Genomic DNA, 144,179 nt, shown 5'->3' on the forward strand with positions numbered 1-144,179 from the left:
GAAAAGCAATAAAAGCTTGTCCGGGCAGGGGTCAGCACTCTGTCACTCAGAGTGGCCATGCCGTGCCTTCTTCTCCACAGGACATCTGCAGTCTGTGTGATTTGTTCGTCACATCCACAACACATGCACCCCACTGGTCAGAGTCCACATCAGTTTAATGACCCCAACAGAGCACCAAAAAGTCTTTTTGTTTACAATGGCTTACATATTGCCAAATCTAAAGGACACTGTGCTCATCTTATTCTATTTTGTAGCAGCAATCAACAGAATGATTGTATCTTCATACGCTTTGCTGTCTTAGCTACTAAGGTATCACACCTGCCTTGTTAGGAGACTGGCAGCATTTTTCTAGATGACTTATGCTGGAGTGCCAAGGCTCAAACCTAGACTTTCTTGTCCTGTCTATATCCCTTCCCTAAGTGATCATATCCTATCACCTGTCTCTAATGCTTAAAGGCTTATGATTCCAAAGTTACCAAATTGTCCCCTCTGGTTTCTACTAAGTGTCAAAAATACGCTTTTCAAATCTAAAACACTGCAAACTAAATTCTATTTGCTTCTAAAGTGCTTCTCCATATCCCAGAACATCTTAGCCAGTTGTCAAAGTTCCAAAAGTTGGCACAGTACTTAATGCCTTCCTTTATCATACACACCATATAAATCTCAGGACTATTAACTTCCATCTATCTCCAATGTACCATCTCTGTTCCAACCTTTATCACCTTGCTTCAGTGATTATTTGGCCTCTAAAATGGTCATCCTGACTCTACTTTTGCTCCTATTTCAATCCACTCTACACAAAGCCTCAATGTTCTTATCAAAATGTTTGTCACATCACTGCCATTCTCATAACCCACTAAACTTATAAAACCCAAGACTAAGACCCTACAGGCCTGTGCTCCAGACCTGTATCAGCCCCTTTGCCCTTTACCTACTAATGTATTATACAAGGTCTGTCCGGAAAAAGTCCAGCCATTGTTAATATAAGAATGGTTCATGCAAAATGACATTACCAATAGCTGAAGAAAAGTTGACTGGAATGCGCATGTGTGAACAGTGATGACTTCACTGTTCTAGTCAGTTGGGGCAGTAGACACCATTGAGTGAGCACGTGTACTGTGTGGCTGTGGCATTTAAAATGACTGAGCAAGTAGAGCAACACATCTGCATCAAATTTTGCATGAAACTTGAACATTCCTCTGCAGGAGGTATTCGGATTTAGAAGGCCACACTTACTGGCAATTTGTCATTGACAGCTTCATTAGGACCACACGCCCATTCATACATTGAGTCTCATGCAGTTTTTTGGCAAAACATCAAATCACCCAGGTGACTCCGCCTCCCTACAGCCCAGATTTGGATGCCTGCAACCTCTAGCTTTTCCCAAAATTAAAATCACCTTTGAAAGGGAAGACATTTCAGACAATGAGATTCAGGAAAATACGATAGGACAACTGATGGTGATTAGGAGAGCTGTGTGAGGTGCCAAGGTGCCTCTTTGAAGGGGACTGGGGACTGAGGTGTCATGTCCTATGTACAATGTTTCTTGTAACTTATTCAATAAATGCCTTTATTTTCATAATACATGGCTGGATACTTTCTGGGCAGACTTTGTATTTTTTTGTTTTTGAGGGATTTTTAAAAATTCAGTATTTTCATTACTATTTAGCCCCCTTAAAATTCCCTGCCCCCAGGAATCACCATTGTTGTCCATGTTTATACATCCTTTTTCCTCAGTCTCTGCACCCCCTAATTTGGCCCCCTCCACACTAGCTGTCATGCCAGGTTATCATTACTTTGTGTGACAAAAAAAAAAAATCAATCACACTTGTTATTCAGCAGTAATTAGTAAAATTACAAAGCCATGTTTTTCAAAAAATACTTGTTAGCTCTTAATATTTTAAACACAAAACACCTTAAATGTGAAATACATATGCAGTCATGCAAGGAAAGCAAAGATAGTACTGTTCACATAACATACAACTATCAAGATTATCACTTGCATTAGTATATAGGTAAGAATAAACAAGGCTCTTTTTGGTTCCCTCACATGGACTGGATACTAGTACTACACGTCCAATATGGAATTAACCAAGATTTGGTTTTGACAACTTAAGTGTGTAACATTCAAGTCACTTATACCTACATTCTGTCAATCGAGGTGGAGTACAATAAATGTTTTGAGATCTGCCTCCTAACTCAGAGTGAAATGATTCTGAATTGTATTTAAGATTTTTTTAGAGACAGAGAAACATTAGGGTGCGGTTACCTCTTGCACACCCCCTACTGGGTTCCTGGCCTGCAGCCCAGGCATGTGCCCTGACTGGGAATTGAACCAGCGACCCTTTGATTCACAGGCTAGCACTCAACCATTGAGCCACACCAGCCAAGGCTGATTCTGAATTTGATTCAACTTTCCTCTATGAGCCAACAAAATCAGTCTTGGTGGACAAGTGGGGAGCTCTAAGCAATGGCCTATAAATAAGTATTAAAAATATTCCCTGGTTTTGTCATCACTAACACGGTTTTATTCTGTTGACTCCAAATTGCACAAACAAAAGTAGAGTCGAGTTAAGTGAAGCAAAAGAGATTATGTAGGAGTTTAGGAAAACATATCTTTTGACTAAAATCCTTTGTTTTACTTACTGTGGGTGATAAATGCAGACAATTTTTAAATGGTGTACACATATCTGACATAACTTCTTAGTAGACTTAGTATATAACATCCGTTTTTAAAAGTGGGTGAAGGACTCCGTATTAAAAAGGACTAAGTTTCCTTTAGATAACTAAGTATATAATTCATTTTCATTCCTCAAAAAACGCTAATAAAAGACACACAGTAATGCTGTGGCAATTAACAAGTTTAAAAGGTTCTGAAAAAATTGTTTTATTTACTTAGAGAGTGGGGAAGGAAAAGAAAAAGAGAGGGAGGGAAAACATCAATGTGTGAGAGAAACATCAACTGGTCGCCTTTTGTACATACCTCAACCAGGAACCAAGCCTGCAGCCCAGGCATACTGTGACTGGTAATCCAACCAGTAACCTTTTGCTTCAGGGAACAAGGCCCGAACAAATGAGCCACACGAGTCATGGCTGAAAAGCTCTTTAAAAAGCGGGTTTGAAGTCAACCTCAAATGCTGTATTGCTGATGTTTACTGTTATTCAGGAAAACCTTTAATGACATATCAAGTTACACTGCAAATATGGGCAAAGAAACATCTTCAGGAAGGATTGGTTTACACAACATAATTCTTAGGGTCTGGACCACTTTTCTCATACCCATTTCATCCTCGATGTTGGGGTCCGCCCTGCCTGGTTTTAGGAAGCTGCAACCCCCCATAGCTAAGGCTGAGTTTTCCGAACCAAAAGACATTAAGGAGACAAGCCTGTCTCCCTGGCTTGAGCGCTGCCTGCTCCATGTCTGGCCCCCATTGTTTGGTGGGTTAGCCAAAGATGGGTAACATACCTCAGAGGAGGATGGACCTTTGACAGGCACAATCACGTGGGAAGGTCCTCAGGAAAGAGACTTGGGGGGGGGGGGGGGGCTGTGGAAATGGGGGGGTGATCGACCCCTACCCCTTCAGCTTTGACAAAGCCCAAGTCCTTATTCTGCACGTGAGAAATCCAAATCTCCCCGCTGCCTTTGTCTCTTCTGCCCGACTCAGGCCTGCAGAAATAACAAGGGGCGGTGCAGTCCAGACCAGAGTCAGCAGACCCCCTGCGGTAATTAGACCTGAGGCAGAGAATATGCAAGATCCTGTGAAACCTGCTTGCTGAGGATGCTCTTAAATTAGAATATGAAGGCACGGGCAGGAAATGAAAATAGCCTTTCAGGTCCTGTAGTTTTTAAATTATAAAACCCCAAACTCGGCGTGAGCCCTTTTAGCTCTTTGAAAGTTATCTAACTGTTTTGATTTTCCCTGCCAGACTGTAATCAATGAACTGTATCTCTATTCCTAATAAAAGCATACTCAGGCAGTGGCTCGGGGCGCTCCCCCCTTGAAGGAGTGGCCGTTCCGTTCCTATTCCTCCAAAGGACTTGGTAGTCCATGTGTATTTCTCTCATATCTGGAGCATCTGCAGCAGCCACAGATACTGTTGGCCAGTATCAACCACACCTCTACACTTCTGTAAAAGAAACAACTTGATTGGGCGGGGGGAGGGGGCGGAGGGAGGAATTCCTTTCACAATGTGTATGTATATCAAATCACCACATTGTACAATTTTAATATCTTACCATTTTATTTGTCAACTACACCTCAATAAAGCAGGGAGGAAAACCCAAAGGGGTATATGTATCAAACCACTGGGAGAGATAAAAGAGTCTTGTAAATGAGATCCAAGTGTTAGCATTTAACTCATATTGTGGACATTGGAGGGAACTTTCTTTTTTAAAATAAAACTATTAAAAACATTAATACATATCTGTTCCCATGGAAAGACAGGAAATTTGACATTTGAGAAAGTTTATCTAAAATGACAAGTTATATGAAGTCTGTGTATCCTTAATTTAACTAAAGCTTCTAAAAATTTCCTAAGCTTAAATATGTTGCAAAGGATTACAAATGTCAAAAGTTACAAATGTATGGACCAACCATATAGTGTATACCATAACATGTTAAAAAAAACAGACTTGAGTTATGCTATTATTTGTAATTTTAATAAAATAGATAATTTTATACTACATAGAGAACAAGTCCACCCACTCATCATTGATAGAATTTTAGAAATATTTTCTATAAAAAGTTTAGTATTTGGGAATAAATCCATTCAAACATGATTTCTATAGGTTATGTTCCCATCCTCAACCCATTCTTATTGAGAAAATTTAAAAATACAGAAAAGTACAAAAAATAAAACAAGATAGCCATATACCACAATTCAGAACTACCCAGTATTTTGATATATATATTTACTTGCAGTCTCTTGTTTTTAAGAGAAATGGATGTTTACATATAAAAAGCAAGTACCCATTACCAATACCCGATCCAACCCCCCACCCCCAACACTTATCCCCTTCCCTTTTCAACTCTTCACAGGAAACCACTATCAAGAGTTTGGTCTGTATCCTTCCAATCCATTTCAAAAACATTTTAAACACACACACACACACACACACACACATATATGTATCTGTTACTAATATATAGTACTGAACTTTGTGAGTCAAATTTTACTTCAAATATACAAAAATGTCATGGTATTAAGATGTGTCATTCTGCAACTTCATTTCCCCCAACATTTTTGATATCTTTCTCTGTAATACACGTAGGTAGATCTCATTTGTTACATTTTACAGATATGTATCCCATCATTCAGTACTTTGCGCTTTACTCCTCATGGGCATTTAAGTTGTTTCCAATTTATGGCTACTACAAATCAAGCCACAGTAAATTATAGCCTGGTACATATTTCCTGAGCATACAAACTCAGGAGTAGAAATGCTATGTATTCTTCAATTCATTGTAAGGAATGTTTCCCTACTCCCAAGGTCATAATCATTTTAGTATATACTTTTTCATATTCCTGTTTTGAATCCCCATGGATTTTTAACTTTGTGCATAGTTTATGGTCTACTTTTTTCCTCGGAGAACAAATTATCTCCAAATCATTTTTTCAAGTCTCATTATCTTCTCATGTCCTGATGCCATTTCTCTCCCATTCTAAATTCTAATAAATGCATAGGTATTTCCAGAATCTCTTCTGTGTGGCTAGAGCAATATCATAAAATTTCCTTTCCAATGCTTGTAACTTAATATTCTTACATTGGTGAAGATCTCCAGATCTATGCAGACAGTAATAATAAGCATGTTTCAACTTAGTGAAAATCCATCTGAAGTTTCAGCATTACCTTTGCTGCAGATTATTTTGTTGGGCACAGGATTTTTATAATACAAATGTCTTTCTCTTGAGTACAAATTCTCTGGTGTCCCATAACTTTTTAGTTTTTGTTTCCCTCATTTATGATGTTTTCCTTCAGAATGATAATTTCTTATGTGCTATGAGATATAAATTCCTGATAAATGCTTTCCAATTTTCCAAATATTCACAGGGTTTTTAATGAGCATGAATTTTCTGGTGTCTAATGTGATGTGACTTCTGGCTAAAAGCTTTCCCACATTCACTACATTGATAAGGCTTCTTACCTGTGTGAATTCTCAAATGCAGAGCAAGAGTTGAGAATTGAGAAAAGGCTTTCCCACATTCATTACATCCATAGGGCTTCTCACCTGTATGGCTTCTTGCATGCACAGTGAGAGATGAACTTTGAGAGAAGGCTTTCCCACATACATTGCATTCATAAGGCTTATCGCCTGAATGAATTCTCACATGTACAATAAGTGATGTTCGTTGAGAGAAGGCTTTTCCACATTCATTACATTCATAGGGTTTCTCTCCAGTGTGAATGTTCTGATGTTTTATGAGGTACTTCTTCTGGCCAAAAGCTGTTCCACATTCACTGCATTTAAAGGGTTTCTCTCCAATATGAATTTTCTCATGCTCAGTAAGGTTTGACTTGCCACTGAAGGTTTTCCCACACTCCTTACATACAAAGGGCTTCTCTCCTGTGTGAGTTCTCTGGTGTCTAATGAGGTTTGACTTCTGAATGAAAGCTTTCCCACAATCTTTACACTCAAAAGGCTTCTCTCCAGTGTGAATTTTCTGATGGGTAAGAAGGTTTTCCTTCTGGCTGAAGGATTTTCCACATTCATTACATTCAAAAAGCTTTTCTCCAGTATGCGTGTTCTGATGTTTAATGACATACTGCTTTTGGCTGAAGGCTTTTCCGCATTCATTACATTCAAAAGGTTTCTCTCTATTATGAAAATGCTCATGCTCAGTGAGATTTGATTTGTGGCTGAAGACTTTCCCACATACTTTACAGGCAAAGGGGTTTTCCCCACTACAAATTCTCTGCTGACTGAGGCGTGACATCTGAATGGAAGCTTTCCCACATTCACAAGGTTTCTCTCCAGTATGAATTTTTTGGTGAATGAGACTTTACTTCTGACTGAAGGTATTTCCACATTTCCTACATTTGTAGAGATTATCTGTTTATGATCTTTTAAATGTAAAGGAAGAGATAGGTTTGAGATACAACTTTATCATACCGGGTTCAAAGCTTTTTCTTCAAGTATAAATTTTCTAGAACTCAATGAAGTTTTGTTACATTCACTGGTTTTTCTCCAGTATCAATTTTCTTCTACTCAATGATGTACGTCAAGTCGCTAAAGGCTTTTTAATATTCTGTAGAAGCAAAGGGTTTCTCTCTAGCCCGATTTCTACATTTCATAAGGTGTGACACGTAAGTACAAGTTTTCCCACATCAGTAACTTCACAGGGTATGAATATTCTGGTATCAGATGGGGTTCAAACTTTTTAAACCGAAGGCATTTCCACAGATTTACACTTATTACCATAAGCAATAACCTGTGTCAGGATTTCCAAATTAACACAACTGATGATTTGTTCCTATACAACATCCCTCAAGATTAAGTCTAAATTGTGCTTCAAACTCTTCCAAAGTAAGTTGAAAAGGGTGTTGCTTTAACAGATATACAGTCTGAGATCAAGGAAGTATTTTTCCAATTTCCTTATTATATTCAATGCTTTTTTCCTTTGGTCTGTACCTCATTGAAGACAGATGTAACTTGCCTCCCAAGTCTTGCTGCCTCTCTATCTGCTCATCATCTTCTCAGGTGTCTTCTAAAATGGAGTACAAAGAATCATCATTTAAAGGAGTTAATGTATAAAGTCCTGAGAACTGTGGCTGGCACATGATAAGTGCTCAATAAATGTTAGTTGTATATTATCATCATTATTTACAAATTTCCCATTACTAGCGATAAAATTTGTTTGTGCTTTTAGAGATCAACTCTGCTAGTTGATTTCACAATATGAATAAAGGCTCATGACCAATATTTCCAACTAAATTTTGAGAAGAAAACCCTTGTTGAAAATTAACATTCATTGGTACACAAGGCCTAGATTACTTTTGAAAAGTAAACTTTACCATTTCATAATTAAGCAATGAATGTAACAATGAGTAATTAATAAATAATATAAAAAGATGACCACATAAAAGTGAGAAAATCTACCTAAGATACCTAAGGGAAAGGAATAACCAACAATTGCTTCCTCCCTAAACTCCATTAAATGACAAAAGGGAAAATGGCCCAAACTTACATGAAAAAGAAATATAATAGTATGATAGGAGACATCAATATACACAGATATTAACAAACTTTTTTTTAAAGTTGACTTTTATTTATTTTTTATGCACGTATGTATTTTTTTTAGAGAGGGAAGGGAGGGAGATAGATAGAGAGAAACATCAATGTGCAGTTGCTGGGGGTCATGGCCTGCAACCCAGGCATGTACCCTGACTGGGAATCGAATCTGCAACACTTTGGTTCGCAGCCCGCACTCAATCCACTGAGCTACGCCAGCCAGGGCTGATATTAACAAACTTTTTGATAACATAAATCAAATGGAAGATTTTCAATACAGAAGAGCTCAGGAAGTTCAAATAACATAAAGGTACCGAGGCAGAGGATGCCAAAGTCAAACAAGCTAATTTGCGCTGTAAATTATCAAAAAGACTCAGAAAATGGAGGGAAATCAAATACCTCAAAACAAAGAATAAAGGACGGTGGTTGAAAAAGTAAAACAACATACTGCATAAGGTGCAGTTGGAAAATTATACTTTGCATAAATTTAATCAGAGAAGCTCCAGACACAAGGGACACCCAGCAAATGAGAGGTCAGGAGAGAGGTGTTATACTGTAATCAATGTGATTAAATCTGTATATTAATTACATGGTGAGACCTTTAGCACAATTCTGCAGCTGAGGCAAAAAGAAAAGAAAAAAAAAAAAAAGGTTGGCAACCAAGTATATATACCTGTGACCAGAATATGTAAGGATCTTTCTCTGCACAAACTGAAAGGCCATGAAAAACCTCAGTAGGAGCCCTGGCTGGCATAGCTCAGTGGATTGAGCGTGGGCTGGGAACCACAGTGTCCCAGGTTCGATTCCCAGCCAGGGTCCATTCCTGGGTTGCAGGCCATAACCCCCAGCAACCGCACACTGATGTCTGTCTGTCTGTCTGTCTGCCTGCCTGTCTCTCTCTCCCCCTCCCTCCCTCCCCTCTCTAAAAATAAATAAATAAAATCTTAAAACAACAACAACAACCTCAGTAGGATGTCCTTCCAAGATAATCCTTTTTGCTTCTATTATTTCTTTCACCAAAATGAAGGACCTGGCCACACCTAAGTATATGAGAGTAAAGCAGTATAATCCTTCTACAAGGAGGATACTCTGGGTCTATAAGGCATTTTACTTTTGATCCACTGAAGCCTAACAGATAACTAGAAGAACCCCTGCACAAGAGTTTATCTTTTAGTGAATCGTTCTTGAATATGACCATGCAGCCAATATTCTACACATTTGAGGAGTCCTACTAACAGTAAAGATCAGCATGAAGAGAAAACAAGAAGTTCTAAGGAAGTAAAAGTAAGGCAAAGCAAATAACAGAACACTATAACCAATCATAGAAGTTATGAAAAAATATGTGTAAGTGAAACAAATATAGAATTTTATAAGCAAGAAACAGAAAAACAAGTTCCCTTAGAAATTAAGACCAAAGGGACGGGAGGAAGGTGAGGTAAGCTATATTACCATTCACCAATAACAGGGCCTTCCTACTGCAGAAAGACTATTGTTTCACTTAAGGAAACTTAGGCATGCCCAGGAACCTTGTTTGACCAATGAAAGATAAGCACAAGTAAGAAGTATTATTTCGCCATAGAAGCTTTAAAAAGACAAATTCAGATGATAAACCAAGGTAATATGTATAACACCTAACTAGATTACTGCAATAATGGTAATGAAAGGCCTAAGATAAGAGCTATCAGGAGGGAATACAAGCAGCCCAGATTGGAGGACAAAAATTCTAGGAATAGTATCTCCAAGGAAAAAATGGAGAGAGATTTCCCAATGCATTTGATAATGTGGTAACTATTTACTGAGAGGGCTTTTAACTATTCTGAGGCAAGACCCAGAGAGTCTGTGATAAATATATAGAAAACCAAGCCAACAAAGTATGGCAAAAATGAATTCCATTAAAATATAAATAAATATATATATATATATATATATATATATAAAGTATGCCCCCCACACACAAATAACTATATACACATATACTTTTGTTATACACCAAAGAATGATAGTTGTTTCACCTCTGTAAATAATTTAAGTTGTAAGCTAAGCTAGTCTCTTTTTTGACAGGCACCATTAATTTGCTTTAAGTAAACTCATAAATGACTGCCTTAAAAACTATGATTATTCACACTTGGATATGGTTTGGCAGGTACTTTCTCCAGACAGATCAAAGACAATCCTTCTTTCAAAGGGAGAAAATGACAGTACACATTGCCAAAGATAAAATTTGAGTTTTCAAAAAATTAGAATTTCTGTAAATTGGTATCCTCCACAAGGTTGGTAGCTTTCAAATTCCTGAAAGACTTTTCTAATGAGAGTGGTGGTGATGTTAACAAAATATGATGTTTGATGTTATATGATGAGATACGTGAACGTTTGAAAGATCTGCATAACTTAATTAACTGATGCATAATATTATAAGATCATGCATGGGTTAAGAGATCCATTACAAGTTTAAGACACTTCAAAGGTTTAAGACATGGATTTCACAATAAAACCTTTGATATACCTTCAAATTCCACATTGAGGCTAATCTTGAAAAAATTACCACTTGTCAAGTGTTAGTGGTGTCCCAAAAAATATCCATAAATATGAACAGGCTATTTGAACTATATCTGTATAAAGCCACAATTTAAAAAAATACTTCAACTGAAACAGGTTATAAAAGCAAAAATGAGATCCCAGCTATATATATTTTATTAAGCCAGACAATGAAGATATTTACAAATATGCAAATATACGATATCACTTTCCTCACCATTATTTTTATTTTGGAAAATTATACTTTTATAAGACATGTAATGTAAGTTGGGAACTTCTGGCCAAGATGGAGGTGTGGGTAGACACACTGTTCCTCCTTGCACAACCAAAAGGACAACAACAAATTTAAAAACAAAACACAATCAGAACTGACAGAAAATCCAACTATATGGAAGTCTGACAACCAAGGAGTTAAAGAAGAAACATTCTTCCAGACTGGTACGAAGGGCAGGGAGGCATAGAGATGGGCAGCTGGGTAGAGGCGACTCACAGCAAGGCAGTGGCTGGAGGACTGGGTGGTCCCACATTTGCATACAGACAAATTGGGAGGAACAACTGTGGGGAGAGACAGACCGCGCAACCCACAGTTCCAGCATGGGGAAATAAAGCCTGAAACCTCTGACTGAAAACATCTGTGGGGGTTGAGGCGGCAGCTGGAAAAACTTCCAGCTTCACAAGAGAACTGACTAGAGAGACGAACAGGGTCCTAAAACATACACAAACCCACCCACCTGGAAATCAGCACCCGAAGGGCCTAATTTGATTGTGGGTAGCAGGGGAAGAGACTGAAAACTAGCAGAGAGTGGAACAAGCAGCACTGTTCCCTTTCAGACCCCTCTCCCACATACAGCATCACAACGCAGGAAGGTTGGTTGCCCCACTGTGGTGAACACCTAAGGCTCCATCCGTTACTTCATTACAGGAGTGCCCAGAGAGAAAAAAACAATGGCTCAAATGAAAGAACAGATCAAAACTACAGAAAAAATACAACTAAGCGACAAAGAGATAGCCAACTTATCAGATACACAGTTCAAAACACTGGTTATCAGGATGCTCACAGAATTGGTTCAATATGGTCACATATTAGAGAAAAAAATGAAGGTTGTGCTAAGTAAAATAAAGGAAAAATGTACAGGGAACCAAGAGTGACTGGAAGGAAACCAGGACTCAAATCAGTGATCTGAGGCAGAACGAAGAAATAAACATTCAACCAAAACAAAATGAACAAACAAGAACTCAAAAAAATGAAGAGAGGCTTAGGAACTTCCAGCACATCTTTAAATGTTCCAACATCTGAATGATAGGGGTGCCAGAAGGAGAAGACGACGACCAAGAAATTGAAAACTTATTTGAAAACATAATGAAGGAGAACTTCCCCAATCTGGCAAAAGAAATAGGCTTCCAGGAAGTCCAGGAAGCTCAGAGTCCCGAAGAAGTTGGACCCAAGGAGGAACACACCAAGGCACATCATAATTACATTACCGAAGATTAAAGATAAGGAGAAAATCTTAAAAGCATCAAGAGAAAAGGAGACAGTAACCTACAAAGGAGTGCCCATAAGACTGCCAGCTGATTTCTCAAAAGAAACTTTGCAGGCAAGAAGGAGCTGGCAAGAAGTATTTGAAGTCATAAAAGGCAAGGACCTTAATCCAAGGTTACTCTATCCGCAAAGCTATCATTTAGAATGGAAGGGCAGATAAAGTGCCTCCCAGATAAGGTCAAGTTAAAGGAGTACATTGTTACCAAGCTTTTATTGGATGAAATGTTAAAGGGACTTATCTAAGAAAAAGATGATGAGCAAAAATATGAACAGTAAAATGACAACAAACTCACAAATATTAACACCTGAACCTGAAAAAACAAAAACAAAAACAAACAAAAACTACAGGAATAGAATCACAGAGATGGAGATAACAGGGAGGGTTATCAGTGGAGAAGTTGGTTGGGAAAGGTGGGGGAAAAGGTACAGAGAATAAGCAGCATAAATGGTAGACAGAAAATAGACAAGGGGAGGTTAGGAATAGTATAAGAAATGTAGAAGGCCAAGAACTTCTATGTATGACCCCTAGACATGAACTAAAGGCAAATGCGGGCAGGAAGAAGTGTGCAGGGCACAGGGGAATAAAGGGGGAAAATGGGACAACTACAATAGAATAATCAATAAAATATATATAAAAAGAAATGTAATGTAAGTTTACATGTAGTGGGCTATTTGTGGTATTTTTAAATAAATTAGTATTTTAAAAATTTTTTCAATTTTACTTTTAAATAAGGGAAATTATCACTAAATCCATATAAACCAAAGTTCTTTGGAGGGGGTCTTAAAATTTTAAGAATGTAAAGATTACTGCTAATAGTTATTGGGTTTCCTTTAGTGGTAATAACAATCTTCTAAAATTTGATAACGGCAATGGCTACACAACTCTGTAAAGTGAACATACTAAAAACAACCAGAAGACCTCCGGCCAAGATGGAGGCATAGGTAGACACTGTGCCTCCTCACCCAAACAAAATAAGGACAACAAAAATTTACAAAACACACACACACACACACACACAACCCAGTACTGACAGAAAATTGAACTGTATGACAGAGTCTGAAAATCAAGGAGTTAAAGAAGAAACACTCATCCAGACAGGTAGGAGGGCTGGAATTGGGCGGTCAGGTAGAGAGGACTCGGGGCAAAGAGGCGGTTGACAGATCCAGTGAGGCAGCAGATTGTGGAGGGGCGCAGTGCACAAGGTGGCTGGTCACTGGGCATTCCTACATTCACCCACAGATAAACCAGGCAAAACTGGGAATCGAGACAAACCTCACAACCCAGGGTTTCAGCGCAGGGAAATAAAGCCTCAAAACACCAACTGAAAACACCTGTGAAGGTTGAGGTTCTGGGAGAGACTCCCAGCCTCACAGGAGCGTTCACTGGAGAGACGCATAGGGTTCCAGAAGATACACAAACCCACCCACCTGGGAATGAGCACCAGAAGGGCCCAGTCTGCTTGGGGGCAGTGGTGGAAGTGACTGAAATCCGGCGGAAAGCAGAGCAAGCACCATTGTTCCCTCTCAGGCTCCTCCCACACATATTGTGTCACTACCCAGCCATGTGGGTTACCTTGCCTTGGTGAACACCTAAGGCTCCACCCATCACTATGTAACAGGCACATCAAGACAAAAAAAAAAAAAAAAAAAAAAAAAGGCCCAAATGAAAGAACAGATCAAAACTCCAGAACAAATACAACTAACCAATAAAGAGACAGCCAACCTATTAGATGTACAGTTCAAAACACTGGTAATTAGGATGCTCACAGAATTGGTTGAATATGGTTGCAAATTAGATGAAAAAATGAAGGCTACGCTAAGTGAAATAAAGGAAAATGTACAGGGAACCAATAGTGATGGGAAGGAAACGGGGACTCAAACCAATAGAGTGGACCAGAAGGAAGAAAGAAACAGCCAAACAGAAAAGGAAGAAACAAGAATTCAAAAAAAAAAAAAATGAGAGGCTTAGGACTTCCAGGACATTTTTAAACGTTCCAACATCCGAATTATAGGGGTACCAGAAGGAGAAGAGGAAGAGTAACAAGTGGAAAACTTATTTGAACAAATAATAAAAGAGAACTTCCCCAATCTGGCAAAGGAAATAGACTTCCAGAAGTCCAGGAAACTCAGAGAATCCCAAAGAAGTTGCACCCAAGGAGGAACACACCAAGACACATCATAATTACATTAGCCAAGACAAAAAAGGAAGGAGAGAATCCTAGAAACAGCAAGAGAAAAGGAGACAATTACCTACAAAGGAGTTCCCATCAGACTGTCAGCTGGTTTCTCAAAAGAGGCCTTACAGGAAAGAAGGGACTAGAAAGTATTCCAAGTCATGAAAGGCAAGGACCTACACCCAAGATTGCTGTATCCAGCAAGGCTTTCATTAAGAATGGAAGGGCAGATAAAGTGCTTCTCAGATAAGATCAAGTTCAAGGAGTTCATCATCACTAAGCCCTTATTATATGAAATGTTAAAGAGACTTATCTAAGAAAAAGATTAAAAACATGTATAGAAAAAAAGAAAAAAAAAAAAAAGCCCTGGCTGGCGTAGCTCAGTGGATTGAGCGCGGGCTGTGAACCAAGTGTCGCAGGTTTGATTCCCAGTCAGGGCACATACGTGGGTTGCAGGCCATCACCCGCAGCAACCGCACATTGATGTTTCTCTCTCTCTTTCTCTACCTCCCTCCCCTCTCTAAAAATAAATAAATAAAATCTTAAAAAAAAAAAAACATGTATAGTAAAATGACAGCAAACTCACAATTATTAACAACCACACCTAAAACAAAAACAAACTAAGTAAACAACTAGAACAGGAACAGAACCAGAGAAATGAAGATCACATGGAGGGTTAGCAACAGGGGAATGAGAGGGGGAAAAGGTACAGAGAATAAGTAGCATAGATGGTAGGTAGAAAATAGACAGGGGAAGGGTAAGAATAGTATGGAAAATGTAGAAGCTAAAGAACTTGTAAGTATGACACATGGACATGAACTAAAGGGGGGGAATGTGGGTGGGAGAGGGTGTACAGGGTAAAAGAGAATGAATGGGGGAAATGGGACAACTGTAATAGCATAATCAATAAACTATATTTAAAAAAATAAAAATAAAAACAACTGAATTATATACTCTAAAAGATAGATCTTATGTTATATGTATTCATAAAGCTGTTATTTAAAAAAAATTAAGAATGTAAAGAGACCAAAAAGTATGAAAACTACTGCTCCAAATATTTCTCATTATTCATTCAACAAATACCTTCTTCTCTCCTTAATAGGTGCTGGAACAGTTCTAAGCTCTAGGAATAAACAGTATTGAACAAAACTGACAAAATTCTCTGCCCTTATTAAGTTTACATTCTATTTTGACCCAGTGATTCTACTGCTGGGATTATATCCTAATAATTCTGAAACACCTATTCAAAGGAACCCATGCATATCAATATTCATAGCAGCTTTATTTACAATAGCCAAGTGCTACAAACAGTCTAAGTGCCCATCAGTAAATGAGTGGATCAAAAAACTTGTGTATTTATACTGGAATACTATGCTGCAAAAAGAAGCTCCTACCTTTCACAACAGTATGGATGGAACTATAGAGTATTATTATGCTAAGTGAAATAAGCCAGGCAGTGAAAGACAAATACGGTATGATCTCATCTATAAGTGCAACCTAGAACAAAACAAACAAACAAGCAAAATAGAATCTGAGGCATGGAAACAAGGAACACACTGACAGTGACCAAAGTGACAGCGGAAAGGATAATGGGGAAAAAGGGGTCTAGCCAAGCAAAATGAATAGAGGACCCATGGGCATGGACAATGGGGTAAGGATTTACTGTGGAAGTGGACATGGGAGGGGCAGTGGAGAGCAACAGGGAAAAATTGGGACAACTGTAACAGAACAATCATAAAAAAGAAACAATATTGAGTAAAAGTTTACAGTGCATACAAAAGTAGTTCACAAACTAAGAGCTTTTAAATGTAAAAGACTGATGAAGCTCTCGACCATGACACTTCAGGATGGCAAATAAAGATGAGTAAGTTGTTTAACAAAAAATTAGTTGACGTAATGTGAACAAATTTAAAGGAGATGGTTTGTTAAAAAATTGTAACTGCTATAAAAACTTTTTCAGAAGGGGTAAAGAATTTCAATTTTAGATAAAGTAGCCTCTAAGAAGGCAAGGTTCAAGATATGAAGGAAAAGAAGGATCTTTACAACTAAGCAGAAATGCATTTCTGCATTCTATGCAGAAAGTAAACAAGCTCACAGGACCTGAGGAAGAGCCCACCAAGCATATTAAATATGTAATAAATGAGAGTCACATTTATGCACATCATGCTCCTCATGTACTTCTACCTCCTATTCCATTTTTGAATCTATAAAACCTCCTGGAAGCATCTTTCCCTGAACTTAAATCACAGTCAGATTCACTTTTTCTGAAGTAAGTGTTTCATATGAAGTATTTTTAAACCCAAATTTCTATGTAGTTATGTCTTAATATCTTAACTATATAGCTTGAGATGCTGGATTGCATTAATGGTTCTACTCTTTTTTTTTTTTGAATGGCTGACAGTAAATATTTGTTAAATACTGGGAGCAATATTAAGGGGGAATGGAGAAAAGAAGGAGAACAGTTTATATTTTAAAAATGAAAAAGGCAGCCCTGGATGGTGTGGCTCAGTGGATTGAGCACAGGCCTGCAAAGCAAAGGGTCGGTGGTTTGATTCCCAATCAGGGCACATGCCTGGGTTACAGGACAGATCCCCAGTAGGGGGAACATTAGAGGCAACCACACATTAATGTTTCTCTTCCTCTCTCCTTCCCTTCCCCTCTCTCTAAAAATAAACAAATAAAACATTTAAATAAAAAGACAACCAAATTCAAAATTTAAACCTTGAGTGGATTCTGGCACTTAAAAAATGCTATATGAGGTATTTGGGAAGTGACTAAAGAAATGTGGACCCCTCTGATACATGGTAACTCATTCTCTTTTGGTTAAAATTTTAGAGTCATTGATCTATCAGCCAACCCTGTCAGCTATTACTTTAATGTATCTTAAGAATCTAACTACTTGCCACTAGCTCAAGTACAACTATTTTCTTACCTAGATTACTGTAATAGTCTCCAATTACTCTCCTAGCTTTGCCCCCAGCAACCTCACAAAATTTTCTATACAGCAGCCAAAACATAATTCTGACCTTATCACTCTTCTGCTCAAAACCCTTTGATGGTCTCCCAAATCATTTAGAACTAAGGCCAAAGTCTATGATATAGAATCTCTCCACTACCCCCGCCCTCCCTGCCAAAACAAAACTATATACACAATACATACCACCATTTATATAAAAAGGAAAACTAAAGGCTCATATAAATTCCTATTTGCAGCACAGATACATAATATATGCTGGGTTATTTTTTTAAAGATTTTATTTATTTTAGAGAGATGGGGAAGGGAGGGAGAAAGAAAGGGAGTGAAACATCAATATGCAGTTGCCTCTAGCACACCCCATACTGGGGATATGGCCTGCAACCCAGGCATATGCCCTGACTGGGAATCAAACCAGCAATGGTTTGGTTCACAGGCCTGCACTCAATCCACTGAACTACACCAGCCAGGATATGCTGGGTTATTCATAGACTACCTCAAAAACATGTGAAACTCTTCAAAGTATCTGCATCTTTGAAAAAGTATAGTACCAAGACTCAGAGATTAGAAGGGACTTTTTCATTTTATACCTTAATGTCCAAAAATTTCTTACAAGTTCATGTATTATATTAAAAAATACAGACTCATACATTCATATTCTCACACACACAACAAAAAGGCAGAAATGATTTCTAAGGCAACAACTTTTGAAAGAAGTACATGGGGGCAGCAGGGAGGGGGTCAATTTGTTGATGTATAATGGAGGAGGTGGATGAGACCATAGGAAGTAAGATCACAGAGATAAAATTTAAATCTGAAGCATTTAACCACTGAGAGAATGAGAAAGAGTAGCAATAAATAAATAAATAAAGACTCTAAATGTCAGACAGTATGTAAAGACTCAAAACCTATAAAAGACAATTCATGAGGGAAGAAATCAATACACACTGAGAGATATGAGACTATGAGACTGAAGGTATCAATGAAAGAGAGAACAATCACACAGAGGCAGTATAAATGAAGTACAAAGTGTGGACATTCCAATTAACGATAATGGGGGAACTTGGTCCTTTAGACTCTAATTAGAGAGGTAGAATACTGGAACAGAAAAAATAGGGACTGAAAATGTCATTCAAGTATCTAAAGAACTCATATCAAGTGATACTCCAAGCCTAGGGCCTGTAAGAAAACATACTTAAAAGCATTTCAGGTGTCAATGCTGGCTGGCTGTCATTCACTTACCTGGAAAAATTTCCTTTTCACTCCTTTCTCCACCATCCAGTTTGTCTTTTTGCTCCAACAGAGGTTCACGTTCAGCTTGGTCAGCTTATAACCTGCTAATGGGGAAATGACATACCACTAGAATATTAATGCTGGACCAAAATACCATTCTAGAACTCAGTCTGAGCCCTAAGGCCTCAGGGCTTTCTGAAGGATGAGGAAGGTGCAATTTCCAGGGATGCACAAGAATGGGGACCTGTGAAAAAGAACAAAGTAATGATCTTTTATCTTACAATTAAAGTACAATTACAGGAACAAAGGAACTAAGATGATTTGAATCTTAAATTTCAAAGCCATATCCATTTAATCCATTTAAGCCTCCACACATTCTGAAATGGGGGGGGGGACCTACTTTCAGATTTTTACTTACATAGGAAAGATGTTCATACCTTACCTAACTAGGTACTACCCCTTCTCTAGTACCCCACCCCTGTGTGGATTTTAACTTTGGCCCTTATTCCTGGATGAATTCAACACTCTTATCTATGCCTATCAGAACTAAGCCACAAATATACAATGCACAGTAAGTTGTTTTGACAGTATTCAGGAATTAAAAAACTCAAAACATTTTCCTGGAATCTTAATATTTACTTTGTTTGCATTATTGAGTAAAACTACATATTAGAAATGTCCTATAAATATGTTCATTCAAAAAACATTTTTAAGATTATAGAAACTGACAAAATCTGAATGTGGAATGGATAGTAACGTATCCATGTTAAATTTTCTGAGTTTGAAAAAGAAATGTCTTTGTTCTTAAAAAAGTTCATGTTAAAGTATTTATAAAGGGAGCATGTATGCACCTTAGTCTCAAATGCTTCAGAAAAAAAGTACACACATATTTAGAGACAGAAAAAATAAAGTGAAAAGACAAAATGTAAACGATCAGTGAATTTGGGTAAAGGATTTATAGGACTTCTCTGCACTACTCTAATTTTTCTATAATGTTAAAATCATACTTAAAAAGCAAAATTCTAAAAAACCTAACTTAATGCTTACAAACACACTATCTACACCACAGGTAGCAAACACAAGGCCCGAATCCAGCCATCTACCTTGTTTTATCCGGCCCAGCACCTTGTTTCTTCCCGGCAGCAGTGCTGAGCTCTCGCTTAACTGTTAAGGAGTAGTTACATTTATACAGTCCTAAAATTACATTTGGCCCTTTGAAGACAACCACGAGGCTGATGTGGCCCCTAGTGAAAATGAGTCTGACACCCCTGATTTACACTGTTTGTTGAAAAGGCTTGGTCACTATTTTGTACTGGGATATGGCAGAGATCGATGGCTAGGAGTCTTATTTAAAAAGTAATGTACACAGACAGGAACATGAGGTGAGTTGGCTGAAGACCAATTGTAAGAGGATCAAGTTTGATATTCTGGAAATTCAGTGTCAGGTTTCTAAGAAACATACAAGCAGATATATCATTTGTCAATTATATGTGCAGAGGAGGAGCTCAGAATAGGCATAGAATCATAATGGGAATTTGTTGGGTGTCAGAATATCACTGCCGCTGAAGACACAGATGAAATGTTACTATGACTACTTACAGAGAATATATACATTATGTGAAAAAGATGGTCAAGGACAGAGACTCCTAAGAACACCAACAATCAAGGGAGCAAGAAAAAGTTTGACAGAAACACTGTGGCTCCTTGGTTTTGAGTCTTTCAAATACTTCTTGAAAACCATTCAAACTTCAAGAATAAACAGGAAGGAATAATACCAACCAGCCAATCCATAAACTACCTCTTTAGTGAAACTAGTAGAATATATGTTAACTATAAATTATATGTAAGTGTACCACAAAACACCCAAAATAACAGGTGCTACAGGAACCACAATAGTGTGGTAGGTGCAGCAAGAATGGCTAGAAAGCCCTGGCTGGTGCAGCTCAGTGGACTGAGTACCTGCCTGCAAAACAAAGGGTCACCAGTTCAATTCCCAGTCAGGGTACATGCCTAGGTTTCATGTCAGGTCCCCAGTAGGGAGCAAACAAGGGGCAAACACATGTTTTTGTTTCTCTCCCTCTCCTTTCCCCTCTCTAAAAATAAATAAAGTCTTTAAAAAAATGGCCAGAAAATGATGAAAAGTCCTGAACAGTTAACAGTTCTCAGAAATAACTGACAAATACTCATTCTCAGAATGAGGCATTCACCCTGGGTGACTACTTGCAGCCAACTTCCAGTAACAAAACTAGGGACAAAATTACCACCCAAATTCCACGTACTGGGCTGGCCAAAAAGTCCACATGGTTCTTCCTGTAAAATAAAAGACACATTTTTCATTTTTACCAATAACTTTATTTGGATATTTTGAGTATGTCAGCTATTTCCTGCATGTTTTAACATTAATTGTTCTCAATGTCTTGATTTGATCACTATCAACTTCAACTGGTCTACCCGATCGTGGAGCATTGTCCTGCAAGAAATCTCTACCACGACACTGCAAATCACTTCTGACATGTTCAATCTGTCACAGCACCTTCTCTATACACCGCACCAACCTTTTTGTGTTTCAGCTGGGTTTTTACCTTCTCGAATAAAGCATAACATGTCAAAAATGTTGTGTATTTTCTTCCATCTTCAATATTAAAATGGCTACACAAAAATTCACCAATTTTGATGTTTTTTTTTTAATGCACACTGATAGTACAGCTGTCACAACACAATCTAACAAAATTGTTTAAAATGAAATGAAAGACAACTAAGCACTACTAGAATCATCTTACAGAAAAAAACAAATGAACTTTTTGGCCAATCTCTGCCAAAGACAGGCTCAAATAGGAGACCTGAACAAGAAGTTACAAAGAAGCCTAGAAAGTACTGGAAATGCTGAGAGAGACTCTAAGGACTTCCAAGTTCAAAAATCTGCAGATGATATTCCCTTATATTTGAGTAGGCCTCACCCTAAGAGGTAATTGATAAAAGCAAAAACTAGATTAAACAGAAAAGAATTGAAGAGGGAAGCAAAAAGTAGACTTAAAAAATATAGTAAGTCCTTACTCAACATCATCAATAGGTTCTGCAACTTAAAGCAAAATAATGTGTAATGAAACCAATTTTACCAGTGGCTAGTCAATATAAACAAGAGTTCAGTTCCTATGGAATCTTATCAACATGTTAACAAAAAAAATAAATAAAAATAAAGGAAACGACATTACTCCAGGACCTACTGTACTTAGGAGCAGGGCAACCCCAGATTTAGCAGCTTCTAAATACATCACTCTAAAAGCCAAGTTGTACACAGAATTATAGGAAACAGAGATAGAGAAGTGGGCCTCAACCAGGTCAGGGTCACTGAGCAAGAGAAGATGCACAAGCTCCTTGCTTTAAAAACTAGAAGGCCCTAGCTGGGTGGTTCAGTTGGTTGGAGCATCCTCATGTGCACCAAAAGGTTGCAGGTTCAATTCCTGGTGAGGGCACACACCTGGGTTACCGGTTTGATCCCTGGACATGGCTTGTGGGAAGCAGCCAATCAATGCTTCTCACATTGATACCTGTCTGTCAGTCTCTCCAAAACCAACAAACATATCCTCGGTTGAGTATTAAAAATAAATAAAACTTCCGGCAAGATGGAGGCATAGGTGGAGGCACCGTACCTCCATGCACAACCAAGATTAGAACAACAACAATTTAGAGGCAGAATAACACTCAGAACTGACAAAGAATTTATCTGAATGGAAGTCAGACAGCCAAGAAGTTGAAGTAGACCCGTTCATCCAGACCAGTAAGAGGGGTGGAGACGAGCATGCAGGTCACAGCACGCAGAGCTCAGGGAGAGCTGGGCGCCTAAGCCAACCAGGAGTGAGTAAGCCATCTGGTGCGCGCAGCGGGTGGACCCTGAGCACGCAAGTGGCAACTGGCAGACCCAGTGAGGCTGCGATTGTGGAGCAGGGCAGAGCGCGCAGCCAAGGATTCCAGGAAAGGGACTGAGATCCCAGGAGAGTCGGGCTGCCGCCATTGTTCCCTCTTGCCCCCGCCCCCACATACAACGTCACAACCTAGCGACTGGGGTGCCCAGCCCTGGTGAACACCTAAGGCTCCGCCCCTCACCGTAACAAGAGCGACCGGATCGGAAAAAAAAAGAGAGAGCGACGGCTCAAATAGAAAAACAAATCAGTGCCCCAGAACTCATCCTTCTGAGCGACCAAGAAATAGCTAACCTATCGGATGCACAGTTCAAAACACTGGTGATCAGGAAGCTCACAGAATTGATTGATTTTGGGCGCAAATTAGATGAAAAAATGCAGGTTACCATAAAAGAGATGAAGGAAGATGCACGGAGAACCAACAGTGATGAGAAGGAAACTGGGACTCAAAACAACAGAGTGGACCAGAAGGAATAAAAAAGAACCCAAACAGGAAATAATGAAGAAATAAGAATTCAAAAAAAAAAAAAAACAAAAAACAAAAACGAGGAGAAGTTTAGGAACCTCCAGGACATCTTTAAACGTTCCAACATCTGAATTATAGGGGTACCAGATGGGGAAGAGGTAGAGCAACAGATTGAAAACGTATTTGAACAAAGGAGAACTTCCCCATTCTGGCAAAGGAAATAGACTTCCAGCCAATACAGGAAGCTCAGAGAGCCCCAAAGAAGTTGGACCCAAGAAGAAACACACCAAGGCACGTCATAATTACATTAGCCAAGGTAAAAACGAAGGAGAGAATCCTAGAAGCAGCAAGAGATAAGGGGACAGTCACCTACAAAGGAGTTCCCATCAGACTGTCAGCTGATTTCTCAAAAGGGACCTTACAGGCAAGAAGGGGCTGGAAAGAAATATTCCAAGTCATGAAAGACAAGGACCTATATCCCAGATTACTCTATCCAGCAAAGCTCTCACATTTAGAATGGAAGGGCAGATAAAGTGCTTCTCAGATAAGGTCAAGTGAAAAGAGTTCACCATCACCAAGCCCTTATTTTATGAAATGTTAAAGGGACTCATCTAAGAAAAGAAGATAAAGAAAAAACATGTATAGTAAAAGGACAACAAACTCACAACTATTAACAACCACACCTAAAGCAAAACCAAAAGAAACTAAGCAATCAACTAGAACAGGAACAGAACCACAGAAATGGAGATCACATGGAGGGTTAGCAACAGGGCAGTGGGAGGAGGAGAGAGGGGGAAAAGGTACAGAGAATAAGTAGCATAGATTGTAGGTTGAAAATAGATAGGGAGAGGGTAAGGATAGTATGGGAAATGTAGAAGCTAAAGAACTTAAAGTATGACACATGGACATGAACTAAAGGGGGGAATGTGGGTGGGAGAGGGTGTACAGGGTGGAGGGGAGTGAAGGGGGGAAAATGGGACAACTGTAATAGCATAATCAATAAAATATATTTAATAAATAAATAAATAGCCCTGGCTAGTGTAGCTCAGTGGATTGAGCACGGGCCTGTGAACCAAAGGGTTGTGATTCAATTCCTAGTCAGGGCACATGCCTAGGTCACGGGCCTGGTCCCCAGCAGGGGGAGCGTGAGAGGCAACCACACACTGATGTTTCTCTCTCCTTCCCTTCCCCTCTAATAATAAATAAAATCTTTAAAAATAAGTAAATAAATAAATAAATAAAAACTAGAAGAGGCACAAGAGCTTTAAACCATAGAAAGATACTATGCCTCCATTTTCCTGGTACTCATCTAGGAAAATCTATCTGATACAAACATGAGTATCACAAAATAATTTGCGTCCATAAAAGGATACTATAGTACTAAACAGTGAAAATAAACAGCATAATTTCCCAACAATTAAATAAACTCATCTGAAAAATATTGACCAAAAGGTAAAAATATAAAATACAACATAACAAAATGAGCTTTTAAAAAAAGACAAAAACTTTTAAGAAACAAGCAAAGCTATAAAAAGCACACAAAAGACAAACAGAGGAACTGCATTTAAAAAAAGGAAGATGGAAAGGAAAGAAAACAGAATAGAAATGGACATCTTACTAGGCATTTGATTTTTGTTCTGATTTTTTTTTTAAGATTGCAGTATCACAGTATGGAGGGATTTTTGTTTCCTTAACATGATCTTTCCTGGTTGTTGTATCTTAGACACAGCAGTAGCCTCAGCCTTATTAAACTTTTTGTTTCTACTCACATCCCTAGAGACCCAGGCAGCATGAGTAATCTTTATAGATAATTATAATCTATCAGAACCACAAAAGCCATATTCTTATTTAATGCAAAAACATTGGAGGCATCTGTATAAAATTCTGAATGATAGGATGCCTATATATCAATTATTTAATATAAACAGTTCAGTAAATTAAGCAGAGAATAAAACTAATTTATAGATAACAAGCTTCTCATATATGACTCCATCGATAATATCAACATAAAAGATAAAGTACCTAGAAACAAATTTAGTAAATGGTATCTAAAACCTATATAAATAAAATAGGAGTATTTAACATCAAAAAGATCTAATGTTCCCTTCCACTAAATAATTTTATAAGTTTAATGAAATACCAATAAAAATAACTCCCCCCCCCAGAACAACAAGCTGATTCTAAAGTTTACATTAAAAAAAAAAAAAAAAAAAAACAAGTAGAATAGCTAGGAAACTCTGCAAAGGACAAGCAGTAAGAGGCTAGTTACCACAGATAATAAAACAAAAGTATAAAACCTCAAAAATAAAGACATAAATATTGGGCCCTGACCAGGTTCCTCAGTTGACTAGAGCATTGACCTGTGCACGAAAGGTTGAGGGTTTAATTTCCAGTCAAGGCACATACCTAGGTTGCAGCTTCGATCCCCTGTTGGGGCAGGTACAAGAGGCAACTTTTCAATGTCTCTCTCCCCCCCTTCTCTCTCTAAAATCAATAAACTTATCCTTAGGTGAGGATTTCTTAAAAATAAAGACATAAATATTGGTACACAAATATAGCCTGGAAGATGGAGGATATGAAGTCTAGAAATAAACTAAATACACATAGAATTTAATATATGATCAAAATGTAGTCTTAAAATAATTAACATCTTAAATAAACGGTGTTGGAAGAAGTGGGTAGCCAATTAGAAAAAGATAAATCTGGATACACACCTAATACTATATACGAGGATAAACTCTAAATGAATTAAAAATATGAATATGAAAACGAAACCCTATAAAAATTACAGCCTTGTAAGGATTTGAAAGTACAGCTGAATTTGGAATAGGAAAGGCATTCCATGACCATAAATGAAAAAACTAACAAATCTAACCATATAAAAATAAAACTTACAGATTCTGTACTGTTAAGAGATGACCACCAAACAGTATCAAAACACAAATTTACAACTTGAAAAACAATTGCAACTCATTTCACAAAGACCTAAACTTTTTAATGTAATTTAACAGGTCTTAGAAGGAAAAGGAACCCCCAAGGAAAAATGAGAAATGAGATATGAACAAACAGTTCTCAGATAAAAACATGTGACCCTCAAACACATAGAAGATGTTCAACCTCACTCATAATGAGGAATATAAATTAAACCTAGAATGGCCCTGGCTGGCGTAGCTCAGTGGATTGAGCACGGGCTGGGAACCAAAGTGTCCCAGGTTCGATTCCCAGCCAGGGTACATGTCTGGGTTGCAGGCTATAACCCCCAGCAACCGCACATTGATGTTTCTCTCTCTCTATCTCTCTATCTCCCTCCCTTCCCTCTCTAAAAATAAAAAAAAAAGAAATATATTTAAAAAAAAAAAAACCTAGAATGAGATACCAATTTTTATTTATGCCTTTGCCTCTCCCCCCAAAATCAACTATTCAATACTATATTCTGATGGTAAAGTTGTGAGAAAACAGGTGCCCTTGTACTCTAAGTGCTAATGGGAGTATTAAATACTTAGTAACAAGGGCAACTCCACTTGTACCAATCTACTTTAGAGATACCTCTGCATTAAGGACAAAATGACACAGATAAAAAAGAAATTACTCAGTATTGCAGCTACTAACAGCAAAAGATTGGAAATAACCCAAGTATCCAACAATAGAATGAAATTACGGTACATGCACACAGTAACATTTATTCAGCAGTTACAAAAAAAAAAAAAAAAAAAAGATGACGACTAAGAAAGGAGATCTCCAGGACAAACTGTTCAGTGAAGAAAGTCAGCAAGGGATGTATATAGTATGCTACCTTAATGTAAGGAGGGTGGGGTAAATGAGAGAAAAAGAAATATACACCAGTGGCCCAACAAACAAAAAACCCACTTGATAAACAAGTAAAAATACTTGAAGAATGTGATAGGGAAGGGGAGCAGAATGAGACAAGAAATCTCTGAATATATTTTGGTAAGTCAGAAATGCATTACTTTTCTAAATAATCAAATTAATTTTCTAAAAAGCAGTCCTTGAACTTGAAAACAAATAGAAACAAATGAACCCAACTGTTAACTTGGTATGTTAACAATTATGTTAACTTGGTAACATAATTCCTCAAAGAAAGGATTTATCTCAAATGACTTAAGAACAGAGAACTTGACTACACATCTTTAGTACTATGCTGTCTAACCACAAAAATAGGTACAGTGAAGTTTCTCATATAATACAGTGTTTATATTTACTATTAATATCAGTGGTATTTTAAAAACTTTTTTATGTTGCAGGACAAAGCTAAGAAAATTAAGTACTTAACTTGTTTCAGAATTTTTACTATAAAACACAGCTATAGCTAGGTGCTTTTTAGGTAAAAATACTGTACTATTTATACTGAATTAGAAATACTAGTATGAACTCGTGATTTTTAAAAATCAACTTCCTAGCTGTCACTGAAATGGCCTTGAAATAATGTTACCCCTGCAGCAATGAAAACATCCAGTACCCAGTCTTGCTCTTAATACAATTCTGCAGTAAAAGAAACCAGAGCTCCTTGGAGACAGGGCCATTTCCTTGTCTGGGAGGGAAAGTACAACGTGGGCCTAGAGTGTAAGAAAGCTCTCAAAGTTAAATGATGGCACGTCAAAATGAAACAAGTCCACTTGAAAGACAGTCCCTGAGCTAAAAATGTAATGAATAAGTGTTGCAAAGAACACTAGCTGCAGTTACCAGAACTCAACTTTAAAATGAAGCTTAAAGAAGAAAAAGGCAGGAAAACTTGGAAACAATTTGAGGTGGCAAATAAATATCAAAGGAATGAAAAAATAGAAAGTTATCACTTTGTAACCCTTTGGCTATCAACTAGCCAAGAATTATTTATTGGTATTAAAACGATCCATTCAATGATTAGTGGGGAATGGACATTTGTATGGTACCAAAGTAAAACCATACACATTACACTTTTGTCACAAAAGGAAAAATACAATTAACAGTGGCCAAGTCACGCAGTATGTTTCTACTGATATTATGCAATTTGAAGATCATCTTACAAAGGTCACAATTGAGATTTTTTAAAAATATCATCAGAGGTTCTGAATTAGAACCATAATAAAGTAACCATCATAGAAATCAAAGAACTTGATGAAGGCAGTGGTGATGAGTTTCTAAGATGAATGTAACAAATACAGAAAGCTAACTTCCTCATTCCAGTTGTAAAAAGAAATGTCCCCCACCCAAAAGTATTTAAAAATGGAAAGAGCCTCTTTCAGAAACCTCTAACAGAAACAGTAAGAATGGCTGTACTATTTCTGAGAAAGTATTATTTTGTAGATAGTAATAACAGTACTAACATTTATCCGTACTTGCTACATACCAGGCACTATTCTACAGAATTTAGAACTCCATGATCTGTACAACCACCCTGTAAATCAAGCATTTTCTCTATATTACTAGATAAAAAACTGAGGCACAAGGTTTAAGTGACTGCCTAAGGTCACCGAAGTACAAGGTGACAAAGGAGTTAACAGAAGCAGTCTTCCTCCAGGGCCTATCTCCTCCTTTAAAAAAAAAAAACAAAAAAAAACACTACTGAATATATACTAAGTTCAGAATAGTTAAAAAAACAAACATAAAAAGGTATTTGCTTTTGCCCTACCTATCCCTGTACCACTACCCTTAACAAAGATAGCCACTTTTCTTATTTCTCCCTTTTCTTACTCCAAATGAAGTATATCATACATTCTGCATTCTTGCTTTTTTATTTTTTTATGGAGTTACTTCAAGTGTCAGTACATAAAAAGCTTCCTTTTCATTCTTTTGCATAGTTGCATATTATTGTTATATAGATGTACTATAATTTTATCCAAGCAGTCTCTGAATGATGGCCAAGAATTGTTTCTATTTTTTTCTTATTCCTAACACTAATCCAACCAGCAACTTTGTACCTGTGTTATTCCATGCAAATGCAGGTACACTTGTAGGATTAATTTCCAGGTATGAAATAGCTCCAAAAACAAACAAACAACAAAAAAAAACCCCACTAACTTGTAGTTATACAGATATTGCCAAACTGCCATTCCTAGGCCAGCTTCATGCTAATACTATGTTAATTTCCAAGGATTTATATTTTCAAATGTCACCAGTGGCTCCCACTTCCATGCACACAACTGCTTTCTTTTCTCAGTTTTACTTGCCATTCTAGCTTGTCTATTTTTCCATCTGAAGTGCTGAATCAGTTTATCTAATTCCAAAGGGAGAAAAACTGTATTTTTATCAAAACACATTAAGTTAATAAATTTACTCAAGTTTGCACACACTTCTTTACATCTTCCTACTGAAAAACATGGTGTATCTATTTGTTCACATCTTATGTTAACACTGTCCCTTAGTACTTTAAAGTTATTTTCTATTAGTTTTGCCAATTTGTTTATTCCTCAATATTTATTGCTCTTGTAAATACTAGTTTTCTTCTATTATGTTTTCTTACTTCTGTTGTTTGTCTATTCAAATTTGGAGTCTATGGCCACACCACCCTGAGAGCGTCGGATCTCGTCTAAATTTGAAACACAAGAACTTTACATAACTTTAACAACATAATTATTAAATTATGTGAAGGATAACTGTGGTTGGATTCCTTGCAAAAAGCACCTTTGCAGACATGAATTTTTTTCATTACTTCACAAAATCCACACAAACTGAGAATACCTCTATTCATCCAGAATCTAGTCCAGACTCTTAAATAAAGATGGCAACAGAAAGAACAAAAGTTAACGCTGGACTCCCTAAATTCTGGGCTTGCTGCGCTGTATGACACTGCTTCTCAAAGTGTAAGGCTGATAATTAGTCTAGGACTTAGCAGCCCTATTTAAGTAACCCAAAAGATCAGGGGATCTGAAATCGTCTGAGGCAGGCTCTCTCAAACAAAAATTGAGCCCTGGCTTAGGTGGCTCAGTGGATTGAGCGCCAGCCTATGAACCAAAGGGTCCTGGGTTCATTTCCAGTCAGGGCACGTGCCACAGTTGCGAGCAGCGTCCCCAGTAAGCGGCCTGCGAGACGCAACCACACATTAATGTCTCTCGTTTCTCCCTCCCTTCCTACCCCCCCAAAAAATTTTTTTAAAACTCCTTTTAAACATTCATGGTTTTTAAAAAGAGAAAGAAATCATGGTGATTTACATTCTATCGCAATTAAAAAGGTGCTTTTATATAAAAATCCATTTAAAAATTATTTACAATTTACCTACCCCCCTTCAAATCTTCATGTGAACTTGATACTCCAGGAAGATGGCACCGTCATCGGCACTTTCGACAAGGGAAGTGCGTCTCAAATGTAATTTACCTCAATGCTGGTCTCCTATAGCTCCCTCTCAACTACAGCCATACACAATACTGCACTCAGTTTCTCACTCAATAACTTCAAACATGGGTAAAAGTGAAAATCACACATGCTCGAACCCTCTTTAAAGGCCGCCAATTCGACCCCACATGTAGGCCAGAAGCTCTTAAACCCACTCCCCCCGCCCCCGAGCCGCATCCCAAAAGATCTGGAATTCTCCCTTCTACCTCCCGAACCCAACCGGACCAAGACATCCACATCCCACCTCCAACTTTCGCGCCACGTGGACCCACGGACCGACTGACCAGCAGACAAAGACCAAAATGTCCACTCGGTGCGCTGCGCCTGCGCATTCGGAGGGCTACTGAGCAATCCCACAAGTCTCCGCGACTCAGCACGCAAAGTCCACACGGCCTAGTCCACGGTGGTGTCTGATTACCTACTATCAGCAGCACTGCAGTTTTTCTGGCCTTGGACTACATTTCCCTTATGGCTTTGCTAGTCGACACTGTCTCTCCTACGCGAACTTGACTGCCTCTTCCTGAGATTGTGGCGCTTTCGGGATGAGTAGTCCTGCCTTGGAGGAAGTTCCGATCAGGCCTGGAGAGGTTTGGAGTGGGGACTCCCTCTTTGAAGAATCCCGAAAACGGCGTCAAACGAACCAAGCTCAAATTCTGAAATACGAGGACGCCATCTTGTCCTCGCCTCTCGTCTGGCTGGTCGGAATCTGAACTACGTTTCCCAGAGTCAACAGGGGCACGACGTTACATTTCTCCTAGTGGTGGCGAGATTGCTGTCTCCGCGAGGACCCGGACGGGACTAAGGGGAGGAACAAGGTGAGGGGTCTGGAAATCTCAAGCGGGAATGGGTCGTCCAGAGTTTCGGGTCTGCTTGCTGTAGAGGGCTGTAGAGGGCAGAGGATGCCGACTTTGAGTGGATCTTTATGGCTGTCGTTGGGTGCCTGTGAGTGTGCGATTGTGATCTCCTGTTTCCAGGGTGTGTGTCTGGTTGGGTTTTTTTGTAACCACGTGTGATACTGTGTTGGATTGGGGGGAGGGGGAGAGTCTTGTGTCTGGGGGTAATACTGCCTGTGTCCCTGTTGTGTACGTATGACCACACCCCTTGTCCTTGGAGTTGTGAGTATAGTGGTAACTGCGATGGGCGTGAGTATCTGGGTTATGATAACATGTTTCCGAGGTGAATGTATGGTTGCGTGGTGTTATGACCTTGTGTGGTACCATGGGCAATTGTGTCTCTGTGACGGTGTAATGACACTGCGGTATACATCCCAGTTGTATCCGTTGTGTTGTGCGGGAGTGGTACGTCTTTGCCTGTGTGAGTGTAGCTATGTGTCTCCAGAGTGAATGTTGAATTGTGACTGGTTAACATTGAGTTGGCCAGAGTAGTGTCAGTATATGTGTGTGTCCTCTAAGTAGGCATGTGATGTGTCTGTGTGGAGCATTTGTGAATGTTGGTGTAGGGAGTCTGTGAATATATGACAGATTTCGTCTGTCTTGGTGGTGAGGTTTTGTGACTGTGTGTCTTTTTAGTAGATGTGAGATTATGACTGTGTATAAGTGTGTGGAGGAATCTATTATTAGTGTGATTGTGTCCTGTGTGTCTCAGGAGTGGATGTGTGGTTGTGTTTTTGTGACACTGACCATTTGTGCAGCACCAAGTGTATGATTGTGAGGTATCTGTGACTCCGGTGCTCTAATCACTGCCAAACCTTTGAAATTAGGACAGATTGTGGCCCTAGGCAGTGAGAACCTCAGCCTTAAACTGTAACACTGGGATTGGGCAGAGTGGCAAGTCTTCCCTGACCTCTCTCCTGTGTGGGAAGTAGGGAGTTGACTCTTCAAAAACATCTTGGTTCATCCTTATTCCTTTTTTCATAAAAATATATTTTATTGATTATGTTATTACAGTTGTCCCATTTCCCCCCTTTATTCCCCTCTGCTGTGCACACCCCCTCCCACCCACATCCCCCCCCCTTTAGTTCATGTCCATGGATCATACATATATAAGTTCTTTGGCTTCTACATTTCCTATACTATTCCTTACCTCCCCCTGTCTATTTTTTACCTACCATTTATGCTACTTATTCTCTGTACCTTTTCCCCCCTCTCTCCCCCACCAACTCCCCCACTGGTAATCCTCCATGTGATCTCCATTTCTGTGATTCTATTCCTGTTCTAGTTGTTTGCTTAGTTTGTTTTTGTCTTTTTTTTAGGTTCAGTTAATAGCTGTGAGTTTGTTGTCATTTTACTGTTCATATTTTTAATCTTTTCCAAGATAAGTCCCTTTAATATTTCATATAATAATGGCTTGGTGATGATGAACTTCTTTAACTTGACCTTATTTGGGAAGCACTTTATCTGCTCTTCCATTCTAAATGAGAGCTTTGCTGGAGAGAGTAATCTTGGATATAGATCCTTGCGTTTCATGACTTCAAATACTTCTTGCCAGCCCCTTCTTGCCCACAAAGTTTTTTTGTTTTTTTGAGAAATCAGCTGATAGTCTAATGGGAACTCCTTTGTAAGTAACTGTCTCCTTTTTTCTTGCTGCTTTTAAGGTTCTTTCCTTATCCTTAATCCCAATGTAATTATGATGTGCCTTGGTGTGTGCTTCTTTGGGACTCTTTGAGCTTCCTGGACTTCCTAGAAGTCTATCTCCTTTGTCAGATTGGGGAAGTTCTCCTTCATTATGTTTTCAAATAAGTTTTCAATTTCTTGGTCTTCTCCTTCTGGCACCCCTATGACTCAGATGTTGGAACATTTAAAGATGTCCTGGAGGTTCCTAAGCCTCTCCTCATTTTTCTGAGTTCTTGTTTCTTCATTCTGTTCTGGTTGAATGTTTATTTCTTCCTTCTGCTCCAAATCGTTGATTTGAGTCCTGATTTCCTTCCTGTCACTGTTGGTTCCCTGTAGATTTTTCTTTATTTCGCATAATGCAACCTTCATTGCTGTCTGGGTCTTTTTTATGCTGTTGAAGTACCCAGTGAGTTACTGGAGCATCCTAATAACCAGTGTTTTGAACTGTGCATCTGATAGGTTGGCTGTCTCTTTGTCAATTAGCTGTATTTTTTCTGGAGCTTGGAACTGTTCTTTCACTTGGGACATTTTTCCCCATCTGGGCATGCCTGTTACGTAGTAAGGGGTCGGAGCCTTAGGTGTTCACTGTGGCAGGGCAACCCACATCGCTGCATTGTGAGCTGTATGTGGGGGAGGGGTCCAAGAGGGAATAGTGCTGCTTGCTCAACTCTCTGCTGGTTTTCAGTCACTCCTCTGTTACCCACAAGCAAATTGGGCCATTCTGGTGCTGATTCCCAGGTGGGTGGGTTTGTGTACATTCTGATTCCCCGGTGGGTCTCTCCAACAAACTCTCCTGTGAGGCTGGGAGTTTCTCCCACTGCCGCTGCAACCTCCATGGGGTGTTTTCAGTCAGAGATTTTGACTTTATTTCCCCGTGCTGGAACTCTGTCTGGGTTGCATGGTCTGTCTTGCTCCCCAGTTGTTCCTCCTGGTTTTCTCCATGTGAATGTGGGACTACCCAATCTGCAAGCCACCACCTTGCCCAGCCCCACCCGCCAGCCACCGCCTTGCCTGCCCAGTCCTCCAGCAGCTACCTTGCTGCAGTCCTCTCTGCCCTGCTGCACATTTCCAGCTCTCCTACCAGTCTGGATGAATGTTTCTTCTTTAACTCCTCATTGTCAGACTTTCATACAGTTCAATTTTCTGTCAGTTCTGGTTGTTTTTTGTTTTTAAATTGCTGTTGTCCTTCTTTTGGTTGTGGGAGGAGGCGCAGTGTATCTACCTATGCCTCCATCTTGACTGGAAGTCCATTATTGCTTTTTCTTGACTCTCCTCCAAGAGAGATGTTCAGAGAAGGAAAGAATTGCTGTTGAACATCTGAAAGCCAAGTTCAAGGTGTATCAGGTTTTCTTCTAATGTCCCTAAAATTCTTTTTTTTTTAAAGATGTGCTTTTCTTTCCTTCTTTTTTGAGGGGAAGGGGGGAGAAAGAGAGGGAGAGAAACATCAATGTACGGTTGCCTCTGGGCAGCCAACGTGAGGATTGCCTTGCCCCCTACTGGGGATTTGGCTCACAACCCAGACATGTGCCCTAACTGGGAATCAAACAGGTGACCCTTTGGTTTGCAGGCCAGCACTCAATCCACCTAACACCATCATCCTCCCTTCTGCCAACATGATCTGGTTTCCAGTAGGTGCCATTGAAGTAAATTACTGGGTTCCCTGGAGGTGAACTGAAAGGCCCTCCCTGCTCTCTGCACACCTAATTGTTCATTTAAAAAATTTTTTTAACTTTTCATTTTAAATTAGTTTTAGACTTAAAACTGTTGCAAAAAAAAAAATGGAATTCCCACATGCTCTTCACCTAGCTTCTCCGTATGTTAACATCTTACATAATCACAGTACATGATCAAAACCAGGAGATCAATGTCTCTTAATGTTCTTTTTCTGGACAAGGATCCAATCCACAATCATATGTTGCCTTAGTAAGTCTCCTTAGTCTTTTTTTTTTAATTGTATGGAATTTTATTCCTTTAGTCTTTTTGATCTGGCACAGTTCCTCAGTCTTTCTTTGTCTTTACTGACCTTGACACTTGAAGAGAGCATGCCATTTATTTTGTAAATTTTGCCATGGAGAATGTTCCTCAAATTGAGATTGTCTGATGCTTCCTCGTGATTTAATTCTGATTATGCATTTGAGGCAAGAATACCCCCAAAATGATGTTTTCAGTGCTCCATATCAGGAAATCCATGAAGCCATTTGTTTCATTATTAGAGTGTTAACTTAGGCAGTTGATTACTGTGGCGTCTCCACTATTTTTTCTGTTATGATTAATGTGTATTATGGAGAAATACTTTAAATCTATATAAATTTCTTGTTTCTCATTCTAATTTTACCTAACCTTTTCTAAAAATAAATAATTCTTCTTTCTTTAAAAAATTATTTACTTATTTATTTTTAGGGAGGGGGGAGGGAGAGAGAAAGAGAGGGAGGGAAACATCAATGTGTGGTTGTCCCTCACACACCCCCTACCTGGCCTGCAACCCAGGCATATGTCCTGACTGGCAATTGAACTGGTGACCATTTGCTTTGCAGGCTGGTGCTCAGTCCACTGAGTCATACCAGCCAAGGCTCAGCTACTATTCTTAATCCATTGATGATTCTTGCCTGAAAATGTTATTACCAGCTATTTGCCTAATGGTATCTTTTTTGTTTGTTTCCATCATTTCTTCTTTATTTATTAATTAGAATCTCCTGAAAGAGATTTTCCTTCTCCCCCATTTACTTATTTACTAAATTATATAAGTATAGACTGCATTTATTGTTGTTATTCTATAGGTTATAATCCATTACTCTCACTATTTTGTTGGTCAGATTGTTCCAAATTTGGCCCACTGGGAGCCCCTTCCAGTGGGCTCCTTCCTCCTTTCAATGTGTTCTCTTTATTACTTTATTTTTTATTACTTCCTTATTTTCATGCACCACAAAACGTTCCAAGCTGATACTGTACTTTACCAGTCTCAGTCCTGAATCAGCACATTTCCCAGGGAACACTGGCTCTTTTTACTAGAAAATGATACTTAATTTTTTCAAGATTTTATGTATTTTTTAGAGAGAGGAGAAGGGAGGGAGAATTAGAGGGAGAGAAACATCAATGTGTGGTTGCCCCTCACATGCCCCACGCTGGGTACCTGACCCAAAACACAGGCATGTACCCTGACTGGGAATGGAACTGGTGACCCTTTGGTTTGCAGACTGGCGCTCAATCCATTGTGATCACACCAGTCAGGGCAGAAAATGATATTTAAAAATCAAGGTTAGATGTGCTTTATGCTACTGGGATGTCATTGCTTCTTGTGCCTCTCAACTATGAAATATGTATGTGTCTACACACATGCATATCTGTATCTATCTGCATGTATACCTGTACAGATAATCCATGATTTCATATGATATCTTCAGTTCTGCTTCAATACCACAGGGCTTATTTTTGCTGCCTCCATTTGCTTTTTTGTAATTCCTTTCCCCAACATTGAAAAACTTAACTCTAATGAACCACAATACATTTATTTGCTTAGTCCTAAGTAGAAAATTTAAGAATTGCTAACAATACCCCCATACCTCATACAGTTCTTTTTGTCTTTACTCTTTTGTGTATGTGAAACATTAACATGTTTCTAAAAGTCAAAATTAGACAAAAGATCTACTCAGTCACTCTTCATCATTGCTTCTTTCCCAGTCCCATTCCTCCATTTTTTCCACTGTACCCAGTCATCCAATTGTAGGTAACCAATCTCATCAGTTTGTGAGGGGTTTTTGTAGATAAATATTCATAACAGAAAATTTACCATTTTAACTATTTTTAAGTAGTTGAGTGTCATTAAGAACATTTGCATTGTTGCACAGCCATCACCACCATCCATCTCCAGAATTTCTTCAGTTTCCCAGAATGGAAATTCTATACCCATTAAACAATAACTCCCCATTGCCTCCTCCATCCAGCCCCTGGAAACCACCATTCTTCTCTTTATGTCTATTAATTATTGGATAATAATTATTAATTTGTAATCAAATTATTAGTTATAATTTGTAGCTTTGATACCTTTGTTTTTGTTCTTTTTCTCAGGATTGCTTTGGCTATTTGGGGTCTTTTGTGGTTCCATACAAATTTGATTTTTTTGTTGTTGTACTCTAAAAAATGCCATTGGGATTTTCATGTGATTTAATTAAATCTATGTATTGCTTTGGATAATATGGACATTTTAATTATGTTGATTCTTGTAATCCATGAACATATAATACATTTTCATTTTTTGGTGTCATCTTTAATTTCTTTTAATACCTTATAGTTTTTTTCTAAAATTTCATTGGATATTTGTACATTTGCAACTCTGCTGTATTTCTTTATTGTTTCTAGCAGTTTTTTGGTGGAGTCTTTAGGATTTTCTACATAAAGAATGAGGTCATCTGCAAAAAGTAACATTTTCTTCATTTCCAATTTTTGTATGACTTTTATTTTTTTTCTCTTGCCTGATTGCTCTGGTTGAGACTTCCAATACTATCCTGAATAACAGTGGTAAGAGTGGGCATCCTTGTCTTGTTTCTGATCTTAGATGAAACACTTTCAGTTTTTCACCATTGAGTATGATATTAGCTGAGGTTTCGTCATATAGTCTTTATTATGTTGAGGTACTTCCCTTCCATACCTATTTTATTGAGCATTTTAATCATAAATGGATATTGTATCTTGTCAAATGCTTTCTCTGCATCTATTTATATGATCATATGATTTTTATCCTTCACTTTGTTAATGTGGTATCACATTGATCGATTTGCATATGTTGAACCTCCTTGCCCCCCTGGAATGAACCTCACTTGATCATAATGTATTATCTGGTGTTAAATATTCTTTGACTGTTTGGTAGAATTCACAGGTGAAGCCATCTGGTCTTAGACTTTTATTTTGGGAAGGTTTTTTATGGTAATTTCAATATCCTTCCTGTTGATTGGTCTATTTAGATTTTCCAGTTCTTCAGGATTCAGTCTAAGTAGGTTATATATTTCTGAGCATTTATCCATTTCTTCTAGGTTGTTGAATTTGGCGTTATATACCTTATGTTGTTATGTATAATGTGCTCCTGTGTGTACTGCATGCCTACGTTTTTGGGCCAAACTTTCAGGAAAAAATATTTCATTTTAATTTTTAATTCAATTATTTATTTACTTATATTTAGAAACAAAACCAATGATCATATTCCAGGGTATTGCTTTGCATACGGACATTGTTATTGCTTTCTAGAGTTACACTCTTAATGCATAAGCATAAATAAAAGAATTTAAAACATTTATATGGATATGGAATTAGTACTACCCATGTGTTATGTGCATTCTTATTTTTCCCTTAAAAGTTTGGGCAGAAAAGTGTGAGTTATACATGGCAAAATTAGGTAAGTCTTTCATAGCATTATTGTATAGGTCTCATGTCTGTTGTAAGTTCACTTTCTTTCTTGATTTTGTTTATTTGAATCTTTTTTCTTCTTAGTGAGTCTAGCCAGAGGTTTATCAATCTTTTTAAAGAACAAGCTCTTTGGCCCTGGTGGAGTGCCTTGGAGCATCATCCCATACACCAAAAGGTTGTGGGTTCAATTCCTGTCAGGGCACATACCTAGGTTGCAGATTTGATCCCTGTTGGGGCACTTATAGGAGGCAACCAATCGATGTTTCTCTCTCACATCAATGTTTTTCTGTCTCTTCTAATTTTTCTTATTTCCTTCTTTTTACTGACCTTATGCTTCATTTGTTCTTTTTTTAGTTCTTAAAAGTGCAGTGTGGGGTTATTTGAGATTTTTTTTTTTTTTTGCTTCTTCAGGTAATACTATAAACTATTGGCACTTTTGCTGTATCCTAAAAATTTTGATATGTCATATTGTCATTCCAATGACAATACTTGTCTTTATGTATCTTTTGTTATTTTTTATTTAAGTTTTTAAATAGTTTTTATTGATTATGCAATTACAGTTGTCCCATTTCCCCCCTTCACTCTCCTCCACCCTGCACACCCTCTCTCACCCACATTCCCCCCCTTTAGTTCATGTCCATGGGTCATACTTATAAGTTCTTTAGCTTCTACATTTCCCATACTATTCTTGCCCTCCCCCTGTCTGTTTTCTACCTACCATCTATGCTACTTACCCTCTGTACCTTTTCCCCCTCTCCCCTCCTCCCACTCCCCTGTTGCTAACCCTCCATGTGATCTCCATTTCTGTGGTTCTGTTCCTGTTCTAGTTGTTTGCTTAGTTTGTTTTTATTTTAGGTGTGGTTGTAATAAGTGTGCGTTTGCTGTCATTTTACTATACATCTTCTTTTTCTTAGATAAGTCCCTTTACTATTTCATATAATAAGGGCTTGGTGATGATGAACCCCTTTGACCTGACCTTATCTGAGAAGCACTTTGTCTGCCCTTCCATTATAAATGAAAGCTTTGCTGGATAGAGCAATCTTGGATGTAGGTCCTTGCCTTTCATGACTTGGAATACTTCTTTCCAGCCCTTCTTGCCTGTAAGGTCTCTTTTGAGAAATCAGCTGACAGTCTGATGGGAACTCCTTTGTAGGTTACTGTCTCCTTATCTCTTGCTGATTCTAAGATTCTCTCCTTCATTTTTATCTTGGCTAATGTAATTATGATGTGCCTTGGTGTGTTCCTCCTTGGGACCAACTTCTTTGGGACTCTGAGCTTCCTGGACTTCCTGGAAATCTATTTCCTTTGACAGATTGGGGAAGTTCGCCTTTATTATTTGTTCAAATAACTTTTCCACTTGTTGCTCTTCCTCTTCCCCTTCTGGTACCTCTATAATTTGGATGTTGGAACGTTTAAAGATGTCCTGGGGGTTCTTTTTTTTTTTTTTAAGATTTTATTTATTTATTTTATTTTTAGGGAGGGAAGGGAGAGAGAGGGAGAGGGAGAGAGAGAAACAAACATCAATGTGCGGTTGCTTGAGGTTATGGCCTGCAACCCAGGAATGTACCCTGGCTGGGAATCGAACCTGGGACACTTTGGTTCCCAGCCCGTGCTCAGTCCAGTCCTGGAGGTTCTTAAGCTTCTCCTCATTTTGTTTGAATTCTTGTTTCTTCATTCTTTTCTATTTGGTGGTTTCTTTCTTCTTTCTGGTCCACTCCACTGATTTGAGTCCCAGTTTCCTTCCCATCACTCTTGGTTCCTTGTGCATTTTCTTTTATTTCGCTTAGTGTAGCCTTCATTTTTTCGTCTAATTTGTGACCAAATTTAGCCAATTCTGTAAGCATCCTGATCACCAGTTCTTTGAACTGTACATCTGATAGGTTGCCTATGTCTTCATCACTTAGTTGTATGTGTTCTGAAGCTTTGATCTGTTCTTTGGTTTGAGCCCCTTTTTTTGTTTTGTTTTGTTTTGACGCGCCTGTTAAGTAGTGAGGGTCAGAGCCTTAGGTATTTACCAGGGCTGGGCAACCCATGTTCTGGGTTTTGATGCTTTTTGTGGGGGAGGGGTTTGAGAGGGAACCAGGGCCCTTGCTCCACTCTCTGCTGGATTTCAGTCCCTTCTGCCAATTCCCCCAAACAAACTGGGCCCTTCTGGAGCTGATTTCCGTGTGGGTGGGTTTGTGTACGCCCTGGGACCCTGTGAGCCTCTCCAGTGAATTTTCCTGTGAGGCTGGGAGTCTCTCCGGGAACCTCAACCCCCACAGGTGTTTTCAGTCAGTGTTTTGAGGCTTTATTTCCCTGCTCTGAGACCCTGGGCTGCTCAGTTTGTCCCACTCCCCAGTTTCCCCTGGTTTATCTGCACGAGAATGTGGGACCGCCTGGTCCACCAGCCACCTTGCCCACCACACCTCTCCACAATCCTCTACCTCACTGGGTGTGCAGGCTCCCACCTGGTGTCCAGGGTCCGCCAGCCACCACTTTTTTTCCATCGAGCCCTCTCTGCCCAGCCAACCAACTCAGCCCCTTCTACTGGGTCTGCATGAATGTTTCTTCTTTAACTGCTTTGTGTTGGACTTCCATACAGTTCAGTGTTCTGTCAGTACTGCTTGTGTTTTTGTTTCTAAATTTTTGTTGCGCTTATTTTGGTTGTGCAAGGAGGCACAGTGTGTCTACATATACCTCCATCTTGACTGGAAGTTAAGTGGTTTTTTTTATTATTATTGTTCAAATACAGTTTTCTGCCTTTTCCTCCCACCCCTCCCCACCATCCCAGCCCTCCCCGCCTCCCTCCCACATTTCCACTTTCCCTTGTTTTTGGCCATATGTCCTTTATAATTGTTCCTGTAAACTCTTCACCCTTTACCCCCTCCCCTCTCCCTTCTGATCACTGTCAGCCTGTTCTCAATTTCAATGTCTTTGACTATACTTTGCTTGCTTGTTCGTTTTGTTGATTCCTGTTAATGGTGAGACCTTTTGATCTTTTAAAAAATTTCTTCTTTGACCGTTGTTGCTTAGTAACATGTTGTATGACCTCCACATATTTGTGATTTTTCCTGCTTTCTTTTTGCAGTTGATTTTCAATTTCAAAGCATTGTGGCCGAAGAATATATTTGGTATGATTTCAGTCTTCTTAAATTCGTTAAAGCTGATTTTGTTTCCCCAACATATAGTCTATCCTTGAGAATATTCCAGGTGCATTAGAGAAGAATGTATAATCTGGTGTTCTGGTATGAAAAACTCTGTAAATATTCATTATGTCTATTTGGTTTAATGTGTCATTAAGGAAGATATTTCCTTATTGATTTTCTGTTTGGATGATCTATCTATAGCTATCAATGGGGCATTTAGGTCCCCTATATGATTGTGTTTGTCAGTTTCTCCCTTTAGTTCTGTTTGCATAATTGCTTTATATCTTTTGGTGCTGTGAGATTTGGTGCATGTATATTAATAAGTTATGTCTTCTTGATGTATTAACTCCTTTATCAGTATAAAATACCCATCTTTGTCTCTTGTTATTTTTTATCTTGAAATCTATTTTGTTTGATATAATTGTGGCTACACCTGCTTTTCTGTGAATGCCATTGGCTTGGAGTATCCTTTTCCACCACTTTACTTTGTTTATGTGTTTATCTTTGCAGCTAAGATGTATCTCCTGAAAGGAGCATATTGTTTTTGTTGTTGTTGTTATTATTGGTGGTGGTGGTGGTAGTGGTGGTTTTTTATCAATCCCACTATTCTGTGCCTTTTTATTGGTGAGGTCAGTCCATTTACATTTAGGGTGATTATAGATATGTAAGGATTTTTAAGCTCATTTATGTTTTGTTATGTGGTAGTTTTGTGTTTCCATTGTTTCTTTTCCCTCATGTTTCTGTCTGTGATGTTAGTTTGGTGGTATCCTATGATTTTTTTCTTTGTTTCCTCTTTTTGTTTGTATGGTTTTTTGTTGTTGTTGTTATTTGTCTCAGTTCTAGACTTGTATGTGAGTGTGTATGTGTGGTTGCCATTAGGTTTGTGTAAAAGCAAGTTTAGTTTCAGATACATAGTTCTTTTTCTTCTAATTGTACCTTATCCATTCCCTTGTGCAAATTCAGACCTTTCCCCCTCCTCTTTTATGTTTTTGTTTTCACAAATTATCCCTATTTATGCTGTGAGTTTATTTCCGACTTGCAGTAGATATTGTATTCTTTTTTAAATGTTTTTGCCTCCTTTAACATTTATGTTATATTTATTGTTTGATATCCTTTTCTGAACAAGGATTACAATTTTCTGCTTCTGTCTGTCAGTCATCTTATTCATAGTTTTGTATTCTTTTTTCTTCTTGTCTCAGGTAGAAGAACACCCTTCTGTGTTTCCTATAATTCAGGTCTTGTGAATTTCCTCAGCTTCTGTATGTCTGGAAAAATCTTTATTTCTCTTTCATATCCAAAGGATAACTTTGCTAGATAAATTATTCTTGGCTGGTGATTTCTCTCTTTCAATAATTTGAATATTTGGATCTAGATACAGAAACTCTTTTCTTGTTTTTTGTAGAGTTTCTGTTGAAAACCCCTATAATAATCTAATGGGATTCTTTTTAGGTTACCATCTTCTTTTTCCTAGATGCTTTGAGAATTCTGTCATAAATTTTTGACAGTTTTAATACAATGTGCCTTGGAGAAAGCCTTTTTTTGGATTGAGATAACTAGGTATTGTGTTAGCCTCTTGAATTCAAGGATCAGTTCTTTCTGTAGGTTTGGGAAGTTCTCATTGGTTATGTATTTCAATAGGCTCTCAGTTCCCTCCTCCCTCTCATCTCCTTCTGGTTTACCCATTATTCTTATACTGCTTTTTGTGATGGAGTCAGATATTTCTCCTAGGTTTTTTCTCTTTTTTTACTATTAGATCTCTCACTTCATCTGGATCATTTCTAGATTTCTATCTTCGATATCACTAATTCTGTTTTTTAAGGTTTATTCTCATTCAACAATGTGTTCACAGATTTTTAGAAAGAGAGAGAGAGAGAGAAAGAAACATTGATCAGCTGCCCTCCGTTGACAACCTGACCAGGGATGGATCCTGCAATCTAGGTATGTGCCCTGACCAAGCATAGAACCAGCGACCCTTTGGTGTACAGGGACAGCACTCCAACCAACTGATCCACACCAGCCAGGACAGTATCACTAAGTCTTTTCTCCATCTGGTCTGCTCTGTTTCTTAAGCTCATTCTTCTTCTCTTTTATTATTGAGTTCTTCAGCTCCAGAATTTGATTTATTTTTATAGTTTTAATTTCTTTGGTAAAGTACTTGTTTCATTCATCGATTTTATTTCTGAGTTCATTAAACTATATTTCTGAGTTATCTTGTATCTTGTTGAGTTTTTTCAGAATGGCAATCTCAAATTCTCTGTCCTTTCTATCATGTTTCCATGTCTTTAACTGTACTTTCTGGAGGTTCTTTATTTTGTTTCTCAGCTACCTAGTTACCTTGATTACTCATGGTATTTGATGGACTATGTTTCTGCTTTCATAGGAATGAAATCTGCTTTTTTAACAGGTATTCAGTGCTTCACTGTTTAGGTTGGTAAGTAAAAGTCTTTCATTTGTTTTCCAGTAGGTGGCACAAGTTTTATTTTTCTCTTAACTTGCACTGCTGGGGCTTCTGGGATCTCTGTAGGATGGCACTACCTTGCCTATGGAAAATGCCCTGTCCTCCCTGGGAAAGTGGGCATCCCCTCTGTCAGCAGGTTGCCTTGGTCTCAGGGCTCTATGCTGGTGGGGAAATGTAGTGGACAGTGGGGCTCTTGAGATGGTGCTGCCTCCTGCAACTGGATGCTTCCAGCAGTGCTGTACTGCCTGAGGTGTCCCAGGTGCCTCCACTGCAATGGATAGGGACAAGTTGGGCCTGTTCCACGTTTTTTACCTTGTTCTCCTTCCAGTAATGGTGGCTGCCAAACCTCAGTTGACACACCTTTGTGTCTCTGTTTCTATCAGTGGATTTAACCACAGTATGTGCCTGCCGCTTGGAGAGAAACATTTCTGCTTTTCTAGTCCTCAGGACTGCCTAGAGAGTGTATGTTGCAACCTAACACTTAGCAGCTACAGAATCTGCTAGGGCTACTTGTCTGAGAGGTGAGGGGAAGCAGTTATGTGTCTGGGGCTTTGTTTTCTACCCAGTAATGGCAGCTGCTAGACCACAGCTGGCACACCTTTTTTTTCCTTTCTGCCCCTACCACTGAGTTCAGCTGTAGTATGTACTGACTACTTAGGCAAGAGTGTTGATTTTAGCCCCTGCTCCTTAGGGCTGCAGAGTGTGTCCACTGTAACCCAACTACTCCCCTGCTCCTGAGTTTTCTGGAGTCACAATAAGCTCCACATTTTGGGTCTGTGGCGCCCATCTCTGTCCTCCCTTGTTCTCTCAAATGTGCCCACCTTCACATTTTAATGCACAGCTCTCTCAGACATGTTTGTGTATTGAACAGGGACTTCTTTGTTGAATTATAGTTGTCCAACTTGTAACTTCAAGAGCAAGAAGCTGGAGGACCCCTCATGCATCCATGCTGCTGATACCACTCTGGTATCACTTTGTAAATTCTGTAACCTGCCTGCCTCACTTAATAATGCATTGGGTATGGTACTATTACTTTTTAAATACTTTTTAAAATATTTTATTTATTGATTTTTCAAGAAGGAGAGGAAAGAAGAGTGAGAGAAGCATTGATTTGTTGTTCCACCTATTTATGCATTCATTGGTTGCTTCTTGTATGTGCCTTAACTGGAGATTGAACCCACAACCTTGGCATATCAGGACGACACTCTAGCCAACTGAGCTACCTGGTCAGAGCAGTACTATTACATTATAAAATCACTGTATAGTATGTCATTATTGAGATACACCTTAATGTATTTTACTGCCTACTAAAGAGTACTTATGTTTCTATATTTTAATTTTGAAATAGTCCCAAAAGTATTCTTGTACATACAACATACAATTTCTTATGTTTTTATAATGAATTTATTGAGGTTGAGCATTACATATTTATTAAGAATTTGCAAATATGAAAAATCTACTAGAATTCAGAGAGACAAAATATTTTTTAAAGTTATGCTGACTATTTTTAAATTGCAGATAATGTTATAGAAGAGATTAAATTTGTATACAAATGACCAAAGTACAGGGTGATAAAGGGGACTAGTGTGGCCTAATAGTATGCTGTGAGAATTCATAATAGGGAGATATTTGTATGACCAGAGCAGCTGTTGTTCTGTCATATCATATATCATATCTAAGTCAACTGATCCAATAAGAACTTTGTGGAAATGGATTCATTCCCTTGAATGATCTATATTCCCTGCAGTTTTCATTCTAATTATCAGAAATCCAAAGTATTGACCAGTGGATGGAACATGATGATTCTGTAGCTGTTTGAAGAACATTGGGGCAAATAGGACAGGTGCAGAAACATAATAAACCCATCTGGGAAGAAGGGCTGAAAAGAAAAGCATCACTTATACAGAGGACATAGCCAAGTGACTTTTAGTTTTTTTCCAGGCAGGACTCCAGTACACATGAATATAGTTACCAAATCAAGAACTTTTCAACTATTGGGAGCTGATGAAGCAAAAACAACAAAAGCCATCTATAAAAATACAACTGTTTTTAGAATACCCTGAGCTATTATTTCATGTTCAAAGGAAGGTGTTTTTAAAGTAAGTATTTTTTTTGTCTGCAATTTGGCAAAGGCTTACATTTACAGAATTTAAAAATACACATTTTAAAATTAATGCCTGGTTATTGAAAAAAATACACTTAGGTAAACTAAGAAAATTAAAGATCATAGTCCAGAGGTAACCACAGGATTCTTTTTTTTTTTTTAATTATATTTTTTCCATTACCCTTTATCACCTTATACCTTCTCCCCCCCCCCCACCCCCACCACCACCACTGCAAGTACTGGCACTGTTGTCCATGTCCATGAGTCCTTTTTCTGTTATTTTTTTAAATTTTATTTTAGAGGAAAAGGGGGGGAGAAAGAGAGGGAGAGAATTGTCAATGTGAGAAAGAAACATAGGTTGGTTCTCTCTTGCACATGCCCTGACTGGGGAACAGATCTGCAACCTAGGCATGTGCCCCGACTGGGAATCAAACCCACATCACTGGCTGGCGCTTGGCAGTTTCATAATCTACTTTTTTCCCACTGGTCATATTTTGAACAATTTCTATGTATTAATCATTATGTTAGTACTAAATTTGTAAGAATTCATAATTACTATTTTATAGAAATGTTTCATTCATTTAACCTGCTATTGTATGACTCAGAATACTGAATATTGCCTGTGAATGTACATGTCTCTAATGTATTGACTTTTGGTCGATGTGTATACTGGAAAATCTTATGTTTACATCCATATAATTCAATACAACATTTTAAAATATGACACATAGGAAAAGTTTCAAATTAATCAGAAATACGATTAGTAAAACAACAGTTATATAAATATTTTGATCAGTATATAGATTGGCATATCAACGAAATGGATGTGAAGATGTTCATGATATTAAGAGAGGCCATGTTATTGCACACAGAGCAACTAGCTGTTAATAACCATAATATTGTTTGGCCATCAGATGTTTGGTGATCAGCAAGTGATATTTTCATAAATTTTTGTCCAAATGTAATAGTTTATTACTTATGTAGGTGTTTTGTTGTGTTGAATTGTGTTTTAGGAAATAACTTGGGGGTTTTTGCATTAAATGTGATGTGTTATATTTTTCAATTTTTAAATATTGGGGAAAAAACTTTGGTTAGAGATTTTTACTCAGAAAGATTGCTTTTTCAAGAATAGTTAAGGTGGAAAGACCTATGTAATATCTAGTTCTCATAACCTGGCAACACCCCCCCAGCCCACCAGTCCCCCAGCCCAGATTCTGTGTGATATAGCACTTACGTATGGTCTCTGAAACATAAGAATGTCTGTCAATTTAGAGATAGGGGAAAATCCAGTGATGTAGCATCAAGCTACAGTAGGTGTTACATAGATGGCCAAGTTTTGCCCAGAATTTGTATTGTACAAAGATCTGATGTTAAGAGATCTAGAGGAGCATGGTTTTGCTAGGTCAAGATCAACTCGTCCCATTATTTCTAATCTGCCTTTTTAGAGCCTTTTGTTTCATGTTATGGGTTTGTGAAAAATCCCTTTGAGATGTGCAGAGTTGGAAATGGACACCTCTGCTCTGTTATTGCTGTAGCTTCCTCTTCTTTTTAATTGTTCTTTCTCATATTGACCAAGGCTTTTAGTCTGAGTTTTGATATAGTCATAGTATAGCTGAATTAGTGTATTAGTTAGGATAAGCTATCATGCTCTGTTAGCAACCAACCCCCAAATCTCAATGACTTACAAAATAATTTTTTATTTCTTGCTCACGTTCCATGTCCAGTGTCAGCCAGTATAGACAGGGTCCCAGACCAAAGGAGGCTCCACCAACGTATAGCTGTACCACCCTGAAACACACAGTCTCCTTTGCCACCACATCACCAAATAGAAAGATTAGGGACCTGTGCAGTCTTTCCAATGCCTCAGACTGAAGTGATATATCACTTCAGCTCATATTTAACCAACTACAACCAGATTATGGCCCTGCCTAACTGCTAGGGTATGAAAAATGTTACCTTCTCTGTGCCCAGAAGGAGATGAAAACTGGATAATTGGAAAACTGGACAATGGTGATGAAACATTAGTAATAAAATTAGTAACATCTACCACACTGGCTAAGACCCATTTCTTTTTCTGTATGTAGGAAGTTGATTCTGTAAATAGGAGTGATTTCTCTTTGTAGCAAGGACATCCTGGACTGTGGAGAGAGGGTTAACAAGAGGCCTGTGCCCAGGTGAGTGAGGGTCTAAGGAATCAGGAAGCCTTTCTTTCTTGTGAAAGTTTACCTCCTCTATGGGAAGTCAGAAACTCTAAGTTATATGAGAAAATTTCCCTGAAAGACTCTAAAGCTATGAAAAAATAGAGCTCCTTCAGCATACAAATTCCCGAAGTCACCTACCTCACTGTCACTCATGAATTACTCCATTCATATTTACTTTTATAATTTACCACTGCCCCTGCATTAAGAAGAAAGGGATTAAGTATATTATTTATGATTATAAAGCATGCTTAAGGAAAACTTGAAAATACAGAAAAAAAAAGATTTCCCATAATTATACACCTATAGACAAAAGTGAATATTTATTTTTTGAAGTATGTCTTACTGACTATGCTATTACAGTTAATCCCATTTTTTGTCCCCTTTATCCCCCCGCTGCCCTGCCCTGCCTCCAACCAGCATTCCCTGCCCTTAGTTCATTTCCATGGGTCATACATATAAGTTCTTTAGCTTCTCCATTTCCTATACTATTCTTGGCCAACCCCTGTCTATTTTGTACCTACTATTTATGCTTCTTGTTCCTTGTACCTTTTCCCCCATTCCTCCCTCCCCCTCCCCACTGATAACAACCTATGAGATCTCCATTTCTGTGATTCTGTTCCTGTTCTAGCTGTTGGCTCAGATCATTTTTGTTTTTGTTTTTTAGGTTCAGTTGTTGATAGTTGTACATTTGTTGTCATTTTACTGTTCATATTTTTTATCATATTCCATTTCATATAATAAAGGGTTGGTGGCAATAAACTGCTTTAACTTGACCCTATCTAGGAAGCACTTTATCTGCCCTTCCATTCTAAGTGATAGCTTTGCTGGTTAGAGTAATCTCAGATGTAGGTTAGATGTAGGTCCTTGCCTTTCGTGGCTTCAAATAATTCTTTCCAGAGAATACTTCTTACCTATAAGGTTTCTTTTGAGAAATCAGCTAGTAGTCCTGTAAAGGAACTCCTTTGTAGGTAACTGTCTCCTTTCCTCTTGCTGCTTTCAAGATTCTCTCCTTAATTTTGGCTAATGTAATTATGATGTGCCTTGGTGTGTGCTTCCTTAGGTCCAGCTTTTTGGGACTCTCTGAGCTTCCTGGACTTTCTTTAAGACGCTTTCCTTTGTCAGCTTGGGGAAGTTCTCCTTCATTATTTTTTTCAAATAAGTTTTCAATTTCTTGATCTTCCTCTTTTCCTTCTGGTACCCCTATAATTTGGATGTTGGAACATTTAAAGTTGTCCCAGAGTTTCCTAAGTCTCTCCTCATTTTTTTTTTTTGAATTCTTGTCTCTTCATTCTGTTCTGGTTGAATGTTTATTTCTTCCTGCTACTCCAAATCATTGATTTGAGTCCCAGTTTCCTTCACCTCACTGTTGGTTCCCTCTGTATTTTTCTTTATTTCACCTTGGGTAGCCTTCACTTTTTCCTGTATTTTGCAACCATATTCAGCCATTTCTGTGAGCATCCTGCTTACAAGTATTTTCAACTGCATCTGATAGGTTGGCTATCTCTTCATTGATTGCTTAGTTCTGTTTATGGAGTTTTGATCTGTTCTTTCATTTGGACCATATTTCTTTGTCTCAGCTCATCTGTTATGTTGTTAGGGGCAGAGCCTTACATATTTCGGGGTATATGTAAGGGCGGGGTAACCCACATGCTGTATTATGGCTCTGTATGTGGGGTAGAGGTCAGACAAGGAACAATGCCACCTGCTCAGCTCTTGGCCAGCTTTCAGTCACTTCCCCCACTACCCACAAGCAAATTGGGCCCTTCTGGTGCTGAGTCCTTGGTGGGTAGGTTTGTGTTTGTTCTTAGACCCTGTGGGTCTCTCCAATGAACTCTCCTGTGAGGCTGGGAGTTTCTCCTGCTGTCACAACCCCCACAGGTTTTTACCGCCAGATGTTTTGAGGCTTTCTTTTCCCACTCTGTAACCCTGGGGTGCGGGGTCTGTCTTGCACACAAATTGGGTCCTCCTAGTCTTCCAGCTGCTCATCTCTGCCCCTCCTGCCCATCTGGATAAATGTTTCTTCTTTAACTCCATGGTTGTCAGACCTTCACACAGTTTGATTTTCTGGCAGTTGTGGTTATTTTTTGTTTTTAAATTTGTTGTCCTTCTTTTGGTTGTGCGAGGAGGGAAAGGGTATCTACCTACATTTCTATCTTGACCAGAATTCCAAATGTGAAAATTTAATTAAAATTCAGTCCATCTTTTATGCACACACATGCATACATACACGAGGTCTGTCCAGAAGGTATCCAGCCATTTACTATGAAAGATAAAGACATTTATTGAAAAAGATACAACGTACAAGAAACATTGTACATAGGACAATGACACCTCAGTCCCCTTCAAAATACGCACCTTGGAACCTCACATGGTTCTCCCAGCGTCTCTTCCTTTGTTCCAAACCCTGCAAAATCCTTTGTTGGAATTGTCATCAGTTGTCCCATTGTATTTTCCTGAATCTCATCAACTGTCTGAGAAATCTCTTCCATTTCAAAGTTGATTTTAGTTGGGAAAAGCCAGGAGTCACAGGACACCAAATCTGGGCTGTTGGGCTGAATCACCTGGGTGACTTGATACTCCACCAAAAAAGTCTGCACAAGATGTGATGCTGAGACATGATGAAGCTGCCAATTATAGTTGCCCATAGCTGCAGCCATTTTCATTATTGCACCTCAACTGACAAAAAAACATTGAGGTAGTACTCCCTATTAATAGTTTGGCTTAGAGGGGCATACTCATGATGGACAAAACCTTCCCATTCAAAAACAACAGTTAACATGTTCTTGATGTTGCTGCAGCTTTGCCATCCCTCCTGTGAACATGGAGTACCAGGCAACTTCCATTGGGACAACTGGGCCTTTATTTCCAGATCATAGCTGTAGACCCACCATTTATCTCTGGTTATGACCTTCTCAAGGAAATCTAGTCCCTTGATAGTGGTTTGAATCAAGTCATTAGCAACTGCAGCATGATGTTCCTTCTGCTCTGGTAGCAGACGCTACAGAATGAATTTTGCCACAACATGTTTCATGCCAAGATTCTGCATCAAAATCTCGGACACAATAGTTTTTAGAATCCCCAGATCAGCTTCTAGTTCTTGTGCCATCAGTCTCCCATCTTTGTTGATTGCAGCCCATACACATTCTACATTCTCAGGTGTTCTGCTTATTGTAGGCCTTCCAGAATATGGGTCACTTTCAACAGATTCTCAACCATCTTTGAAGAATTTATGCCACACTTTTATTTACACTGCATTCATTACATCATCCCTGAAAGCCTTCTGAATCACCTGAATAGTTTCCATGGAGGAATGTTCAAGGTTAACACAAAATTTGGTGTAGATTTGTTGTTCTACTCGCTTAGTCATTTTGAATGCGATAGCCGCTCAGTATATACGCTGACTCAACAGCGTCTACTGCCCCCCACTGATTAGTACAGTGAAATCATCATTGTTCATGCATGTGTGCATTTCCTGTCCACTCTCCTTGGCTGCCAGGTTACATCGATGTTGTGCAAACCATTCTCATTATATTAATGATGGATGGACTTTTTCCTGACAGACCTCATATGTATATTTTTTACTATAAAATAGGGTTTCATTCCACAGGATGAGACAGAAATAGGTTTACAGTTGTGCATGTGAGAAACACAGAGTTTATTCTTTTATTATTTATTATTATATTTTTCATATGAACAACTGGAAACCTACATTTGCCCCACCCTCTACTGTTTTGTTATTACCTGCCTTATTCACTCAAGGTTGTTTTTTAACATCTTAACATCAGCAAAGATATGTATCATTTTAAGGGCAAAAGTATTTTCATTGTATGGATACACTATGATGTATCTAATCAGTCCTCTTTTGTAGGCTATTTAAGTGCTTTCCAAGTTGTTTCCATTGTCAACAGGGTCTACCTAATAATCCACACACACATTTGTTGGATAGAGCCTCAGCTATGGAATTGCTTCATCAGAGCACATTGTAGTTTAATTTCTACTAACATTGCCTTGTTGAAAGTTTACACTAACTATAGCCTACAGCCCATTTCCTCATGTCATGCTATTGTGGAGTATCATCAGTCTTTTAAATTTTTGCCAAATCAGTAACTGTAAAATGGTATTTTGTTGCTTTAATGCAGTCCCTTCATTACTGAAGTTTAAAAACTTTTGATAGGTTGAGCCACTTTATTACTTAGTGGATTGCCCATGTATACCCATTGTTCATCTATCTAAAACTAGTGCTTTTTTCTGGAAATTTAATTTTAAAAGCACTAGCTGTGAAGAGTTTTTATTGTTTTTCTGACATGTGAATTAAAGATTCTTTTTTCCATTTTATCATTTGCCTTTTCATTTTGATTTTAATATTGAGGGTAGAATTTTTCATTCAATAAATGTTTTTTCTTTTTGTTTTTCTATGTTTTAATGTCATGTATCCACAAAATATAAATGTATTATATTTGTCTGAGATACATTTACAGTTATTTAAGTTTGTATAGTAAATATCTTACCAAGTTAGAACTTTTGTGGCTTATGATATGACCACAAAAAAATAGGATGAGAAATTTCTACTTTGATAAATTTCTAAGGTTTTCATTGTGATGAAAACCTCATTGCAGTTTGTGTGCCTCCCATGCAGTTTTATGTCTTGACAAATCAATAATGAACAAAACTACCAAGATCCCTGCATTTAGGTTTACTGGGAAGAGTCAAATAATTGCCAATAAAATATATAATACAACATTTAGTAGCACTGAGAGCTATAAAAAATACTAAAGCAGAGAAGGCTAGAGAGAATGGCAATGGGTAATATTTTAATAGTTTGGTCACAGAGGTGAAGTTTAAGCAGAAACCCTCATGAAGGGGGAAAGCAGGCTCTTTAACTACCTAGTCGGGGGACATGCTTGGTATTATATGGTAAGTTCTAAATAGTCCAGAACACTTAAGAATAATGAATATCCCATTGGTAACTGCAATTTCAGAATCGTAGTTAGGATGCATACAGCTGTGGCTCTTTATGAATTTTTATAAGCTTTCAAGAATTATTTTTAATTTAAAGGTTCAAATATTTAATTTCCTCTAGAAAACATTTTAGTCATTATTTCTCCAGCTGTTCTGTTATCCATTTTTATACATATTTTATGTCTTCTGGATCTCTCTCTGCCTTATCTCTGACCTTTATTTTCAGAATCCATTCTTCTGTATCTTTTCCTTCTGAATTCTAAGATGCTCTCTAAGGCTCCCCCTACCCTGATATCTAAGACATCTGGTATCTTCTCTAATAATTATTAGAACAAACTATTGTCAGGACTGTCTCCTGTGGCAAAGCACTTACAAAAGGTTCTTAGTTTCCTTCTTCTGTTAACCTCCAACTCTTTGAGTTGTCCCCTTGCTACTCTGGGATTTATTGTTTATTCCTTCAGTAATGGCAGCAACCACAGGGATCCAGTTTTCACTGATGGAAATTTCCGAGGGCATCAACATAAAACACTTGGGTTTTTATCGCATCTCTGATTTTCTTAGCACTGTGGCCACAGGTGGATCTCATAACCTTTCAGGCATTCTAGCTTCTCTTCTGTGTGATGTGGGGAATACAGTCAACTTTATTTAACCAACAGGGTAGTTGCAAAAAATAAAAGTAAGTAAAAAGTATATCTGAATAGTACCACATCACCTCACACTGGAATCCTGGGGGTCTTTTCTATAGCTATGTATTGACTTTCCCCAAGGATAAGTTATCTGTGATCTTCCGTAATTCAGTCCCCAACACTTGGGCACTAGTTCCCCTCCCCTCTCTCCTACTCAAGATCATAGCTCCAGCAATTGTCTCTTATGTTCCTGCTATATTAATTTCTCTCTATTGGATCATTCCAATCACTATAAAACATGCTGTAATTTCTCCCACATTCAGTACAAACAACTGTGCCTGGACCACATATCCACCTCTGCCTCTGTTTTCTCTGTTCTTTTCAGCACATCTCCTTGAAAGGGAGGACTCTACTGTCTCCCATTTCTTGTCTTCCTATTCTCTCTTGAACCCAACTCCAGCCAAGTTTTTGTGTCTTCCATTCCAGAGTATCAGCTTTTGTCCAGACTTCTAATATCTCCATAATGCCAAATGAACAGTTCTCATTTTTAATTTGGTCACTGTTCTTAACTTCCTTCTTGGTATACTTTCTTCATTGGGCTTCCAATGAAGCCCAGTTCTCTTATTTTTCCTTCTATTCCAGTGGTGTCTCTTTTTCAGACTCCTTTTTGCCTTTTCATCTCCCAGCTCTCTAACCAAATTTGAGGCCCCTGGCTCAGGTCTTGGGCCTTTTAACCTAAAAATAAAATGCCAAAGTAATAGTCAACAAGATTTTATTTGAGATCCAAATGAATACTTATTCAGGAAGCACTGATTCACGCAGAATCCTGAATTGGGAGACAGAGGCAAGAGATATTTATGAGAAAGGTAAGGGGGAAATTACATCAACAGAAGGAGGGCATTTCTATAGATAGAGATTAGCTAACATAGTGATAATAATTCTAAAGAATATTTTTAATTTTCACTCCACTAATCATAATAGCTCCTTTGCTGTTGTCTCTGCAAACAGTTACTTGCAGTAACACTGTATTACAAGTAACTGTAATGCCCCATCCAAAGGTTCTTTCTCCCAGTTTTAACATTCCAAAGGCTTAAGGAGTAAGACTACATACAAGGCAGTTCCTCTGGGATTTCAGCTCTGACTCCATTTTAGAGTGGCTTTGTTTATATTATTTTTATAGACATTTTCCTTACTTTCACTCACTCTGTAGGTGAATTTATCTGGTCTCAGGGCTTTAAATGCCATCTGTACATCAGTAATTTCCAATTTTATTTATCTTTAAAAATATTTTGATTGATTGATTTTAGAGAAAGAGTGGGGAGAGAGAGAGGCATCAATTTGTTGTTCCACTTATTCAGCATTCGGTAGTGCTTCTTGTATGTGCTCTAGCTGGAGATTGAACTCACAGCAACCTTAGATTACTGAGATGATGCTCTAACCAACTGAGCTACCCAGCCAGGGCTCCAATTTTATATTTGTACATTTAGACTTTATCCTGAACTTCAAAACCAGGTGTCTAGAGGACACTTGACATTTCCACTTATGATTATTGAGATGATTATTAAAGCCTATGATGGTTGAACTTTTTCCAGGTGGACCTCATATGTATATTTTTTTCTATAAAATAGGGTTTCATTACACAGGATGAGACAGAAATAGTTAACAGTTGTGTGTGTGAGAAACACAGAATTTATTATTATATTATTTTTCATACGAACTGGAAACCTGTTTTATTATTACAGTAGAGCTATATGATAATCATCTCAAGTATTAAAAGTCTAAAACAGGACTCGTAATGTTCACTCCAGACTTGCTTCTCTCACAATCCTTAGTGTTAAAAAAAAAAAAGGCAACTTCATATTTTTAGTTGCTCAAGCCAAAAACCTTAGTGTCATCTTGGTTTTATTTTCTTATATACCTAAAATTAGCAAATCCTGTCAGCTCTGCCTTAAGAGAATAGCTAAGCTCTGATCAGTTCTCATCACCTCCACCACCAGTACCCTAATGCAAATCATCCTCACCCCTTGCCTAGATTACTGCAGTAACCTTCTCACTGGTCTCCCTGCTTCCCTCATCCCTTTGTCCTCTTTAGTCCATTTTTCATGAGTGATCCTTTTAAATCTAAATCAGATCATGCCATTCCTTGGCTTAAAATAGTTCAATGGCTCCCTGTCTTACATAAGAGTAAACACCTAAGTTCTTACAGTGACGTACAAGCCCCATGTGATCCAACTTCCAGCTACTTCTCTTAACCAGATAACACAGATAAGCCTCTGACCTTCTTTCTCTCATATACTTCATTCCAGCCACTCTAGTTTCCTTCCTGTGTTGATCAAAGAAAGCCTGCTCCTGCCTTGAGGCCTTTGCAATTGCTCTTCTCTCTGCTAGGAATGCACCTCTCCTAGATATCTACACTCCATTTTTACATGGCACCTTCTCAATGAAAAACCTTCTTGGGCTACCCCCCACGCCCCTCAAACTCTCTATGCTCTTATTTTATTTTCTCCATAGTACTTTGGCCACATGGCATATGAATAGCAATATCAGTGTATTTGCTACTGCCTTTTTCCATTGGAATGTGTGATCGACTGGGACTGGATTTATTATCTTCCTCCCAAATAGTACCATGCCGTTTGAACTAAGAACTTAGTAAATATGGAAGGATTCTTTACTCTTCCTTCTCTTTCTGCCTCCCTCCAGATCCCATGAGATACCAGAGCGTGTTGATTATACTTCCTCTCTACATACGAATTCATCACTTCCTTCTTATTTCCACTGTCACTAACTGTCCTGGGGTCAGACAGGTACAAGCACCTTTCTGTTGATATTCCTTACTTCAATTTTACTCCTCTCAGATTAAGTAATCTGGTCATATTGGCTTTATCACTTCCTTCTTTAAATTCTTCAGTGTCCTTCCATTTATTAATGAATGAAAAGCAAACCTCTATTCAGTCAGTATTCATTCATCAGTTATATCCTTCAGATATAATCCTCCTTGCTGCAGCTGCAAAGGAAGATCTGCTTGGAATAGGCAGAAGCTCTCTAGGCCCTATCTAAAGTATAGATTAACGACAGCAGATAAGTGAGGGTCCAGGCCATAATCCCTCCTGCAGAGGTGCTTGGATTCTTCATCAGTGCCAGGACCACATCTGCTTCGAATCCATCTTTTTGTTTCCCTAGGGTTTTAGGAGGGGCCGGGTTTTGTTAACTGTAGTTCTTAGAATTTGTGTTGTGTGGAGAGACAAGGGGAAGGCAGGGGAAGTAGAGCAGGCACACTGGAAGTTCAATTGTTTTTCAGCTCATGTATTTCAGATTGTTAAGGCAAGCTAAATTTATGAGAGATTTGCCCCTTCTCCCCCCTACTCTGCTTTTTCAGGACTCTGTACTTGTCCAAGAGAAGAACCTAGACTAATCTGAGCAGGTCAGGTAGTTCTAAAAAGCCATGGCCCAGGTAAGTGAAAATTCTCTCTATACTTGAAATAACCTATCTTCCCGCCAGATTATATGAACATGTGTCATCTCCATGCTGAAATTTCCCTGTCTGAGCCCCACTCACTAACCTGCTTCTAGTCCCTCCGTTTCAGGGAATGAGTGATGGTGCTTCCCCTCCCTTAGTGGCCCTCTCTACCAGTGTTCACATATGTACACAGTGCTTTTACCAGAGCACCAATGGAGCAGAAATAAATTCTCTTGAGAGCCCCCCTTATTAGACCCATAGTTGAGTGGGGCCAGCGATAACTTTGATATTTTTCATTAACCTGGGTAGTTTCTCTTTTTTTTTCTATTTTTAAATGTCACCCCCTCTTTAAAAATCATAAAATATTTCACACTGTCAGAAGTTCTTCAGCCTTGCAAGGGAATTTATGAGAGATGAATAACTATAAAATGGTACATTGAGGCTGAACAATCTGTGTTGGTTATGGGCCACATTTATGAGACTGAGGTACACCATCCCTCAGCTCTTTTATTTTAGGAACAAGGAACAGTAGATAGTGAAGAGTGATAAATATTCACAAATCTTGTTTAAGCTAAATGCCCTCCAGATAATGGAATGATTATGTCTTATAGGATGTAAAATGCAGTGTTATATAACAAATAAAAATCCCCGTGTTTATTATAAAACTTGCCATAACCAAAAATTGCTCATATGTCTAGCAAACAGAAGCAGTGACAACACTATTGTCATTTTCAGCAGTATAGTTTTTTGTTGAATGCGACTGTCCAGGGTAAATAGCACAGCTAATTCAGGGTGTTTAACATTCCTGAAGCCCCAGCACACTATACTACCCAGCCCAACCACCCACAGCATTGTGACAACTAGCCCACCCTCTGCATGGTCCCAAGTGTATTGTGAAGGGAAGGTGTAACCTATGTTGAGATCCACAGACTATGATCCTGAGTCTTCAGGATAGATTTTAAACTTCTATAAATCCTCTATTTTAAGATAGAGATCTATAAGACATTTTGGATTCTTTCTTTTTTATATCAAGGGAGAAGAAATGGTAAAAGGGGATGCATTTTTAAAGACTTTATTATTTGCTAGGCCCATGTTTACTGCGTGTTTTGTATATGTTTATTTATAAGACCCTGCTTAGCTAGATTTTGCTCATTTGCAGACCTTGTAGCAACTAGCAAAGGAGATCTTTCTTATCTGTAGCCATGTAGGCCTTTCATCATGTAAATTTGCTTCTTACACATTCTTTGTAGCATGGACATTCAGCCCTAGCCTGCTGGCTTGCTTCATCACCTCCTTTCTATAGCAGCTTTCTCTTTCCATCTTCCATACATTTTCCTAGATGGATCAGATTAAAACCTCAACCTACTCATCAATTTTAACCTCATTAAAAAGGGGACAACACTTACTGTCTCCTATTGGGACAGTACAGGAAGTACACAGGACCACCTCTAACATATTCATGACCTCAAAAAAAAAAGGCCTCCAGATCTTACTACCATTCACAGAAAATAAAGAAGTAGAATTTGTTAAACTACATCATGAAGATGCAGTCAGCCAAATCCAAAATGTGGGAAACTGTACTGACTTAAATGTTTCTCTTTTTTTATTATTCATTTCTAGAGAGAGGGGAAAGGAGGGAGGAAGAGAGGGAGAGAAACATCAATCAGTTTCCTCTCATATTAGAGCATAGCTGAGCTAATAATAACTATTGCATAGAAACAGATAAAAGCCATTATTTTCACTTTCCTAGCAGCAAGTTTCATATATAAAACATTTTTGTATTTAGTTAATTTAAGCTTTATCATGGAATAATTTTTTAAAAATATTTTATTTAGTCATTTCTAGAGACAGGAGAAGGGAGGGAGAAAGAGAGGGAAACATAGATGTGACATAGACTGGTTGCCTCTCCCACGCCCTCAACTGGGGACCTGGCTGGCAACCCAGGCGTGTGCCCTGACTGGGAATCGAACCAGCAGCCTTTGGGTTTGCAGGCCAGTGCTCAAATCACTAAGCCACACCAGCCAAGGCTAAATGTTTCTTAATAAATAGGGCCTTTAAAATTTTTAAGGGCCTTTGGGGACTGTTACAGATTTGAGAGACTTTAGAAAATCCATCAACTGAACACATTGTGTGGATCTTGTTTGAATCCTGATTTGAACAAATCAATAGTAAAAAAAATCACTTTTGAGGAAGTTGGGGCAATATGAAATTTGATCTGGTTAATAGATAATTAATGTTACTAATAATATTCTGGTTATGAAAAATCTAATCCATTAGATAGTAAGGTATTTGTGGGTAAAATACTACGATGTTTGGTATGTGGGATTTGCCACAAGATACACCAAGGTAGAAAATGGAAAGAAAGAAATGAAACCAATTTGCAAACTCTTATTAATTGTGGAAGCAGAGTGATGGATTTATGGGGCCATTATACTATTCTCTACACTTTTATGTATTTTGAAGTTTTTTGTAATAAATGAAAAAATTAAAAAGTCCTTTCATTTTACTAGTAATGCATGGGTTTATTGTTTCAGGGATTGGTGACATTCAGGGATGTGGCCATAGAGTTCTCTCAGGAAGAATGGAAGTGTCTGAAACCTGCCCAGAGGGACTTGTACAGGGATGTGACTTTAGAGAACTTCGGTAACTTGGTTTCACTAGGTAAGGATATTGAATAATACAGGGACAGACAGAAACAAGGCTCCCAGGGACTACAACAGTGGGAGGCGGTTACCAACTCCAGCCAGAAGGGGAAACGGAGGAAAACACTGCTAATGGAAGATTGTGGAGAAGGGCCTGGCTGGCAGCAGCAGAAGCTACTTCCAGAACTCCTGAGTCAAAGGATGGAGGGAAAGGGATAAGAAATAGCCTGAACTCTGTTTTCTCCTGCCAAACCAAATGAAAAACCAGAGGACCTGTATAGTATAGTCCTTTACAAAGAAGCTGTCCAGAGCACAGAGCAAGGTCAGGAACAGCAAGGAATGGAAATGGAAGTGGGTAGTTCCATTGGCACCTCCACCTTCCCATCTTTTGGACAACCTTCACACCTTCCTTTATGTAATTGCCCCTCTTCCTTGATAACTAAGACTAGGTTTGAATTTTGGAACAGCATGATCATTCCCTATATCTCTTCCTATAAACAGGACTTTCCTTTTCTAAGCCTGATGTCATCTCCTTATTGGAGCAAGGGAAAGAACCCTGGATGATTACAAATGATATAACAGGACCATGGTGCCCAGGTGAGCAAGGGTTGATCCAGTGGGGAAGGTCATTGGGAGTAACAGCCCATTGGGTGAGTCAGCTGATAACAGTAACTTGAGCTATTGTCAGGAAACTCCTCTCAAAGCCCTAACAACTAAGAAAAATGAAAACCCAAGACATGAAAAGCAAACACCTTGTCAGCCTCAGCTCCCAAGGGAACCTTGTCCTTACCCCCAATAATTACTTTCTGTTCTTTCTTCTCTCATATTTTTATCCCATTTCAAAAAGAGATGTGCTCCCAACTTCCCCAGAGGCAGCCATTTTACCTGTACTTTGGATTCTTTTTTCTGCAAATTTCTTTTTTTTTTTTAAACATTTATTTACTTGCAAAGTTGTGAAACAGATCCCTTTACCTCTTACAAATGTCAATTTCTTTTTTTTAATATTTTATTTATTTATTTTTAGGGAGGGAAGAGGGGGAAGGGAGAGGGAGAGAGAGAGAGAGAAACATCAATGTGCGGTTGCTGGGGGTTATGGCCTGCAACCCAGGAATGTACCCTGGCTGGGAATCAAACCTGGGACACTTTGGTTCCCAGCCCATGCTCAATCCACTGAGCTACGCCAGCCAGGGCTCAAATTTCTTCATCTATTTAATAATACTTATTTTTTTAATTTTTTATTCTTTTTTTAATCATTGTTCAAGTACAGTTTTCTCCCTTTTACTCCCAATCCAGCCCACCCACCCAACCCTCCCCACTTCCCTCCCATTACCACCCTCCCCTATTTTTTTAATTTATTTTTTTAATATATTTTTTAAAGATTTTATTTATTTATTTTTAAAGAGGGAAGGGAAGGAGAAAGAGAGAGAGAGAAACATCAATGTGCGGTTGCTGGGGGCCATGGCCTGCAGCCTAGGCATGTGCCCTGACTGGGAATCAAATCTGCGATGCCTGGTTCGCAGCCCACACTCAATCCACTGAGCTATGCCAGCCAGGGCTAATAATAGTTTGTTTTTTTTTAAATAGCTTCTCACTTTACCTAATTCAGCAATTCATCTGTAAACTTTTGGAGGTAAAGCTTTGTAGTGGCTGAGGACAGACTCTGGAGTCAGACTGCCTGAGTTCAAATCCTAGCTCTGCCACTTCCTACATTTGTGAATTTAGGTAAATTATTTATATTCTCTGTGCTTCAGTTTTCTTCTCTAAAAATGGGATAGAAATAGTATCTTAAGTAGTTATTGTGGCTTTTGTATGCATTAATAATGTGAAAATTCCCAGAATAATGCAAGGCAATTGTAAACACTAAATAATGGTAGCAAATATTATTAATTGCACTTACTACACAGTATTGGAATTTTTAAATACTTAATTATAGGCTACCCCCCTTCCTGACTGTCTGCTGTTGTCATTATTTTGCATCTGAGATCATTTTTTTCTCGTATCTGAAGAACACCCTTAAAATTTTCTTTTGTGAAGGTCTACCGACAAATTCTCTGTTTTTGACTACATGAAAATGACTTCATTCTTCATTATTCATTGTTTGTTATAGGATATTTTTGCTGACTATGGAGTTCTGTTTTGGCAGGAATTTTCTCTCATTTCAAAGAAGAAATCATTCCACTTCCTTTTCTCTTCCAATGTTATCAACAAGTCAAATTGTTTCAATTTTGGAAAATGTGTCACATATTTAAAACTAGTGTTCTTTGGATAGAACCTCTTTGTCTTACTATAAATCTTTTGATTATATTATTCAAAGTCTGCATGTTCTTTAACTGTCTCTGTACTGTGCTATCAAATTCTTAGAGCTGTATTATATATTTTGCTACTATAATTAAATTTTTGTAATAATGAAATATAGTGCTGGCTGGTGTGGCTCAGTGGATTGATTGCAGGCTGTGAACCTTTAAAGATCTTATTTATTCATTTTTAGAGAGAGGGGAAGGGAAGGAGCAAGAGAGGGAGAGAAACAGTGATGTGTGGTTGCCTCTCGCATGCCCCCTGCTGGGGACCTGACCTGCAACCTAGGCATGTGCCCTGACTGGGAATCAAACCAGCGACCCTTTGTTTGGCAGCTCGAGCTCAATCTTCTGAGCTACACCAGCCAGGTAAATAAAATCTTTTAAAAAAATGAATATAAATCCTTATGCAATTTGTACTTTTATCAGTACATCCTTTATTTCCCTACTTAGTGCTTTAACCTTGAGTTTTATACTTTTGATATTAATAACAAATGCCTTCTTTTTGTTGGGTAAAATAATGAAATATCTTTGCTTATCTTTTTTAAAAAAATTATTGCCACTTTATTTTAAGTGTGTCCATGGTAATCAGGATTCTATTAGAGTTCTCTTTTTGAATCAGTCTGAAATTTCTTGACTTTAGTAAGAGAATTTAGTTCATTCTCATTTATTCTGATAATTCGTATGTCCTTATTCCTGCCATTTCATTTTATATTTTCTGTTCCTCATTCTTATTTCCAGCTATTCCTATTTTGCTCACGTTTTATTAAAACTGTTCTACTTTCAGGTGATTTTGAAGTTGTACTTCCTGTTGCTTTGTAATAGAATAGTCTTTAATTTGACTTTTAAAAGTATGTTTAAACCTATATATTTATCTACTCACCTCAAGATTGAAATAGAATTTTTTTCTTTGTAGTATAGTTATTCCAAACTTTCTTATTTTGAAATAATTTTAGGCTTGCAAAGTTATTACAGAGAATTCCCATATAACCTTCACTCAGCTTCCAATAATGTTAACATTTTATTTGACCACAGTACTGTTGTCAAAAATGGAAATTAACATTAATATAATTCTATTAACTACATATCTTACTATAATTTTATCAAGTTTTTCTGTAATGTCCTTCTTCTGTCTCAGGATCCAGTCCCAGATCTCACATTTCATTTAGTTATTGTGTTTCCTTAGCATCCTCAAATCAGTGCCTGTTCTTCAGTCTTTCATGGCCTTGATGCTTTTGATGAGTACTATTTTTGAGAGTTTTTCTTATAATTAGGTTAAGATTATTCACCTTTGGCAAAATTGCACAGGAGTGATATGTATATCTCTGTGATATACTGCAACCCTGTGTGCACCATATGAGGGTTTACTTGATGTTAATATGGCTTATTACCAGTGTTGTTAATCATGATCCCTTGGTTTAAGTAGTGTGTCTCATGTTTTTCCCCAGTAAAGTTCTGTTTTTCCATCTATAATTAGTAATTATCTTGTGGGGAGATATTTTGAGAATACACATTTTTGTCTACTAAATTTTAGCATCCATTGGTATATCTTGTCTATAGTTATAAAAAACACTGATAATTATTAAAATGGTGTTGCCCAAGTACCAATTTCCTGTCTCTTGTTCTTTCTATATTTATTAATTGGCATTCCTCTGTAAGGAAAAGCTGTCCTTCCTCCCTCTTCCATTTATTTATCTATTCTTTGATTTGGTTCTATCAGCATGAGATTATGGATGTTTATTGCAGTCTGTGGGTTATGGCTGCTACCATCATTGTCTATTTCATTGAACAGTTATTTCAAGTTCTTCAAGTTTTGGCCATTGGGAACTCCTTCAGGTTGGCTACTGGGCCCTCTCAGCATGTCTTTATTCTTTAGCACTTCCTATTTTCTGGTACCACAACATATTTTATTTTATTTTATTTTAATTATTTTGTTGTTGTTTAATTACAGTTGTTTGCATTTTCTTCCCACCACTTCCCCCTACCTCAGCCAAACCCACCTCACTCCCTTACTTCCACCCTCCTCCTTGGTTTTTTTGTCCATGTGTCCCTTATAGTAGTTCCTGAAAACCCTCCCTTCCATTATCCCCTCTCCCCTCCCCTCTGGTTACTGTCAGATTGTTCTTAATTTCAATGTCTCTGGTTATATTTTGCTTGCTTTTTTCTTTTGTTTATTATGTTCCAGTTAAAGATGAGATTATATGGTATTTGTCCCTCACCGCCTGGCTTATTTCACTTAGCATAGTGCTCTCCAGTTCCATCTGTGCTGTTGCAAAGGTTAGAAGCTCCTTCTTTCTCTCTGCTGCATAATATTCCATAGTATAAATGTACCATAGTTTTTTGATCCATTCATTTACTGCTGGGTGCTTAGCTTGCTTCCACCACTTGCCTATTATAAATAGTGCTCCTATGAACATTGGTTCTTTAGGATTGGTGTTTCAGGATTCTTAGGATATAATCCCAGCAGTGGAATTGCTGGGTCAAGTTCCATTTTTAGTTTTCTGAAGAAATCACATATTGTTTTCCACAGTAGCTGCACCAGTCTGCATTCCCACCAACAGTGCATTAGGGTTCCCTTTTCTCCACAACTTATCCAACACTTGTTTGTTCATTTGTTTATGATGGTCATTTTCATCAGTGTGAAGTGATATCTCACTGTGGTTTTCATTTGCATCTCTCTAATGACTAGAGATGCTGAGCATCTTTTCATATGTCTCTGGGCCCTCTGTATGTCCTCCTTGAAGAAGTGTCTGTTCAAGTATTTTGCCCATTTTTTAGTTGGGTTTTTTGTTTCCCTGGAGTGGAGTCATTTGAGTTCTTTATATATTTTGGAGATCAAACCCTTGTCCAAAGTATCATTGGCAAATATGTTTTTCCATATAGTCTCTTTTTATTTTAATGCTGTTTTCTTTAGCCATGCAGAAGCTTTTTATTTTGGTGAGATCCCATTTGTTTATTCTTTCCTTTATGTCCCCTGCTCTAGGGAACATATCAGTGAAAATATTGCTCCATGGAATATCTGAGATTTTGCTGCCTGTGTTCTCCTGAAGGACTCTTATGGTGTCACGTCTTATATTTAAGTCTTTTATCCACCTTGAATTTATTTTTGTGTGTGATGTAAGTTGGTGGTCAAGCTTCATTTTTTTGCAGGTAGCTATTCAGCTCTCTCAACACCATTTGTTGAAGAAGCTATTTTTGATCCATTTAATGCTGCTGCCCCCCTTTGTCAAATATTAATTGACCATAGAGACTTGGGTTTATTTCTGGGCTCTCTATTCTGTTCCATTGGTCCATATGTCTGTTTTTTTGCCAGTACCACGTGGTTTTGATTACACTGGTCTTATAATAGTTTGTTATCTGGTATTGTGATCCCTCCTACTTTACTCTTCTTTCTCAAAATTGCTGCAGCTATTTGGGGTCATTTATGGTTCCATATAAATTTCTGAAATGTTTGTTCTATATCTGTGAAATATGCCATTGGTACTTTAATAGGGATTGCATTGAATCTATACATTGCTTTGGGTAGTATGGACATTTTGATGATGTTAATTCTTCCAGTCCATGAACATGGTACATGCTTCCATTTGTTTTTGTCTTCCTTAATTTCTTTATTTATTGGTGTGTAGTTTTCTGAGTACTGGTCTTTCACCTCCTTGGTAGGTTTATTCCTAGGTACTTTATTTTTCTTGTTGCTGTATGAAATGAGATTTTTTTCTTGATCCCTGTTTCTGATATTTCATTTTTGGTGTACAGAAATGCTTTTGATTTCTGAATATTGACTTTGTATCCTGCTGTTTTGCCAAATTCACTTATTAAATCAACTAGTGGTTTGGTAGATGTCATCCGCAAAGAGTGACAGTTTTGCTTCCTCCTTTCCAATTTGGATGCTTTTTATTTCTTTTTCTTGTCTGATTGTTGTGGCTAGGACTTCCAATACTATGTTGAATAGGAGTGGTGAAAGCGGGCATTCTTGTCTAGTTCCTGATCTTACTGGGAAAACTCTAAGTTTTGCCCATTGAATATGATGTTGGCTCTAGGTCTCTCAATATATGGCCTTATTATGTTGAGGAGTGCTCCCTCTATTCCCACTTTGGTAAGTGTTTTTTATTATAAATGGGTGCTGTACCTTATCAAATGCTTTTTCTGCATCTATTGATATGATCATGTGATTTTTGTCTTTCATTTTGTTTGTGTGATGTATTACATTTATTGATTTGCTAATGTTGCATATTTTAGACTTACCTTGTATTTTTTCTACCCCATCCCTGAAATCAGTCATTCCTCAAAGTAGCTTTGGTTTCTTTTAATGGAGAATGGTATGAAATAGTATCTTTGATTTCCTTCTTTCTTGAGCAAAGTAGGACCTCTATCATTTTTACTTCACTATGATCTAGACCGGAGTTTGGCAAAGTACAATTTGTGTGTCAAATTCAGCCATGGCCAGTTTTTTGTACCACTCACAAGCTAAGAACAGTTTTTACATTTTGAAAAGGTTTTAATATGTATATGAGGGGGACCAAAAAAACCTGGAATTTGTTTATAAAAATTATGTACTTATTCTCACATGTTTGAACTTGAGTTACCTTCAAAGTACTCTCCATTTCATGCAGTACAGCTATTGAGATGTTTTTCCACTGCTCAAAACAGTTTTTGAATTCATTGATTTTGATGCCTTTTAGTGCTTCTGCTATTTTTTTGTTTCACCTCTGCCACATAGGCAAAAAGTCTTTTGAGAACCTTCTTCATCCAAGGAAACAAAAAACAGTCACTTGGGGCAACACCAGATGAATACGGAGGATGGGGCACAAGGGTCACACCATTTTTAGACAAAACAGCACAGTGTAGGCAGGTGCACTCCTAAGTCACCCATCATAAAATGGGCAAATGAAAGAGTCTTCCAAAAAATATTACTGAATCCAAATGCAGCCTCTTGTAACAACACCAGATGATAGAGTTGGGTTCTTACAACACTCACCTGGTGAGGGAAGTCTGTACCACAAGGCACCTGCCCTCCAGGAGATAATTCTGGATTTTTTGGGTCTTCCCCTTATATAACAGAAATGTTATGGGGCCTACAAAGCCTAAAACACTTAATGTCTTGTCTTTTACAAAAAAAGTTTTTTGACCCCTGCACAGATTCACTTCCATTTTCACCTCTAATTTGTTTTAGGGATCTGGAATTTTAGTTTCATACTATTACTGTTCTTATAACATTTAATAAATGTATAGTATGCATTATTCTTCACTAATAATTATGCTATAAATCAGTCATCTGCACACTATGTGTGAGGGCCAAATCTAGCGTGCCACCTGTTTTTATGTGTCCTGTAAACCAATTGAATTCTATAAATGTTTTCTTTTTTTAAATATATTTTATTGATTATGCTATTACAGTTGTCCCATTACCCCCCCTTTATTCCCCTCCACCCTGCTCACCCTCTTCCACCCACATTCCCCCCCTTTAGTTCATGTCCATGAGTCATAAGTTCTTTAGCTTCTACATTTCCCACACTACCCTTGCCTTCTCCCTGTCTATTTTCTACCTACCATCTATGCTACTTATTCTCTGTACCTTTTCCCCCTCTCTCCTCCTCCCACTCCCCTATTGCTAAACTTCCATATGATCTCCATTTCTGTGGTTCTATTCTGGTTCTAGTCGTTTGCTTAGTTTTTGTTTTTGTTTTAGGTGTGGTTGTTGATAACTGTGAGTTTACTGTCATTTTACTATACATGTTTCTTATCTTCTTTTTTTCTTAGATAAGTCCCTTTAACATTTCATATAAAAAGGGCTTGGTGATGATGAACTCCTTGAACTTGACCTTATCTGGGAAGCACTTGATCTGCCCTTCCATTTTAAATGAAAGCTTTGCTAGATAGACCAATCTTGGTTGTAGGTCCTTGCCTTTCATGACTTGGAATACTTCTTTCCAGCCCTTCTTGCCTGTAAGGTCTCTTTGGAGAAATCAGCTGACAGTCTTATGGGTCTCCTTTGTAGGTAACTGTCTCCTTTTCTCTTGCTGCTTCTAGGATTCTCTCCTTCCTTTTTATCTTGGCTAATGTAATTATGATGTGCCTTGGTGTGTTCCTCCTTGAGACCAACTTCTTTGGGACTCTCTGAGCTTCCTGGACTTCCTGGAAATCTATTTCCTTTGCCAGATTGGGGAAGTTCTTCTTTATTATTTGTTCAAATAAGTTTTCCACTTGTTGTTCTTCCTCTTCTCCTCCTGATACCCCTATAATTCAGATGTTAGAATGTTTAAAGATGTCCTGGAGGTTCCTAAGCCTCTCCTCATATTTTTTAATTCTTATTTCTTCATTTTTTTCTGATTGTATGCTTTTTTCCTTCTTCTGGTCCATTCCATTGATTTGAGTCCTGTGTCCTTCCCATCACTTTGGTTCCGTGTACATTTTCCTTTATTTCACTTGCATAGCCTTCATTTTTTCATCTAATTTGCAACCATATTCAACCAATTCTGTGAGCATCCTTACCACCAGTGTTTTGAACTGTCCATCTGATAGGTTGGCTATCTCTCAGTCGCTTAAAAGGATTGGTTCTGGGGTTTTCATTTGTTCTTCTGTTTGAAACATCTTTTTTTTCTTCTTTTTTTAGTCTGGTCACACCTGTTATGTATGAGGGGGCAGAGCTTTAGGTGTTCACCAGGGCAGGGCAACCCAGTGGCCAGGTTGTGACACTGTATGTGGGGGCAGGGTCTGAGAGGTAACAATGGCGCTTGCTCCACTCTCCGTGGACTTCAGTCCCTTCTGTTGCTTCCCCCGAGCAAACTGGACCTTTCTGGTGCTGATTCCTGTGTGGGTGGGCTTGTGCACCCTGTGGGTCTTTCCAATGACCTCTCCTGTGAGGCTGGGAGTCTCTCCCTGTGCTTAAAACCCCACAGGTGTTTTCAATCAGTGCCCCAAGGCTCTATTTCTGAGCACTGGGATCCTGGGTTGCACACAGTGACTTGCTTCACAATCGCTGCCTCACTGGGTCTGCCAGTTGCCACCCCTCGGCGGGGGTTTGCCAGCCACTGCTTGTGCGCCCAGGGTCCACCCGCTGCAGTCTTAAGCACCTGATCCCAATGCTCTTTGTGCCACTCAACCCCTCTCCTCCTGGCTGCCGGACTCCGCCCCTCCTACCAGTCTGCATGAGCGTGTCTATTTTAACTCCTTGGTTGTCCAACTTCTATACAGTTCAATTTTCTGTCAGTTCTGGTTGTTATTCTGTTTCTAAATTGTTGTTCTCCCTATCTTGATTGTGGGAGGAGGCACAGTGTGTGTACCTATGCCTGCATCTTGGCCAGAAGTCTCTAAATCTATAAATGTTTTCTAAGGGATGAACATACAAAATTAAAATCGTATGCTCGTGGGCTATTATAAGTGTTTGGCAATACTACCTATATGAAACATTTTCAACATGAAATATGTAAAATCTCAATATAGATCAGCACTAAAAGATGAACATTTTCCATTAATTCTGATGCTGGAGAATACTGACCTTGAACTTCAGTTAAGTGAAATGTTATCTCCCTCAGAAAAAAATTCTGTTCTTCTCATTCATATACCCATTACAAAAACAAAAATTATTCAAGTATAATATCAATTATTATACTTTGAATTTCATCTATAAAAGCTTTGTGGTAACTTTTTTCTCTCATTATATAAGAACCTACAAAATATCCTCATTTTTGCCTCTTAGACCACAAAGCTTAAAATATTTACCATCTGGTCGTTTAAAGAAAATGTTTGCCAACCCCTGATTTGGAGATACAGTTGAAAGTTCATGTTTGAAAGGTATATAGAATCAAAATTATACTTGCCCTGCACCTAAGCCCACCTTAAGTCACCAAAACATCTACACTTCAAAGCTCAAAAACAAGAACTTTCTGGCTTCTCTTTGTACTTTAGCTCTAGCCTGCATTTTCTTGGGAGGGTACACTCCAAGGATAAGATTGAACAGGTGTGATGCGTTGATGAATTACTCACTTGTTTCTTTCTCTATTACTTTCCTGTGGCTCCTATAACAAATTACTACAAACTTGGTGGCTTAAAACACAAATGTATTATTTTAAAGGATTTTTTAAAAAATTTCTACTGGTTAGAGAGAGAAACATCAACTTTTATTGTTCCACTTATTTATGCATTTATTGGTTGATTCCAACATGTGCCCACAACTTTGGGGTGTCAGGATGACGTTCCAACCAACTTAGCTACCTGGACAGGGCCAAATTTATTATTTTATAGTTCTGGAGATTAGAAGTCTAAAATGCATTTCACTAGCCTAAAATCAAGGCGTCTGCACAACTGCACTCCCTTCTGGAACCCCTAGAGGAAAATCAGTTTTATTTTGCCCTTTCCAGCTTCTAGAGGTTGCTTGCATTCCGCAGGTCATAGCCCCTTTCCATCTTAAAAGCTGGCAGATTAGCATCTTCAGCCCTCTCTTTGTCTCTGACTTTAGTCTCCTCCTCTTTCTCTCACTTATAAGGACTCTGTGGTTACATTGGGCTCACCCAGATAACCCAGGATCTCCTCATCTCATGGTCACCTGAACAGCAACCATAATTTCATCTCTAACCTTAATTCCTCTTTGATCTGTAACATGACATATTCACAGGTTCCAGGGATTAAAACATGGAGATCTTTAGGGGGTCATTATTCTGCCTACCTTACTGTATGTGTTTTTTGAACACATATCATTCAGTATGCATAAATTCAGTATATATGGTATGACTCCACTGAACTTTCATATTTTATTGCTAGTAATACTGTTGCTGTTTATTCCATAATAAGTATTATCTTTCACAGAATATTTGGTTGGTATATTTTCTAAGTCCTTGTAGTTCTGGAATAAAAAATGTTTTTAAAATTATGATAAACATAAAATTCAGCAGTTTGGACATTTTTTACTGTACAATTCACTGGCATTAATTACATTAACAGTGTTGTGCAACCATCTCCACTATCCATTTATAGAACTTTTTTTTAAGATTTTATTTCTTTATTCGTGAGAGAGGGGCAGGCAGGGAGAAAGAAAGGGAGAGAAACATTGATATGTGAGAGAAACATCTATCAGTTGCCTCTGGCATATGTCCCAGCTGGAGACTGGACCCACAACCCTGGAATGTGCCCTGACGGGGAATCAAACCAGAGACCTTCAGCTTTATAGGACAATGCTTAACCAACTGAGCACATCGGTCAGGGCTCCAGAACTTAATCATCACCCCAAACAGAAACTCTGTACCCATTAAACAATAACTCTGCATTTCCCTCTCCTGCTAGCTCCTGAGAACCTCTGTTCTACTTTCTGTCTCTATGAATTTGCCATGCTAGCTACCTCATATAAGTGGAATCATACAATATGTAGCCTTTTGCATCTGGATCATTTCACTTAGTGTAATGTTTTCAAGGTTCATTCATGATGTAGTATTTGTCACAATTTCATTCCTTTTTAAGGCTGAATAATATTCCATTGTATGATATGTAACATTTTGTTTATCCATTCATCTATTGATGCAACACTTGAATTCTTTCTACCTTTTGACTGTTGTGAATAATGCTGCTATGAATATTGGTGTACTGTATCTGAGTCCCTGTTTTCACTTCTTTTATGCATATACCTAGGATCAGAGGGTAACTGTATGTTTACCTTTTTAAGGGTATTTCTTAATTTTTAAGAGCTTTTTAAAATTTTTTTGAAATGTATTTCTTTTTAGAGAGAGGGGCAAGGAGGGAGAAAGAGGAACAGAAATATTGATGTTTGAGAGAAACATTGATTGGTTGCCTCTTGCACACACTCCAACCGGGCACAGGACCTGGAACACAGGCATGTGCCCTGACCGGAAATCAAACTGGTGACTCTTCACTTTGTAGGATAATGCCCAAACAACTGAGCCACACCTGTCACGGCAGGAGCTTTTTATGACTTAATAAAGATCATCCCATTATGTGTAATACAAGTTTCAAGTATTTTCTATGTCGTTTGTCTTTTTTTTACTTTGCTTTTGGTGTGTTTTGTTTGTGTGCAAGCTTTGTTGTTTTGCTTTTCACCATTACATAGTGAAATATATGAGTCTTTTCTAGCTTTTGAATTTTGAGTCATTGTTATATTGTTAGGTTTCCCTATACCTAGATTACACAGTAACCCATTGTTAACCTAAAAATAAAACACTTTTCAAAATGAGAGCTAATGGACACTGGGAGTTGTTAATTCAGGCAGAAGCCCAAATAATGTCCCCAATCAAGAGACATAGGCAATAGATATTTATGAGAATGGAAAGGGGAACAATTACATCAATATAAGGAAGGCATTTCTGTTGTTGTAGATAACATGACATGGAGATACTAGTTCTAAACAATGTTTTTAGTTTTCAGTCCAGTAGCCATTGTCCAGTAGTTCATAGCTGCTTTCTTGTTATTTTTGCAAGGCACAAAGTTGCATAAGCCCAGTCCAGAGATTATTTTGTCCTGTTTTAAGATTCCAAAAATTTGAGATGTAAAATTTACAGGCCAGTCTCTCTGGCATGGCAGCTCTGGCTCCCTTTTAAAGTGGCTTTGTTTATATTATTTACATTTTTCCCCTTTGATCAAGATTTTTCCTTGAAAGCATCACTGATCAATTATCAGAAAACAGCACTGATCAGTTACTAAAACCATAGTTGGTCCTCCATTGTCAAGTGGCTCATCATTCCATTATCTGTCTCTCATTGCCAGTAAGGCTTATTCTTGGTATGTCATGTCCCCTGTAGAAGGAAAAGTACTTTGTTTTTTTTTCCTTAGGAGCCTTCCTTTGAGCAACAAGAGCACCAGAACAGAAGGCTTCACCATTATGGCATTTTAAGGGCAAATATCTATAGTTTTTTAGGGTTTTTTTAAATATGAAATCTCATAGGCCGTAGTGATCATCTCAGAATGTTGAACAACCATTATCAGAGTGTGTCTTTATAACATTGAGTTGTACAAACCAAACAAAAATTTATAACAGCAAAAATTTTTATAGTAACAAAATGTTAAGTCCAATTTGAAGAATGTGTCTGAACCAGTTCAGACTATCAACCAGAAGGTAGATAGTTGAACTAATTGAAGAAACATGAGGTGTTAGTGAGCATTGTATTTAATCATTTGGCTTGTATTCAGATTTTATCTAGTTTTATCTCTGTTCTATCAGAGGTGTTTTATTTAAATACAATAAGAAGTATTAATAATAGAACAAACCCTACCTTGCTTGGCTGGGATATGGTCCAGAGCAATTCTGTTGTCTACTATAACTCTTGTAAGGAAATTTAAAGACTTTTTTTGGTTGGCTATTACTGCAGTAGTTATAATATCTGCCCAAGGCAAAAATGCTTTTTTAAATCTGGTACTTTCATTGTGGCTCACATCATCACTAAGCATAAAACATCCTTGACTATGGGTGTAACTAGTTGTACATTTTGACCTGTGAAGTAGATTTAAAGATGATGTCCAATGTTATCTTTTCAGACAGAAGTTGAGAGGAAAAGGGAAATAACTATTATAGTGAGTGCTTGGCCTTTTATGTATTTTGTGCACTAAAGTGAGGGGAAAAGGCAAAAAGAAAGGTTCAGATTATATAGGCCTCGTCCAGAATCTTGGGTTAGTCGTTCATAATAGATGTTACTTGTTTTGTTAGTAGTTTAAAAACATTTAAATCCTCTGTTGGTTGAGTAGTTTAGTTAGGTGTAAGAGCTTTCTTTAATTGGGAAACATGAATCCAAGAGTCAGCATCTTTAAATTTGGTCATATATCAATCAGTTAAGAGTACCTGAAGTTTTGTATTTTAGAGTCACAGTCTTTTCCATGAAAATCTCTGAAGATGAAACATCTTTGTAGAAACATTTTTGTAAAAACATCAGAGTAAAATAACAATTGTCTGTAAATGACAAAAGACTTAATGGATTTGGTGAGAGTTTACATACATATGTACATACAAATAATGTAATTGACTTAGTTATCTATTTTAATCTTACTTACCTTAACTATGTATATTTTGTTTTATTTTTAGAGAGGGGAAGGAAGGGAGCAAGAGAGGGAAAGAAACATCAATATGTGGTTGCCTGTCATGTGCCCCCAACTAGGGACCTTGCCTACAACCCAGGCATGTGCTCTGACTGAGAATTGAACCAGTGACCCTTGGTTCACAGGCCAGCACTCAGTCCACTGAGCCACACCAGCCAGGGCTGTATAATTTTTTTTTTTAAGATCTCTCCTCCAAGAACCTTTTGTAATAAGTATGCACACCTTTTGTAGCATACATGTATTTTTCCATTTTTGTTTTTTCAATTTTAAAGTAATTAGTCTACAGCCATACCACCCTGAATGCACCCGATCTCTTCTGAAGTAATTATTTTACTCAAGGACAAAATTACTTTTTCTTTTTTTACCAAAAAAGAAACCCATATACTTCCCATACTATTCTTGCCCTCCCCCTGTCTATTTTCTACCTACCATCTATGCTACTTTTTCTCTGTACCATTTCCCCCCCTCCCCTCCTCCCATTCCCCTGTTGCTAACCCTCCCTGTGACCTCCATTTTTGTGGTTCTGTTCCTGTTCTAGTTGTTTACTTAGTTTGTTTTTGTTTTTGTTTTAGGTGTGGTTGTTGATAATTGTGAGTTTGCTGTCCTTTTACTATACAGGTTTCTTATCTTCTTTTTCTTAGATAAGTCCCTTTAACATTTCATATCATACAGGCTTGGTGATGATGAACTCCTTGAACTTGACCTTATCTGAGAAGCACTTGATCTGCCCTTCCATTCTAAATGAAAGCTTTGCTGGATAAAGCAATCTGGGAAGTAGGTCCTTGCCTTTCATGACTTGGAATACTTCTTTCCATCCCCTTCTTGCCTGTAAGGTTTCTTTTGAGAAATCAGCTGACAGTCTTATGGCGACTCCTTTGTAGGTAACTGTCTCCTTTTCTCTTGCTGCTTCTAGGGTTCTCTCCTTCATTTTTATCTTGGCTAATATAATTATGATGTGCCTTGGTGTGTTCCTCCTTGGGACCAACTTCTTTGGGACTCTCTGAGCTTCCTGGACTTCCTGGAAGTCTGTTTGTTTCCTTTCCCAGATTGAGGAAGTTTTTCTTTATTATTTGTTCAGATAAGTTTTCCACTTGTTGCTCTTCCTCTTCTCCTTCTGGCACCCCTATAATTCGGATGTTGGAATGTTTAAAAATGTCCTGGAGTTTCCTGAGCCTCTCCTCATTTTTTTGAATTTGTTTCTTCATTCTTTTCTGGTTGAATGTTTCTTTCTTCCTTCTGGTCCACACCATTGATTAGAGTCCCAGTTTCCTTCCCATCACTATTGGTTCCCTGTATATTTTCCTTTATTTCACTTAGCATAGCCTTCATTTTTCATCCTATTTGTGACCAAATTCAACCAATTCTCTGAGCATCCTTGCCACCAGTGTTTTGAACTGTCCATCTGATAGGTTGGCTGTCTCTTCACTGCTTAGTTGTATTTTTTTTTTTTTTGGAGCTTTGATCTGTTTTTTCATTTGGGCCATTTTTTTTTTTTTTGTCTTGATGTGCCTGTTACTAGTGAGGAGTGGAGTCTTAGGTATTCTACCCAGGCGTGGTAACAGAAAATCTTAAAGCACCTATTCAGATGGCCAGAAGGCTTTTTTAAGATTTATGTAGAAATTGTCTTTTGTAAACTTTTGTTTTTCAATTAAAGTATGTATTTTTTTAATATTTTTATTTATTAATGTTTTTCGAATATGTTATTTATTTATTTATTTTTAGAGAATGGGGAAGGGAGGGAGAAAGGGAGAGAAACACCAATGTGTGATTGTCACTTGCACACCTCCTACTGGGGACCCAGTCTGCAACCCAGAAATGTGCCATGACTGGGAATCTAACCAGGACCCTTTAGGTCACAGGCCTGCACTCAGTCCACTGAGCTACACCAGCCAGGTATCAATTAAGGTATATATTTTATTGTCCCTGAGAGTTTTGGATTTCTATCTTTATGAAATTTTTTTATGACAACATAACAGATAGAGACAAAAGGAAACAAAAGCCTGCAAAATTAAATAAGTACTTACCCATCAAGGAGCCTCCTGTAGAGCTGTTCATCACCCCTAGAGCACTTGTTACAAGTGTGGGCTGTGAAAATTCCCTTCTGAGAAAAAACCGATTTCCCATGCAGTAGTAAACTCCTAGGATATCTCCTGACTTGCTGGCACCTAACAGTCACTCCCCACTCCAGGAAAAATCCCTCCTGATCTCAAATAAAGGCACCTCAACAGCAACAAAAAAAAAGAAAAGGAGGGATGTTCAAATCTAAGAGGACTTCACAGTCGAAGAGACAGCAGTCCATGGGAATGGTGACCACAAAAGAGGCTCTGCAGTTAGCATAGCAGGTTCAAGGAAATGCTGGACCATGCAGATGATGCCACTTTAGATCCTATTTACTACACCAGATATGTGAATTTAAAAATAAAAAGGCCTTTTGAAGAGGCATCAAAGTGTTTGAGTTCAATAAAAATATTTTTAGGGCTTTTGACTTAATTAATGATTCCCATTCCCAAATAGCTATTCTTATTGATCTCAAATAAACACTATTGTCTCTCAATTCAGAAAGCCATTTTATTTTTAAGTTAACACCACTATGTTTTCTTTTAGTATTTATATGGTTTCTATTTTAAGAGTAAAATAAAACTCAATTTTGAGTTGTTTGGGGTGTTTGGTGGCATAATGTATGGATCCACTTTTATCTTTTATCTTACCCCAATGTTATTTATTATAAAAACTATTCTTATCCCTTCTGAGATACCACCTTTATAATAAATTTAATTGTCATATAAACTTCACTCTACTTCTGGCCTTTCTGTTTGTGTTCCATTGGTCTATCTCTAGAAACCAATATTTATTCATCGAACAACCCATTAGTAAAAGCCAATTATATGCTAAATTTCTGTGACAATGGCTAAAGAAAAAGGCATTATTTCTGTGTTTCAGGAGACTTAGGAAAAAGAAAGCAAACAGGTCAACAGATAATAAGTAAATGAAAATGTAATTACAACTGATAAGTTATAAGATGTGAGAGAGAATCAAGGTGTATGCCTAGGGTTATCAGGCTGAGAACTTTTTTGAAAGTCCATGTTTTAATCTGAGGCCAGAAGGATGAGAAAAGCAGTCATACAAAGAGTCCAGGATTCCTGATAAATGAAAGAACATGATGGAAAGAACCTGAGGTATAAGATGGGAAAGACCTAGGGTTAGTCTAGATGCTTGAAGGAAGCCTGTGGTTTTGGTACGTAGAAGTGGGGGAGGGGAATGTTCAGTATGAAGATGTACTGTCCTTGGTTGAGACAGAGTGACAGCAATGAAAATCAGTGACCTGCTTTGCCAAGAGCCCATGGACATGTGTTGAGAATTAGTGCAATGGGAAGGCTGTGAAAAGCTTAAGCAGAGATTTTCATTTTAAGTGGCATCAGCAGTGTATTAGAAACAGTTGAAAATATAGATGCCTCATTTATATGAAATTCCAGAATGGGAAAATTCAAAAAGACACAATTAGTGGTTCCTTACCGTTATTGATTTTCAGGGGCCAGAGGACTGGGGAGTGACTGCTCAATGAGCACAGGATTTCTATTTGGGTTGATGAGAATTTTCCACAACTAGATAGTGGAGATGGTTGCATGATGACATTAGGAATGTATTGTAAACCACTGAATTGTTTTAAATGGTTAAATGGAAATGTTTTATGTTATATGAATTTTACATATAACTTTTAAAATATAGACAGACATGTATGTATACACGGGCACATGCACAACACACATGCTTTAGCCTTACTCCTCAAGATTTTGATTCAGTCTGGGGTATTGGCATTCAGTCTTTGATTCAGTCTTGGACATTGGTATTGTTAACAGGCTTCTAGGATAATTCTGATTCCTATCAAAATTGAGAACCCCTGGCTTAATCTGTCTTCATGCCCTGTGGCACCATATAAGCTCTCATATTTGAGCTTTCATGTGTTTGTTAGAATTGCACAGTAATACCTGAGATTTCCATTGTCACTAGACCAGTTCCATTCCATGGGCTGGTAAGGTTGGGACCTCCAGGCTCTTGACTCACACAGGAAAGAATTCAGGAACAAGTTCGAGTCCGAGTGAGAGAGAGTGAGAGAGAGTAAGAGCAAATTTTATTCAGGTAGAGACAAATAGGATTCCTGGAGTCAGGATCAGGGGTTGAGTGTCCTGTTACTTCCCTGGCTGCAAGTCTCACAGGGCATTGCTGGGAAAAAGTGAAAGTATGCATGCATGTGGGCACGGATGAACTCCTAAATGAGTTGCATGCTAGGTCAGTCCATCCTTGGGATTTTATATGTTTCCAAGGGTAGATTATTTCTGAACTTTGTGGCAGCAAACTCTGACTCCATCTTCTGGTTGGGAGGGACGTTGTCCCTAATGTTCTTCTGAAAGGGTCATGGCATTCATCCCTTTAGCCCCCCTTCTACTTGTGGTGTCGGTTTTCATTATGGGTCTTTCCCTGGTCAGTTTTTCCTTCATCTTGGATTGATCTGGTTTTAGCCAGTTTTTGTTGTTGTTGACTTCTGCAACCACCACAGCAGGAGTTACCTGCCATAAACTATTTCCATATGATCATGGATAGAGCCTGCAGCTCTGGTGAGAGGACCTAGCAATGTGGGCCTGTGATATCCACTCCTCCTTCCTCATTCCACTTAGGGAGTTTTCCCTAACTGCTTTCTATCCTGCCTCAGTATAAGCCATTCACCCCTTATGGTCATTATTTTCACTTTTTCTCTCTAGTCTACTATATAATTATTTTTATTTCTCTTAGGAGAGGAGAACAGCTTGTGTTTATTTATGTTTTTTATTTTTCAGACTTGGAGTCCAGATGTGAGAAATTTCCTCATAATGATATTTTAGAAGTAAAGGCATTCAGTGGGGAGCTAATGGAAAGCCTTAAATGCTGTGATTTTGAGAGCACTAATTTTAAAGAAGACTGGGAATACAAACATCAATTTGAAAAACAAGTGAACAACGGATGTTATTTCAAGCAAGTGAAAATCACATATGAAAACATACCCACATTTGAGCATCATACATCCCTCACTCTACATCAGAGCAATGAGATTGGCAAGAAACTAATTGAGTGTAATGAATGTGGGAAAGCATTTAACCGTGGCTCACACCTTATGCAACATCAGAAAACTCATACTGGTGAAAAACCCTTTGAATGTAAGGAATGTGGGAAGGCCTTTAGTCGAGCCTCACACCTTGTTCAACATCAGAGAATTCATACAGGTGAGAAACCTTATGACTGTAAGGAATGTGGGAAGGCCTTTGGTCGTTCTTCAGAACTTACTCTACATCAGAGACTTCATACAGGTGTCAAACCCTATGAATGTAAACAATGTGGAAAAACCTTTAGACAGCATTCACAACTCATTCTGCATCAAAGAACCCATACGGGTGAGAAACCTTATGTATGTAAAGATTGTGGGAAGGCTTTTATTCGTGGCTCACAACTTACTGTTCATCGGAGAATTCATACAGGTGCTAGACCCTATCAGTGTAAAGAATGTGGGAAGGCCTTTAGACAGCATTCACAACTTACTGTGCATCAGAGAATTCATACTGGTGAGAAACCCTATGAATGTAAGGAATGTGGAAAGGGCTTTATTCATAGCTCAGAAGTTACTCGACATCAAAGAATTCATTCTGGGGAGAAACCTTATGAATGTAAAGAATGTGGAAAAGCCTTTAGACAGCATGCACAGCTTACTCGACACCAGAGAGTTCATACTGGTTACAGACCCTATGAATGTAAGGACTGTGGGAAAGCCTTTAGTCGTAGTTCATACCTTATTCAGCATCAAAGAATTCATACAGGTGACAAACCCTATGAATGTAAGGAATGTGGGAAAGCCTTTATTCGTGTTTCACAACTGACTCATCATCAGCGGATTCATACTTGTGAGAAACCCTATCAATGTCGCGAATGTGGAATGGCCTTTATTCGTAGTTCACAACTTACTGAACATCAGAGAATTCATCCTGGTATCAAACCTTATGAATGTAGAGAATGTGGGCAGGCCTTTATTCTTGGTTCACAGCTCATTGAACACTACAGAATCCATACTGGTTAGAAAGCCTTGAATATTAGGGATGTAGGAAAACCTTTATATGGAGTTTACACCTGACTTAATATTAGATAAAGCCTAATGTAGTATAATATCAGAAAATCTTCATTTGTCATATCCATTGTGGAACATCAGGCATCTCATGCCAGAAGAAAATTTAATAAATGGGGATTGTTTTTGCCTCACTCTCACTGTTTACTATGTATCAGAGAAATTATGGTGAAAAAAAATATTAATATGAATGTAAAACATCTCTGTTACTACTCAGAATGTATTAAACTTCTGAGAATTCCTAATAGAAAATGACTGTATTAGAATATTTTGTGAATGTGCCTTTTGCTGTGGCATGTACCTTAACTTAGTATTATTTCATTTCTACCAGTTACTGACTGTACAGCATTGGGCTAATTATGTTGTCTCTCTTTTCCTCAGTTTACTTATTTTTAAGCCGTGATAATTATACCTACCTAATAGAGTTTTTGTGAGGACTGTCAGGTATTTTATATAAAGCCTATGCTTAATAAATGGGTATTAGCTATTAATCATTAATAAATAGTGTTACCATTAAGGAGAGCCTTGTGAATGTGTCAAATATCAAAATGCCCTTATAACCACTTGTGATAATTCATTCTGAAAACCAGTAGTAAAGTACATGACAAATATTTCATTCAAAAGGTTAGAAATGCAAATTAGTGCTGGGTACCTATAGCTATCTGTTCACAACACCCAAATCAATAAAACATTGTCTCCTCTGTCTTTTAACTGAAAAAAAAAAAATCAGAAGATTAGAAGTTAACAGAAAAGTAGCCAAAAGAAATCTGCTATTTATAAAACCAAGTATACCTTGATTTCAAGAAAAAACAAAAGTAAAATTACAAACTAGAAATGAATGACACTAAATTCTACATATCAAAACCAGTACATTGTAGCCAAAGTTATCAGAAGCCAAGGATAGAAGGTAGGGGTTTTGTTCTTCAAATATTGATCTTCAACACCCAAGTAATTGCAAGTCACATACTGAGCACATTGAATGAATGGTCAACTCTAAAAGTTAGGAAAAAATTAACACCTAAAACCCAAGACAACAGAAAGAATGATTATTGAAAATAAAAGAAAAAGTAAAGTAGAAAATGGTAGACTTAACCTAGTGGTTGTTTATTTAATAAGATATATAAGATGATCGACAAGTCTGATCTAGAATCAATACATTTACTATTATGAATGAGGAAGGGGCAGATTCTTTTTAAGTAGTTCCTATGCATGACTTTATTCTAATATATTTGAAATCTAGAGAGAATGGGTTTTTACAAAAATATCAAAATTGGTTCAAGAAGATGTACAATACCTGAATAAATTAGTGATTGTAAAAGGACATAAAAAGTCATCAAAGTCTCTACCCCCTTCAGAGAAAGTAGTTACACCTACAAAAACAAAGGATTATCTGCCAGTTCACTTTCAAGGCTAAATAAAATTATGATTAGGAAAAAAAAACTTTGACAACAAGGATAGCTCCCAAAAACAAATTGTATATGGTTATCATTTGTAAAGATTAATATAAGTAAAATTTCTTCTAATTTAATCCAATCTGTTAAAATGAAAAAGTAATTTTAAATGGACCATCTAGGATTTCACCTGTTCTGAATTAAGTATGTCTTTAGAATTTTGGTATTATAGCTGCAGGTGATGACAATGATGGGGAGAAGAGCCTTGATCCAACCCCAATGACATTTGGATCAGGACTTGTGAATCTGAGAAATTTTAAGAAGTAGGTCCCCTCAGCCCTTGGGGCAGCCAGGCAGTGGTGGGGGCAGAGGGGCCTCCAAATACCATCCACTTCAGAAATCTTGCATGTTCCATAAAAGCATATGCATGTGCCACAAGGGATTAGAAAGCAGTGTTCTGCATGCCATTTTTTTTAGGTGGTTTAATAATTAAGATGTACAGTTGGAGGGGCTCAAAGCTATGACATTAAAAAGTCATACATGAATAGTTAATACACATGCACAAGATAAAATTTTTAAAGTTATACAATTTTAGTATACAGACTTAAATCTCCATACTATCTGTGCCCCCTTTTCACCCCATTGACTACTATTTAGTAATAACTGGTATCAAGGTCTTGTGTATACTTCTTCACTTTTATGTTTGCATAAGGCTATACATAACACTAAGAATTTACAAAAATGGTAGCTAATCCCTATACATTGCTATTTTTACTTATCTATACACCATGAAGATTAGGCCGTATCAATACATACATAACCCTTATTTTTAACAGCTGCATAGTATTTCATGTTTGGTTTCATTATTTGAAACCTTAGTAATTTCATTTTTATTACTTTTGCTCTTTTAAACAATACTATAATAAATGTCTTTGCGCATAAATCTTTAGAAGTGGAAGTACTAAATCAAAATGTGTACACTTTTTTAACTTTATTGTGAAAATGTGAACATATATAAAAATACACAGAATATTACAATGTACCCCAAAGCCCCCATCACCAGCTTCAGTAATTATCAACTCATGGCCAGTCTTTTTTTTTTAAGATTTTATTTATTTTTATTTTTAGAAGGGAAGGGAAGGAGAAAGAGAGGGAGAGAAACGTTGATCATTTGCCTCTCGCACACCCCCAACCTGGAATAGAACTTCCAACCTGTGCATCTGCCCTGACCAGGAATTGAACAGGCAACCTTTTAGTTTGTGAGATGACAGCTAGCCCACTGAGCCACACCAGTCAGGGCATAGCCAGTCTAGTTTTATGTGTAATCTTATTCTTGCCTCCATGTTACAATATTTTTGAAATAAATCCCAGATATATTATTTCATCCATAAATACCTCAGTATGCATCTCTAAATACTATATCACAACTTTAGAAAAGATTTTCAAGTTTTTTAAAAAATTGACAATACTGCCTTAATGTCATTACATATATGATAGTGTTTTCTAGTTATTTTATAAATGTCAATTTAAAAAATGTAAAAAAATTTGAATTACATAAAATAAAAAAAAACAATGTCCACAAATTACAGTTGATTGTCATGTCTCTTAAAGTCTCAATCTAGCATTCTCCCGTGTCTTTTTTCTTCTTGCAATGTATTTTTTGAAGAAACAAAGTTGTTTGCCTTATAGAATTTCCAAAGCCTGCTTTTTGTTAGCTGCATCCTTATGGTGTAGTTTAACATGGCCCTCTATCCTCAGTGTTTCCTATTAATTGGTAGTTGGTATCTAGAAGCTTAATCATACTGAGATTAAATTTTTTTGTTAAGACCACTTACAGGTGATCAATATTAAGAGGCACAATATTTAGGTGTCTTTCTTTTTATGACTTAGCAGTCACTGATATTCAATTTATAAATCCATTCATTAGGGATTGCAAAATGATATCCTATTATTTACTCTTCCTTTGTTAGCTACAATATTTTTATGAAGAGAAACCCCTTCAACTACCATTTGGTTACCCATGTTACAGTAAGGAAAGGCAAGATAAATGCTTCTTTCTTACTTACCCTTATTGATTTTTAAAAGAATGAGTTGGTTCCCTAGTATTTTGCATGGTAATCAGTGAGTTGGGATGAGAGGGATGAAGTATATTTAATATGTTTAAATTCATTTAACCTTATTGATACTCAAATTGTTCCATGTGTGGTGTGTGGATGCCTCTTTCATTTGGCTCCTGTATCCTTTTGAGATGACCACACTAGTCTTTAAAGTTTATTATTATTATTATTGATCTGAGAGAAAGAGAGAGAGAAATCAATTTGTTGTTTCACTTACTTATGCATTATTTGGTTGCTTCTCATATGTGCCCTTACCAGAGATCAAGCCTGTAACCTTGGCATATCTGTACAACACTCTAAGCAACTGAGCTACCTGGCCAGGGCTAAAGTAGTCTTTAATTGCTTGCTACCGGTCACAACAAGATGTGCCACACTCATCTTTTTCATTTCCTGCCTTTCACCTTGAAGTAACCATTTCCAAGGAGTTTTCTTTCTTTTTAATATTTTGGTCCTTTCCCAAATTGTATTTGGAAACTGCATTGTATTGCTAGGAGTGCAATCTCACGGTCCTGGTCGGACATTTTTTAGAAATATATACATTTTAAGCTATTTTATATGCATTGCTCAAGTGCCTTCAAGAACATTATGCATCTACCTGAAGTAAAAGATCCCAAAGCACCACATTTTTCAAACCCTGGAGGGAACATTTATTCTGAACATAGACCATTTAATACATGAAAATAGAAAAGTCATTTTTATTTTCACTTCCATTCCTTTGATTGTGATTAATGTAAAGATGACCATTTATTTACCTATTTATTGACCAATGGTATTACATTTAGCATGGGCCTAAAACATAGTAGGTACTCAACAAATATTTTTCAATTGAATAAATTATACATAGCCTTTGTTCACTTAATACTGGGATAGTCATTTTTCTTATTAAAATAACTTTTTGAGAGGAATAAATATGTATAAAATTCCTAGCACAATGTCAGAAACTCAGCAACTATTAGTTCCCTGCCTTCTTATTTGCATATATTGTCATTTATGTCTCTGTTTTTCAACTTTAACGAATAAAGAAATTGAGAGTCAAAGAGATTAAGTAGCTTGTCTAAAGCTTCTTAAGTAGAGAATCCTAATTTCAAGGACAAGGGCAGCAAAGGGTAGAGTGTCATGTATACAGCTTTCAGAATGTATGACTGTGAAAAAATCTATCAGTTTATAAAGGAAAAAAATGCAGTCCTAATATAGAAAGTGGCAAAGATATGAAAGAACTTAAGAATTTTTTAAAATATTTTTGTCTTTACGAAAAGTAAAAATGTTCAAATTTTTTTTGAACAGAAAACAGAACAGAGAACAGAAAAATTAAAAGCATTTTTATTTCAATGTTTCTGGTTATATTTTGCTTGCTTGTTTGTTTGTTTTATTAAGTTCCACTTATAGAGGAGATCTCATGGTATTTGTTTCATTACCTGGCTTATTTCATTTAGCATAATACTCTCCAGTTCCATCCCTGCTGTCATGAAAGGTAGGAACTCCTTTTTTTCTGATGCATAGTGTTCTGTTATATAAATGTACCCTAGTTTTTTTATCCACTCATTTACTGGTGGGCATTTAGGTTGCTTCCAGCACTTGGCTATTGTAAATTGTGCTGCTATGAACATTGGGGTGCACAGGTTTTTTTGAATTGGTGTTTGTTGTACTTGAACAATACAATAAATAAAAATAAAAACATTTTAGTACCTTCACCCAACCACAAATGTGTTCATTTCTTCAATGTCTTTCTAACTTCTTTGGTTTTAAATATATATACTTTATTATGGAAATCTTCAAAAATACACAAAAGTAGGAAGTATAACATCTATAAATATTTCAGTAATTATCTCTAAAAGATGCTTTTTAATTGAATTTATTGGGGTGACATTGGTTTACAAAACCATACAGGTTCCAAGTGGACAGCTCAAAACATCTGCACACTGCATCATGCATCCATCACCCCAAAGTCTTTCCATTCCCATTTTACTCCCATTTGCCCACCTCCACCTACCCTCCCCCACCTCCCTTTCCCTTTGGCTACCTATCACCTTCTGTTGTCTGTGTCTTTGTGATATGTATGGTTGGGGGGGGGGGGGTTCTTAATCATTTTACTTCATCCACTTTTAGGATGAAGTGAAAATATATTCACTTCTGGTATTTGAAGTCATGAAAGGCAAGGACCTACATCCAAGATTGCTCTATCCAGCAAAGCTTTTATTTAGAATAGAAGGGCAGATAAAGTGCTTCTCAGATAAGGTCAAGTTAAAAGAGTTCATCATCACGAAGCCCTTATTATATGAAATGTTAAAGGGACGTATCCCTTTAAGAAAAAGAAGATAAAAAACATGTATAATAAAATGACAGTAAACTCACAATTATCAACAACCACACCTAAAACAAAAACAAAAACTAAGCAAACGACTAGAACAGGAATAGAACCACAGAATTGGAGATCACATGGAGGGTTATCAACAGGGGAGTGGGAGGAGGAGAGGGGGAAAAGGTACAGAGAACAAGGAGCATAGATGGTAGAAAATAGGGGAGGGCAAGAATAGTGTGTGAAATGTAGAAGCTAAAAAACTGATGACACATGGACATGAACTAAAGGGGGGGAATGTGGGTGGGAGAGGGTGCGCAGGGTAGAGGGGATTGAAGGGGGAAATGGGACAACTGTAATAGCATAATCGATAAAAATATTTTTAAAAAACATATTCACTTCTGGGAATATATCCTAAGAAATCTAAAGGTACTTTTTTTTTATCATTTTTTATTGTTCAAATACAATTGTCTCCATTTCCCCACCACCACTTTCCCCTGTCACACCCACCCCCACCTCCAACCCTCAATCCTACCCCACTTTAGCTTTGTCCGTTGGTCCTTTATACATGTTCCTTGATGACCCTTTCCCTTCTTTCCCCCATTATCTCCCTCCCCTCTCCCCTCTGGTTACTGTCAGTTTGTTCTTTATTTCAATGACTCTAGTTATATTTTGCTTAATTATTTGTTCATCCAGTCCCCCAACGCCCTCCCCTCTGACAACTGTCAGCCTGTTCCCTGTGTCCATGCCTCTGTTTCTATTTTGTTCATCAGTTTATTTTGATCATTACATTCCACATATAAGTTAGATCATACAGTATTTGTCTCTTCCTGACTGGCCTATTTCACTTAGCATAATCATTGCCAGGTCCATCATCCTATCACAAAAGGTAAGATTTCTTTTTTATGGCCAAGTAGTATCCCATTGTGTAAATGTACCACCACTTTTTTATACACTTATTTACTAATGGGCACTTGTACTGTTTCCAGGTCTTGGCTGTTGTAAATAACACACAAGAATAAACTCAATGGATAAGAGACTTAAATGTAAGTCGCAAAACTATAAAATCATAGAAGAAAACATAGGCAGCAAAATGCCAGACATCTCTCAGAGCAATATAGACCAAGGAAAACAAAAGGGAAAAGGGGGGTACTTCATCAAACTACAAAGCTTTTGCACAGCAAAAGAAATGATCAACAAAATACAAAGGAAACCCACTGCATGGGAGAACATATTTGCCATGTCTGGTAAGGGGTTAATGTCCAAAGTATATAAACAACTTATACAACTCAGTACTAGGAAGACAACATAATCAACATGGGCAAAGGACCTGAACAGAGACTTCTCCAAAGAGGACATACGGATGGCCAATAGAAATATTTTAACAAATACTCAACTCCACTAATTGTCAGAGAAATGCAAATTAAAACCACAATAAGATATCACCTCTAGCCTGTCAGAATGCCTATCATCAATGGCTATCAACAAGCACTGGTGAAGATATGGAGGAAAGGGAACCCTCATGCACCGTTGGTGGGAATGAAGATTGGTGCAGTCACTGTGGAAAACAGTATGGAGTTTCCTCAAAAAAATTGAAATTGGAACTGCCTTTTGACCCAGCAATGCCACTTCTTGGAATATATCCTAAGAAATCTAAAGATACTTTTTATATCATTTTTTATTATTGTTTGAATATAATCATCTCCATTTCCCCACCACCACTTTCCCCTGTCCCACCCGCTCCCACCTCCAACCCTCAATCCTACCCACCTTTAGCTTTTTCCATTGGTCCTTTATACATGTTCCTTGATGACCCTTTCCTTTCTTTCCTCCATTATCTCCCTCCCCTCTCTCCTCTGGTTACTGTCTATTTGTTCTTTATTTCAATGGCTCTGGTTATATTTTGCTTGTTTGTTTTGTTGATTAGGTTCCACTTATAGGTGAGATCATACAGTATTTGTCTTTCACCACCTGGCTGAAATTGAAGCAACAAAGATATTTTTTTTAAAGAAAAAGGGAATCCTGGCTAATGTAGCTCAGTGGATTGAGCACAGGCCTGCAAACCAAAGGGTTGCCAGCTTGATTCCCAGTCAGGACACATGCTTGGGTTTCAGGCCAGGTCCCCAGTAAGGGGGCAAGCGAGAAGCAACCACACATTGATGATTCTCTCCCTCCCTTCTCCCTCTCTAAAAATAAATACATAAAATATTTTTTAAAGTAAGAATTTATAATCTTGAGCCTTTAATCAGAAGGGAGAACAATAAAATTTTCTACCAAAATATGGTGTGATGCTGATTCTCATTTTGATTGCAGAGAAAATTGTCTCATATGTGTTAAGAGAACTGGGAATTTAGGAAAAGGTTTCCCTAGGAACATTTTTCCCCAAAGTTCTCTCTTTTCAAAAAAATTTTTCAGGTGCAATTGTGAAATGTAAAGGAGTTTTTGTTTGTATTAAACAAAATTGAGTGAATTGGTACAACTTTACCATAATTCTAAATTCTTGATGTATTGAGAATTGTATCTGCTCCTAGAAGGCAGTCAGATATTTGTTGAATGACTGAGTTAAAAATTAGACAAATGATAGAATCTTTTTATGATGAGAAGACATAGGTGGGGAAGCTTCCCTTTACAAAAAAAAATAGATATTAGATAGAAAATTCCACACTTAGAAGTCACCATGCCTTAAACTCTAGCTGAAGAAGAATTTCACAAGTTACTCTGAAGAATTCACATTTTTAATTTTGGACATAATGCTTGATATCTTTGTTAGACTCATAAGTAGCATTAATAATGCAACAGCTTGCTGTACTACTCCACCTAGCTATCCGTCAGGCATTTCAAGTGTAATATCCAAAGCCAGATTTTGGATATTACACTTCTTTGGAAACTCAGAGAGTCCCAAAGAAGTTGGACCCAAGGAGGAACACAGCAAGGCACATCATAATTATATTAGCCAAGATAAAAATGAAGGAGAGAATCCTAGAAGCACCAAGAGAAAAGGAGACAGTTACCTACAAGGGACTTCCCATAAGACTGTCAGCTGATTTCTCAAAAGAAACCTTGCAGGCAAGAAGGGGCTGGAAAGAAGTATTCCAAGTCATGAAAGGCAAGGACCTACATCCCAGATTGCTCTATCCAGCAAAGCTTTCATTTAGAATGGAAGGGCAGATAAAGTACTTCTCAGATAAGGTCAAGTCAAAGGAGTTCATCATCACGAAGCCCTTACTATATGAAATGTTAAAGGGACTTATCTAAGAAAAAGAAGATAAAAAACATGTATAGTAAAATGACAGCAAGCTCACAATTATTAACAACCACGCCTAAAACAAAAAGAAAAACAAATTAAGCAGACAACTAGAACAGGAACAGAATCACAGATATGGAGATCACATGGAGGGTTATCAGTGGGAAGGGAGAGGGGAAGAATAGGAAGGGGGAAGATACAAAGAATGAGCATAATTGGTAGGCATAAAATAGACAGGGAGAGGTTAAGAATGGTATAGGAAAGAGAGAAGTCAAAGAACTTACATGTACAACCCATGGACATGAATAAAGGGGGAGGAATGCTGGAGGGTTGGCAGGTACAGGGCAGAGGGACATAAAAGAGGAAAAACTTAGGAAAACTGTAATAACATAATCAATAAAATATACTTTAAAAATAAAAATAAATAAAGGGCCTGCACAGAACTCATCATCTCCAAGCTATTATTACATGAAATGTTACAGGGACTGATTTAAGAAAAAGAGGAAAATCAAAACTATGAACATTAAAATTACACCATACTTCACAACTATCAAAAACTGAATCTAAAAAATAAAAACAAACTAAGTGAACAATCATAACAGGAACAGATTCATAGATATGGAGATCATTTGGAGGGTTATCATCTGGGAACAGGAAAGGGGAGAGTAGTGGGAAAGGTGTAGGGATTAAGAAGCATAATTGGTATGTACAAAGTAGGTAGAGGGATGTTAAGAATAGTATAGGAAATGGAGACGCCAAAGAACTTATATGTACGACCAATGGACGTGAACTGAGGTGGAGGGATTGCTAGAGGGCAGGAGGGTACAAGGCAGCGGAGGCAAAGGGGGGAAAAGTGGGACAACTGTAATAGTATAATCAATAAAATATACTTTAAAAAACTCCAAACATTTATGACAGTGTCTAGCATTCTCAATAAATGTTAGCTATTTTTATTCCACCAGAATATTAGCTGCACAAATATATAGTTTCTTCTGTCTTGTTTCCTGCTGATCCCCAGTGTCATGCAGTGCCTGACACACAGTTGATGCTCAAGCAATATATTTTATTTTTATTATTTTTTATTGATTTGAGTGAGAGAGAGAAACATCAATTTGTTGTCCCATTTATTTATTGCCTTTATTGCCAATTTGTTGCCTTCACTGGTTGCTTCTTGTCTCTGCCCTGACTGGGTATCAAATCTACAACCTTGGCATATTGGGACAATACTCTAACCAACTGAGCTACCCAGCCAGGGCTTATTTTAATTTTTAATCTTGGAAAATTTCATACAAAAACAAAAGTAGAGCAAATAGAATAATGAACATATGCACATTCTTATCACCCAGCCTCTGCAAACTTGCTTCATCTATACTCCCACTCACTTTTGCCCCTCTATGGGTTTTAAATCAAATTAAGACATCATAAGTATAAGTACTTCAAGTTGCATCTTTAAGAGATAACCCCATATCACACCTAAACAATTGACATTAATTTCTTTTTTCCCCAGAGGGATATTTGATTTATTTAGTGTAAGATATGGAAACGAAGAAAGCAGGACAATTGGTGAGGACTTATAAGCACACCTCAACACCAGAGATGTAGGTGGATGCTGGTGGAGAGCATCATCTAAATTGGCTGGCCCACTCTTAGCAGTCCAGTTACATGTTAGAGATGTCATCTGAATTCAGTCTTCAGCTGGATGTAGTCATTCATTAATTCAACAAGTATTTACTGAGCAGCCTACTATGTGCAGGCCTATGCTAATTGTCTCCAGATCATTCAATCCATAGTTACAGTTTTGGCCTTTGCTTATTTTCAATAATAGGCCCCTCACCCTTACTGCAAAACACAAGTCAGCTTGGCCTCTCAAGCTGAAGATCAATAGTTCTATAGCAAAAAGTACAAAGATTACCTGCACGCAGAAACAGTTGACCAAGGGACCACATTATATGTGTAAATAAAAATCAGATGGATCCAGAGAAGAGAAGCACACCAAAGAATCAAATGCAGCCAGACCACAGGTTAACACCAAAATCCCAGCAAACTTACTCAGAATGAGTCCCATTCAAATACTTATTACCAGACAGAGTCTGGACTCAGCGTGTCTGCTTTGGCCCATTGATAGTATGTGGGTTCTTGATTGTGTGTAGGAAAGATTTCACAATTCAAGTCCAGGTGATTTTGAGGGTATGTTTATTAAAGCTGGAGACAGTAAAATGAAGGACTTAAGATAAAAAAAAGAAACTGGCGAGAGCCTAGGCAGGACTGCTTTGGTTCTCTAAGGAATAGAAGTCAGAGCCCTGACTGGTGTGTCTCAGTGGGTTGGGCATTGTCCCACAAACTCAAAGATCACTAGTTCAATTCCCAGTCAGGGCACATGCCTGGGTTATGGGCCAGGTCCCTGTTGGAGTGTGTGCAAAGGGCAACTGATAGATGTTTCTCTCTCACATCTCTCACATTAATGTTTCTCTCTCCCTCTTTCTCCCTCCCTTCCCCTCTCTCTAAAAATAAATAGGGGGTGCAGGGTTTATGGGGACTAAACAGCACTAGGAAAAAATACAATAAAAAATAAAGATAATAAACAATTGATAATAAATAAATAAATCTTTTTAAAAAAAGAAATAGAAGCCCTGGCTGGTGTAGCTCAGTGGATTGAGCACAGGCTGGGAACCAAAGTGTCCCAGGTTCGATTCCCAGCCAGGGTACATGCCTGGGTTGCAGGCCATAACCCCCAGCAACCGCACATTGATCTCTCTCTCTCTCTCTCTCTCTCTCTCTCTCTCTCTCTCTCTCTCTCTCCCCCTCCGTTCCCTCCCTAAAAATAAAATAAATAAAATCTTAAAAAAAAAAAAAAGAAATAGAAGTCACAGTAAAAGAAGCAAGCTCACTGAGAAGTCAGAGAAAAGGGGGCCTAGCAAACAGGTTCAAGGGGTAAACCTGGGACAAGCTACCACTACCCACTGCTCCCTGGTTGAAAGTCCTATAGGGTCCCTTAGAGCTTAGGAGAAAAACAGCGGAGGTACAGGTATGGGCATGCTCTGGTGAGAGTGTGCCATGGATTCTTTGTCTTGAGGCTTTTTATCTTTCTTTGGCCAGCTTAAATCCTAGGGGAGGTCTCAAGGGAGGGCCTTAACAGAATATTCATTAGCTCTTCAGGAGTGTCCTCCAATATGTTGATTCATCAAAATAAGCATAGTGTGGGGTCAGGGGTTATTTTCTGCATTCATTTTTAAAGAATGTCATCAAAAATGTCACTGAAGAGGGACCAGGACCTAGGCTACTTTGTCCCATGACAGTCTGGAATGTGTAAACCATTTGTTCCTAAGTGTCTTTGGATGAGGAAGATAAAACCTTGAGATTCATTAGCTCGCTGTAAATTGCTCAGACTGCTTGGTCTTAATTAATTTTTGTGTCTCAGTTTCCCTTATTCCACTTGTCAAGGAATTTCCCTAACTTCTGACTATCCTGCCTCATATTTATAAATGTTTCCTCATGCTCTTTACAATTTTAAAGTACATTTACTTTATAAACAGGGAATTCTTTATTTAATGCCATCCTAACATAAAAGTTCACATAACTGCTTCTTTCAAACCATAATACTGAGCTTTACAACAACCTAGGAATAGGAACTAAAAGAAGGCAAACATAATGCCTCAGAGATCCAAAAACAGTTACAAGGCTCAACTGTTAAAAAAAAATTTTTTCAACATTCATCTAGTGAATATAGTTTGTGTGTCAGTATACATGCTATGCAAGTTCTTCTGGGAGGTAAGAGACCTTTCAACATTTCAACTGTTCTTCAGGTGCCTCCAAATGCTGGTCTTGTGGAACTTTAAGAGCCTCTCTTTTTTTCCCCAACACAGTTTGAGATTGGACACCTGTGCATTCAGATTTCCATGAAATGTGGCTACGTTCCTGTTGAGCCCTTGCTTCTCCTACTCATCTTCAAATGACACATTCTGCCAATAAAGCCTTCTCTGTTTCCACAAATACTTTTCTTCTGTTTTTCCAAGTTTTTGTAGTTCTAATGTACTTCTCCAAAAACCACTGACAGGTTCCACAGGCTGAATACAATTTCATTCTGATCTACTCTTCGTGGTAGAAGATGTCCTGGATGGGAGCTTTGGCTTTGCCATATCACAAGTGGGGCCTTGGGAAAACTGGCTTCCTCAGCTGGGGAAAGGCATTATATATATCAAACCAAAGGGCCTTCTCCTACAATATCCCAAGCCTAAATCAGGTCCTGAGTCCAATACTGCCCACAGTTTCCAGCCAGCTCCCGGCCATGGCTGGGGCCTCTCATTAATTTCTTAATATAGCATCTACCACAAATAACTCTTTTTATTACAAAATCTTGTATTACAAAATTAAAAGCATGTAATTCTGTAACATAACAATATCACACTCAAGCACACCATATGATATTTTAGGTGAAATGGTCAAATTAAAACTATAAATTATTATACTCATATTGTTACCCTACCAACCACACTCAAGTAGGCTTTACTTCTGCCAAACCTGTATAATAAAATATCAATGTTCATATTTCCCCACTAAGCCATACAAATTTTATATTTTCATTTATTCAAAGCATATACATATTATTTGATCAAATAAAGACCAACAAATATTATTGAATGAATTCACTGATTTCAGGAACAAGTTACCCTTTTATGACTGAGAAAGGTTGAATATATTTTTGGTGTGTTGTTGTGGTTTAAGGGTTTGGGAGTTTTGTTTTATTTTTTTGTATATGCATAAAATTTCCCTGGAAGAATATGCAAGATACAAATAACATGGAATGATTCCCCTGGAAAGGAGCTCAGAGGGTCATCAGAGACAGAAAACTTTTCTCCCTGTTCACTCCTAGATATTTTAAACCATGTGGATTTATCACCTATTGAGTAACTGGGTGAATAAAAGTTAAAAACTTTTAAAAAGTAGGCCCTAAAATACCATCAGACAGGATTAGAAGGTGGAAAGGTGCAGGTGGTAAGGTCAGGCTTTCCAAGGCTGCCACAAGATGCCAGCAGAGTGACACCAAAACTCAGTTCTAGATCCTGGAAGGCTGCTGGGGTTCAGTCTCCCTCCCAACCCACAACAAGGAAATCCTGGCACGTTCCTGCTCACCTCTGAGCTAAACCATTCACAGATTTCTAATCCACAAAAACTGCTTTTAAGCTGTTATATTTTGGGTTAATTTGTTACTCAGCAGTAGATAAGTAATACACTAGACATTATACCAAAATATATTTGAGTATGTATTTCTAAATTATAGATTTTTTTAGATTTTTAAAATTTATTAATTTTTTTAGAAAGGGGAAGGGAGGGAGAAAGAGAGGGAAAGAAATGTCAATGTGTGCTTGCATCTCGCATGCCCCTGACCGGGGACCTGGCCCACAACCCAGGCACGTGCTCTAGACTGGAATCAAACTAGTGATCCTTTGGTTCACAGGCCAGTATTCAATCCACTGAGCCACGCCAGCTAGGGCTAAAGTATAGAGATATTGGGGCACTTTTAACACAAGCACAATACTAATATCACATATAAAAAATTTAATTATTTATATAGTGAAATATGCAGGCATGAAATGAAACCTGCTGAGATATCATGGGAAAGAATATTGATATTTGTAATTTACTTTGAAATGCATAAAAATGATATTGATTGATAGAAACATAAATGGCCAATTGTGTGATAAAACAAATATAACAAAAATCTAGGTGGTGGGTATATGAGTGATCATAAGATTCCTTCACCTTTCTTGTATCATTAAATTTTTCATAATAAAATGTTGAGGGATAAGTCAGTCATTGTTCAAATTTCCAATTGTCCAAAAAATGTCATAACTTTTTTACTATTTGTTCATATCAGGATCCAAATAAGGTCCACATATTGAGATTGGTTGGTATATATTTCAAGTTCTTTAAACCACAGTATTTTTGTACCTTTTTATTAAAGGAATGAAGTCCTCATGCTAACCAATACAGGTTACAGCCTGCACATGACTCTTTATCCTGCAAGTAGACAAAACTGTTCCTAAAGGAGACCTGAGTGATGGCAGCAGAAGCTTCTGGATTTGGGATTCCTGATCCTAGGTCAGTGTCACAGGGATGTGTTCTCAACTTCGTGCCTGCAGGTACAACTTCAAAGCAGCACCTTTCCCAGATCAATTTTGCAATGTTCTGAGTCATTCCTGGAGGACTAACCTAGGACAGCATGTGTCCAAGGCTGCTGCACAAGGCTCCACACTCAGAAGGGCTCCATGTTTGGGGTTCAGTGATCTTCTATTGCCACCTTGAAATTCCTAATGTTATCTTTAATTTTGTGTTTTGTAAGTGAAATCTGATGGGAGAGTGGACAGTGCATCAAGGACTTGGAGCCTGACTGATGGGCACTTTGGCCTCCCACCATTCTGCCACCCTAAGACAGGTTCTTGGCTGCCTGTTCTTTTGTTTCCTGGGGTCCCAGTGACCTAGACACAGGCATAGGGAGAGTCAAGTTTCAACATATACACCCCCATGGGCTCTGAAAGCAGGAGAAGATAGCAGCCACCTTCTCAGTTTGCACACCAGGGAACACTCAGCAGGTGACTTGGCAGGGTGAGTGTCTCACTAACCTTTGATCTAAGTCCCTAGCTCTTCTTAGCAGGGGAGTTGCCATTATCCTGTGGAAAGGAAGCCTATGGAAAAGAGATGCTTGGTTTGACCTCTCCACCACTGGCCAGGGCAACCCAGTGGCTGGTGGGGAGGAAAGAAGAACCTGGTAACCAGTGGGCTTCCATGTGTAGCCACAAACATAGTGGTAGGGCAGGCCCCCCAAGTGCCTGTGAGTGTTGGTACTCACCTCAGGAGTATCCCTTGCTCTAGGGAGCACAGCATTGAACAGCAAATTAAAAACATCATAACAGCCCTTGCTGGAGTGGCTCAGTGGATTGAGTGCCAGCCTGCGAACTAGGGGGTCACTGGTTTGATTCCCAGTCAGGGCGTATGCCTGGTTGTGGGACAGGTCCCCAGTAGGGAGCGTGTGAGAATCAATCACACATTGATGTTTCTCTCCCTCTCTTCCTCTCTCCCTTCCCCTCTCTCTAAAAATAAATAAATATTTTTTAAAAGAGCACCATGACAGGTTGAGAGCAATTGTGGACAAAAGGAAAAAGTTCTCTGTTTTAGTATTTATTTTATTTTATTTATTTATTTTTAGAGAGGGGAGGGAGAAAGAAAGGGAGAGAAACATCAATGTGTGGTTGTCCCTACTGAGGACCTGACCTACAACCGAGGCATGTGCCTTACACTGGGAATCGAACTGGTGACCCTTTGGTTCACAGGCTGGCACTCAATCCACTGAGCCACACCAGCCAAGGCTGTTTTAATATTGTTAATGACAGGTTTTTCCTGCTGTTTGAACAGCAGGAAATGAATGTGGGGTCCCACATTCTCATTTTAAACAGGGCCCCAAAAAGTAGGTAGCAGTTTTGCTTAGAAGGTAGCCTTCAGTCTTTCTGGTATCCAATCCCTAGATCAATTTCTATTTTCTTCCCTGAACTCTTATGCTAGAGCTGCAGCTAACAGGAGACAGGGTAAGTGTGCACATATGTGAACACTCCCTGGGGATCCCCAGAAATATCTAGAGATGGATAAAAGCTAGAAGAAGCACTGAAGTCCTACTTTATTAAGTGGTGGAAGTGACCAAGTTAGAGAACATTTGGATTATAATTCCTCCAACAAATATTTATTAAGTACACCCATGTGCCAGGTGCTAGGAATGCAATGCCAACCAGGGAGTCTAAAGTCGATAGATAAATAAATAAATAAGTAAGTAAATAAATAAATAAATGACCTAAATTGCTTTCCAGAGGGAAAACTGAGCATGGAGTGGGAGTAAGATACAAAGGAGACAGTTGCTATACTGCAGATGCAGATGCAGTTATTAGCTGAGAAACTGCACCACAATGTTACCAGCGATTGGACCTCAGTTCAGCAACCTCAGTGCTTAAGTTCAACAAGGAAAGAATTCAGAGTCAAGTAACTTAAACTTTAAGAGGAAGTTTATTTATTAAGTCACAGAAGTAGAAAAGTTGAGCCAGAGAGCACACTGGGTCCTCTGTCTTGAGGGTTTTTGTCTGGAGGTCTCAGGGGAGGATATCAGTAGAATATTCGTCAGCTTTCCAGGGGTGTTCTTTCAGGGTCATGGTCTCTACTGATTGTATGGCACCAGGGTAGAGGGTCATTAGCCACTGCAGCTGGTCCTGATGTCAGCCATGGTGTCACCCTGCCTAGCCTTGCTATTTTTCAGGGCCTGGAGCTGAAATACAACTGAGGCTTAGATATTATCTCTAGTTTGACCAAAACACTATCTCTATGGTTAACAGGCCTGATGCTTTGTTCTTTCTTTTTTTTCTCAAATTATAAGAAAAAGTTTATTAGCAAAGTTACAGAGGTAGTAGAAGTGAGCCAACTGGACTGCATAGGCTCAGGAAACAAGTTACAGAGGCAACAGACAGGTCCTTAGAGATTAGGAGAGGAAAAGGCAAAAGCAATATGCCTTGGGAAGAAAAGGAAAAGACTCAGGCATGCTCTGGAGGGGAAAAGCATGCCCTGAGGCTTTGTTCTTAAAATTTGATGAGAGCCAGAATTTCATTGTCCTAAAGGCCAATGGAGTGGTTGTGCAAGGGTTTGTATGGAGTTGTATGACGCTATTCTCTGGCCCCCTTGTTTCTCCTCTAAGGGGATCTACTACATTGATCAGGGAGCTCAAAGATTTGCCCTGGTTGGTATGGCTCCGTGGATTGAGCACTAGCCTATGAACCAAAAAATCAGGGCACATGCCTAGGCTAAGGGCCAGACCCCCAGTAGGGGATGTGTGAGAAGCAACCACACATTGATGCTTCCCTCTCTTTCTCCCTCCTGTCCCCTCTGTCTAAAAATAAATAAAATATCTTTTAAGCTTAGCTTCAAGATTTTAGCTTCAATCACAGTTGATAGGCTTAAGTGATTAATGCATGTGGAAAGCAGTTATTCCAGAAACTGGAATGTATGACCATATGACCCCAGGAGGTTGACCAGCAATCCAACCATGGTGCCACAGGCGGTCTGCAAGCAATGGAAATGGTATATAAGCCATTGTGTTCCAGGGAGGAAAGGTCCATGATGCAGATAAACAATTGTTGATCAACAGGTAAAGAAGTATTAGAAAAATTGCCACTGGACAGCAGTCTGCAACTCTTATCTGATTAACCTTTTGTCCAAACCCCTTATGTATCCTTTCTTCTCCTTATGAAAAGGTGGACTTGAGTGATGCAGACTCTGACCAGAGGTGTCCACGGTGTTGTGGACGAGACAAACAAATTCACATGGACTGAAGAAGTCCTGTGGAGGAAAAGGGACGGCATGGCCACTCTCTGAGTGAAAGAATGCCCTGACCCTTGCCTGGACAGGCTTTTATTGCTTTTCTGGGCACATTACATCGAGGATGGTCCTCATTTATTATGCACAGGTTTGCTTTAGGTGATTACCTCTTACAGATAACAAAGGAAAGGATGTTGCTGATTACTTCAAAGAAAAGGATGTTGCAAATGCAAGGGGAAAAGTGGTTGAACTGGTTGCACTCCATCCTTGGGAGGTTTAGCACAGACTTCAGGAAGTTACTTTAAAGATATGCATTAAACATTTGCTGCTTCAATTCAGGGTGAAGGACTTTTAGCAAAAGCAAGCCTCAAAGCAGCCTAGATACAATACAGGCCTGACTCCCCATGGGAAAGCTGATCTGTGGGCCTGGCTCCTGTGTGCCACCTTGCACCTGCCAGTCTTCTGACTCAGGGCTGAGCTACATTTGTCACTGCCATGTGAATTGGTTCCCTATACTTGAGATGTTAAGACAATTCTGGAGAGCACATAACCCATCATCTTCTCAGATCATCAGCATCTAAATATAGTGACCATAAAGATTCAGTCCTTGTCCCTGCTTATTGGTTCTGGTAGTGACCAGCAGCATAAATACTACAGAATGGATTTGGGGGGCGGGGAATGATACACTATTACCAAGTGGACCCACCCTTCTCCAGGGGTCCCCCTGTACTAGGTTTGCCTTACCCACCACCAGGGAATTATAGCTGTCAGTGTCAGAGATTGGTGAAAAGGAAATGAATTATTTATTCAAAAGTTATACAGGCTTAAGAGTAACGACTTAATGTCTTCATTAAAATCCCAAAGTCCTTCAAAACACCCACAAATACACACAGTACCTTCTTCCCCTTTGCCCAATCTGTGGTACCATATCTAAGGAAAAGAAGTAGAAGTCCATGGATCAGGTGGCCCCCTGTTCTTCCCAGTAATCCGTGCTCGGCTGGCAGGCCTCCCTTGGTTCCCAGCACTATCAGCTGTATTGCCGGGATCTCCAGTTCCTAATCCAAACTCACATAGCACCTTCTCCTGGCCCACCAGCAAGAGTCCTTTCACCCCTTCCCTTCCCACAGTGTCTCTCCTGCATTCTTCCAAACTGCTAAGACAGAGCTCTGCATCACTGCTACATCTTGCTTTCTGGCTTCCTAACCTGTGTGGCAAAAGGGAACCCCCAAAGCCGCGTGGTTCCTCCTCTTCTCAACAAAGCTGTGTGAATCCCCCCTTACTTCAAAGCCTCACAGTCCCCCCTTGCATGGCTGCTGCACCTGGGTTTAAATCCCAGGGCCAATCTTCCTCTGTATCCCCATTTCTGACTCCACCTATGATATGCTACACTTGCTGGCATTCCTGTATCTTTTCCAGCTTTCCTGGCTGCCATAGTAAGTCCGGGCAGGAATGGCCCTGCAGGTGGAGTGAATCATTTCCAAGCTCTCATGCAGGCGATGTAACCAGGGAGAGTTGCCTCCCTGAGTTCCACACAGGGTGTGGAAGTCACTCCCATCTCCCTGACTCAAAGCATGGCCACAGCTATTTAACATATCTGTGAAACCAGTTAAAAGTTATTGATATGTTAAATGACCATTCCTGAGGTTATTTACAAAACTGTTGCTATGCAGAATGACTCTCAATGGCCCTGCTCCATGTGTTCTATCCCCCAGTTCAGACTTGTGGGGGTGAGAACATCCTATATTTTTAATATTTCCTGGACACCCTGAGTTCTGCACCCCATTACAAATCCCTACTTGGGGGGCCCCCAGGCTGCACCCTGTTACACAAACACCAACTTTTCTGGTTTCATATTGTGGCAACTCTGGTGGGACATATTCAGGACTCTGATAAGTCTAGGTACTTGGCAGGGAGTCCCACTGGCTCCCTGGATGGGGGGCCCCCACAGTGCAGATTTGAAGACTCTCTAGCAGCTGCCAAGTGATTTCACTTACAGACTCTCCTTCTCTTATTCTCAGCACTCCCTGTCACCTTCACTTGCAATTGAATCACTGTGCTTTCTGGTTTGGAATTGCAGTCCCAGGTTAATTAAGGTGCCTTCTGGCTTGTGTGATGATTTAGATATTATAGACCTCTGTCCGGTACAATTATATTACAGAGCTCTGTCTGATTTTTTTTTTTAGTGCCTTCAGGTTTGTGTGATGTAACAGAGCTTTGTCTGATAGAACTGCAGTCCCAGGTTATGACTTAGAAAAGTCGGCAGGAATTAAGGTGCCTTCTGGTTTGTGTGACATTTCAGAGCACTGTCTGATAAAATGGGGAGGGGAGCATCCATTCAGGGAAACAACACTTTTGGGCAAATTCCTTCTGGTTTGTGTGATATTACAGAACTCTCTCTCTCTCTGGTAGAATGAGGGGGAAGCCTCTATTCCAGGAAGAAGCCCTTTGAGATGAATTCTGGCTGATTGGTCAACCTATGCTTATGAACCTAAGAAAATTGGTTTTTAGTGTAATACTTTTGGCATATGTATAATCTGAACTTCAGGAGAATGCTGGCCACTGAACAGGTCTTTAAACTATTATACTATACTGCAATTAGAGTTGTTTTGTCAAAAATCAGGAAAATGGGAAAATGGTCCAGAGAAAAGGGAATTTGCCTGAATGCAGATCCTTCAGAAGAGAGGGATCAGGATGTCTGCTGGAGCATGGTCAGGGTTCCCACAGCCCCTCCATCCCTGGGGTATCCTCCTCCTTACTCAGCACAGAGAACTGAAGGAGGTAAACCTGAATTGCTCTCTTCATCCCAAACCCACCAGGGAACCAAATTTGCTGAAGGACAAAAAAATTAATGTGTATAGTTTTAATGTGTATAGTTTTGATCTTCTTCTTTCTATATAATTCCCTTTCTCATCTCAAGTAATGACTTAGTAATGATGAACTCCTTTAGTTTTACCTTGTCTGAGAAGCACTTTATCTGCCCTTCCATTCTAAATGATAGTTTTGCTGGATACATTAATCTTGGTTGTAGGTCTTTTCTTTTCCCCACTTTGAATACTTCTTGCTAGTCCCTTCTAGCTTGCAAAGTTTCTTTTGAGAAATCACTGACTGTCTTATGGGAACTCCTTTGTAGGTAACTATCTGCTTTTATCTTGTTGCTTTTAAGATTCTCTCTTTATCTTTAACCCTTTGCATTTTAATTATGATGTGTCCATGTGATCCTCGTTGGGTCCACATTGTTTGGGAACTCTCTTCGCTTCCTGGACTTGTATGCCTTTCCTTCAGCAAATCAAGGAAGTGTTCCTTCATTATTTTTTCAAGTAAGTCTTCAACTTCTTGCTCTTTCTCTTCCCCTTCCGACACCCCTATGATTCGGGTGTTGATATGTTTAAATATGCCCTAGAGGTTCCTAAGCCTATCCTCGGTTTGTTTTTGTTTTTAAGATTTTACTTATTTTTAGACAGACGGTAAGAGAGGAAGAAAGAGAGAAGGAAACATCAATGCATGGTTGCCTCTCACACACGCCCTACTGGGGACCTGACCTGCAACCCAGGCATGTGCCCTGATCTGTGAATCGAACCTGCCACCCTTTGGTTTGCAGGCTGGCCCTCAATCCACTGAGCCATACCAGCCAAGGGCATCCTCGGGGGTTTTGTTTTTGTTTTATTCTTTTTTCTTCCTGCTGTTTTGATTGAATGCTTTTACCTTCCTTGTGTTCCAAATCATTGATTGAATTCTTGACATCATCCCCTCCACTCTTGGTTCCCTGTAGATTTTTCTTTATTTCAGTTAATGCAACCTTCATTTCTTCCTGGGTCTTTTTTATGCCATTGAGGGTAACCAGTGAGGTCCTGGAGAATTATGATGACCAGTGATTTGAACTGTGCATCCGATAGGTTGCTTATCTCCATTTCATTTATTTCTTTTCCTGGAGTTTTGGTTTTTTTTTCCTTTGGGCCATATTTCTTTGTCTCCTCAATTTGGCAGCCTCCCTGTGTTTGTTTCTGTGTATCAGGTAGAGCTGCTTTGACTCCCTGTCTTAGTAGTGTGGCCTATTATAGAAAAGTGCCTCTATTAAATTGTATGGGGCAGAGCCTTAGGTAATCTCCAGGGAAGGGCAACCCGTGTCCTGCTTGGTTGCTCTGTGTGCGGCAGGGCTCACAGAGGCATGAATACCACTGCGTGGTCTCTGGGGTTTTGCCCAGGAAGAAGCTGTTTCCTGGCACTCACACTTCACTTTCTCTCCATATACCACTGGTGCCCTTCCAGCTGTTGTCCTGGTGCTGCATCCTACAGGTGGTGAGTCTGCATGAGTCCTAAGTCCATTGTGGGACCTTTAAGAGAAGCCTCTTGAGAACCCTGTAGTTTCTTCCACCAGCCCAACTCCCCCTGGTTTTTACAGCAAGAAGTTATGGGGACTTATCTTCCTGGTGCTGGGATCCTGGGCTGGGTGGTCTGGGACCCCTCACTCCTGAGGTATCCCTCTCATTTATCCACCACATGTAGATGTGGGATCATCTTTTTCCACATCCACACCATGCTGTGTCTGCACACCTCTCCATGCCTCTCTTCTCTGCCTCTCCTACCTGTCGAGGTGAATGTGGCTTCTTTAAATCCTCAGTTGTCAGACTTCCACACAGCTTGATATTCTGACATTTCTGGGTGAATTTAATTTGTAGCATAGTTGGGGTTTTTGCTGTGATTGGGCATGGAGGTGAGGCATGTTCACCTATGCCTATACCTTCACTGGAAATACCTAAAAATAACAAAAATTTTTTTAAAAGCAAGTCATATGGCCATACTCAGATTCAAGGTGTGGCAAAATTAGAATGAGTTGCAAATAAAATCACAAAGAAGTCCAGGGGCCAGTTTTGACATCTGTCACATGCTATTTAAAAGAGCAGCTCTTCTGCAGCTACAGATAATTGTTGCTCTACAAGAATCTGGATGCAGTGTTTATTATCTTTATATAGCTATTTGACAAATTAGTCAATAGGCTGTTAGAAAGCTTGGTTCTAATTTATTTTCCTCCCAGCCATATAGGATAACACTCATTTTCATACTTTCAAATATCCAGGAAGTCAAATTAATGATATATAGTCTAGTTAATAAACTGTTGGGTAAAGTATGCTGATATCTGCCCTTTAAAATGTATAAAAAATAGCTTGGTCTCTCTGCTCCTCCTGTTCAACAGAGAGCCACATCTTCCTGCACAGTACCAGCCTCAACCCTGAGACACCATGGTGAAGACTGGAGTTAACAGACTTGGCCATATCGGGCACCTGGTCACCAGGGCTGCTTTTTACTATGGAAAAATGGATGTTGTCGCCATCAATGATCCTTTCATTGACCTCAACTACATGTCTACATGTTCCAGTATGATTCTACTCATGGCAAGTTCAAAGGCACAGTCAAGGCTGAAAACAGGAAGCTTGTCATCAATGGAAAGTTCATCTCCTTCTTCTAGGAGTGAGATCCCAAACATCAAATGCGGTGATGCTGGTGTTGAATATGTTGTAGAGTCCACTGGTGTCTTCACTACCATGGAGAAAACTGGGACTCATTTGAAGGGTGGAGCCATGAGGGTCATCATCTCTGCCCCTTCTGCGGATGCCCCCATGTTTGTGATGGGTGAGAACCATGACAAATATGACAATTCCATGAAGATTGTCAGCAATGCCTCCTGCCCCACCAAGTACTTGGCCCCCCTGGCCAAAGTCATCCATGACAACTTTGGCATTGTGGAGGGACTCATGACCACAGTCCATGCCATCAATGCCATCCAGAAGACTGTGGATGGCCCCTCTGGCAAATTGTGGCATGATGGCTGAGGGGTTGCCCAGAACATCATCCCTGCTGCTACTGGCACTGCCAAGGCTGTGGGCAAGGTCATCCCTGAGCAGAATGGGAAGTTCACTGGCATGGCCTTCCGTGTCCCCACCTCTAATGTGTCGGTTGTGGATTTGACCTGCTGCCTGGAGACAGCTGCCAAATACAATGACATTAAGAAGGTAGTGAAGGAGGCATCAGAGGGCCTCCTCCAGGGCATCTTAGGCTAAACTGAGGAATAGGCTGTCTTCTGTGACTTTAACAGTGACATCCACTCCTCCACCTTCAATGATAGGATTGGCATTGCCCCCAATGACCACTTTGTCAAGCTCATTTCCTGGTATGACAATTAATTTGGCTATAACAACATGGTGGTGGACCTTATGGTCCACATGGCCTCCAAGGAGTAAGAGCCCCCTGGACCACCAGCCCCAGTGACAGAAAGACCTTCAGCTGCTGGGGAGTCCTTGCCTCAAATCGATTCCCCAACACACTGAGAATCTCCTGACCTCCAGTTTCCATCCTAGACCCCCTGAAAAGGGGAAAGGGGAGGGGCTTCAGGAGCCCAACCTTGTCATGCATCATCAATAAAGCTCACTGTACCCAGCAAAAAAAAAAAGAAAGAAAGAAAGAAAGAAAATCTTGGAGAATGACTGAAGGCTACCATAAACTTAGTCAGATGTTTATGCAAATTGAAGTTGCTGTCCCAGATGTAATATCTTTGCTTGAACAAATCAATAGACTCTGGTTCTTGAGATGCCTGAAGACAGGAACCCTTTGGGAATGAAGGATTGGGTCAACTCAGCCACAACTCAGTCAAGTTGTGACTGAGGGCAAGGGAATTATGAAAAGATAATTAGAAAAGGAAGCCAGTGACATCAGCACTGACCTCCTTGAGGCAGGACAGTTAGATGTTAAGAAAATTTTTGACAAGTGGGAAAAGGAAAACTGAAGCAAATGGTTAGACAAATAGGGCCAATCAAGTAAATCATAAGATTTTATCTTTACTAAACAAGGACATTTGAGAGCAAATAATTTACACCTGTCCTCCCCAACTAGCGAGTAAATAGCTTAAATTGTCCTGGTCAGGGAGATAGTTAACAGAGACCCAGTGAGTGCCATTAGTGCCAGCCAAACCCAAGGACAGATAAAGTCAGGAGAATAAATAACAAAAATAAAAACACAATTAGAGTCAAACAAATCCAAAGTAGAGGCAAAGCTGACCAGAAAAATGACTCTGATCCACCTATGCATTCATTTTGGTACATCAACGTAGTATTAAAGAACATAGCTGGAAAACTGATGAATATTCTACTAAAATCCTCCTGAGACTCCCGGAAGATTCCCACCCACAAACAACAGAAAAAGCCCTCAAGTAAAGGATACCAGAGTAGGGTTCTCTCTGGAGCATACCATGCCTTGTCCCAGATGTGAACGTTTTATTTTCTTTCTCCTAAACTCTCACTGTTCCCAGGTTTAATAAATACATTCTTAAAATCAGCTAGACTTGTGTTGTATAATCTTTCCTGTACGAAGTCAGCCCACATACTACAGGTCAGCCTGAGGCAGACCTTGGCACGTGAGCCAGACCGCTCCAGGCCCAACCCCTCCACCTACGTCCCGGCCAATTACAGGAAGGAAGATTTTGTGTATTTCCTCTACATTTCTTAGATGTTAAGAGTTTATTTATGTATACTAACTACTCTCTTCTTTGTCCTTCACATTTTTTTTTTTTACTTTTACACATGAGTTATTGGAGATTAACTTTACAACTTAGTCTTTAGGTAACAGAATATTCAGTGAGACTGCAATTGAATCTAAGGAATAATTAATCTAGCTTGTGATGTATACAAACTTTTGGGACTATGGGTTTTCTCAATCATGGGAAGAGTAAAACTTTACTTTTTTTTAGATTTTATTTTTAGAGAAAGGGGAAGGGAGGGAGAAAAAGAGGGAAAGAAACATTGACATGTGAGAGAAACATCAATCAGTTGCCTCTCATACGTGCCTCAACCAGGGACCAAACCCACAATCCAGGCATGTGCCCTGACTAGAATCAAACCTTTGACCTCTTGCTTTGAGGGACATCGCCCAACCAACTAAGCCATACCAGTCAGGGAAAGTAAAACTTCTCTTGTAAGAATAGGTAAAATGTAGAATTGTTTTGTTATTGTAAGGGATTTCAAATGTGTGTTCATGGGTCCATATAGAAGCTAAATAGCCATCGATGTAGACTGTCAGTTATCTATTGCCTCTCAGCTCTAAATGCATGATTCAATATACATCCTGTGATAAACAGTGGAATTCTTTGAAGATACAGGTGTCAAACACAAGGCCCGGCCCTCCACCTTGTTTCTACCCAGCGGGAGCACCAAGCTCCCACTTAACTGTTAAGGGTAGTTACATTTATAGTCCTAAAATTACATTTGGCCCTTTGAAGGCAACTGCGAGGCTGATGAGGCCCCCGATGAAAATGAGTTTGATGCCCCTGTGAGCCCTTCTCCTTCAAAGATGGCACAGTATTAAGCTTTCTCAGCAGGGGGCCCTGGAGTGACACTGCAGGAGGAAAAGGCTTCCTGAAATATCCCTCACAGGCAGGGGTGAGGTGTCAGTGGTGTGCGTGTGAGGACTTCCCACAGAACCTGCCCCAACCTCAGCCTGGCAATAATCTTTCCACAGCCACTTACTCAGACTCCCTCAACAAGCCCTCATTCAACCTAAACAGAGCCACCTCCCTCAAGTCCCTCAGATACTCCTTCCCAACCTGCATATAGTCAACTGCTGGATTCCTTCAGCAAGCCCTGTGTGGCCTACACCCAGTCACCTGTGGTCCAGATATCATACACAATGCAGTCTCTCAGCCCCCATGACCCACAGGCCCTGAAAGCCTCTACTCTGCCAAACCTGACTTCCTCTGCATGCCCACTCCACCGGCAGTTGATTGTCTCCTCCCTGGCGTGCACTCTGGAGGCTTGCCTATTATTTGTCCAGCAGCTCCAGACCAACCCCAGCCTGGCTAAACTAGCAAAATTCCCTATTATATGGTGGCCAAACCACATCCCCAACAAGGTTTAAACCCTTTCCCAATTTCTTCTTCCTTTAGCACCTTTCCTCAAACCTGAGGCAGAATATATAGTTTCTTTATATCTTATAGCTATTCTTTTGTCACAGTTAATAATTCTTTATATTAAACTTCCCTGTTTAACCTAGTAGGTGGTTTCTATCTCTAGACTGGACACAGACCACTACAGTGAATGTACCATTTTGTATTTTCATCAACAATGTATGAGAGTTACAATTGTTCCACATCTTCACCAGCATTTGGTATGGTCAGTCTTTTTAATTTTGGCCATGCATTAGGCAGGTAGTATTATCTCATTGTGGTTTTAATTTGTATTTCCCTGGTGATTGATAGTATGACATTGAGCATCTCACGTTGCGGATAACCATCATCTCCTTACCAAATAGCAAGTGGGGCCCTACTACCCATCGCCACCCTCCTGACAAAATTCTGGAAGCAAAGCTCTGGTAATAAAGAAAAGAAGTCTTTATTTAAAAGCTACACAATTTCAGCCCTGGCTGGTGTGGCTCATTGGATTGAGTGCCAGCCTGCGAACTGAAAAGTCACCGGTTTGATTCCCAGTCAGGGCACATGCCTGGGTTGTGGGCCAGATCCCCAGTTGGGGGCACACAAGAGGCAACCATTGTTTCTCTCCTTCTTTTTCTTCTTCCCTTCCACTCTCCAGAAATAAATAAAAACTTTTAAGAAAAAAAAAACTTTAAGTTAAAGCTACACAATTTTGGAATAACAGCTTTCCACATGCATTAGTCATTTAAGCCTATCGAGGAAGGCTAAACTCTAACTCTTTATTTACAGCTTTAATCAGTTAAGCCTGTCAATTAAGACTAAAATCTTTAACTGTTGAGTTCCCTTATCCTTCCCTCATTAGTTTTTAATTACCCTATTTCTATAGGATTCATTTATAAACTAAAAGATAAGATACAAAAGCTACTCAATTTTGGAAAAATAGCAGGCTTCTGCCTCAGAGCTCAACCCCTCCAGAACACCTAAAGAATAACCCTGCCACCCACAGCCAGGCCAGCATGATCCTAGACTGTACCTAGAGTTTCTTCTCCCATCCAAAATCCAGTCCTTTGGGAAATGCAGACAGTTGCAGCACAATCACCCAAGCATCCTAGAGGAAGAGCTCTAGAGAACCAGTCTCTGCCCTCCTTTTATTTTAAATCTTCTGTCCAGACCCACATGGTCTGGAGGCATTCATCTTCTCAGCCAATCCAGTCCTAGACTGTTTACCATTACCTCAGGCAACTTCCTACAGCATCCCCCGACTCCTTCCCAATAATCTAACCTACAAAAAGTTTTGAAATGATTAATAAAAATTAAGTGAGGAGCCCTGGCTAATGTGGCTCAGTGGATTGAGTGTCATGCTGTGAACCAAAGGGTCGCCAGTTTGATTCCTAGTCAGGGCCCATGCCTGGTTGCAGGCCAGGACCCCAGTAGGGGGCACACAAGAGGCAATTACACATTGACATGTCCCTCTCTTTCTCCTTCCCTCTCCCTCTCTCTAAAAATAAATAAATAAAATCTTTTTAAAAATTATGTAAGGACAACGGACTCATGGACATGGACAACAGGGTGGTGATTGCTGGGGGTAGAGGGTATAAGGGGACTAAATAGTAAAGGAAAAAACATAATAAAGATTATATATTTCATAATGGGAGAAGATGGTGGCAAGGTAGGTGGGAGCGGAGCCCAGTTCTCCCTGTGCCCAGCAAGAACACCTAGCTGATCTTCTGAAGAACAGAGTGAACAGTCAACAGAGTCCTACCTTATATGAAGTCTGGAGGCCAAAAATTGTAGAAGACATGGAAAAACAGACAGTGAGGGGATTGCACTGGGACAGTAAGGTCCCTGGAATCTGCCCACGGTCCTAGGCCACTGTGGCCTCCTGCAGGATACAGGGAGGAGAGTTAGATCACCAGCTCCCTGTCCCACCAGAGTAGGGAGGACAGCCCGGCACTAGGAGGGACCTGGTTGCTGGAAGTTGCTAAGGGGAATAGAGATGAAGTAGGAGACACACAGAGGCAATACACATCCACTGGGACTGCAGACGCTGGGACGAGAGAAATGAAGGTGCTGGGAGACATCTGGAAGAGGGAGGAGTTGAGCTGTATTGGACCCTGACTCAGATAGTCTCCACGCTGGTTGGAAACTGGGCTGTGTGAAAAGCTGTACACTTGCTCAGCAGCTGCTTTGTAAGGAACTCTCATTAGCAGCTGCCTCGCCATGAGGGTGATTTGAACTGTGCACACCCAAAGGCGAACTGGCTGAGTGGAACAGCGCACCCTGAGATTGAGTGGCTGAGTGGAACAGTGTGCCTGAGATTGACTTGCACTGTGGGCCCAGAGACTGAGTGACTAATTTGAGCCTGGCAGCTCATGGAGGACCTGGGCAACTGTGAATATTGCAGCTCAGACCTGGTCCCCATCCTCTCAAAACCATAGAAAGGGAGAAAAGTGAAGCCAAGACCCCCTCTTCCTGTGGCATCTAGAAAGACCAGCAGAAATTGCTGAAGCGGTTTAAAATCAGGAGGAGGTTTATCCCCCCGTGGCCCAACTCCCGCTCTCCCCTCCCTTTTTTTTTCCTTTTTTTCTGCCCAACTGAGACAATAAGACATAAAGTAACAAAGGGTCCAGAGACAGATTCAAAGGGGGAGCACAAGGCTAACCCCCAAAATTGAGAAACTGAGACAAAACTCACTTTGCTATCCCATAGAGCTGGCATTTTATTGTTTACCTGCATTATTATTTGTTTTTCATTATTTTTACCACCCTTATTTTATTAGTATTTTTTATCTCTCTATGTTTAATTTTCCTTGTTTCATTTCTCTGTTTAATTGCATCATTTGACTGCTTTTCCTTATTCTCTCTGTTTTGTATTTTAATTTTTCTTCTTTTACTTCACTCGTGTACCAACAACCCACTACTCTTCATCAGGTACTTTCTGTTCTAGTTATCCAAATCATATATTTCTTATCATATTATAGTTCTTCTGGTACTACTATAATCATTGTTGTTCCATACAGTTCTACATACTACACAGCAACCATCCCTGATCTTAGCCCACTTCACTTTAATCCTGAGCATTATTATTGTTGTGGTTAACTCTACTCTCTCTCTCACACTACACCTACTTTCTATCCTTTACTCTTACTATATTTCATCATCTAACCTTGCAAAAGCTCTCTGTTTTCTGGATTCAGCTCACAATCCTTCTCCCCTCCAACAAGAGTCTTCTCTCTCTTTCACCTTTTATAAAAAGTGGCTAGTTGGGTGAAATATCACAGTTAACGCTATACTTATCCAAAGAATCTCCTATCTCCTCTCTATTTTCTGGTACTTAAATCCCATAAAATACTCTCCTGCTGTCTTAATCTATTTTGCCTATGCCCTGCCACTGATCACAAACAAGGATAGGTGGGAGCTGTGAATATCAGTATACCTGCTGGAGGAAAGAGATCACCAACAAAGAAACCACAAAAAGGTACACACCCAAGTACAAGAGGAGAGCCCACAGGAACATTAGAAAGGCCAAACGCAGAGGATCCAGACAAGGAGATCAAAGAGATCACACCACTGAATTCCTACCTTAGAAGTTCACCCTACAAAGACAGATAGCAGAGCAAAACATCAGGAAGTACAGAAACAAAAAAAAGAGTCACCTAAAATGGGGAGACAAAAAAAAAGAACATGCAATCAAAAGGAATGAAAGACTCCTCACTAAAAGAGCTAAACAAAATGGAGGTAACCAAACTATCAGATATAGAATTCAAAATAATGCTTATAAAAATGCTCAAAGAACTCACAGACAACTACAACGAACTGAGTGAGAACTACAACAGTATGAAAAAGAAATAGAAACTATAAACAAAAACCAGGAAAAAATGAAAAATACAATTTATGAAATAAAAAACACACTAGAAGGAACTACAAGCAGGCTGGAAGAAGCAGAGGATCAAATCAGTGAGTTAGAGGACAAGGTACAAAAAAAAACACCCAGAAGGAACAAGAAAAGGAAAAGAGACTCAGAAAGAACAAAGAGGTGGTAAGGGAGCTGCAAGACAACATGAAACATAATAATATCTGTATAATAGGGATATCACAAAGAGAAGAAGAAGAGCAGGGGTTGAAAACGTATTTCAAAAAGTAATGATGGAAAACTTCCCTAATTTGATGAGAGAAAAAGTCATACAACCCCAAGAAACACACATAGTCCCAATTCAGAGGAACCCAAAGAGGCCCACTTCAAGACACATCATAATTAAAATGGCAAAATTCCAAGACAAAGAGAGAATCTTAAAGGCAGCAGTGGAGAAACAGGAAGTAACATACGAGGGAGCCCCAATAAGGCTAGCAGCTTACTTCTCAGTGGAAATGCTCCAAGCCAGAAGGAAATGGCAAGAAATATCCCAAAGAATGAAAACCAGGGGCCTGCAACCAAGACTACTTTATCCAGCAAGGCTCTCAATTAAAAATGGAAGGCCAAATAAGGAGCTTGGCGGACAAAAGAAGTCTAAAAGATTACACCTCCACCAAACCGGCTCTACAAGAGATGCTAAAGGGACTGCTTTAAGAAAAGGAAGGAAAAGAACGAGAGAGAGAAGAACACAGGTACAAAAAAATGGCAATGAATAAATACCTATCAATAATAACCTTAAACATAAATGGATTAAATGCTCCAATCAAAAGACACAGAATAGCTGAATGGATAAGAAAGCATGACCCACACATGTGCTGTCTATAAGAGACCCACCTCTGAATAAAAGACCTACACAGACTGAAAGTGAAGGGATAAAAACAAATATTCCAAGCAAATGGACTGGAACAAAAAAAAAAACTGGAGTAGCACTACTCATACCAGAAAAAATAGACTTCAAAAAAGAACCATAAAAAGAGACCCAGAAGGTCACTTCATAATATTCGAGGGAAGAATCCATCAAGAACACATAAACATTGTAAATATATATATGCATCCCACATAGGAGCACCCAAATACATAAAGAAAATCTTGGAGGACTTTAAAACATATTGACAGCAACACAACTATAGTAGGGGATTTTAACACCCCAGTGTCAAAAATAGATAGATTGCCCTGCCTAGCGTAGCTCAGCGCGGGCTGTGATCCAAAGTGTCGCAGGTTTGATTCCCAGCCAGGGCACATGCCTAGGTTGCAGGCCACGACCCCCAGCAACTGCACATTGATGTTTCTCTCTTTCTCCCTCCTTTCCCTCTCTAAAAATAAAATAATTTTTTTAAATAGATAGAACTTCCAAACAAAATATCAACAAAGACATTTCGGCACTGAACAATTTCCTAGATCAAATGGACTTAACTGATATATATATATAGAGCCTTTCATCCCAAAGAAGCAAAATATACATTTTTTTCAAATGCACATGGAACATTTTTAAAAATAGACCACATGACAGGACACAAAACAAGCCTAAACAAAATCAAGGAGATTGAAATCATATCAAGCATTTTCACTGACCATGAGGGATTGAAACCAGAAACCAACCTCAGGGATAAAACAAACAAACAAACAAACAAAACACTCAAAATCATGGAGATTAAATAGCATGCTATTAAACAATGAACGGGTCAAGAATGAAATTAGGGAAAAAATCAAAAAGTTTCTGGAAACAAACAAAAATGAATTCAAAACAACCCAAAAGTTATGGGACACAGCAAAGGCAGCCCTGAGAGGGAAGTCCATAGCAATACAAGCCTAACTAAAAAAGATAGAAACATTTGAAATGTTTCTACACCTACACCTACAAGAACTCAAAGAACAACAACAAAGACAGCCCAGACCAAGTAGAAGGAAGGAAATAACCAAGATCAGAAAAGAATTAAATGACATACAGACTAAAAGCACAATTCTAAGGATCAATAAATCCAGGAGCTGGTCTTTTGAAAAGATAAACAAAATTGACAAGCCTGTAAGCAGACTCATCAAGAAAAAAAGAGAGGACCCAAATAAACACAATCAGAAATGAAAGAGGAGAGATGACAACTGATACAACAGAAATAAAAAGGATTGTAAGAAGTTACTACCAAGAACTATATGTCAAGACATTTGAAAACCTAGGTGAAATGACAAATTTCTAGAAAAATATAATCTTCCAAAACTCAATGAAGAAGCAGAAAGCCTGAACAGACCTATAATAGCTGACGAAATTGAAGCAATAATCAAAAAAACTCCCAACACACAAAAGCCCTGGGCCAGATGGTTTCACAGGAGAATTCTACAAAGTATTTAAGGAAGAGCTAACCCCTATACTTCACAGACTATTCCAAAAAATCCAAAAAGATGGGAGACTCCCAAACTCTTTTTATGAGGCCAACACCATCCTAATCCCAAAACCAGATAAAGACACAACAAAGAAAGAAAACTTCAGGCCAATATCGCTGATGAACACAGACACTAAAGACCTCAACAAAATATTGGCAAATTGTACCCAGCAATACATTAAAAAGATCATACACCATGACCAAGTGGGATTCATCCTAGGGATGCAAGGATGGTACAATATTTGCAAATAAATGAACGTAATACATCACATAAACAAAAGCAAAGACATGAAACAAAAATCACATGATCATATCAATAGATGTGGAAAAAGCATTTGATAAGGTACAGAACCCATTTATGATAAAAACACTCAGCAAAGTGGGAATACAGGGAGCATTCTTCAACCTAATAAAGGCCATACATAAGAGATCTACAGCCAACATCATACTCAATGGGCAAAAACTAAAAACTTTCCCACTAAGGTCAGCAACAAAACAAGGATGCCCACTTTCACCACTTCTATTGAACATAGTATTGGAAATCCTAGCCACAACAATAAGACAAGAAGAGTAAATAAAAGGCATCCAAATTGGAAAAGAGGAAACAAAACTGTCATTGTTTGCAGATAACATGTGTACACAGAAAATCCTATACATTCCACCAAAAAACTGCTCGACCTAAAAAATGAATTCAGCAAAACAGTGGGATACAAAGTCAATATTCAGAAATCAAAGGCATTTTTGTACATCAAAAATGAAATATCAGAAACAGGGATCAGAAAAAACATCCCATCTGATACAGCAACAAGAAAAATAAAATACCTACGAATAAACCTAACCAAGGAGGTAAAGACCTGTACTCAGAAAACTACATGACACTGAAGAAAAAAATGAAGGAAGACAAAAACAAATGAAAACATATACTGTGTTCATAGATTAGAAGAATTAACATCATCAAAATGTCCATACTACCCAAAGCAGTTTATAGATTCAATGGAATACTTATTAAAGTACCAATGGCATATTTTACAGATATAGAACAAACACTTCAAAAATTTATATGGAACCATAAACAACCACGAATAGCTGCAGCAATTTTGAGAAAGAAGAGTAAAGTAGGAGGGATCACAATACCAGATAACACACTATATTACAAGGCCACTGTAATCAAAACCACCTGGTACCAGCATAAGAACAGACATATAGAGCAACAGAACAGAATAGAGAGCCCAGAAATAAACCCAAGTCTCTATGGTCAATTAGTATTTGACAAAGAGGGGCAGCAGCATTAAATGGAGCAAAAATAGCCTCTTCAACAAATGGTGCTGGGAGAGCCTAGACAGCTACCTGCAAAAAAAAAAAATGAAGCTTGACCACCAACTTACACCACACACAAAAATAAATTCAAGGTGGATAAAAGACTTAAATATAAGACATGACACCACAAGAGTCCTTCAGGAGAACACAGGCAGCAAAATCTCAGATATTCCAAGGAACAATATTTTCACTGATATGTTCCCTAGAGCAAGGGACATAAAGGAAAGAATAAACAAGTGGGATCTCATCAAAATAAAAAGCTTCTGCATGGCTAAAGAAAACAGCATTAAAATGAAAAGAGAACCAACTATATGGGAAAACATATTTGCCAATGATACCTCAGACAAGGGTTTGATCTCCAAAATATATAAAGAACTCACACAACTCTACTCTGAGAAGACAAGCAACCCAACTGAAAAGTGGGCAAAGTACTTGAACCGACTTTCTCCAAGGAGGACATACAGAGGGCCCAGACACATATGAAAAGATGCTCAGCATCACTGGCCATCAGAGAGATGCAAATTAAAACCACAGTGATATCACTTCACACCCGTCAGAATGGCCAGCATAAACAAAGCAACAAACAAGTGTTGGAGAGTTTGTGGAGAAAAGGGAACCCTAGTGCACTGTTGGTGGGATGGCAGACTGGTACAGCCACTATGGAAAACAGAATGGAGTTTCCTTAGAAAACTAAAAATGGAACCACATTTTGACCCAGCAGTTCCAGTGCTAGGATTATATCCTAAGAACCCTGAAACACCAATCCAAAAGAACCTTTGCACCCCAGTGTTCACAGCAGCACAATTTACAATAGGCAAGTGCTGGAAGCAACATAAGTGCTCATCGGTAGATGAATGGATCAAAAAACTATGGTACATTTCCACAATGGGATTCTAAGCAGCTCTAAAGAAAGGAGCTCCTCTAAAGAAAGGAGCTCCTACCCTTTGTGACAGCATGGATGGAACTGGAAAGCATTATGCTGAGTGAAATAAACCAGGCAGTGAAAGAGAAATACCATATGATCTCACCTTTAACAGGAACCTAAACAACAAAACAAGCAAGCAAGCAAAATATAACCAACGACTAGAAACTGGGAACAAGGTGACAGTAACCAGAAGGGAGAGGGGAGGGGATAATGAGGGAAAAGGGTGAAGGGTTTACAGGAACAACTATAAAGGTCACATGGACAGTAACAAGGGGGGGTGGAAACAGGGGAGGGAGGTGGGGAAGGCTGCGGGGGGAGGTAGAAAACTGTACTTGAACAACAATAAAAATCAAAAGTATTAAAAATAATAAATAAATAAATATTTTTAAATGGGGAAAAAAGCAGTAAAATATCATTGGCAAAAAATTCAAATATATTTGTTGTATGTTTTAAAGCCTTGAAAAAACAGCCAAATGTAACACAGTTTGGAGAATATCAGGGTAAATAAAAACAAAGTGTGTGTGTGTGTGTGTACATGCATACAGAGATATGGATACAAATATGATATGGACAGGGATATAGATGTCGACATATGCATCTTTGACATGAATGCAGTGAGAAGCCAGCCACATCCCAGCCATATACGTAGTTTTACCTAACAGAGCACTCAAAATGTTAGAGAAAATTTATAAGGAATCATTTGTCAATGAAAATCTTTAAACTGTTTTTTATATAAAGTGGCATTATGAGTATGTATTGTGGGTCATGGATTCAAAAAAGATATTACAGTAAATTATGCAGAATATATTTTGTTTCACATGTGAAGAATCAACAAAATACAAATTGCAATAAAATGCTTATAAAATCTCAAAAAATTATATATTTCAGAATTTAAAAAATTAGGTAAAGAAATATTTAAGACAGTCAAAACCATGATGTTAATATTTTTTGTTAGGAAATCTAAGTATTTAGTATTTTAAGTATTTGTAAGCTATAAGATGAACTGGCCTTATCAAATAACAGGTCAATTTTACACATATAATTCCAATTTAAAATGTAGAATCCAGTTAATGACTAAGACTCACTTTTCAGTTGAAATCTTACTATTTATGTACACTATTTGGAACAAATAATGGATTATAAGATTTGCCATATTTATATGTTTGTCATTTTAGATTCATAAAACTTTACATTAAGTATTGAGGAAAGATTCTTCTGGTAACACCCTATGTAGTTCATAAGTGGAAAAAATCTAACACTCAATTTACAAGCATAGTTTGAAAGTGTCAAGGAAATTTAATGGTTATAAAAGCCCTTTTTAAAAGAGATTGTTGAAACTGTTTAGACTATGCCAGGATCACCACTGGTTACTAAAACTATGTTCAACCCTGCCTGCACATCGGAATCAGACAGAATTAGAAGCAGATAAAATACAGACATACAACTTGTTTCTTAATCATTCTACGTAAGTTACAGATATGATACTCTTTTACTCCCCAATACTTCAACATGTAGTTCCTAAAAACAGTTTAATAACCATTGTAGAATCATCAAAATCAGGAAACTGATACTGATATATTGTCTAATCCAAAACCTTATTTGAAATGTACCCATTGTCCCACTAATCAATTTTTTAAGTTTTTAATGATTTTTTCCTAATCCCTGATTCAATCCATAAATTGTGGGTGGTTAGGATTTTCCTTTTTAAGTCCCTGTTATAAATACATATGTAATGAAAATGACATTGGGTTTGCTTTAAAATACACCAATACAAAAAAAAGTTGAGTGGGGAGATACATGAAAAGCACTATATTGGTGATAATTGTTGAAGCAGGCGTTGGGTCCAAGATGGAAATTCATTATACCTTGCTCTCTGCTTCCTTTGTTTGAATTTTTCCAGGATAAGCCGTGGCTGGTGTAGCTCAGTGGGTTGAGCGCCGGCCTGCAACCCAAAAGGTCACTGATTCCATTCCCAGTCAGGGCACGTGCCTAGGTTGTGAGCCACGTCCCCCATTGGGGGTGTGGGAGAAACCACTCGATGACATATCTATGTTTCTCTCCCTCTCTTTCTCCCTCCCTTCCCCTCTCTCTAGAAATTAGTAAATAAAATATTTTAAAAATTTATTCCATGATAAAATTTAAATTAACTAAATACAAAAATATTTTATATATGAATCTTGCTGCTAGAAAACTGAAAATAACAGCTCTTATCTGTTTCTGTGCAATGGTTATTAGCTCCGATGGAACTTAGCTCACTTGTGCTCTAATATGAGCTCATTTAATGCTCCCAAAACTTTAAATCTCTTAGTCTCACGTTACAGATACGGGGAATAAGGCTCAGATGCTCAATCGCTAGGTCTAAGTAAGTAGAACAAGAAGTTCCAACCCTTTAAGCTGCGCCCTCACTCTCTCTGCAGTACCAACCCGGGTAGCAGGAGATCCGAGAGACCCGGAGAAAACGTACTTGCCCCACGCTGGTATCTCCGCAGACACAAACCAAAAAATATGTTCCCTCCGCCTGGAACTTGAACCAAATGCAATTCCGAGCTGAGTAACAGACGCCTCAACTGTTTGGTGCGGGGGTGGGGTTAGCGGGGGTGGGGTTAGAGAGGCTTCTCCTGGCTCCACCCCACTCTGGCGAGGACCAGACAGGGCTGTTCTGTGGCCCGTCCGGGGTGTGGCCAGGGATCCCGGGAGGGAAGGGCGCTGTACGTCCTTGGGTGGAGAGGGTAGGTGACTCCGGCTGAAGAAGAGGACTCAGAATGAGGGCCTTGAAGGTGAGGGTCCACACACGCTGGGCCAGGACCCCCAACCTGAAAGCCTTTACCCCAATATGAGAGTCCCTAAATGTCCCGGGATCTGGGACCTAGTAATGTGAGCCCCTTTCAGGGTTCCAGTCTCCCTCCTAACAGTCTGGGCCATCCCCCCCGCCCCCCTCCCCCGTCACCTCCCTAACATGGGGGCCCCTACAGGACCCAAAGCTCTGGGTTTGAACGTCTTCCCTTCGTTCAGGGTACCGGTCAGGACGCAGGCACTGGGAATGCAAGACCCTTTTTTTTTTTTTTTTTCCTTGCTGTCTGGAAACCCCATGGAGTACCCCGGATCCAGTCACATTTCCGGGACCCTGGCTCCTACCATTAATCTAGGAAACCCTCCCCAACAACAACAACAAAAACATCCCAGGACTTGGACCCCCAGGTCATTAGCCTCCCTTTTGGGACCCGCCCCCCCTTCCAGCACCTTCTAGACAGCCTGGTAAACTCCAAGTCCAACCCTCTAGGGGCGAGTCCCCTTCTGGGTCTTTCTTGACAGGACACCCTCCCCCACTCGTGCTGGCAGTTCTGATCTTGCCTTTGGGAAGCTCCCAAAGCATAGGACTGTCCTGGTACCTCTGACTAGACCCACTTTGAGGTGCTTCTCCAGGTGCCTCTAACACCCACCCATCAATCCCTTCCCCCCAGGTTTCCCAGGCATTGATTCGCTCCTTCAGTTCAACCGCCCGGAACCGCTTGGAGAACCGAGTGGCCGAGAAACAGAAACTCTTCCAGGTAGACAGAGTGGAGGCAGGGTAAGGGGAAGGCCGGGAGCCAGAAGTTCGACCTTGAGGGAGGCTGGGGGGTACCATCTTTGCAACCAACACACCTTTCCTATTGGATGGCCCCAATCTCAGGCGGACAATGACCTCCCCGTGCACTTGAAGGGTGGGGGAACCGACAACATTCTCTACCGACTCACCATGGCGCTGTGTCTTGGAGGTGAGTGCAAAGCTGGACTCAGGCTGAGCTGCATGAGGCTGGCTCTAGCTGGAGTAGGGAAAGGGGCTAGTTCTCGGACTGGGGTTTAGAGAGGGGATTGGGCTGTGAGGTGGCCAGGTTTGGGGACAGTACTGGAGTGCAGACTAGCAAGTAGGGATGGAGCTCCCTGGGGATTGTGCTTCTGTCCCAGGAGAGGGCCTAGGGCCCTGGCATCCTGACAGGGGCTGGGTTGAAAGCCCAGGCAGGGCCTGGTCTGGATCAAGCACCAGGGATTCCCCACCTGAAATGCAGTTTTGGGATGGAACTTGACCCATAAACCGGGGGCTGGAATACAGACGTGACTGGCAAGTCTGCAGAGGGTCATAAAAGCCTAAGATAGGGTTCAGGGAAGTGATTAGGGTCTCACTATGTATCCCCTCACACTCCTTTCCTAGGCACCATCTACAGTCTGTATTGTCTTGGCTGGGCTTCCTTCCCCCATAAGAAGTGAGACCAAGAAGCCTTCAGGACCTGAAGGACTTGAACAGACATCAATAAATGTGCTGGCTTCTTGGGGAACCCAACCCAGCTCTGGCCTGTGTGTGTGCCCCTCTATCCATCCTCCCACTAACAAGCAATGTCTGTCCTATGGACTGCCCACTGCCCCAGCCCTGAGTTCCTCATTCTAGACCACATCTATTCTTAGGATGTCACTGCCTCTCAGCCCTTCCACAGGGGTTGAGGACTCCAAATGATGCCCCTGGGCTACCCCTCAGGCTAGTATTCTCACATGGGACAGAGATATATATCCTGTGAAAGTAGCCCCTCTCCCTGCAGAGGCCCACAGGGTGGGAAGGAAGCTACTGAGTATGGTCATGACAAAACAGACTGAGGCAAGTAAGGACAAACTCACTCATGCACAGATAAGAGTGGGACAAACATGAGCCTGGGGGACAAAACCAGGGGTGGCAGTGACACTTCCCACCAGCCCTGCTCTTGCAGCAGGAACAAAAAGTGCCCAGGTCTCTGAGTTCCAGTCTCAGTTTCCACAGAATCTCTGAAGCATCATAGAAAGAATGAGGCTACAGCTCATCTGGGATCCAGTATGAGAAAGGCATGCAGATCCAGCCTTGGGGATAGACACAAAGACCCACAAAACCACCCCCACTCCACCACCAGGACACAGACAGGGCCTGAGCCACCCTTCAACTCTCAGAACAGGAGGCACATCTCAGCAATAACTGGGGTAAATTTATTTCCTACAGGGCCTGGCAGGCTGGGAGCAGAATACAAAGGCACTGGAGCATGTGGGCCTGTTATGGCCTGGAGTTCAGCTGTCTGGATAGTTAATTGAACAGGTGTGCCAGGGTGCACAGGGATGGGGGTGATCCTCCCAGAACTTAGAGAAGGGCCCTTGGGGAATGGAAGCAACACAACTTGGCACAGATATACAAGAAAGGTCATGGACAGGGTGAGAAGTGGGTGTGCAGAAGGTGGAGGACCCATGGGGCAGGGTGTGTTAGAATGTCTTAGAGCCAGGGGTAACTTGGGGCATGGCGTGTTGGGACACATTGGGCCCTAGCTGTTGCCTGAGAAGCAAGATGCCAACGGCTCGGAGAAAGGAAAAGCTAGTGAGTCAGCATGCCCCACAAAGATGTGACTGCAGACAGGATTAGCCCTGGGAGAGACCAAAAAGTCCAAGGTGACACCTATAGTGAGGTGATGAGGGAAGAGGTCTGGGGTTCCCATTCAGGAATACATAGTCAGCTGCAGCCACTGGGGAGAGAAGGGCACAGAATGAGGAGGACGGGAATTGGGAATACCAGGAGCCCTCTGCCCTCACCCAGGGGTTGCTGCAGAAATTGGAGGGAGGGAACCCAGTGCAGGGCTATAGGGGAGGGGTCCCTCCCTAGAAACCCACATTCCAAAATGGGAGTTCTTACCTCCTGGATGTTCACCTGAATTTGTCCAGTGCCATCTTTGTCAAGAGATTTGAAGGCACCTAGAGAAAGGAAGGGTGGGGGTAACAAGCAGTTGGCTTTTAGGATAAAAACATACTAATATATGGAATGATGATAATGGCCAGTAGTTTATTGAGTACTTCATGTCAGGCACTATATAAAGTGCTTTGCATGTATCAACTCATTTAATCCAATTCTGTGAGATAAGTGTCATTTTAAAATTTGGCACAGAGAAGTGATGTGCTGCAGGTCACACAGTGAGAAGGTGAGGAAATTAGGGTTGAAACCCAGACTGTTACCCCCTTCAATAATAATGGCCTCCATGGCGGGTGGAGGTGGAAGAGGGTATGGGGGGTTAAAATGGTAATGGAAAAAATACAATGAAAAAAATGTTAAATAAATAATGCCCTCTACATACCTGTGTGTGCTCCCATTACCCTCTGCCCAAGTCTCACCCTCCAACCAACCTCTAAGCCCTCCAGTTCTAGCCTAAAGACTAGTGAAACTAAGGCTCTGCAGGTCCACTTCCTGCCTTACAGTCAGGCAGGGTTCCTACTCCTGCCCTGAAACAACCAAACCTGGGCAAACTGGTGCCCAAACTGCCTTTGCTTCCACTCTCTGTCTCTGCACTCAGATACCATCCTCAGATGTCCACATACATGGTCTCCTGACACTGTACTGACTACAGTTACTACTGACCCTCTTGCTGGTAAATCCAGTGGGTGTTTCTTAGGGGTTCTCATATGTGACTTTGACATCACCTGCCCTTAGTGTGCACTCCCACCTTCCCCTCACATCCATGACATACCTGTCCCTTTGCTTCTTCCTATGATCTTAATGTACTGTCCTCCCTGGTCTCTTGGACAGCTGAGGGATCATAGCCAAACCTGCCCTGCCCCCTGCCCCCAAACCTGCTGTAGGTCTCAATTGTTTCCACTAATGTCTGAGCACCCCAAAATTGGCATTCACAGCTCTACATATACGCCCATTGACCTTGCTTTCCTTCACTCAACTCTCTCAGGTCTGAGTTCAAATTCTGGCTTTGCAACTTTCTTGCTGAGTGGCTGTGAGCAAGCAATTTTGCCTTCTAGAACCCTAGGTACCTCCTCCATAAAATGGGGATAATTTCTACTTCTCAGAGCCATCTTAAGAATTAATTGCATTAATGTTCAAAACAGCCCTCCTGATCCAGACCCTGCTGACTTCCCCTCACAGCCTTATGTAACACCATCCCACCCTGTTCAGCACACTGAACAGGGATTGAGTCCAACAAAAAATACCAAAAGTGCATTTTTTTCCTGTCTAGGCTTTCACACAGGCTGTTCCCACTGCAACACTCATCCTCACTCTTACCCCTAAGGTCTCAGCTCATATGTGCCTTACTCCAGGAAGCCCTCCTTGACTCAGGATGCCTCTTAAGTTTGAAGCCCTTAGAGCTTCCCCAATTACAAATCTAAACCCACTATGCCCTGAGTTTCCCCTCACAGCCCCCATCACCCTGCCCTGAGCTTTCCCTATCCCAGCAGTAACAGTTCTTTGTAGTCTCTTGATGATTTGCCTTTCCTCCACTGGACTATGAATGATTTCAGGGCAGGATCTGTGGCTGTTTCGGTCACTGCTGTGCCTCTACCATTTCCCGCCTCAGGGTTAGGCTCAAAGATGTTGGCCAGTGGAGGCTCAACAAATAAAATCCCGACCCAGGAAGACAGCTAGGGTATCACTCACGGAACATGGCATCCAGCCTGACCAGGCAGCTGATGAAGTTGTCAAAATCCATGTTCCCTCCTTCATCAGAGTAACGTCGGATGATCATGTTGTAGAGATGTTCATTTAGGTGGAATCCTGACAATGGTTTAGTCTCTCAGGTGTGGGGGCCACATAGCCCAACCCACTCCCAGCCCCAGGATTCAGGCTCAGACCAGCTCAGTGGGGGCTGCCTCAGCAATCCCACCCCTGCCAGCCATACCTGCTGCCTCAAAGGCCCCCGGGAGTTCACTGCTGCCAATGGTCCCTGAACGGTCAACATCAAACTGTTTGTATATGGCCTGTGGGGACAGAGAGGACAGAGATCAACTAAGCATCAGGAGGCACAGCATCTCCATGGCTTAGGAGTCTTCATGCAAGGAGTGTCAGAGGTCACCACACACCTGCCACTTTTTGATATTGTTCCACAAATACTTGAATTCCTCGAAACCCAGCTTGCCTGTTGTGTCACTCTGGCGTAAGAATGTTAAGAATAGCTGTACCAAATGCGTGCATTGTATACCCTATCACGTGGTGATAAGAGCCAGGCAGGGAAGAATGGGCTAAAACCCCAGCTCCTGTCTCACCCTAGTCATGTTACCTTGGGTTTGGTGCTATTTCTCATTGTATCCATACATATTTTACTTTTTTTCCCCCCAAGGTTATTTATTTATTTATTTTTAGAGAGAGGGGAAGGGAAACGAAGGAGAAAGAGAGGAACATCAATGTGTGGTTACCTCTCACATGCCCCCTACTGGGAACCTGGCCCCCAACCCAGGCATGTGCCCTGACTAGGAATCAAACCAGCAACCCTTTGTTTCACTGGCCTGTGCTCAATCCACTGAGCTACACCATCCAGGGTCTATGTTTCTTAATTGATTTTAGAGGAGGGGAGAAACATCGATTTTATTGTTCCACTTATTTACGCATTCCTTGGTTGCTTCTTGTATGTGCCCTGACCTATACAACTTTGGCTATCAGGACAATGCTATAATCGACTGAACTACTGGGCCAGGGTCACTTTATGTTACTAAATGGTAAGGGCTCTGTTTAAACATAACCATGTGGAATTAATAATAAACTTTTCCAAACTACAAATTTCTCACCAGAAAATAGTTCCTAATTCCTCATTTATCTTTTTTTTTCTTTTTTAAAATCCTAACCCGAGGATATATTCAATGACCTTAGGTATAGAAACATTGACTGGTTGCCTCCATATGCCCCCTGACTGAGCCCACAACCTAGGGATGTGCCCTTACCGGGAATCAAGCCCATGACCTTTTGCTGTACAGGGCAATGCTTGAACTACTGAGCCACACTGATCAGGGTGCTAATTCCTCACTCAAAAATCCTTGGTAGTACAAGTAATTTGATTTCCTAAATGTTAGGACATGTAAATGCTCCCAGCAACTTGGGAGCTCTAAGAAAATGAGGTGACAGTAGTGAATACCTGCTGGGTTTGTGATCAGAGCAGAATGAGATATTAGCAGAAAGCCTTTAGCTCAGGAGCTGGCACTTGATAAATTCTCAATAACAATGATAGCTAAGACTTACCAGATTACCTAGTACACATCAGAGAGTTCTAAGCTTCTCAGGAATATCACTTTTTTCACTAAAGCCTCAAGATACCAGCCCCACCAGTGTTATTTCCAAGTCAGAGACAAAAACAGATTCAGAGCTGAAAAATCTACCTGTGTAATATCATAGTAACAGCTAACCAGTACAGACTGTGCTAAACTTTTGGCATATGACTCTAATGTGGTATCACCATCATCATTCAGCCCATTTTACAGAAAGACAAATTGAAGCACAGAGGAGCTTAGTAACCTTGCTAAGGAACAGACCCAGAATTGTTTAACCCTGTGCCACACATATATGTGATCACATGACATGAGTATATATATGCATCTCTACTGACCTATGTGCTGAGTGTGGATGTATCTAAGATCAGCTAAGACTGGCCCATGTGCAAATAGACATGTGTTCCTGTGCATATGCCATCACATAGCTTCATGTATATGGGTGTGCCCTTGTGTGTATATATGCGCACAGGGACATATCTATGGCAGTTATAAGCTTGGGTTCTTAAATCCAAAAGACCTGGAGTCCAAATTCCTATCCTGCCACTTTTCATTTATAACTTCAGACAAATGACTGTCTCAGTTTCTTTATTTATAGAATGGAATAACTGTATATGTCTAACAGGATGGCTGTGAAGTACATGTAAGTGCCAGCTATGACAGCTGATGTTATTATTGATTGCCCCATGTCCACACGTGGATATGTGTTCTAATGTAGTCCTGTCCACATCTGTGGGTATGAAAGCTGTACCCTGGCTCCCACTCATGCTCTCAAAAATTCCTTCTTCACCCAAGACCTCCCCTAAACTGCCCACAAGGATACATCCATCACGGCCACCATACTGCGACATGTGTCAATGCCAAAACCATCAGTCTTCAGATCAGGATCTGTGGGGGACAGATTGAAAGTCAGACACCACAGGTCACAGCTACCCCAGCTGCCATACCTCTAAACCTGCCCTGTGTGTTGACCCCAATCACTCACGTCGGGTCACGACCTTGTTGAGAATGTTCATGAGTTCTGTTGCACTGACCTCCATGTCCTGCAGAAAAGTTTGGGAGGGATCAGGGTGACTGAAAGGGGTCTAGGTGTGTCATGAAGGAGGATAGGAACTTTGGGATTGCCATTGTTGAGTGTGTGTGTGTGTGTGTGCAAGGGCCACCCAAGGAAAAGTATGGAAGAGTTCAGATAGGCATGGGGACCCCAGTTCACTTACATCTCCAGCCAGCTGGGCAAAGAGCCTCCGGAACTGCCGGACCTCCTCACTCTCATTGGCTTCAATGTTGGAGTAATGGGTTCGTGGGGGCTGCAGAGGAAGGAGATCTCAGAGAAGGTAGGGGAGGGGTGCCCTGGCTAGTGCAGACCTAAGTGGTAAGGTCAGAGTGGACTGGGTAGCTGAGTGATCAAAGGAATGAGAGGTTGTCAGTGAATAGAAAGTGCATAATAGCTAAGTCTGAGGACATGACAAGGGAGAAACTTAATGAGAAAGATCTCATTAGATGGAGAAGGGGTGGGGCTTCTCCAAAGGGACAAGGAGGTGTGCTGAAAAAGGCCTCAGAGTGAGAAGAAAGGGCCCAGGTTGTGGAGGGCAGCTTACCGGGGGTTCTGGGTTGTACTGAGCAGCGGCTTCACTGGAGGGAAACAGGGGAATTAGCACCAGAGAACAAGGCCTTCAATGGACAGCCCTAGCCCCAACACCCCCAAGCCCCAGCCTGACACCCTCCCTACCTGTTCCCTCAACCAGCCTTATCTGTCCTTGTCCTCACCTGTCCCTATTCTTGCTACCCTGGTTGCGCCCACAAGGAAACTCAGAGATCTGACCTCAAGGTAGGCTCCACTCCTACCAGAGCACACCTGCCCAATGGATCTTTCTCAATAGATCTATGCAGCCCCTTTGAAGGCTCACTTCATAAAAGCTCTGCCCCAGCTTCTCCAGGCCCTAACTCCTCAGATCCCATCCTCGGAACTTACTTCATAGCTAGGGCGTCCTAACACTTGTGTCTTCCCAGGACCCCACCCAGGTCCATTAGTTCCTGCCCCTTGCAGAGATCATGGCTCAGTGGTCAAGACTATTCAGGCTCCTAATTAGGCTAATTAGGCAACCTGTCCTACCTCCACCAGGACATTTTTCTATTTTGATCCAGCCAGTTCCAGGCCAGGCTGAGCCCCCTCAAGACAATTTCTCCTATCTCAGTAGGCCTCAGCCTCTTCTGGGCACATCTCCTCATTGACCCACCTAGGACAGCCCCGCCAGGCCCAGAAGACAAGCCTTGCCCCAAAGAAGTGACAACTAGCCTCACTGACTCCACCCCCTTAACGTTCGTCTCCAGGTTAGCGGAAGCCAGCGACGTCCAGCCTCAGTAAGCGCCACCTCCCAAAACCCATCAACAGATCCAACAGATCTCGACCCACCAGGTGAAGCCCCGCCCCCATGAACTGCAGTCAACCTCATTAGGGCCCACCCCACCAAGGCCGGTTTCCCAGCCCAGGCCCGGCCCAGCCTAATTAAGGCTCCAGGTCAGTCTCCAGGTTACCCCATTCTATCCTGGCGAGACAAATCTCCAAGGCCCCGCCCCCTCTGGCCCCCCCTACCTGATAGCGCTAATGACTCCGCCCAGGATGCGCATGGCAGTTCCGCCGCCGCCGCCGCCGCCGCCTCCACCTCCACCGCCTCCGCCCCCTCCACTGATCAGGCCTCCGAGGACATTCCCCAGACCCCCGCCCAGACCCCCGCCTCCCCCGTCGCTGCCGCCTTTCAAGAACGAGTTAACCAGGAACATAGCTGCGACTCAAGATTCCTAAAGGGAAGAAAAGGGGTTAGGTGACCGCCTCACCCCGCGCCCGCCTCCTCCCCATAAAAAGAATTTCCTGCAGCTGGACTTGGGAGAACAATATGAGGCTGGGGCTTGAACAGTCAATTCGGGATGGGATCTGAGCTACTAGGGAGGGCAGTTCTTGGGTGGATGCGATAGAGACAAGATCAGGTTTGAAGCCCCTTCCGGATACAAAGGGTCCCTCCCCATCAGGTTTGAGTGGACACATAGGCATCATTATGAGTGTGCTTCTCGGGGACCCCGAAGTAGTGTAAGGCATCCTTTATGTTTTTGGGCGCTCGAATCTGAGCCCCAAAGCTCTAGGACTGGACTGTGGGTCTCGGGGGGTGGGGGTGGGGATCAGGAACGTGGATCAGATTCTCGGCCTAGAGACTCCCGAGACAGGGCTTTGGAAATCCGGAATGTGGGTTTGGAAGTTTAGATACTGACAGCAGCCAGATTACCCTGTCACTGCTGGGTTTGTGGGCTCGGGTCTGAGACCGTGGGTGTAAGACCCGGGCCTGGGACAACGGAGTTCCCCACTAGAGTTGGGAGCACGCATCTAGGATCGTGGTTCTGGAAATTCTCCCACCCCGGGCATAATTTACGGGGTACCTCCCAAATCCGCGGGCTCGCATTTTAGATCCTGAGACACAGGGTATATGGGGTCCAGGGCAGCATAACGGAGACAGAATAGATCTGGAGGTTCGAATCTGAGATCGTAAGGCTGGGGGGCCCCAGAAGCTGGGAGTTTAGGGTTTCGTCGGGCCTGGGGCCGTAAGGGCCGGGATTACGGAATACAAGGGTAGACTGGCCAGGGTGCTCACCACCTCTCTCACAAATCCGCGGGTCCGCTCGTCTAGGCCGCTCCCGGGCCTCTGGTTGCATCCGGCTTCGTAGGGCGGGGCTGGTGACTCAAGCAGCTTGGACTTGGTTAGCCTCTGCCCGGCCGCCCAGCCGGCATCCGCGCGGTCCTATGGCCGTCCTTAACACGCGCCTGCGCGTGTGAGCTCAGCCTAGCTAATAGATTAAGGCCGCAGCGGATGTGCTTCGTCCTGCCTGCTTCCGGCGCTACAGATTGAAGCTCCGCGCTGATTTCATTGGTCCGAGGGCTTCCGAACACCTTTTTAACCCGGGTGAAGACGTATCAAGACGGGAATCCCAAGGTGACCCCGTAGGTTGTAGTGTGATTTTCTTCCCCCAAACCGGTCTTCACCCAGCTACGGATGAATTTCTAGGTCCGCTCGAGAAACAGGAGTCTTGGCTCTCGGCCCTTGTACGGGCCTAGTCGCGACAGCATCTGGAGACTCCGAGTTTTAGTTGGCTCACAGCCCGGGGACGAGCGCCCGCCTTCCTGGCGGGGTCTAAGGCTAGACTCGATTTCCCTGGGCCTTACAACAGCGGTGTGGCGGTCAGACTGGATAGGACTTTGCCGCCTGCGAAGGTTGACTTGTGCCTCCTCCACGCGCACTCCTTTACCCCCTGAGTCAGTAGAAGCATTCAGTAGAATGCTTCACCAGAAGCATTTTTCCTGGACGAGCCCGAAGTGTCATCTGTCTTCCCGTCTCTAATGGCCAAGGCCTGGTTGAGTGGTGGGCAGAAATGCAGAAACTGAGAGAAAGGGCACCTCCAGCTGCCTTTAGAGGATTTTCTCTTGCTCTCTGGTTCCAGTTGCCAACATATGCCCCCACAGTTCTTTTCCAGGCTTTTCAGATGAAGCTAAAGATAGCTTCCAAGCAGTTTGACTTCTCTGGAGCCAGCCTCTCCCCTGGAGGCTGGCTAGGCTTGAGTTTAAATCCTGGCTGTGCCCCTTAATAACTCTGGCGTACTAAAACAGTGACTTGAAATTTCTGAGCGATGATCTTTTCATTTGTAAAGTGGGAACAAAGGTTCCTATTCCTCCCTCGCTAAACCCCTATTATAATTAAGTGATTGTAGCTATTATTCTCTGTGTGTATCCACGTAGTCCCCGACTCCTGCAGCCCACGTGGATTCCTCGGAAGGTTGACTCTTGCCCATTCTTACATAATACCGACAATAACTCCTAAACACTTTAGGCATATCTGCTCATATACCTTCATAAGGGTCTATATATTATCTCCATTTTACAAATAACTAAACTGACTCAGGTTAAACTCCCTAGTTTGTTCTCTTAACCACCACCCTAATGCATTGATTCTTCAATAATATAATTAATATGACAATAGCTCCGATAACAAGATCAAAACAGATAAAACCCATAGTCACTACTAATGCTACCTGAGGGCTTGCTGGAACCAGGGCAAGAAACTGCTACACAAGACTTGTCTATGAAGCAGTAACTAACAGGAGAGAAAATGGAGAGACTGAATGCAAGATGAACTGCCTGAGGTCACAGAGGGTGTCAGGACCAGGTCTGAACCTGGGCTTGGCTATGCCAAATGTTTGGTGATGACTAATCCAGATTCCCTTCTCACCACACCCATCCCCGCCCGACTGAGCAGCTTCTGTTTGCCCTCTCCAGGGCTTGCTTGCTGCCAGGCCTTTCACATGGGCTCTGCCCTCCACCTAGAATACTGCACCTCATTTTTTCCCTGGTTTTGTAGGTATTCAATGAATGAAATGTTTTGTGTGGACTTTGAGGTATCAGGAGTCACTCCTAGGAAGCCCTCCCTGTCTCCACCCCTATCTGAGACAACGTGCAGCTTCCAGTTAACATGCTTGTAATATGCACATTCTCATAGCACTCTGCCAATTACAATCATATTGTCATCCGGGTCTGCCCAACCTCTAACCCTGGCCAACTCTAAGTCTTAGACCTTAGTCCATCTCTCTGACCCACTCATGCCACAGGAGATCTCCCTCATTTGCATGGCTTAAATTCCATCTTTAGGCTATCAATACCCAAATTTCTATCTTTAACCCAGACATCTTCAGGCTCCTGCATCATACCATCTCCACAGGGGTCTTAAAGGTGTCTCAAGCTTCACACATCCTAAACTGACCTACCTCCCAAACCTGCTCCCTCTCCACCTTCACCATCTAGGTTAATGGCACCTCTGCTTTTCCAGTGACTAAGATCACATACCCCAAGGTTGTCTTGACCTCTCTTTCACACCCATTCCAACCTGTCAGCAAACTTCTTTGACCCTACCTACAGAATCTAAATTCTCCCCTCCCACTGCCCCACCCTGGCCCAGGCTCCATCCTCTCCCTCCTGGACCTCACAGGAACCTCTTCCCCATCTCTTGTCTCCCATCCCCTCCCCACAGTCTGCTCGCCACATGCAGCCAGAGGGAGTCTGTAAACTCAAGTCAGATCAGGGCCCTCTGGACTCAGCCTTCTGTGGCTCCACCTTACTCCATGTAAGAGTCAAAGTTCTCATCTTAGCCTACATGGCTCACTTGGGCATCTGCCTGCAAAGCAAAAGGTTACTTGTTCAATCTCCCATCAGGACACATGCCTGGGTTGTGGCCTGGTCCCAGGTTGGGACACATGTGAGAAGCAACCAATCAGTGCTTCTCTTCCTCTCTCCCTCTCTTCCCCTCTCCAAAATAAATATTTTTTAAAAACAGTCAAAGTTCTCACCACAGGCACCAAGTCACTAGTGATCTGTCTTGTCACCTCTGTATTTCCTCCCTCTTAAGAAAGAAGCCCTACTGGCAGCTTGATCCAGATGTTCCCAGCAGGAACACAGACAAGAGCAGGAGGCTCTGCAAGCACAGCAATATCCAAGCAGCCCCTCTCCTGGCACACATGAGGGCCCTACCTTAGTGCCTCACCCCTGAGTGCCTCAAGTCTACACATCTAGTGATTTCAGGAAAGGCCTCTCAGATCTCTGATTTAACCCCCACATTCCCCATCTCACTCCCACATTGCTCTTACCAGTTATTCACCTACTAACATTTTATAGCTTACTTATTTCTCTAGTTTCTTGTCTTTCTCACCCACTAGAATGTGAGCTCCTTGAGGGCAGGGATTTTTGACTGTCTTGTTAACTGCTAGGTACCCAGTTCCTAAAACAATGCTTAGCAGATCTTAGGTACACAAATATTTATTCAATGAATGAAATGTTTTGTGTGGATTTTCTCACTGAATTTTTAGCACCATCAATGAGATAGTATAGCAAGTATTACCAAAGTCTTCCACCATCTTCCAGATTCCTTTGAACTCAGGCATAGTTGTTTGACTTGCTTTGGATATGAGTGGAAATGCTGGTAGAGTCACTTTCTAGTGGTAGCATTTAAAAACCAGTGCAGGATGCTCCATGCTCTCATCCCCATGCCTAGGCAACCTTGGTAGCTATGCATGCACAGAGGTGCCACATCAGGGATGCTAGCTGGATCACTGAGCCACCAGATGGAGAACATGTGCCTGTTCTATGAGAAAGAAATTTTGAGATGTTAGTCCACTAAGATCTAGAACTCCTTTGTTACCACAGTGTAACCTAGCGTATTCTGACTGATGGAGGTAGAAGTGCCAGAATCAAGATTCAGACCCAGGAAGGCTGGCATTATAGATCATGCTTTTAATCCTCACAATTTGCTGCCTCAATTATGTCAATTTTGCAATGCTACCAATTAATAAATAGTCATAACTACCCTTGCTAATGCCTCCTAAAGACATGATGAGAACTAAGATAACTTCTATACAGGTATGTCTGGCAAGGCTTCTCACAACCCTCTGAAAACATGAGAAGAAGTGGAGGTTCAGAGACATGGAGTCATTTGCCTGAGGATTTGCAGAGCCAGGTCTAAACCCAAGCATGGTTGATACTGAATAGCTATGTGATGACTCATCTGGATTACTGTCCCTCCACTGCCCTCCCTTCAGTGGTGTATTACTCAGAGTTCTGCAGAGAAAGAACCATCAGGCTATAGAGAAAGAAAGAGATTTATTAAAATGAATTGGCTCACATAATTATGTTGGCTGTGAAGTTGCAGGAGCTGTCTGCAAAGTGGAGGTCCAGGAAAGCCAACTGTTTAAATCCTGGTCCAAGTCTGAAGGCCCGAGAACCAGGGAGGCTAATGATATAAGTCCCAGAGTGAAGGCAGGAGAAAACCCATGTTCCAGCTCCACAGTCAAGCAAAGTACTAATTATTTCTTTCACCTCTCATTCTGTTCAGGCCCTCAAAGGATGGGATGAGACCCACCTACATTGGGGAGGGCAATCTGCTTCACTCAGTCTACTGATTCAGATGCTAATTTCATCCAGAGACACCCTCGAAGACACACTCAAAATGATGTTTAGCTAAATATCAAGGCATAAAAGTATACTGGTCAGGTTGACACATAAAATTAACCAGAAATTAATTAATTAAATACATTTAAAATAATCACTCTGAGCCCTGGCTGGCATAGCTCAGTGGATTGAGCGCAGGCTGCGAACCAAAGCATCACAGGTTCAATTCCCAGCCAGGGCATATGCCTGGGTTGCAGGCCACGGCCCCCAGCAACCACACATTGATGCTTCTCTCTCCCTTTCTTTCTTCCTCCCTTCCCTCTCTAAAAATAAATAAATAAAAATTTTTAAAAAATAATAATCACTCTGTTCCCGCTCCTCTCCCCAGGCTTCCTTGCTGCCAGACTCTTACACAGGCTGTGCCTCTGCAGGAACACCCTTTCCTGCCTTTTTTACTTTAGAGTCAAGCCGTTGTTTGACCTCCCCCATCACAAACTAGAACAGGTTGTCCTGTTATGAGTTCCCAGGACTCCTAGAACTTCTTCCACAAAACACTCATGATATAATAATCTGTAATGTTCAACAATATCTGTCTACTGGACTGGATTAAGGGCCCTATGATAGGGGGCAGGGCTATCTTAGGAAGTGATGTGCCCTCTGCATCACCCAGCTCAGGGCTGGGCATGCAACACATGGTCAAGAACTTTTCAGCCACCATCATCATCATCATCATCCTTTGGGGAATTATTTATATAATTCAGACTTCCTCATCAGAGTGAAAACTCTGTCAGAAGAGTGTGCTTTCATGGTTGTACAGCAAAACTTCCTTATCCTTCTAAATCATGCTTCAAATGACTCCCTTCCATAAGCCTGATCACTCTGATATCTGAGTGTTCACTTCATAATGATTCCATATACTGTGCAATCTGTATTTTTTCTTTCTATAGTTATGCTGTATTTCACAATTAAAGATGTTTAAAATATCTGGTAGTCTTACTCATTGTAGAAAATGTATAAAATAGAGTAAAATATATTTTAATTTTTTAAATATGTGTATCGATTTTAGAGAGGAAGAAGAAGAGAGTGAGAAACATTGATGTGAGAAACATCAATTGGTTGCCTTCAATACATGCCCTGACTGGGGATCATACCTGCAACCTAAATATGTGCCCTGACCTAGAATTAAACCCCCAACCTTTTGGTTCACAGGATGACACTCCAACCAACTAAACCACACCAGCAAGTGAAACAGTGTGCAGCTGAGAGGAGGGGCCCAAATAGGGATTGAGAATGGGGTCCAGAACTCAAGGTGTCCAGGAAATATTAGGATGTCCTCACCCCTTCCCCCACAGGTGTGAGTTGGGGGAAGGGACTGTGGAGCAGGAACATACAGGGCTGTTTTGTACAGCAACAGCTTTGCAGCTAACCTGTGCATGGTCATTTAGCATATCTATAACCTTTAACTGGTTGCCTAGATATGTTAAATAGCTGTGGCTTCGCTTGGAGCCAGGGGGATGGAAGGGACTTCCACCCAAGATGTAACTGCGGGGCAGGTTCCCAGTGCCTGCATGAGAGCTTGGAGGTGATTGGCTCCACACCATGTGGCCACCCCTGCCCAGACTCATGACAGCAGCCCAGTAAAGCTGAAAGGATACAAGAGTGCTGGCAAGTGTAGCCGATTGTGGGAGGAATTGGAAATGGGGCTACAGAGGAAAATTGGTACGGGGATTTGAACTCAGACACAGCAGCCATTAGAGAGAGAACCACGCGGCTTTGCCAGAGTGGGGACCCCTGCAGCTTGGGTAGAGAGAATCACCATGTGGCTTTAGCAGAGAACTGCTACTCAGCTTTGGCAGAGTGATGACCCCCCCATTCCCACAGCTTTGCTGAGAAGAACCATTCCATTTTGGCCAGGGTGGGGACTCCTGCAGTTTTGGTGAAAGAGGACCACACAGCTTTGGGGTGCTCCCTTTGGCCACGTGGCCTAGGAAGCAGTAGAGACTTTGCTGGAAGAAGGGTGAAAGAACTCTTGCCAGTAGGCCATGAGAAGGTGCCACCTGGCTTTGGATTAATTAGAGAGCCTGCCTGGACAGTGACACAGCTGATGGTGCCCATGGCCAGAATCACAGACATCTACTTCTTTTCCTGAGATGTGGTATCCCAAATTAGGGCAGGGTGGGAAGGAAGCACTGTGGGCATCTGTGGGTATCTACAAAGGACTTTGATATTTTAATGAAGACATTAGGTCACTACTTTAAGTCTGTATAGCTTTAAATAAACATTTCCTTTCCTCTTCACGAATCTCTGGCATTGAGAGACGTCTTTCCTAAGGCAGTGGACAATCGAACCTAGTAGAGGTCCTTTCGGTAATAGTATATAATAACCCCCCTTGGTCCTATGTGTGGGTGTGTTCTGTAACAGTTTTTGGCGTCCCTGGGTGGGTCAATGCCCCCCCCCAAGTCTGTTCTGTAACACAAGGACTGAGCAAAATATATTTTTAAAGGAAAAATGTACCAAATTTTCAAAGACAACCTTGATTTATAATTTTTCTCTTCTGACTTTTTTCTGGGAATATTTTTATAGATTTCTGACAATATCATACATGGAAATTTGTAGTCTGCCCATTTCTGCAAAGAGCTTGTATTACCCTGAAATAGCAGCTATATTCCCTTCAACTGATCACCTGTGACCTAACCTTACTGTTATACATCTGCTCTTTGCTCTAGGAAGTAACCAAGGGGACAACCCTCCCAATATGGAGGGCAGAATAAATGAGACACCAAAGCAAAGATTTTATTTCTCAGTTCACTTGCATCCTGAAGGAACAGAGTAAGTCTCCATTCCCTCTTTCCCCTTCCTACTGTCTGGAACGTGGACGTGACAGGAGCCATCTTGGGCCATGTAGACCAGGGCGCTACCATCCGCAGAAGCAGTTTGGATACCTGCTACTGAGAAGTATGTGAGCTAACCCTGTATTGCTTACACTCAGGCTTTTGTAGGAGAAAGTTCTATTTTACATAAGCCACTGCTATACTGAATTCTATTACAGAGTTTATGTTCAATCCTATCTAACCAATAGTGCCTACTATATACTTCTTGAGCAATTTTCCATGTCCCTAAAGACATAATTTTGTGTGTGTTCATAATATTCTAACATCTGAAAGTTACTAGTTTTCTTTTATTCATTCATTCATTCAACACATTTATTGAGTATCTTCAATATCCTGGTTCCTGGTTGTGTGATGGGGATGTAGTGGTGAACAAAACTTATGGAACTTATGTCCTCACAGAGGGGGACACACAATAAACAAGGAAATAAATAACCCTTCTGTATTCCCAGACATGGCACATCCCAAAATATGTGTCAGAGACTGGCTAATTGCTTACCAAAATTGCTTCCCTTTGTTCTTCCACACAGCTGAACTACATTTCCCATCGTCCATCGCAACTTTGTATGGTTATATAACTGACAGAAGGCCATGGCACTTGAGTGAATGTCTCTCCAGTCTCTAAGCCTGATGGTAAAAACCTCCCATAAGTGGTCTTCACTTTGTCAACACACACTGGCTTAACAGAGGAGACTCTAAGGACCTAGAGGTGGGTGAAACCACAAGACAGAAGAATCCTGGGTCTCTGCTAGACTTTGTGGAGCAGTGACCCCCATTGACTTGCATTGGGCTACAGTATGAATTTAAAAAATAGAATAATAAAGCAACTGAGTTTTAGAGGTCCTTCAGTAAAAAGCAACTAGCCTTATTTACTTTAACTAATGCACTCCATGAAGAAAAGGTTCTGTGGTACACTGACTACAAAAACAGCCTTATTTTCTAAGTCTTCTTGTATCCTTGCTCTGTGCAATTTGACTTTACAGCTTCTCACATCAAAGGGTAGGGTCTATTTCCCAGCCCTCTGAAGCTTGAAGCTTCACTAGCATTGTCCTTAACCAATAGAACAAGGTGAAAGGATAGCGTAATGCTCCCCAGCCTAGGTCTGCAGGGGCCTTATGTGCACTGGACTGCCCTCACCTTTGGGAAACCATAATGTGAATCTTCACTGATTTGACAGACAAAAGAAAGTATCTTCAAATAGTAGTAGCACTGAACTTGACTTTCTTTTCTTTTTTTCTTTATGTATGTCTTCTATGAACTGTCTTTCAATATTTCTTACCTGTTTTTATATATTGGCTTTTTATGTTGATTTTATATTACTTTACTATTTAAAGTATATATAATTGAATGAAAAATGGGTTCTGGTGCAGTGGATCAATCTGAAGGTACCCAATCTTTCTGCTATCAATGGGGGAACCACTCTTTCTGTGACATGGTCCCCTGGGATGCTCAGCAGTCTTTCTGCCTGGTAGTTGATCACACCAACCCTGCGTTTGACTTCAAGTTCTGCTTGTGCGACTCTGGTGAATGACTTTCCCTCTCTGAGCCTCAGTGTCCTCCTCTGTAAAAATGGAAACACTGCTGCCTACCTCACAGAGTCCATAAGGGAGTCACATGAGATAATATAGGTAAGGCATTTCACACAGTGCTTGGTACCCTGTGATGGGGTTGTCGGGTAAAAGTTACGATTGCTTTCCTCACTATTTGATTCAGTTCACATTTCTTCACTGAACACTCTTGACTAATAGGACAACTGTGCTTATTATTTTTTTTTTTTTAAGATTTTATTTATTTATTTTTAGGAGGGAACGGAGGGAGAGAGAGAGAGACAGACAGACAGACAGACACATCAATGTGCGGTTGCTGGGGGTTATGGCCTGCAACCCAGGAATGTACCCTGGCTGGGAATTGAACCTGGGACACTTTGGTTCCCAGCCCGCGCTCAATCCACTGAGCTACGCCAGCCAGGGCACAACTGTGCTTTTTAAACAATGTAGGTATCATTGAATTAATCATTTTCAGTCAAAAAAGACTAGACCAAAAACATTTTATTTATTTATTTTTAGACAGAGGGGAAGGGTGGGAGATAGAGAGGGAGGGAAACATCAATGTGTGCTTGCCTCTCAGACACCCCCACCGGGGACCTGGCCCACAACCCAGGCATGTGCCCTAGACTGGGTATCAAACCAGCAACCCTTGGGTTCGTAGGCTGACACTCAAGCCACTGAGCCATACCAGCCAGGGCCAAAAACAATATTTAAACTAAAGGATCAGTAAATTGCAGAACCACTTCCCTTCAGGATCTGAGCATTCAAGTCCAAGCTGTCTTCCTATTCTCAGATTTGGATGCCCATTTGGCTGTCACGTCTGTTTTCCCTCCTTTTTTCTCGTGCTGCTCTTGTGACCAACACACAGCTCATCTTTAGGGTTAATGGCATGGTGTCAGGCATATGGACGAATTCTGAGTCTTTTCTGTCCTTCCTAGTTCTTTTTTTTCTTGTTGGAATCCTCTTCCTGGAACTCCTGCAGCTTTTAAGCATGTCAGAAGCTTTTGACAGATAGACACGTAGCACCTGAGCAGTTGTCATGAATGACTCATGAATTAAGCCTATAGATTTGGAAAAACTCCTCTAATCACTGCCCACAGTTCTGGCACTTCTTCCCTGTCTAGCTACATGTCATGGCAGTATAGACAGTCCTTCCTATATACAGTAACTTTATTCTATGCTGCTTTGAAGTATAATCTCAATGAAGTTGTTTTTAAGCAATAGGGAACAACATTTCAGCCCCAAATTTAATCCTGTTACTACAAGTGACCTATCTGAAGTCATGGTCTACTGAATAGATATTTTCCACCCACAGCTGAATTCCTCTGTAGGTAGCAATGACGACTCTGTCCTAATCTGTGCCTCTGTCTACCTGCCGGCACATTTCCTTCAATAGTGACCTTACGCTACAAGGTTTCTGATTTCAAAAACCTTAAAATGTACTAAGATGGGCTTCTTAGACCCAAGAAACTACAAGGCTGCTGTTCTGTCAGTCCCCGTGTCCCTGAACTGGGCCACACGAAGCACAAAGTCAACATTTGGGTCCCTTTTGCCCCCACAGGTCTCCCTCTCATCCTGCCTCTGTGTCAGCCAGGAGCTCATCTTCTGTGGCTGCACCAATGGGATAGTGCGCATCTTCCAGGCCCACAACCTACACTACCTTGCCAACCTGCCCAAGCCGCACTACCTAGGAGTGGATGTGGCCCAGGGCCTGGAGCCCAGGTACTACCCGGCAAGGGGAGGGAGAGGGGCCCACCCAGAATCTGTCTGCTGCTATGCATCCACACTTCTAGATCCATCTACACACTGGCCAGCCCTAGGCAAGGAGCAGGATACAGGTATAATGAGGCAGCAACATTTCTGACACCGTAAAGTCTTCAGTCCAGTGAGGGAGCTTGATGATAAACAAGTACACAGATAAGATAATTTCGGATAGTCATAAATGCTCTTGCAAAATAAAACAAACTCAGGAAGGAGAGTGGCTGGGGGTTGGGGCTGTATTGTTTGGGTGGCCAGGGGAAGCCTCTAGTGAGAAAGAGCCAGCTGTGTGGAGAACTGGGTCCTGACAGCCAAGTAGAAAGGCCTTAAGGGGACAGCACACTGGTCCTGTTGTGTTGCTGGAAAACCTATGGGCTGTGTGGCTAGAGCCCAGTGTGCCAGGGGAGGGGGTGGAGTTGGGGCGGGGGAGAGTTGATGGAGGCTGGTGGGAGGAGCCTGTAGTCTATTCTGGGGGCCATGGGCAGCTACTGGGTGTTTTAGGCGTTGGCATTATGTGATTGGGCTTTGAGCATTAGATCCCTCTGGCTGCCATGTTGAGAGTGGGTGGAAGGGCTGCGCTGTGACATATTTTCCCCGTCTTGTGAGTCATTTTTGGGGGGTGTGGGGAGCTACCTAACCAGGGGGTGCTGGGTGCCTGGGGTGGCCTCTTTGTAGATTGCAGGACACTACCTGCTGAGTGCCTTTTCTAATAGCCTGGCGGGGTGGGGGGGGCTGTTGGGTGTCTCAAAGGAAAGGGAGGGTAGGTCAGCAACCCACAGACAGTGGTTTGTTGTAGTAGCCAGGCTGCCCATCTCTGCCACCTTCTGCTTCGCTATGGGGCCTCAGGCAAGTCACTGTATCAGCCTGTGCTTCAACCTCTTCCTCTGTAAAACAGAGAACCTACCTCTCATGGAAGTTGTGGGGATGATTCAGTGCAGAAAGTTCTCCGCCTGGCGCACAGTAGGTGCTCAGTAAACTGTAGCCTTTGTAGGGAGGGCCAGGCCAGGGGACAACTCCCCTGCTCCCTTGCACAGAGATTTTTGGTGACGTGTGGTAGAGCCTATGAGAGAGAAAGCCTGAGTGAGATATGTGCCCATTGTCCTTCCATGCTCAGAGAGAGAGGACAGAGCTTGGGTTGGATGAAATGGGGGGAGAAAAATACAACAGGAGTTGAAAATTCAAATGCTCTTGGGGGCCAAGTGGAAGCTGTCACTTTACAACCTCTGCATTAGAAACAAAGCAAAAGAAGACGGAAGAAGGAAAAGTGGAGTTGGAGCGGGACAGATATGATGCAGACACTGGCCCGCAGTGTCTACGGCATCGTGGATGAGACAAGAGAAATTCACACGGACTATCCAGGCCTATGCAGAAAAAGGGACGGCACAGCTACTCTCTCAAAAGGAGATCGCCTTGACCCTTGCCTTGACAGGCATTTATTGGGTTCAATTTGCACACGAATACAGGGTATATACATAAAGCTCATCAATCATTTTCAGGCAGAAATGATTAACCAACAGATAACATTCAAAGAACTCGGAGAGCTTATTCTGAGTCAGGGTCAGATACAGGGCCATCAAACTTTGGGGAACAAACTCACTTCAAGCTTGGACCCTTATCATTTAAACCGAGGGCATTCTTAGCAAAGCAGGTTTCACAGGATTTTATGCATTCTTTCTTAGGCCTGATCACCCTGGGGAAACCGCCCTTTCCAGCACAGGGCCACACCTACCTCCAGCATTGTTTTAGGCTTAGGTCAAGCAGGGGAAGTAAGGCAGCCAAGAGATTAGGAGACTTCTTGCAGACAGAATGGGGACTCAGGCTATGTCAAAGCTGAGGGGCGAGGGTCCATCACCCCCCCTTCTCCATAGCCCTCAAGTCCTTCCCTGAGGGCCCTCTCGTGACCATGCCTTTCTTAGGTCATCCCTCCCTTGAGGAATCTTACCCATCATTGGCTCACTGGTCAGGCACCAGAGGCCAGGCAGGAGGAAATAAAGTGGGCAGAGGCGGTGTTCCTGCCAGGGGGATAAGTTTTGTCTCCTTAATGGCTTCTTGTCCTAAGGTCTTTTTACTCAGCCTTAGCCATGGGGGGGGGGGGCGGGCTACAGCTTCTGAAACCAGGCAGGGCGGTTCCCAACACAGATGGACCACCATGGCATTGACTTGAGGTAACTCAAGTGTCTGTTACTACCCACAGTGACACTGATGGTGACTGATGACCTGTTGTTGTCTTGTTAGCTTCCTCTTCTGCAGGAAGGCAGAAGCAGTCTACCCAGATACAGTGGCACTGACCTTTGACCCCACCCACCAGTGGCTGTCCTGCGTGTATAAGGACCACAGCATCTATATCTGGGATGTCAAAGACATCAACAAAGTAGGCAAGATGTGGTCGGAGCTCTTCCACAGCTCCTACGTGTGGAACGTGGAGGTGAGCCCCTCTCTGCCTCCCCAGCCCTTGCTCAGCCCCCATTTGAAGAAAGCTTCTGCAGAGTTTGGGGAACCCATTGGTTAGGCCATTCCTTCAAAATGGACTGCAGCTAAGTGCCAGGTCCTGTTCTAGGTGCTGAGGACACAACTAGGAGGGAAACTGACAAAAGTCCTTCCATCTTCTTTTTAAATATATCTTATTGATTATGCTGTTACAGTTGTCCCGTTTCCCCCCCTTCATTCCCCTCCACCCTGCACACCCTCTCCCACCCACATTCCCCCGCTTTAGTTCATGTCCATGCGTCATAAGTTCTTTAGCTTCTACATTTCCCATACTATTCTTGTCCTCCCCCTGTCTATTTTCTACCTACCGTCTATGCTACTTATTCTCCGTACCTTTCCCTTCTCCTCCTCCCACTCCCCTGTTGCTAACCCTCCATGTGATCTCCATTTCTGTGGTTCTGTTCCTGTTCTAGTTGTTTGCTTAGTTTGCTTTTGTTTTTTTGTTTGTTTGTTTGTTTGTTTGTTTGTTTCAGGTGTGGTTGTTAATGATTGTGAGTTTGCTGTCATTTTACTATACATGTTTTTTATCATCTTTTTCTTAGATAAGTCCCTTTAACATTTTGTATAATAAGGACTTGGTGATGATGAACTCCTCTAACTTGACCTTATCTGAGAAGCACTTGATCTGCCCTTCCATTCTAAATGATAACTTTGCTGGATAGAGCAATCTTGGATGTGGGTCCTTGCCTTTCATGACTTGGAATACTTCCTTCCAGCCCCTTCTTGCCTGCAAGGTCTCTTTTGAGAAATTAGCTGACAGTCTTATTGGCACTCCTTTATAGGTAATTGTCTCCTTTTCTCTTGCTGCTTTTAAGATCGTCTCTTTATCTTCAGGCTTGAGTAATGTAATTTTGATGTTCCATGGTGTGTTCCTCCTTGGGTCCAACTTCTTTGGGACTCTCTGAGCTTCCTGGACATCCTGGAGATCTAATTCCTTTGCCAGATTGGGAAAGTTCTTCTACATTATTTGTTCAAATATGTTTTCAGTTTCTTCCTCTTCCTCTTCTCTTTCTGATACCCCTATGACTCAGATGTTGGAACGTTTAAAGATGTCCTGGAGGTTCCTAAACCTTTCCTCATTTTTTTAAAATTCTTGTTTCTTTCATTTTGTTCTGGTTGAATGTTTCTTTCTTCTTTCTGGTCCACACCGTTGATTTGAGTCCCGTTTCCTTCCCGTCACTGTTGGTTCCCTGTACATTTTCTTTTATTTCACTTGCATAGCCTTCACTTTTTCATCTAATTTGTGACCATATTCAACCAATTCTGTGAGCATCCTGATTACCAGTGTTTCGAACTCTGCATCTGATAGGTTGGCTATCTCTTTGTCACTTAATTGTATTTTCTCTGGAGCTTCAAACTGTTTTTACATTTGGGCCGTTTCTCTTTTTTATTTTTATTTTTTTTGTCTTGGCATGCCTGTTATCATAGTAAGGGGTGGTGCGTTAGGTATTGGCCAGGGAGGGGTAACCCACATCGCAGCCTTGTGGTGCTATATGTGGGGGAAGGGTCTGAGAGGGAACAGTGGTGCTTGCTCCACTCTCTGCTGGTTTTCAGTCACTTCCCCCGCTACCCACAAGCAAATTGGTCCCTTCTGGTGCTGATTCCAAGGTGGGGCGGGGGGAGGGTTGTGTACATTCTAGGACCCTGTTGGTCTCTCCAGTGAAAAAGTCCCCTGAGGCTGGGAGTTTCTCCCGCTGCCACCTCAACCCCCACCAAGGTTTTCAATCAGAGGTTTGAGGCTTTATTTCTCCACACTGGAACCCTGGGTTGTTTCAGTCTGCATCGCTCCCTAGTTGTTCCTCGAGGTTTAATGTAGGACTGACCCAGTCCTTTAGCCGCCACCTTGGGGTGCAAGTCCTCTCCACCCTGCCGTCCATCTCTGCCCCTCCTACCAGTCTGGGTGAATGTTTCTTCTTTAACTCCTTGGTTATCAAACTTCCATACAGGTTGATTTTCTGGCAGTTCTAGTTATATTTTGTTTTCAAACCTGTTGTTGTCCTTCTTTTGCTTGTGTGAAGAGGCAAAGTGTATCTACCTATGCCTCCTTCTTGGCCAGAACCCTTTATCCATTTTTAATTGAATTGTGTGTTTTTTGGTGTTGAGTTGTGTAAGTTCTTTATAAATTTGGATATTAACCCTTTATCACATGTATCATTGGCAAATACTTTCTCCCATTTGGTGGGTTGTCTTTTTATTTTGTGGATGGTTTCCTTTGCTGTGCAAAAACTTTTTAGTTTGCTGTAGTCCCATATGT

At 40.3% G+C, this 144,179-nt stretch overlaps 5 protein-coding genes and 2 pseudogenes across 19 annotated transcripts in view; 4 read left to right on the plus strand and 3 right to left on the minus strand.

Annotated features, from left to right (window-relative positions):
• Positions 1-4,393: 4,393 nt before the first annotated feature.
• ZNF146 (zinc finger protein 146) lies at positions 4,394-31,448 on the minus strand. Of its 8 annotated transcripts, XM_036012885.1 has the most exons (4): positions 30,644-30,748; positions 18,697-18,931; positions 7,632-7,707; positions 4,394-7,063 (listed from the first exon to the last, which is right to left on the minus strand). In XM_036012885.1, the coding sequence occupies exon 4, from the start codon at positions 6,934-6,936 to the stop codon at positions 6,058-6,060; it is 879 nt and encodes a 292-aa protein (XP_035868778.1). In that variant the 5' UTR covers positions 6,937-7,063; positions 7,632-7,707; positions 18,697-18,931; positions 30,644-30,748; the 3' UTR covers positions 4,394-6,057. The 8 variants fall into 8 exon arrangements, with proteins under 8 accessions (XP_035868778.1, XP_028385141.1, XP_028385143.1 ...); XM_028529340.2 differs by having other exon boundaries at positions 4,394-7,707; positions 30,644-31,448; XM_028529342.2 differs by lacking the exon at positions 30,644-30,748 and adding an exon at positions 30,818-31,379 and having other exon boundaries at positions 4,394-7,707.
• On the plus strand, positions 31,085-85,072 carry ZNF565 (zinc finger protein 565). 6 transcript variants are annotated; one of them, XM_036012875.1, is made up of 7 exons: positions 31,085-31,214; positions 45,897-46,054; positions 48,183-48,233; positions 57,222-57,296; positions 59,837-59,963; positions 60,446-60,541; positions 79,101-85,072. In XM_036012875.1, exons 4-7 carry the CDS (start codon positions 57,288-57,290, stop codon positions 80,366-80,368), a joined length of 1,500 nt encoding a protein of 499 aa, XP_035868768.1. In that variant the 5' UTR covers positions 31,085-31,214; positions 45,897-46,054; positions 48,183-48,233; positions 57,222-57,287; the 3' UTR covers positions 80,369-85,072. The 6 variants fall into 6 exon arrangements, with proteins under 6 accessions (XP_035868768.1, XP_035868770.1, XP_035868772.1 ...); XM_036012877.1 differs by lacking the exon at positions 48,183-48,233; XM_036012879.1 differs by lacking the exon at positions 57,222-57,296 and having other exon boundaries at positions 79,101-82,947.
• Positions 85,073-93,241: 8,169 nt separating this feature from the next.
• LOC114511254 lies at positions 93,242-93,748 on the minus strand (annotated as a pseudogene).
• A 10,220-nt stretch (positions 93,749-103,968) lies between these two features.
• LOC114511438 lies at positions 103,969-105,180 on the plus strand (annotated as a pseudogene).
• Positions 105,181-118,882: 13,702 nt separating this feature from the next.
• On the plus strand, positions 118,883-120,581 carry LOC114511499 (cytochrome c oxidase subunit 7A1, mitochondrial). 2 transcript variants are annotated; one of them, XM_028530197.2, is made up of 4 exons: positions 118,883-119,029; positions 119,714-119,800; positions 119,923-120,007; positions 120,442-120,581. In XM_028530197.2, exons 1-4 carry the CDS (start codon positions 119,015-119,017, stop codon positions 120,495-120,497), a joined length of 243 nt encoding a protein of 80 aa, XP_028385998.1. In that variant the 5' UTR covers positions 118,883-119,014; the 3' UTR covers positions 120,498-120,581. The 2 variants fall into 2 exon arrangements, with proteins under 2 accessions (XP_028385998.1, XP_028385997.1); XM_028530196.2 differs by lacking the exon at positions 120,442-120,581 and having other exon boundaries at positions 119,923-120,111.
• Positions 120,582-121,217: 636 nt separating this feature from the next.
• Positions 121,218-129,062, minus strand: CAPNS1 (calpain small subunit 1). Of its 2 annotated transcripts, none has more exons than XM_028529858.2 (11): positions 128,912-129,062; positions 127,864-128,069; positions 126,869-126,902; positions 126,488-126,577; positions 126,256-126,313; positions 126,094-126,158; positions 124,095-124,163; positions 123,914-123,992; positions 123,673-123,789; positions 121,930-121,988; positions 121,218-121,762 (listed from the first exon to the last, which is right to left on the minus strand). In XM_028529858.2, the coding sequence occupies exons 2-11, from the start codon at positions 128,049-128,051 to the stop codon at positions 121,736-121,738; spliced, it is 786 nt and encodes a 261-aa protein (XP_028385659.1). In that variant the 5' UTR covers positions 128,052-128,069; positions 128,912-129,062; the 3' UTR covers positions 121,218-121,735. The 2 variants fall into 2 exon arrangements, with proteins under 2 accessions (XP_028385659.1, XP_028385660.1); XM_028529859.2 differs by having other exon boundaries at positions 128,915-129,039.
• Positions 129,063-137,479: 8,417 nt separating this feature from the next.
• The window catches only part of LOC114511255 (WD repeat-containing protein 62-like), a gene marked incomplete at its 5' end in the record, with an annotated part of 20,738 nt that continues 14,038 nt past the window's right edge, over positions 137,480-144,179 (plus strand). The window contains 3 exons of the mRNA XM_028529943.2: positions 137,480-137,518; positions 139,242-139,402; positions 141,674-141,863. Coding sequence (XP_028385744.1) covers positions 137,480-137,518; positions 139,242-139,402; positions 141,674-141,863 — 390 coding nt within the window. The remainder of the gene's footprint in view (positions 137,519-139,241; positions 139,403-141,673; positions 141,864-144,179) is intronic.

The sequence above is a fragment of the Phyllostomus discolor genome, chromosome 12 (assembly GCF_004126475.2).
Source record: "Phyllostomus discolor isolate MPI-MPIP mPhyDis1 chromosome 12, mPhyDis1.pri.v3, whole genome shotgun sequence".
NCBI lineage: Eukaryota > Metazoa > Chordata > Mammalia > Chiroptera > Phyllostomidae > Phyllostomus > Phyllostomus discolor.

Coding starts and splice junctions, on each gene's coding strand:
- ZNF146 (XM_028529340.2), bottom strand. CDS start 6,936: ATGTCACGCCTCAGTCAGCAGAGAATTTGTAGTGGGGAAAACCCCTTT.
- CAPNS1 (XM_028529858.2), bottom strand. CDS start 128,051: ATGTTCCTGGTTAACTCGTTCTTGAAAGGCGGCAGCGACGGGGGAGGC. Junction 126,159..126,255: donor CAACAAGGTCGTGACCCGAC/GTGAGTGATTGG, acceptor TGTCCCCCACAG/ATCCTGATCTGAAGACTGAT. Junction 124,164..126,093: donor GTATGGTGGCCGTGATGGAT/GTATCCTTGTGG, acceptor TTCTTACGCCAG/AGTGACACAACAGGCAAGCT.
- LOC114511499 (XM_028530196.2), top strand. Junction 119,801..119,922: donor AGAAACAGAAACTCTTCCAG/GTAGACAGAGTG, acceptor CCCCAATCTCAG/GCGGACAATGACCTCCCCGT.
- ZNF565 (XM_036012875.1), top strand. Junction 59,964..60,445: donor CGGTAACTTGGTTTCACTAG/GTAAGGATATTG, acceptor TCCTATAAACAG/GACTTTCCTTTTCTAAGCCT. Junction 60,542..79,100: donor AACAGGACCATGGTGCCCAG/GTGAGCAAGGGT, acceptor TTTATTTTTCAG/ACTTGGAGTCCAGATGTGAG.